This window comes from Phaethon aethereus, assembly GCF_964289735.1.
Source record: "Phaethon aethereus genome assembly, chromosome: 1".
Lineage (NCBI taxonomy): Eukaryota > Metazoa > Chordata > Aves > Phaethontiformes > Phaethontidae > Phaethon > Phaethon aethereus.
The window spans coordinates 64,735,000-64,878,769 of NC_138575.1; the positions used below are offsets into that span (position 1 = coordinate 64,735,000).

At 45.6% G+C, this 143,770-nt stretch overlaps 5 protein-coding genes across 6 annotated transcripts; 2 read left to right on the forward strand and 3 right to left on the reverse strand.

Annotated features, from left to right (window-relative positions):
• Positions 1-15,937: 15,937 nt before the first annotated feature.
• Positions 15,938-34,735, reverse strand: SLC37A3 (solute carrier family 37 member 3; the record flags this gene model as incomplete). The annotated part of the gene is made up of 14 exons (XM_082014312.1): positions 15,938-16,030; positions 16,891-16,956; positions 18,710-18,861; positions 19,830-19,877; positions 21,824-21,925; positions 23,159-23,300; positions 25,824-26,005; positions 27,064-27,148; positions 28,292-28,388; positions 29,015-29,160; positions 30,409-30,492; positions 30,990-31,082; positions 33,575-33,689; positions 34,635-34,735. 14 exons carry the CDS (start codon positions 34,733-34,735, stop codon positions 15,938-15,940), a joined length of 1,506 nt encoding a protein of 501 aa, XP_081870438.1.
• A 4,625-nt stretch (positions 34,736-39,360) lies between these two features.
• RAB19 (RAB19, member RAS oncogene family) lies at positions 39,361-43,272 on the forward strand (the record flags this gene model as incomplete). Its single annotated transcript, XM_082000573.1, has 3 exons — positions 39,361-39,627; positions 40,437-40,620; positions 43,007-43,272. The coding sequence occupies exons 1-3, from the start codon at positions 39,433-39,435 to the stop codon at positions 43,270-43,272; spliced, it is 645 nt and encodes a 214-aa protein (XP_081856699.1). The 5' UTR covers positions 39,361-39,432.
• Positions 43,273-50,637: 7,365 nt separating this feature from the next.
• MKRN1 (makorin ring finger protein 1) lies at positions 50,638-71,813 on the reverse strand. Of its 2 annotated transcripts, none has more exons than XM_082000065.1 (8): positions 71,016-71,813; positions 63,696-63,824; positions 58,713-58,939; positions 53,494-53,720; positions 52,815-53,029; positions 52,018-52,128; positions 51,451-51,565; positions 50,638-51,002 (listed from the first exon to the last, which is right to left on the reverse strand). In XM_082000065.1, exons 1-8 carry the CDS (start codon positions 71,201-71,203, stop codon positions 50,790-50,792), a joined length of 1,425 nt encoding a protein of 474 aa, XP_081856191.1. In that variant the 5' UTR covers positions 71,204-71,813; the 3' UTR covers positions 50,638-50,789. The 2 variants fall into 2 exon arrangements, with proteins under 2 accessions (XP_081856191.1, XP_081856190.1); XM_082000064.1 differs by having other exon boundaries at positions 51,427-51,565.
• Positions 71,814-77,350: 5,537 nt separating this feature from the next.
• Positions 77,351-100,189, forward strand: LOC309403175 (uncharacterized protein; the record flags this gene model as incomplete). Its single annotated transcript, XM_081997215.1, has 18 exons — positions 77,351-77,444; positions 77,970-78,084; positions 79,369-79,543; positions 80,149-80,260; positions 81,252-81,358; positions 82,195-82,321; positions 82,871-82,991; positions 83,275-83,360; positions 84,437-84,561; positions 85,823-85,882; positions 90,122-90,188; positions 91,351-91,445; positions 93,046-93,174; positions 94,650-94,764; positions 95,579-95,716; positions 96,392-96,558; positions 96,992-97,080; positions 99,994-100,189. 18 exons carry the CDS (start codon positions 77,351-77,353, stop codon positions 100,187-100,189), a joined length of 2,118 nt encoding a protein of 705 aa, XP_081853341.1.
• Positions 100,190-108,238: 8,049 nt separating this feature from the next.
• DENND2A (DENN domain containing 2A) lies at positions 108,239-143,367 on the reverse strand (the record flags this gene model as incomplete). The annotated part of the gene is made up of 19 exons (XM_082014391.1): positions 108,239-108,270; positions 109,190-109,276; positions 110,396-110,635; positions 111,237-111,354; positions 112,754-112,795; positions 113,612-113,789; positions 121,532-121,680; positions 123,860-124,000; positions 124,501-124,578; positions 125,209-125,278; positions 125,490-125,599; positions 126,313-126,500; positions 129,498-129,548; positions 130,854-130,947; positions 133,018-133,215; positions 135,751-135,872; positions 139,171-139,298; positions 140,362-141,573; positions 143,297-143,367. 19 exons carry the CDS (start codon positions 143,365-143,367, stop codon positions 108,239-108,241), a joined length of 3,309 nt encoding a protein of 1,102 aa, XP_081870517.1.
• Positions 143,368-143,770: the final 403 nt, after the last annotated feature.

Here is a 143,770-nt window from a genome sequence, read left to right on the forward strand (position 1 = left end):
ACTGGTAAAGCAACCCATGCACTTGAAACAATCAAATCTGACCCAACGTGTTGCTGATCTAGAAGTCTTACCTTGTAGCGAATGAAGGATGCTGCCATGGTTCAAAGACTACTTTGGAGTCAGAAATTTGGTGCTGAACTCCCAAGTCTCACAAGTCAAAGAGCAGATTTTTCAAAGACATTTAATCACTCAGAGGTGCACCAAAGGCTGTGCTATGAAGCGTCCCAGCAAGCGACTCGTCAGGGAAACCTCCTCCCTACACCTCCATGCTTCCAAATACTATTAAAAAAAATCCCATCCTGTAGTCAGCCTACTCCCTGTCAGGGAATCGGGGTCCATAGCCCTTCCTCTCCCCTGCCCCTTGCCACCTGGCTTGTGCACTTGGACTCTCAATACTTCAGGGCAGACGTTTTCCTGCAGGCACACGTGTGCATGCTTAACACCTTGCTGAGCGGGCCACCATCTTCACAAAGACCTTAAGGTTCAAAAGGCAAATAATATATAATACTCCAAGGACTTTGTTACATTGGGGGTTGCAGGGTTATTCACTGATGGTGGTTGTATTGCTAGCTGTACTTCTTTGTTCGTTGATAAGAACTGGTCTTTCTCCCTACGCATTCAATGCTGGTTTGCTATGGGAGACATCGATACAAGTGCTTTATCCTCCACTGGATAAAGTAGGAGGACAGGAACACAGGCGGCTTACTGCTGTTTCAAGGGAAAGTCTGTGCAGAACAGGGTGAGAGGACTTCTGTAAGGACAAGCCCTGACGTTCCTTCCACTGGTTCCCCAGGAGGGGACACAACTTGAGGTGGCAACCCTCCCTTGAATACTCCCACAGTCCCAATCCTTCCTTTGGCATTTCAAAAGCAGTTGAAACCACCACCAGGCGTTTGAAGTCCCGTGGAAATTTTTCCTACTGAGGCAAAAGGTGATGCCAATCATTGCCCTGCTTTTAGAATCACAGAATCATTAAGGTTGGAAAAGACCTCTAAGATCAGCAAGTCCAACTGTCAACCCAACACCACCATGCCCACTAAACCATGTCCCAAAGTGCCATATCTACATGTTTTTTGAACACCTCCAGTGATGGTGACTCCACCACCTCCCTGGACAGCCTGTTCCAATACTTGACCACTCTCTCAGTAAAGACATTTTTCCCCATATCTAGTCTAAACCTTCCCTGGCGCAACTTGAGGCCATTTCCTCTCATCTCCTTCCTTGTTACTTGGGAGAAGAGACCATACAACCTCCTTTCAGGTAGTTGTAGAGAGAGATAAGGTTTCCCCTCAGCCTCCCCTTCTAAACAACCTCAGTTCCCTCAGCCACTCCTCATAAGACTTGTTCTCCAGACCCCTTCTGAGCAGCAGCCTGCATTCCAGCCTCCACCACTGATCCTCCACTTGTCCAGGAAAATTTTACCTGCTACAAAATACTGTATAAGAGGCAGATGTTGCTGCCAACCTCATCAGGCATCCACCTTCTTGGTGGGCACCAGGCAGCTCCAGGCTGTGCACCCAGACTACTGTGAAAGCTCTAAGCGTGCTACTGAGTGGGTAGCCAAGAGCCAACAAGCATAAAGGCATGGAGGTATTTCATTTTATACACGTTTTACCAACATTTAAACGCAGCTGAGAGTTCCAACCCATCCAATAACCCGCACACAAGATTGTATGAAAGATAAAGGAAGGAAGTTAATTGAGCATGGCTAAGTTCACCTAAGAACGGAGCTGGCAAGAGTCTGGTGGTGGCCCTGACCAGACGCTGCGGCACATGCCTCAGCCCAAGCTGCGCGTTGGGCACCTGGCCCTGCCATCCAATTTAGGCCCTTGCCTTGGCCACCAGGACTGTTTGCCCCTACAAGATGCTCTGCGATGGGGGAAACAGTCCAGCTTCCACCCAACACTGAGGAATCCCAAAGAGCATGGCCCCTTCCTGGGGCTCTTGGCCATCACCCTTACAAAGGAGATGGTGACTGTTTTTCCTGTTTTGTGATGCCTGGAAGCAGGACATGCAGACAACCTTGGGAAGCTCAATGCAGAGGCCCCTCCATGAGTGTTCTGCATTGCTGAGGCCCCAGCCAGCACTGGAAAGGAGGCAGAAATGGATCCATGCCCTGAACTTCCACCAAGGTGACAGCCAGGGAGAAATCCCCTCACAGGTTGCCCCATGTAAAACGGTACAAATGAGCCCCTAACCACAACGAGGTAACAGAGGTCTGACCATTGACATTAAACTCCACAAAGTTGTTCCAAAAGCAGTAACAGTGGTAGAACATCCATCCATCCACCCACCCACCCACCCATCTGTGGTCTGGGTGCCCACAGTCATCAGTGCAGGACTCGGCACGACAACTGCAGCTGGGCTGTGACAGTGAGGACTCCCAGCCAGAGAGTGCAGGCGAGAGGGAGCCCTGCCAGCAGCTCACCCCCACGGCTGGGGCTGTCGCTGGAAGTAATGGGATAAGCAGAGAAGAGAGAAGAGAAGAGGAGAAAGCTTCCAGGCCAGCAAGGAATAAACAAAGCACATAAGAAGTTCAGGCCATGCTTTTAAGTGAGTTTTGAGCATTAGAGGATCTTTTCAACAAAAATGAGAATCGAGTATTTAAAAAAAAAAACAAAAAGAAAAGAAAAGAAGGAAAAAAGAGTAGCAAGAACCCGCTCAGCCCTCTCCCAGGAAAACGTGTGCTGCGCGGAGCAATTCCCAAACACAGACACCAGTCTCGTTCTCACAAAACCCGGTTGTAAAGCTAACAACTGTTGTGCTATTAAAGTGTCAGATAAGCCAGGCGAAAGCGCCAGCGAGACTCCTGGAGCTTCAAGATGCCCTGGGATCCCTTGGAAACATCGGGTTTGAACGTATCAAGATCTGTGAGGGTTAAGGTCAGAGGTAAACGTTATCAGGGTTGCTCTGCCCTTCTCCAGGAACTACAGCTGATCTGTTTGGACAGAAGGACAGGCAGAAGACAACGGCACCCGTTTCAGAAAGCCACCTACTCTCTCCTGCAAAAGACTTCAGGGAAACGCACAGTTCACTATATGCCTTCAAAAATCCTACAACTGCTTTCAGTGATGAAAATGTGCAGCTTGTTTCCAATCTAACGTTTTCCCCATTTTCAGGTCGTGCTGTGGCTGCTCCTCGCGGGCAGGCGAGCTGCCTGCTGCCGGACGTCTTGCCCCGAGGTGGGTGCCGGCAGCCTGGAGCCCCTCACCACCCAATTCCCCCTTTCCCCACCACTGAGCGGAGGGGCACGTTAGGACAGGAAAAAAAAAAAAAAAGGAACTAAAGCCAATTAATAAGCGCAGGGAAAATGCAGGGAGGCAGGATGTCATTACCAGAGCTGGAATTTGGCCTGGGTGCCATGGAGATGAAACACAGCAGATGGTTAAGGTGTACACGGGAAGCACGTGCGCAGCACCTGACTATAGATTTAAGACCAATTAATACAACAAAAGAGAAAACTTGACAAGGAAGCCAGAGACCTACAAAATGAATAAGTGAACCATGAAAAGGGGAGGCTCTCCCATCAACAACAAAAAAAAAGCGGGGGGGGGGAGAAAGCAGCAGCAGAGTGTACAATACCTACAGAGCCGTGAATAAACTGAAGTTGGAACAGATGGAGACAGAAACAAACCGCCGTGTTTATTAGTTGGCCACCAAGTAAAAGAGCCGGCGCAAGGGAAAGAGCTTCCCCGCAATTCAGGGCGAGAACAATAGGCTCCGGTGCCGCAGCACCCCTTCCCGAGGCGCTCGATGTCCTTCGTACCGCTTAATTTAAGGCTCGCAAGCTGCAGCACTCTCAGATACAAGATCCTAACAAATGACTGGGAAAGCATATTCTTTTAAATAATAAACCATGCGTCTCCAATTAAAAGAGCCGGGGCACTACATGGCAGGGATGGGAGCCTTCCCCGGCGGCAGCCCGTCACGCAGGAACAGACCCCAACTACGTGGCCCTGCCCCGGACCCGACCCGAAACGGGATCAAGGGACGACAAACAACGGCTTTCTGACGGACGGCGACTGCCCTGAAGCGGCTGTGGTCACAGGCTGCTGGGCGAACACTGGTTAAACCCCTGCGCTACCTTGGAGGCACATAGGTGACCTTTATCTTTGCAGGCGAGAGCAGCTTCGCACACAAACCTTTCCATTGAATTTTATCTGTGAACTGAAGCCCTGGCCAGGTCAGAGATGAGAAAACAAGCCAGGAGACAAGCCAACACCCCACGGGAATGGGAGCAGGGAGAGGTTAGTGTGGTGCGATTCAGCGCAATGAGAGAAACCTCTGGGCATTTAAAACCCCAGCCGCAAAGGAGAGGAGGCAAGTGTCCCAAGGAGCACCAGGCGCTGGCTTCCCGAGAGCCACCCTCGCCCCAACCCGAGGGCAGCGGTGGGCGCTGCGGGAAGGCTGAGCTCGGGCAGTAGCAGCACCCCGACACCCACGGCAGCTCCCCCTCCCCGGGCGGGCTGGGGGGAGCGCAGCTTCCCCTCCAGGTCTGCAAACACAAGGCCCTCCCGCCACTGTATCTGCTATGTAAATCCCAAAGATAAACCAGTCCAGCTCTGCAGGCCACATTTATCACCTGCTTTAAAGGCAGGAGGGTTGGGGCTAAGCCTCCCAATAAGCCCCCACCACCCACGGCAAGCTCAGCCTGGAAGCGACAAGCTTTTCACGGCATTTTAAGCCCTGCCTCGAAGCCGACCGGCTGAAACTTTACTGACTTCAAAGCGGGAGGGCTTTTGCAGAGCCGTGCGGTCCCTGAACACCCTGTCCCCAAGAGCCCTTCCTCTTGTCCGTGCGCGGGGCAGACCCCGCGGCATCGCGGGTTTGTACAGCGGCAGGCGCGCTCGCGCAGCTGCTGCTCCGCTCCCTGTAGCGCTGAGGACACACCAGCGCCTTTCCCCGCACCACAACTGACTTTATAAAACATCGCCGGCTGAGAGGCAGCACCTGCAGCGAGCCCAAGCGCAGGCACAAGCTATAAAAAACCTCTCCCCTCACCACCCCCACCTGATTCCCTCTGTGGCTTTAAGCAAAGCACATAACTTTTTCCTCCTTACTTTCTGCACCTGGGAGAGAGTAATATTTACCTACCCCAGAAGGGTGTTGAGAGGATTAGTTAATGTTTGCCCAGCATTTTAAAGGCTAAAATATTCTGTATATTAATTCCTAGCCGCTGAAAAGACTGATGTGTACAACCCTCATTAGCTCCAACAGAAAGATTTTTGCTCGAGTCGGGCTTTATTGCTTCAGAAAAGCAGAGAAGCACGATGATGCGGTATCAACGTTTCGAAAAGTGCCTGCAGCGCGCGCTGTAAAACCCCTTCCCTTTTGACTGCCGCCAGCCTCCTGCTCCCGCGCCTGCCTCACGGAGGTGCACCCGCACCCGTTAAACATTAAAGCAGCCCAAATTCAACCACGGGTCTCTGGGGCTCTGCCGGCAGCGCTGGGTAACCCCCGCGGAGGGGGTCCCTTCGCGGGCCCACGCGGCGGGGAGCCGGCCTCGCCTGCGAGATGCCCTCTCGTTGACTAAAAGCAGCTGCTGCAGCTTCTGCTCGGGTTTACCAGCGTTGCCTAGCTCCGATTTGGAAGAGCGGAGCCCATGCAGGTTTTCTCGCCCTGAGGGCTGTCAGCTTTAGGCGGGGTCCGTGCAGCACCACGTCTGTCGGCGGATGTGCCAGGGGACGCGCCATGCGGGTGGGCATCCCCTGCGCTTGGCCGTGCCGCTGCTTGGGCTGCGTCCCCTGCGACCACGTACTGGGCAGAAAGAAAAAGCGATTGATGAGAACCGGGCTCCGGCGGAGCGCCTGGCAGTCTCAGCGCGCTTTACAACCCGGGACAGCCGCAGTGCTAGGGAATATATATTGCTGCACATCCCACAAACCGACCCACCCCCTGCTCGGGCCCTTTGCACTCCCAGCGCGGCACCAGCGTTGCCGCAGCATCGTCGTTCCCTCCCTGTGCCCTGGGCACCTTGTTTCCGAGGGCGAGGACAGCAAGGTGCCACCTCTGCTCGGCGTTGCACCCCCAGGCTCGTTTCCCACCACAGCGTGCCCCAGCACAGGTATCCCATGCTCCGCTCTCACAGGGCGCAGGCGGAAATGCCGGCAGCCCTCGGGGGCTCCCAGGACGGCATAGGCAGAGGAAAGGGCCCAGCTTTGGCCCGCAGCACCTGCAGTTGCCTGGGGGGAAGCAAGCTGCACCAGGCAGGGCTGTGGGCACGGCGGGCACCGAGCTCCCACCTCCAGCAAACGCTGCGGCCGCGTGTGGATGCGCCTTTGTACATTCGTCCCCAAAAGCAAGGCGGGGCTGAGCCCCACAGCAGTGAGGAAGGGGGATGGGGGGCTCATGGAGCCATCCAGAAAGGGGTTTGGTTTTAACTGCTGGTTCACTGCCTGTCGGCAGAAGTATATGGCTGTACAATACGGGAAAGGCTGGAAGAAAGTGTTTGAAAATCAGGCTAACCCACCCCCAGAATCATGAAAGAAAAACACCCCAAAGAAGTCCTCCACCAGCCGCACGCTTTTGGGGCAGGGAAGCAATTCTGAAGCCCAAGAACAATGGGGCAACCTTTCCCCCCTTTCTTTGGGCAAAGGTAAAAGACCTCCCTGTGGAGGTGTCCAAGCCGGGGAAGCCACTGAATGAGAAGTCCCGGACAATAAAGCATCCCCCTGTGCCTTCAGCCGCCCTGTCCGACAGCGCTTCCCAACCTTCATTGCTCCTGCCTGCTGGCAGCACCGGCGAGTCTCAGCCCTCAGCAGCAGGTCACTGTGCAAATCCCTGACCAGAGGCAACCGAGGGCTCCCTGCCAGCTCTGGACCGCGCGCTCCCCGCGGGCGATGGGGCAGCTCGGAGGGCTCAGTTGTCCTTTCCAGAGAAGCCCCTCTGCCTCCATCACTCCCCGCTTCTCCTGCCTTGCCCGACTTCCAGGAGGGCAGGCGGGGGCCAAGGCACCGCAGACGGCTGCTGAGCAAAATCAGAAGCACAGACCGAAACATGACTAATTTCTAACACATCACAGCCTGCGAGTCATTTTGCTTGTGAGCCTAAATCGCTCTCTGCCGCTTTCATACCAGCTTGTTTCAAGGGTGAGTAAGCAGACAGTGGCAGACATGACTTTTATTATTCCCAGAGCTTTGAAGTTGTACCATTTCACTGCGGTTAGCTGACTGCATCAGCCGTTGTAGTGGCACGTTTCGAAGAACTCAGCAATGATGCATAGGTAGCCAGACCGAGCGGAGCTGGAGCTCAGCGTATTCCACTGACGGTATTTCATGGTGACTCACTAGTTGCCCACCCTCTATTCTTCATTGTTTTTACCCCATCATTTTTTTTCAATATTCCTGACAGCTTCCAAGACGGCCCTTTCGCAGACAGAGGTCAAGGGCAACGAAAACCGCTTCGAGCTGTAATTGAAGCCCCTTTCTGCTAAATTAGCAGCGCCTGAGTTAAAGTAGACTTTGTGATGAATATCCTTGAAAACTAAACACCACCACTTGAAGAGGGAGAAATATGGAAAAACTATTCAAGCTACAGCAGTGTGAGCATTTTAGGTATTTATACATGTGTATATACTAATACATATGCAAAAGGGTAAACACAGAAACATGCATCTATTAGATGAGAAAGTGAAACTTCCAGCATTTTTGAGTGACTCATTTAAAACAGCTTATTACATAGATATTTTTTATATTTAAAAATACAGCACTTGCACACATTTTTGAGAGAGAATTGTATGTTTTATTTCCAACCCAGATTAAACTGCTATGGCCTTTTTTCTCCTGCTGCTCCAGAATTCCACATCTCTCATCTACATTTCTACATTTAACCACTTTAACTTGAATGACGGATCATCAAGACGACTCTTTGCATAGCACAAAGCAGCACAGTTTGAAAGCGTGCAGTATTTTTAGCTGCAAAACCCACGTCAACTTTGGCAGAAACGCAAACCTTTTGTCAACTGGAGGCATCACAGCCACTTCCCCAGGGGAAGGTGGCACCACAAACACCAAAGCCTAAGCAAAAGCGCTGGCCTGTAATTGTGGGGTTTTTTACACAGGCCAGTTCAAATTCTACTTTTAATTCCAGTGCCAAAAGTTTAGGGCTTGAGATAAATCACTCTTTCCCCTTGAAAGAGGTTGACTGCATTTACGGCTCATTTCGGAGTCCAAGGGTCCAGGTCAAGATGAAAGGCCGGGGCAGAGCGGGGCAATGCCCCACATCTAGCATCGCAGAGGGTGAGGGCTCTGGCAGTGGGGAGAGGAACTGCCAGATTTGGTTCCCAGCAGCGCTCAGCCCTTTTGGGTAACCTCGGATGTGTCATTTAGCCTCCCACTGACTCAGTTCCTCATTGTACCGCGGAAATAACACCACTTCTTTATATCGTAGGAGTTTTGAGCAGATATATTTTAACTCGGTGTCGGAATCCGCACGAGAAGCGTAACTAAAATAGAGATCAGTTACAATCTAAAGAAATGACGCAAGCAAGGGCTGGGAGGAAGGAACGAGACATACGGTACAAAGGCGGGGAGCTCTCCACACCAAGCTGATTTCTCATATCACCTCGGGATAGTTCAGAGTGAGAGCTGTGGCTCCCCGTACAGCACAGAAAATTCCAGGGACTGAACAGTTTCCCCTAAGAGTTAAGGCTCGCTTTGCAAATGCTGTTTCCCCTTCTCTCCCCACCGCACTCGACAGGGCTTGGCCATCGGCTGAAGCACAGGAGAAGTGCAGATCCTGCGTTAGGCTCCCAACTGGGTTCCCACTCCCCGGAAGCTCCTCGGGTCCCTTCAGAGGCTCCGCAGTGCCTTCGCCTCCTGGTCAGGAAGGACCGGCCGCGTGGCTCCCACATCCCTGCCGGGGGCTGCTCAGTCACCCGGGGAGGGAACCGAAACACAGCACCTCTCCCCACAAGTCTGGCACGCCCTCTGCCCCCCACCGCAGCCTCCTTCTCCCGCAAAGGCAGGGAACCCCACCTGAGTCCCAGCCAGACGGGAGTTTGAACCCCCGAGCCGTGCCAGACTTTTGGAATGATGTCATGTTTTGGCATGTTAGACATCTTCGTGACCCAGATTCTTCTACCTAAGTGTGAAGCGGGTGCAAGGGCAGGTCCCAGCCCTGTTATGCTGGCAAGGTCAGATAGCTCTGCGTCTGCCACCCAGGGCGAGCGGAGCCGGGCTGCCTGGGCCAGTGTGCCTCGCTGCTTCGTGCTCTGCATCATCACTCCGTAACGTAGACGCGGTAACTACCGCAGAGGGATGTGCATGGTTGGATGAGATTTTAAGACAAGCGACCTCACAGCCCCGTCCCCAGCACAAATGTTTTGCTCCAGGCGTGACATGGCTGACCACAACCCCCCTCCATCCTCCACACGTTTTGGTGGGTGAGCCAGGGGAGGTAACAATACTTCTCTTTTTTCACAGAAGACAAAGCTGCGGAAGGCACCGATTCCCATGGCAACAAAGGCAGAGAAGAGGTGTCCCAAGATGTGATTTGCTGTCACCATACCCACCTCACGGCAGATAAGGACAAGCGATAGCTCTGAAAGGAACAGTTTCCATGGGACCCTTCCCAGCGAGGGCGCAGGATGACAACCCAACCGTCTGCCACAGCTTTCGGTGTCGCACAGGCCTGACTAGTAGAGAGCAGCAAAGGCTGCCTGCCTCCACCTCATCCTCTCCTGAGTATCTTGTGAACAGTGCCCTCCTCACCACTCTTGAAGCCTGCCTAGCCCTGAGTGAGCCACGCTGCTGCTTGCTAATCCACTTACCCAGGCAATTACACTGGGATAGCAGCCTGCAGAGAGCCACGCTCAACTTCGCAGCTCAGCATCGTCCTGGGTTCTTTTTAATTCATGGAGCACTATCTTAAGCTATGTTGAAAGCTCCTTACAGAGCACACATTTGTGCCTTGGTAGTGCGTGCTATGTAAGTGCATTTCCTTCCAGCACTTTCATTTATCATACTTCTCCCCTCCCACCCCTGCCCCTTCAGTTCCCCAGGGAAAGTTAGTGAATTTATGCAGGAACAAAGTCACCTTGAGCTTTAATCCACACCCCAGCAGAAGGAATAAGTCTGTCGGCAATCGCATCCACCCACTCTGCAACTGCATTACAATGCTCACTTTGTTAGCAGAGAAAATACCGGCTCCTTTTCTAGTCCTGGAGACAAGCTACCACAAAAGCCAGAGCAAAGCAAATGGACTGGGGACCCATGAAGGAGGAATCCAGCCCTGCATGCTTGAGGCAGAACAGGTAGACTGAGGTAAAACAGCGGGAGTAGGAAGGAAAGAGCAAGTCAGGCAAACCGAGTCGTTGTCTTACGAAAAACCCTCCAAAACAACTCCCTGCTCCCTCCCCGTGTAAGAGGGGAAGCAGCTGAGGAAACTGCGGTCAGAGAAGCCACACAGGACAGGCAGAGATCCTCATCCAGCTGATAGCAAAACAGTGGCCAAAGCAAGTGGCAAAGTACAGCAGAACCAGGCAGGTAAAGCAATCTGGATTTTGCCATCTAGGAGCAAAGGCCAGAGTCCCTCAGAACCAGGGCGACAGCCAGCTGCTGGGGCCATGGATCCATATTCCCTTGACGCACTCTGCCTTCCCTCAGAGAAACCAGCCCTGACGCTGCCTGAGCACACGGGGCCAAGACACACACAGTGTTCAAGAAAGGCCTGGGAGTTCCAGTAGCCCGAAACACCATCGCAGATGCACACAAAGCTAAGCAGCGGAAAGCCACCTCCAGCAGAGACCCTACCAGCCCTGCAGACGTGTGCTAATTCAGAAGTCACTTGTTCTGGCGCGACGCTGACGCGTGCCTGCTGCTGCAGGCAGGGCTCCCACTTTTGCGTCTCTCCCCACATACAGCTCCTTTGCATTCAACAGCAGGAGTCGCAGCCGCCTGTTGCCATCTGCCCTACTTGTTGCCATGCCCTTGATAAGAAGTCCTGGGATGAACCTGCCTCTGACGGGAAGAAATGAAACATTAATATTCCCAGAAGGATGCAAGAGTTACAGCAGAGGGCAAGGAGGCTGAAGAATAGGTGAATGGATAGTGGAGCCAGCCCTGATGAAATTGCCTGTTGGATACTCCCATCCTTCCAGCTGAATAGCACAGTCAGCTATTACCCAATTGCTTTGTCATCTTTGGCACCCGCTGCAGGCAAGCACCAGCTTTTGTCAGCCCGACGTCGCTTTTCTCTGCCACGTACTCCAGAGCAGTTGAGTGAGTTTCTGGAAACTGGTCCCACCTGACAAACGGGAAAATAAGTGAAGATGTAGGAGTTCTCTGAGCTAGTGTAGGAATCTAGGAGCCCGGAGAAATCAACCCATCCCAAATCCCCAGTACTTTGCTTACCGCATTATAAGGAAAGAAGATTTAAACAGCACATCTAAGTAAACTCATCCTTATCTGCCCTCATTCCACTGGTACGCTATGGATTATATTGTTACTTACATGGTCCACAAGGACAAGAGGTGGTGGTGTATGGATTTCCTACCCTTCACAACTGAGCACCACCACCACCAACGGACACAGACTTCATCAGTTCACCTAGAGGTCCATCAGCTGGACCATCTGCTGCTTTAAAAACTATTCAGAAACAATACAGGCTGTCCTCAAACAGTTTGCCTGGGCTTTTGTAATCTCAGGCAGAAATCTTCCTTCTCCTGGCAGTAACCTGAAACCTAACAAGAGAGACACAAAGCTTACTATCTGCTCCCATGCTCCAGGAGTACTTTTGGATTGTATGCAGTTCCAGAGAAGGCCAAAGGAGGCATTCCAGGAGAACCTCCAGAGGTCCAGGCACGTACACAGACATGATCACCAGTGCAGGAGAACCAAAGGTAACATTCACAGCAATTGCACACATTCTTCTTCTTTGCATTAGTCTAAGTATTCATCTAAGCAACTCTCATTTAAGAAAGGCTTTAATAGAAGCAAGATACTTTCATGGGCCTGTACATAACACACACACCCCCCAGATCCAACCCCACAAAATGGCCTAAGAGCTTGTATTTACAGCCTTCAGAGAACAGTAGGCTGTTTACTAAAAGGATTAGATGAGGCTTGACAAAGATGTAGGAAGGTGGGCATGCTGTGCCTTAGAAAACTTTCACAGTATAGAACCCAAAACATCCCTGTAGGCACTTTCAGTTAGAAAAGAATGGGGGCGAAATTGCAAGTAGGTTTGGCAGAGCACTTCAGGCACCGCTGGATAGAGGGCAAAATTACACACAGTGGCGCATCTGAGACATCCCTGAACAGCCAGAGCTTTTACTGGTGAGATCTGTGGGACTACCTCGAAATACTTTCTCCTTTTAGCTCAGGGAGAAAACAAAAACCCTTAAAACATGCTGCTGCTTCTCCCCCCACTTCTCTGCCGAAGGGAAAGCTGCTCTTCTGGGTTTGGTGAGGACAAGAAGCTCATGTGCTTTCTAAGGCTGCCCAGCACTTAGAGCAGAAGCCCAATTATTTCCCCCTTTGGAGAGCACAGTGATACTGCCACCAGGCAGACTTTGTACCATTGGGTTCCAGAGCTCCGAGAAACCCAGGACGCAGCACACTGAGAAGCTTTATGGGGCTGAAGCACACCTTTTCTTTCATAACCAATTTGGTCAGACAGTCTGTCACATCCTGGGCTACAACCAAACACCCAGAGGTCGGTTCTTAACGTGCTTCCTTTGCGCTCTGGAGTTAATTACGACACTTCTGCTTGCCCAGACATTGTGCTCTGGAGGTCACAGTCAGGCTGGTGCTGATGGGGACTGCCCCATCAGCGTTTTCAAATAGACACTCAAGCAAGGCTCTACTCCTTCGAGTACTTCCAGAGTAGCCTGGAAAGTTCCTCATGAGTAGGGGGGAAAAAAAAAGTGACAGAAAAGGGGTAAAAATATGAGGTGTTACTTTTCTTGACAAATGGCATCATAGCACCACCAAACTACTTGGGAGTTGAGAGACCAGAACGTGCAAGCAGGGGGCCTTCTCTGGCAGTCCAGTATTGTGCTCAACTCTGAATTTACGGTAAACTATAAAACACAAACACAATTACAAAGTTCCCCACGGTGTCAGTTTAAACACAGCTAAGCATAGGTGTGGATTTGTGTTTAAAGAAACAAGCCACAGGAGAGAAGGCACAGCAGGGCCAGCAGCCACATGGTGTATTTCATTTCAAGGGAAGAACACCTGACTTCTACATGCAGACTAACAAATAAATACATAAAACCAAATATACGTTCTGGCTTCTCTAAGACCATTAATTACACTGTTATGGGCATCTCTGTTAGGGGAGCCTCACAAAGCTTCTCGTGAGACTGATCAGGAAGAGTGCCAAACCACCATGTGTGGGAACACAGTCCCCTTTTAGGTTGGGATGAGGGTTTGGTTTCAGCATTAGTCAGGGCTCAGGTCTTCACAGCAGTTGAGTGAAAAGCAGCTGTTACAGCTAGGCCTATGACGAGAAGGAAGAGAAGCACGCTCAGCAGAACCGCATTGAGAAGAATGGAATAAAGCACACAGAAGAATTAGCCCAGATCAAGTCAAACTAAGTTTATTCATATGAGATCAGTTTGGATGTAGATCGGATTGAAAAACCTTTCTCCAACCGAGCACCTTAAGGAAACACACAGAACCAAAAATCCAGGACGACGACAACAAAACAAGCCTGAAGTCAGAGGCACGCCTCGCTAATTGAGGGTGGCCTCAAAGCACCGCCACACACTTGCACGCGAGCTGCCGGGCTTGTGTTCGCCGCGCTCGCAACACATCTGACGCTTCTGAAGAGGGGACAGAACTGTTTACAGGAAACCATTTGTTACAGGGGCCTGCCTCTCCTCCCCCTGAGCCCAGCCACATCCCTTTCCCACCCCACCTTTCATGAGAAGCTTATCTAGCACCCAGACGGCCAGCCAAAAAGCTCATCCAGGTTGGAATTTGAAACCACAGATTCTCAGACACCGTGGCTGGGGCAAACGGTGCCGCCATCAATTTTGGAACTAAATTTCAGTGAGTTTGGATTCTATGTGTACATGGGCTAATGAGTAGCTTGGGATGTGAACACTAACCCCAGGGCATAATTTTGAGAACAGGATGATAGATTCTCAGTCTCCTGCTCTAATTATACAGGCAAAAACTGGAATGGGAATGAGAATGAGAAAAGACAAGAACAGGATTCAGGTCCCTCATCAGCTTAATGGCATTGTTTTCCCAAGCACTGAAATTTTTCAAGGGTTAGAAAAAATGCAAGAATCACCTCCACCAAGAAAGAGATTCTCAAAAAAAAAAAAAGTATAAAATGGAGCAACTGAGTTTCACAGTAAGCAAAGCTGTGCACAGAGCTGTCACTGCAGAAGCAGCAATCACCAAACCACCATTCAATACAGTAGAACTGTAAGGCACTAATAATGTTCCACTCATTACAATCAACATGACTAAAAATTGACATTCATAAATTTAAAAAAAATAAAATCACTGTACATTTTTAAAAGGCAACTTTTCCCACTTAAAAAGCTTCAAATTTTCATCTTCAAGAATTTTCCTGCTCCCCCATCCCCATCCAGGCATCACTAACTAGTTAGATTAAGTGTTTGGTCAGAAGCTCTGCTCATTACCACACACCTATTTTACAAGGAAACATCCCAAGGCCTAAGCAGAAAACAATTTGTTGAGAAGTTACTCAGCAATCTCATTAACATCACCAACAAACATTAGAGGTGCCAGTCAGTCACCCTGCTTACCACCGTACCGCAAAATACTCAAACGCAACCATAGTAAGTGCAGTCATGTGTTTCTAGTGCTGACTTGCATCTACCTTTCTCTTCAAGATACAACTCGAGCTTTAAAACCTTGGAGCTTGAGGTCCCCTATGCAGCCATAGGCAGAGGAGCATTTGGGAAGTCAGCAGCACTTGCTCGTTGATGCTACTCCACAAGTACGCTTCAGTCCCTGTCTGGAAGCCCGTGTCCGAGAGCAGCCAGGTCCCTTAAATTCCTTTCCATACTGGTTCTCCTTTGCTAGAGACAAGCAATTGCCCAGTGAGTATGAAAACAGTGACACCAGCTTTCTTCAGAGGGCCACCTGACAGTCCCATTTTGGTCAGTATTGATCAGAGTTCAAATAGCAAAGCAGTAGTGAAAGTATTTGTGTCCCATTACTGATCCCCAAAGCCGTTCAAGGATCCCTTAGACACAAAGGATCTATTAAGGCTTATTCTCAGAGATCACAGTAAAGTATTGCACACTCTTTGTCTGCTTAAATAGTTAAAAACTGAAATCTCATTTCCCAGAGATTAGTAATATTATTATTATTAAAAAATGCTAAAAACAAATATGGAGGTAACTTCTCCATGTGAACTTACTAGAATATGTGACAGTTATTAGCTCGGGATAGCAGAGGTCCGTCTGTGTGGAGATCTAGCAACAGCCTTTTTTAAACAACTGGACAGCGCAAATTCCAGATAATTAATTTTGCCCTTTCTAAACTGTAAAGTGATTGTAAATTTAGACTACCCATGAAATGCACTGTATGATTTCACCAGCACAACAGAGCATCACAATTCATTGCAAGACAGCCTCTCCACCGTCAGTTTTAAACAGTCGACCTTTGGTCAGGAGATCCAGAAATAAATAAGAAAGGGTATATAGCAGTGAGCCCACCCAACAGAAGACCCTTGTGTGACTGCTGACATGGAAGAGTCTGGTAGGCCAGAACAATCTGCCAGTCCTGTGGATTGTCTAGCTTAGGTCAGCAGCTCCATGATGCAGGTGGTCTCAGGACGGGCATTTGGTACTTCACTATTGAGCTCACAAAGGCAGGTCAATCAAGTCCTGCAGGGCCATTTTGAATTAGTCCAAACCTGGAGGATGTAAGAAGCAAGTCTCCCAGAGTTTTGATTAGTGTCCAGACTGTCAGGTCCATACAACAGTCCTTCCAGAGGCAAGCAGAAGTCACTCAGCCAGCATTCGCAGGCGCCGCTCATGCAGAAGCAATTTGATCTCCCTCACTATTAATGGTGAAATGAACAGGACTGTTGAACTCGTCTGTGAAAAGAAGCATATCCAGGACAATTAGCACAGAGCAACCATAGCTGCAGCCATCCCGCACTCCAATGTGCATTCAAGGCCTCCCCAGAAAGATACAGGCTAAGAGAAGCGATGACAAAGTGGCACAGCAGATGGAAGGACTGAGCTTGCAGGAAAGCTCATACGATTTCAGCTGTCATGATCTTCTCTTCATAAAGATGATGACCTTTTCACCTCCTCAACAGCCCTCCTCCTGGCCACCTCTGCTGCCTACCAAAGTGGCCTTTTCCCTTGTCAGCACAGATGCAAAGACTATTCCTGGCACTTCCAGCAGGGAAGAACAGGTGAACCATACAGCATTTACCACTGTGGCAATGCTGAGGAGGAGATCAGGGCCCGAATGGTCTTCTCCCCCAGTCGTATACCAGGGGAAGGCATTTTCATTTTAGTTTCAAGATCCTCATCATTCCTTCCACTAATCTTCAAGGGCTAACAAACAAGCAGCTTAACTTCATCTCCCTGAAAACATTAGGAACTACGTACCATGGAGATGAAGGAGGAAAAAGTCCTGCCTTGGAAGACAGTCAGGTGGTATGAGCTTTAGGAAATGCACACAGGTATTTTAAGGCAAGTATTTTTGTGCCTCTGCCACAATCTTAGTTCCTGTTGGCCAACAGGAACGTCAAGGATCCAAAAAATGAACCCAGTTGATTTAGACATCCTGAGGCAAAGGCACACCATAGATCACTTTGAGAATGGCATCAGAGTTCACAGCTGCTGCAAATAGATTGTGTCTAAGTCACAATTTTCATTCTGACAAAAACATTCTATTGCAAGTTGAACTTTGGCAAAGAATTTTTAAAAAGGAGATTTCTTACCATTAGAATAAAGAAATAGAACACCCACATCCATCCCAGGTTCTCCTGGATCAAAGACACTAGATACTAAAAAGAAAGGGGAAGAAGAAATTATTCAAACTGGGAAGATAAGCGTGACTTTCAGGCATTACTCTCTCATTTTCTAGAATTTGTGGGCTGTTAACACTCCATACAGAGCTGATCACAAAACCTTCCAGCTGATCTTTTCCTGTCAGAAGAGATGACTCAGGACAGCAGCCTTTCTGTATAAAACCCACAGTCTCAGCAAAGCAGAGATACCATCCTGAAGCTTTACAGTAACTCATAGTAGCATAAAGACAGAACTGAACTACGGTTTCAAACGGTGACAAATTGACTCCACTGAATACGAGGTTTTTGCACAGAACACTGGGCCGTAAGTGGATGTAAGTACCCTCAGAGAACTAAAAGCTTATAGAATGGCTTATAAATTACACAAGACGCATTTTCGAGAGCTGTGCAACCACTAACTACTTAACCCTTCATCGTAGGCAAGACACTTGAGACTACAGTCTGTTCTGAACTGCATCCCAGTTCAATAGTACTACACAGGCTACAGAAGAAAATGTATTCCCTGTTAGCAGATTTATATTCAGAAGCTGTACAAGAGCCTCCCTTCTTCACTACTGGGTATATTAGCACAAAACAGGATCTGAATTTCTAACATGTTCATTGTGCATTTGCTGTTATTCACACACCCCCAGAATGACATCATGGCTGTCTCTGGTGAAATAAATATAATGTTAGAATGGGAGGCAGGTGGAATTTTTCAGAACTAAAGACCCAATTTTTATGATGATGTAAGTTTGAATGGTATGTGTGGGGGAAGACAGAAACACTGTAGACAATGCAAGAAGAACACCGAGTGTAACCATGCACTTTAAGATGTCCACAAAGCACTTGTAATGTTCCACATTTCATGGAGCTAAGCAGCATCTTTCCTGTGAAATAGAGACTGAACGATTGTATTTATCAGGCAATCAATGGCACATACAAACCCAAATCCCTTTCCAGAAAGGAAACTTGTATGCCTTGCCTGCATCATTGGTATTTTACCCGTACTAGAGGACGCCTGGAATAAAACTGGCTCTGATCTTTCTACTAAATCCCCCCCTCCCCAAAGCACCTCTGTGTTCTTCCACATAGTTAACGCTTGTATTTGAGAAGAAAGAATGCCCCCAGTGGGCACACTGTCAGCTTCATTTTCTGTAACAGTCTAGTCTTCAGACTTCTGGCAGCATACTGTAAGGACTATCAAAGCAAGTGGTGCTGGATTTACAAGGTGTAAAAGACATCCATAGATAAAAAGGGGAACCGCAAATAAGAGCAAATTTTAAGTTACTTTATAAACACTGTAACATTCCTAATCGGTATTCTAATTTTACTCAGTTAATACAGGTAAACTTTTCTATAAGCAAAGGTTTTGCTATTACCTTTGAACAAAAAATCCCAAATAAACTTCAAAGTATTTTCTTTTCACTCTTTGTGAAGGTGACCTTTACTTGCTTTTTGGAGTTCAGGATATGAAAGCCTCTAAAATCCACTTGAATTATGAAAGTGCCATAACATTGGCACTATGAATACTTAGTTTAGTTCTTAATTAAATTGCTTCCACTGAAAGCTTAACACACACATGTTCCCTTAGTTCTTTCTGAAAGAAATAAGTGATTAAAAAAAAAACCCACCAAGCCTCTCTCTCTCTCTTCATGCAACTTTGGATTGAGGAATGAGCTAACATCTCTAACTACAACAGACTCTTTGCCGCCTTCCCCAGACCTCTAGTTTCCACTGGTAGCCTCACCTGGCCCACTGCAGCACCAATGCTGCCAGTTCCATCCACAATTCCTGTGACTGTTGCCAGAGCCTCGCTGCTGCCTTTCACCAGATCCTGGCGCCCCAGGTCAGCAGAAATTGCAGAACTGATCATGTTAGAAGGGCCTCCGATGAAAAATCCTGTAAGTGACAAGAAAACAGCCTTGGTACAAAACAAGCATGAGGACAGACTCTCAACAGAGCATCTTCAAAACACAGCTTTTCTACCATGCAAAGCTCAGGAAAAGGACTAAGTCTAGGGACTGTGATCACAGAATAACTGTAGGTAGAAGTGTATCCGCACAGCTGAAGCACAGGGCTGTGGCATACCTTGGGCACGTGGATTACACACACAGAAATTACCAACAAGCACATTTTCATCTAACAGCAAAAACGAGGTAATTCGCTGTGGCACACTCTACAAGAAGAGTCAGGATACACCAAACTGAATACAGAGAGCTACTTTTGAACAGCATGTATATACAAAACCTCAATATGAAGCAGATTTAAACACGCTTCTACTTTGGAGTAGTATACCCCCATGCTATTGCCTCAATCTCCAGGGACTGGTGAAGGAGATGGAAGGCAAAAAAAAAAAATCCAACAGGACAGAGTTCTGAAGTAGGAGTGTTTGAAAAGAAAGGCTCTGTTCATGCAGGCTAATCTTAATCCCATACACAGCATAGTATGTATGCTGCGTAGCATACAAAGCTTATGACCTCTCAGCACATAGGGCATTTGGGGTTCTGACAAACACCCTCAAATTTGAGCTGCAGCTCATGACTTTGTGATAGATATACTTCCTCAGATACCAGATCACTGCTAGGTATTTTGGCATAAATCCATCCTCATCATACTGAGCCAAGGCAGACCCCTTTAGTTCCAAGCCATTATTCTATACAGTCTATATTCTACAACTCTCTCTAAGAAGGCAGTTTTCCTACAGCTGTATTCCAAAAGTAACAGAAATTGGGCCCCAGCTTTTACTCTTTCTGCAAAGCCAGCAGAGATGGCAGCACACAAATACATTACCACCACCTGAGGCTGGTGTTACGGATTTTTCTACAATGTATGTATAGGTCTACTAGCACAACAGTAGCATTTGATACCTGTAATTGCCATGATCACAGCATTGATAGGTTTGCTGTTTGGAGAACCTGCAAGAGAAAGATCAGATGAGTGTAAATAAAACAAATTAACTTGAGAAAGCCTTCTTTCTCAGGACCAGAAAGAAGCATGCAAACATCCAGTTTGAACTGCTGCTCAATTAGCTACATAGTGACAACAATAACTGCTATTTGACTAGAGACTCCTACAGAGATTAGTCTTACTGCAAAGGCATTTAGAGACTAAAGACCTCAAAGTTTCCCAACAGCACTTTACAGTAGAAAAGTCACCTTTGCCATTAAAATCTTGTACCTTATTTCTGTATCAGATTTGACTGGCTCTAGGTTCCAGCCCTTGCTATGCCTCTTTCTATGGCATAGAGCTTGCATTTACCCTCCTCAAAAGTCCATTTAAATAGTAACAGAATACTCCTGTCTCTCTGGGGAAGCTAGACTCTACTCAATCTCTACCACCATAAAGTATTCAGCACTTGAATCACCCTTCCACTCGTTCTGAATTTTCAAAAATCTTTCAAACACAGAGGTTATCTGGAGAGGGTCATCTAGCAACTGCCTAAACACTGCTGCACAATAAAGTAAAAAATGCACAAACCCCATATCTTCACTCCTCCTTACAAAGCCATGCTTGAGTACCTACAGGGTCTGCTTGCCTTTCCAGGAATAGCACCACACTGTGTACACGCAGCTGGTTTTCCATTACAGCCTCTCAGCGCTTTTCAGGCACTGCTTTCCCCAATACCTCACTTCCAGGCATCGCCCAAATTCCTTACTCACTGCTTCAACTTAAGGCTCACACATGGTCAAGTTACCATGCATAAGGCAAGTTGCAGCCCTCTTCGCATATTTTCAGGCCATTATTACTCTTATGTATAACATGTTATGAGCATGAAAAGGTTTCCTGGTTTGGTTGATGGAAATTTAATTATCACACTGCAGTAACTTTCACCCACCTTAAATTGCCCATCTCAGCCTTCTGCACCTAGCTGGACAAGACACTTGGACCTCCGGCTGCTCTGCTATCTAGAACAAACTTCAAACTTTGCCAGCAATAATTTTATATTTGCTTCCAATTCACTTTTGAAAGTAATGAGTTAGCACAAGAGCCTACAAAACTCCACCGAACTCCACCAAACCCAGTCCTTGCTATTTAATGATTATACCTTATTGACCTTACTCTGAGACCTTCTGAGTAAGCCAGCATGCTTCTGAAAGGCACACTTTACTGTTTGCATCCAGCTCTGGCAGCTATTTCTGTCCACAGATCTCAAAGTGCTCTATAAACGCCAGTCTGTATCGCCACCCCATTTTGGAGGAAGAGACAGAGAAGGGAAATTACATCTCAGTGAGTTAAAGCACTCTGGTACCATAGGACACCATGTCTGAAGACACAAAACTGTTACCCTTAGAAGAGCTTCACAGATGTTTCATGGAAATGAGATCTGCCTGCCTCCTACTCAGTTTTCCTGACAGATTCCTTTCAATAACCAATCACCGAGACCTGTTATCTATTATAAAAGAGGCAGAAACTCTTCAATTTCACCACTTAGAGAAGCGTAAGTGGTGAAGTCCAAGAGCTTCTGCCTCTTTGTAGTGTACATATACTCCAGCACAGATACACCCCCAGATTCTCTTTCCTCTTACTATGGGGATGCACCTGAGATTTCCTGCTCTGCCAGTTGTGGTGTTGATACAATGACAATGCCAAAAATCTCACTGACACTGGAGAAGAATCAGTAGCATAACTCACCAGTACAGGGAAATCCAACCACTCAGCTAATTCTTTTCCACCTCATTAACCAGAGAACAGATTTCTTTCTGTGCAGTGTCACACTTCAGGCAAAACAGACCAAAAGGCATCATCCTAATCCAGAAGCAGTTTCAAGACCAGAAAACATGATTAGACCAGGCTGTGCTCTGGTTCTCTCTAAGAGGTACCGAATTAACCGCTTACCACTGCGCAGCAAAAGCATACTCACGGCTGTATCCAAAAAGAGAGCCTACAGCAAAAAGCAGGCTAATTGCTAGCACTGGGGCTCTCTTCTGTAGCACATCAGAAATCAAGCCCTGGATAGTCCCACCTGCAAAAAAAGAAAAACATCATCAGGCTCAGGTTGCTAACACCTTGAACAAAACTCATTTCACCGAGTGCAGTGGCCTCTTGCCTTCTCATCAATACACATTCTCTCTAAAATCCTGAAAACTAAGTCTCCTGCCCTTACTGCCCCAGACACAGAGAAACAGTAAACTCAAGTGGCTCAGACAGAGCACGGAAAACTGCTCATACAGCTTTCCCAGAATTTTGTTACTACTTTCTTTCTGGCACGCAACTAGCCAATGCTCCTTTCCTTTTCCTTCCCCTATAGGATCATCATAGCTCTAGGATCACCACAACTCTGGATGTAAGCAAGCTTAACATTGTGGCTGGTTTCTTTAACAGAAAGCACAGGAAAAGGCAGTTCTTTTTCACAGGGAAAGCTTTAGCACACAGGGGCCTCGCATTCCCCGCTGTCTCACCTACTTAGGGTAGGTGCAACTAATTGCAACAAATGCCAATAGCTGATAAAAGTCACCTTATGTATCATTGCTACCTCTGTAGGAATGGCTCTGCTGGTAAAAAAACAGAACATTGAGAAAGCCTTACATAGAAAAGGCCACAGAGGCAAAAAAAACCTGACCCTGAACAGACCAAAACAAGGATATCTATTCTAGGAAAGCTAACTGGACAAGGTAATAAAGCAAGAAACCGAGCACAGGAGAGTGGAAATCTAAACACATATACAATATGTTCTTTATTCTGGAGGAACAGGGTCAGATTTTGCAGCCAGCAGAAACAAGTGCAATTACATTTTTTTTCTGAATATAACATACTTGTGCCTACTTTGCTGAGATCTGCGACAAGTCTGTTCTCAAAATTACAGGATAGAAGGGACAGTACAGAACTCGGTAAGTTCAGATATAAACTCTCCCTCAAGGGTACCTGTCAGAAAGCAAGTAGCAAGCAGCAGGGACACCACTTTGTACATGGCACTTTTCAAGAAGTCCTAATGAGTAAAGAAAAATGTCCAAGAATACAATAGTGTCCTTTACATTTTATGTAAACTCTTTAGGGGGCTCACATACTCTGTGTTTTAGAAAAAAACCAAAACAACAACAAAACAGCCAAGCAGCCACATACATAACTAGACTTTTTATATATTCAGTAAACAGCTAGATCTCACTGAACATGACTGTTCTGAGCTCCTTTTACTGTCTTACATTTTCAAACACTAGCAGGGCAACTGCAGGAAGGTATCACTCACTTGTTTACTCACCTATGATTCCTCCCACGTCATACCAGATTGAGAGCTGGTCAGCTTCTGCTTCCTTCCATCCAAAGTTGTTGCTGAGGTAGAAGGGCAGCCAGAAGAAGAAGGAGTAATTCACCAGTTTCAAGCAGGCATAGGCCAAAGAGTACTGGAACAAAGAGAGGGCCAGCAAGCAGTTAGCAACTTGAGAAATGCAAACAGTGTTTCTGCTTCTTTCCATAAAGCTCTGCATCCAGCTAAAGCTTTCAGGGGGAAGCGCTTCTGCATTTCATGTAAGAAGGCAGCATTATGAAAGCTTAATGCTGAACACCAAAGGGAACCCAGGAATACAAAAATCACTGTCAAGAAGGTTATTTTCTTTTCACTGAATACAATGGGTTAAAACAACTTTCAGTGTAATCTTGAGAGGAAATGACACCAGGCTTCAAAAAAATGAAAGAAATCTAATTCACCTTCCGAAGAAGGGGGGAGACAACCATGTGACACAAAACAAGCTCGAAATTTAGTCATCTGTGCATCATGCTGAGAAAAGTTATGTGAAGTAGTTCTGCGCTATCTTTTGCTGCTCAGAAAGCTCATCTCTTTACAGCACCAGAAGAGAAAGCCTTGTTCATAAACCCCAGGCAGGTATTCCAGGACACAAGATAAAAGGTTAAAAAAGCTAAGCATATGCTTCCAAACCCAACAGCTGAGACAACCTCCTGCTTCTGGCTGCTGTGCTCAAGTTCTCCTTAGCTAGCAGGAGCTCTCCTTCTTTAGCACTTTCATGTGTGCGGCAAAGATCTGTTCCCTGGGACTGCTGGCTCAGCATGCAGAGGGACGAGGCACAGTATTTCAGTAAGGCCTCCTGATAAACACTGACACAGTAGTTCAAGGAACCCATATTTGAAGAGGTAAACAAGGATGAAGGCAGAAAAAACAACCTGTTAGAATCACAGCTTTTGAGATTATAAGTACACATTTGTCTTTGAGTTTTGAAAAGCAGATCTTTTTATATATTAAACTGCACAAAATCACCTCTTCTGAATTTGTATTATTTTAATAGATACATCCTTTTTAGCTGCATTATTAATGCTTTTTCACTCTTACAGGACACAAACTAATCTCCACCATACATGTAAGACACAGGGATGTTTGGTAGAGTTTTCCTGCCTCTGGGTATGAAAAGTGCACTGTACAAAGCAATGTTTATTGCAACATGCTTAGAAACTGTCTACCAGATTGAGTGATTAAACATTGAATTTCTAGAGGTTCAGGGGAAAGCTGTCTGTACTAAAGCTCTTCCATCATATCAAGCAGCAGGAAAAGAGAGGAACTACAGAAAAAATGTCAAATAGTGTCTTTGTAGAATCTTGACATGGCTTTGGAGGTTGTCTCGCTCGGTATTTGGTCTCTCACTGATCTCACATAGTGTCCTGGTTTGGCTGGGCACTGATCTGACATCAAAACAAAACTCACAGATCCAGGCGTTCATGTTGCTGGGTTAATGCACAGAACACGTCCTCAAAATCCCAAGTACAGAAACAGCAACATCAGTTGTATAGTACCTCCTTATGTTCTGGCCAATGAAAAAAAGTCACACATCAACTGAGGCAGCTTCCACCATTAAGAAATTTTGCCTGAAGGTTCTTTGTACATCAGCCCATTCTTAGCACCACCAAAACCGAGCCATAATTGATACAGCATTTAGCCATATTAGTAAAGAACTCGAGATGCATACGCTTTCTTTGCCATCCCTGAACCAAGGTCTTAATAACAGAACTGTGGTTGTCCCACACTCCAAACACCGACAATCCCCCCACCCCTTCTAGATTTTGTGTTGCCTTAGTCACAACCACCAACCGCTTTACTAATTAAGGGTATCTGACAATACCATCCATTCAGTAGTTCTGCTTCATGTTCAAATCCAGATAGTTCACACTGCATTACTGAGCCAGCTACCCTGCCCCCTTTCTTCTACTGGTTCTAGAATTCAGCCCACTGACACAGAAAGTTAACGTTGTTTTTTAATGGCAGGTTAATTTTTCAGCTGAACCAAAACCATGAAGTGGACAATACTGCTGATGCAGAAGTACAAGTTCTCACACAAGGGACAGGATGAGGATATGTGGAAACTGCATCACCAGGCCTCGTTTCCAGTTGTTTATAAAAAAACTGCCTACTTTGCCACATGCTACATCATGCTGATTAAGGCTTTTTGGGCCAGCTTTCTGCTTTAAGGCAACTAAAAAAACCAAACCCCAGTATTGGTGCCACAGAGTTCTGTGTGATGCTCAGCTAGCAGTGAGAATCCCATTCCTCAAGGCAGCGTTGCTACATTACCAAGAAAGCATCCTACAGCCACCTTCGCTCATGGCCTCCCTTCTAAATTCAGCAGCAAGAAGGGCAGGATCTCTGCTGTCCTTAGTTGGCTCATTACATGCACTAAATGAAACAGGAGTCCAACGGGAAGAGCAACATGCAACCTCACACCTGGACAGTGTTATAACCCATGTGCACAAGGATAACAGTCCCAGCCCCAAGGTTTTAACAGCATAAGAAGTCAGATATCAATAACTACAACACATGGTCAACATATTAACAATGATGTCAACAAATGCTGACAACACAAAAATTCAGCTTTATGTTTAACATCATAAGTCAGATCTCACTCAAGAATCTGTGTCCTCACCAGTACAACACCTGGAAGGCAACAAGCCTGGAAAAAGCCAATGGCCTTTGGCTGGTTGTCAGTGTCAGTTGCTTGAATAGAGTAATTCCGGTCATCATCATCTGCATCATCATTGCCCATTAAAGGTCTGTTGGCATCTTCCTCCATGCTGCCATCTTCGTCTGCTCCAAGCTCAGGGAGGCCTAAGTGTTACAAGGGATATGCAACAGGAAAAACGGATCACAGCCTGTTCACCCTCTCCCCACTCTAAAGCTACACTCACTTCTTTTAAGCAATTCTCCCTTCTAGCAATTCCTTTGCTCTCCCATACCTCCATCCTCCTTTGGCTTAGAAACTCTTCTAGATGGTGTTCTGCAGTGTCGCCAGTTTCTACCCTTTGTCTTCTAGCGCTCTCGAAAATATTCTGTCTGATCCTGGCGTCGGCTTTGTCTGTTCTGAGTGTCTGGCCATTAGTTGGAAGACACAATAAATTAGTGCATTTCCCCCCTTATTTAGTGGTTGGGATCCTGGGACCTGGCTCCCAGGTACCAGTTCCCTTGAGTGGGGAGGCTGAGTGTACCAGCAACTACTCAGACAGCTGCTGCCAGTTAACGCCTCTGCTGGAACGGAAACCCTAGGAACTGCACTGCGGTTTCTGGGCTGCTGAGTGCTCTTATGAGCACTTTATGGTAGCTTTAGTGCTACCAACTTTATAGCCTTTGCAGGCACCTGGGAAACCTCCTCCATGCCCTGTCAAAGCCCAAAAGTTCTTTTGTTTTCCTGTTATGCCTACCATCATCTCGGAGAAGGACCACATCCAACCGGAGAGCTATTTAACAGGCTGTGGGAGACATGCAGATGAAAAGTGCTTTCCCTTCCCACTGCACAGTTAAGGCTGGCCACAGTTTTCTCCTACAATAGCCAGTTATCAGTTTGCCTGCTGTTTCTTTTAAAAAATACTGATTTTCCAGGTGAAGAAAAACTGATAATTAGGCACATCCTAATGGAGATGTTAGCTCCAGGCTGCTTTATTTTTCTTTTTAAAATATCCAGACCCTATACACATGATGCATGGTGGCATTTAGTGTGATCTTGGAGAGTAAAGCATCTGCTCCATTAAATACACTAAAGTGCAACACCATTTTATAATATCCCTGAGAATAAGTGCTGTCAGAACGAGCAGTACTTGTAGTACCACATGGGAAGGTGCAGATCTGCTTTCCATGAAGTGACTGAAATGCTACAGCCCTCTTCTACTTACCCACTTCCTTTGGTGATGTCAGGAGCCCAAAGAAGACAATGACTCCTCCAGCAAACTGTACTGAGGCAGTCACCAAGAACGCATACTGAAGATAAATAAGATTATTTTTTAAAAACAGAAGATAAATAAAAGATTATTTTTAAAACACTAAGTCATATAGACTTCCCTGACTAACAAGAGTTTTCTTTACATTCCAACCTTGTCAGAGAGTAAACACAGCTACAACAACCCAGACTACATCCATAAAGCTCAGAAACAAGTACATCTGCATCTCCTGAACAGACTTGGTTCTATCTAGGCTGAAAGACCACATTGAAACAGCTGTTTTAGTGTATTGAGGTGACAGCAGTGAGGAAGGAGCTCACCCAATGCAACCACAGATCCAGCTATATTGGAACGGACTGCTCAAAGAAGAGTCAAACACCAAATTCAGACCAGGCTGCTCAGGGTTTTGTTCAATCAGGTCTTGAAATCCTCCAAAGACAGATCCTCCAGGCTCTGGCCCCTTGTTCCAATGCTTAACTAACTTCATAGTGAAACAGTTTTCCAAACATCCAGTGGGAACCATCCCTGCTTCACTTTATATCCACTGCTTTTTAGCGCTCTCACCATGCAACCCAGGAAAGAGCCTGGCTCTGATTTCTCGTCAGTCTTCTCACAGGCTTTGGAAGGATGCTATCTGGTACCCTAAGCCTCCTCATCTCCAGAGTGACCAGCTCAGCTCCGTTAGCCTGTCCTTGTAGGTCACGCACTGCAAGACACGCTGCTTCATTTACATTCCTTGTATTCCATTGCCTGCCTGCCTGCCACATTACAGCAACATAGCATGTGCCTGGCCTCTTCCCAGTTATAGAAGCTAAGCCTCCATGCCTGTTAGAACCTCACCACTATTCAGCAGCACTGACTTCAGTTAAGTGAGAACCTGTGATAGATAATTCTGAAAAGCACTTTAAGCCACTCAAATCAGAAGAGGGTACACTATGACATCAGGGCTCTTCAACAACATCAGTCCTCTTTACAGAGAAGTCTCAGGCTCCTTTCTTCCAACTTGGAAGGGTCAGGAAAGGAACTCTATTTCTATTCTGCCTACTGCTTGATACCACAGAATTCAGGAAAATGAAACTGGACACTCTGAGCCCATTAACTCTCAGAAACAGGATAAGAAACTTGTCTCTCATAACCCAATCAGACATGCAGTCCTAGCTAGAAGCCAGACAGCAATACCTACCTCATAGCCGTATTTGAGAACACAGGAGGCAAGGAATGCCCCAAGGATGTTTCCCACAGATGCACAGGCACTCCAGAGTCCAAACACAAAACCTCTCCTGCAGAAGGGGAAGAAAATTTGAAAAAGGCAATGCAGGGAGAGGTGGCATTAGGAGCAAAACAAAGATACAACATTCAAGTGAACTTTATTCATAAGTTACAGCATTCTCTCAGTTCACTTCAAAGAGACTCAAAGGTCACTTAAAACAAAACACAGAATAACTTGGGGCTACCAAACAGATAAGTGAGGAATGTTCTGTTCTGAAACACCTGTGTTACAGCAGAGGTGAGCTGGGAACAACAGTGTTACAAGCTATGGCTAGAGCTCATCTGCAGTATCCCAAAGTGCCAGAGTTGAACCTACAAGGAGTCAGTTTCCATTCCATCTCTTCAGTGGTAAGTAGACAGAAACAGGTTTTCCAGTGGCATGAAAATTCAAATTCAGCCGCTCTGCCCTATGGGACTTTTGAAGTTTGAACCTGTGCCTTTAAAACACACAATTGTGTTCACACCAAAATGTTTTCTGTTGCTCCAGAAAAAAAAAGAGATAATAGTAACAAGTAAGGCATATTTCATCACACATAACTTTCTGACCTAACAGTTGGCCTTTTTGGTTTGAGACTTTCAGCTCAATCTGCTACTCAGCAAGCCAGCTAAGTGAGTCACTGAAGAAAACTCAACTTACCCAGCTTTTCCAAACCAATTGCCCATGACAGCAACCACACAGGGCCAACCAGTGGACTGCAGCAAGCCATTCACAACCCAGAGACAGCAGTAGAACCACTTGTTGTAGAAATGCAACCATTCTGTGAGTGTGCCAAAGAAGAATACCTAGAGAAGAGGGTGAAAGGGGAAAAAAAAAAAGACAAAAAAAAAAACCCACACAAAACAAACAAACAAACAAAAAACCCCCCACAAAACAGAGAAGAAACCCTGATGCTGAAAGCCAGGCAGGAGTGGGGTCCTAAGCAAGAAATAACATTTTAGGGAGAAGGTCCCCCACAGGGGCCAGGCCAGAGGCAAGCCTGGCATTGTTTAAGGAACAGCTCAGAGCTAACAGCACCCTCTGCCGAGACACCACAGCACTGACTGTGAAGCCCAAACAACTCCAGAGACAAATGTGCCGTCATGGCACTTCCACTCCAAAAGACTTATCTTCGTAAACAGCTCAGTTGTAACAGGACAGGAGAAGAAAGAGACAAATACTTTCAGTAACAATACTAAAAACACAGTAGCCTCTTCATCTGCTGTTCTACTGACATCCCAATCCACAAGGCTCTATGCCAACACAAAACCCTCAAGCAGTCGTTTATCTTAGCAAAATTTAACATAAACATTACAGCCAGGTCTCAGATTACTAAGAGCCCTAACCCAAACTAGCCAAAATAAACACACTTTGTGGCACACTGTGCTTGATACATGTTTGTGGTCATGTGTTTCCAGAACACCAATAGGCCATAGTGGGCTTTGTAGCCGCTGGGTAAATCAAAAGCACTCCACACATTTTACCACTACTTTAATAACCAGAAAACCACAATGAGATAAAACTGATTCACACTTATCTGCAGTGGCTTGAACCTCAAGAACCCTTTTGTTTTAAGCAGACATTCTTTTTTGACACATGCACTCTGAGCAATTACAAAATAAGTAAATGAATGCTTAGTATTGTTAGCATGTCCTTTAAAAGAAGGAGCAAAGATTGCATTTGGAAGCACAAGCCTTGATGACAACATATGTGGGCTGGCAGAACATTTATAATACAAAACAGTCCCAAAAAGTCCAAATACACCGATCTTGTACAAGTCTCTAGACAGTGCCTCTTAGGCATTTCCTTCTCACACAGTATCCATAAATAGGTATTTCAGGAAGAGGTGAGTCATCTAGCATAGTTCTGTGCTTTAGACAATGCAATAAGTGCATCTAGGACAATGTTTTACATGCAGACTTTGAGACCACTGAGGTACAGCTACAGCTCATGGGCAGATGCAGACAGAAACAGCGCCTCTTCTCCTCTAAAGTAAAACCCTATCCAGAACCCTAAGAGAGATTTCTGAATCACACTAGTATGTTCCGACTTACCACCAGAGCAGAGGAACACATGCCAAAAGACAAAACCCAGCGTAAATTCAGGCGATCCCCAACTATGCCACTGACAAAGAGACCCTGAGAAGAAAACACAGCATTAAATAAAGCCACAAGATTTGCATGTGTTATCTGTAAGAATTAAAGTGATGTAGAAAGGTCAAGCTGATCCAAATGTTGTTGTTATACCAACTCACCGTTTCATTCTAACCACTTCTGCCACCAAAGAAACCCTGCTCATAGTTGTTCATTAAATTTCTTATTATCAAAAAATTCAGCTGAGAACTCTCGGAGAGCTAGAACTAGCCCTCCCACCCACTGGTGACAGGGGTGTGAGAAATTCTGAAATGATAGCAGTTCTCTTGCATTTGTTAATGAGCATCTTCACATGGGTGACAGGCATGGGCAGAATTAACAAAAATTGAAGGGAAAAAATCTGCTCCTGAACTAAGCTTTCTAACTGGATTAGTGCTAGGCAAGTCCAAGAAGATGATCCTGTTCATCCGCTCCAAATGTGGGTGTGATCATCCCGATAAGATTCGACCAAAGCTTAGCAGCTTTGGGTTAGTTTTACTCACCATAGCATAGGAAAACAAAAAGATAGTGTCCAATGTCCCCAAGAAGAGAGTTGCTTCTTCTGCATTTGGAAATAAATGGCTGCTGTTCCAGAGCTACAAAGAGAAAATTTTAACAGGTAAACAGGGAGAGGCATAGCGCATTCTACTCTTTTTCAATGGAAACCCCAACTCTAAAGCAGAACAGCATCTGGCCCCAGCAACCTCCCATTCCTCCAACACTTTAATTATCAAATAAAGAACAATTCTGGCATTATCTACTGCAGAAAATGCCCGCTGCTACTTTGTTTCTAAAGGGCAAGCTAGCAAATGAGAAGTTAGAAGTGCTCATTCCACCTGGATCAAGACAAGTGACTGGCAAAACAAACCCTACTTCTAACAAGCACGCAACTGTTAACTTCTTACACAGAAACACTGATGAGCACCTTAATGAATAATAGAATAAAGGCATATTCTGTTTTATGTGCAGTGTCTCTTCTGTACTTATCTTGCCGTCTTCACTAAATGAATAATTCCCTTAAAGTATTTGTGGCAGCAACCATAATAACAAATGACAGACCACAAACAGAAAAGAAACACAAAAGGAACAAGGGGAAGAAATATACTCGTTGGAAACTATTTACAATGAACTCCAGTCACTAATGTTGTTATTTTTCGTGCTTACCCTGAGTTTCACTTTACTTTAAATGTGATCAAAAAGAAGAGAAAAAGACTCAGTTGTCCCCAAAGTATGATTAGTGACATCATCTGAAAAAAGCAAACTTTGAGGATGACTTGAAGAACAAATAAAGTTAATCGGGACAAACTCTTCTTCCCTCCCTGCCATGCCTCCATTAGAAAATGAACAAATAAACCCAATCCAAACCTGACCTATGGATGTGCCCGACTCAAATATCATCAGTTTAGTTTGATTTTACTTCTCCAGGAGAGCATCCCATACAGACAGCACTAATCACACATCCGCTTAGTTTAAAAGATATAACATTGGTAAGGCCTACCGACACAGCTTCTGCTTAAGTCTCATGTGTCCAAGAAAAATAATAAATCCTTTAAAAAAATACTTTTTTCCACTTGAGGCCACCAATACCTACTTACATCAGTAGCTTTCAGTTTTAACCAGAGATTTCTGGAGGTCTACAAGCTATTCAGAGTCTTAGAAAGGTAAGAGAATCAAATCTTTCGTCATTAGGCTTAAATTCATTAAACAACCTCCACAGAACTCACAAATCTTTAAAGGCTGCAAAGTATAGATCTGTAAGTTGTCCTTCTAATAAAATAATGTTACGGCCTACTCACAAAACAATCACAAAAAATTTTGTTATACTTTAAAAAAAGTATTTTTAGGTATAAAAATAAAGAACAACTGTAGTTAAAAAGATATTCCAAAGTTCAAAACTGATAGCATGTGACTTCTCTGTTCACGTCCTTAATCTGTTCTATCAATTTCCCAAAATGCACTTTACTGTTAACTGACCAATTAATTGATACCAAAAGGACCATTTTGACCATTTTTCTTGATCAGACACATACACCTCAACATCCAGCAAACACTAAATCATCTATATAAAAAAAAAAAAAAAAGATGAAAACAGCTTCCAAAATATACTAGTTGTTTGAATGTCAGTTAAGGAACTAAACACCTTGTAGTTGATTTTAACACCCCTGAGATGCTCACTCCTTTTTGCCATACTATAAAAGCCTGAACACATTACAGGCCCAATTTACCGTTTTTGCTTATCACAAAAAGTCAACATTTATAATCCCTCAGTCAAATGTTCCCTGCTCTAATAGATCTCGTGGCCTGCAACCAAGCTGTTAACGTAAGATTCCTTCCACTACTCAAAAGCATCGGGACAAGCCACTGCTAAAAACAAGCATGCCCCTAAAAGGACTATGGGTAGGAGGCAGGAGCTAGTTCTTGCATTCCCCTTTGTGAGGTGCAAGCAGTATACAACTTCCTTTTCTGCAAGCAAACACCGCCAAAACTCCCATCCCTTTCACTGAAGCTAGGGTTTTACAGACAAGGATGTTGAGCATTTTTGCTGGATGTACTGGATGTTGAGCATTTTTGGAAATCAGACCTTTTAGATGCATGATAAAATGTCATTCTTCAGTATCAATTTAGGATAAGCAGCTAGTACTTTCAGATAGCTTTCTTCTCTTCTACTTTCGCTGTCCTTTTAACAAGGTGGCAGCAGCAGCACCGCCACAAAGCCACAGTCAGGGTTTTACTCTGTAAGCCCAATAATGGTGGTTGTTTATTGCCTCTGACACTTCAGAGGTAGGGTCCCTCTTTCGCCCTACTCCCCCACCTCTGTGCTGCTGGCTACTACAGAGACTCTCCTGGGGTCCCCATTTCCATTGGGATACTGTAACTTCTTGAGAAGTTTCTCTCTGGGGACCACTAGGAAAGATTTCACCATCACCTGATGGTCCAGAAAACTACAATGCAGACACCTGAAGTTCCTGCTTACATTCTGAGAAGTGTCCCTTGATGAACACTTAAAGGGGCCTCTTCAGCACCACAGGTTCAGCATATTGGAAATTACTGATCTTTCTTTGCACTTGTCTATCCCTTGAGCCCTTACCTCATATGGCCAAAGCTCAGGGGCCGTGCTGTTTAGGCAGAAGGGAGTCCATTGGCTGGAAATGCTGACTTTGACATTACTGAACGTCTTCCTGGAAGCATGGAGCAGGGAATAACTGCCAGAAAACAGACAAGCACAGGTTGGACCAAATGTCTCTGGAGGACAAGTGGGAAAGGGTGGGACTCAAAATACAGATATATGTTGTCTAAGCAGGCAGCATAACAGAAGTTTTGGAGATAGTAGCCAGCAACAGGAACGCCCAAACTATGGACAGACACACTGATTGCAGTGGGAAGTTGTTAAAATAGGTCTTGACTGGAAAGGATCTCCTTTTATTTTCAAAAGAGGAGATGACTGTGCAACAACAATTAGGTACCTCAGAAAAAAAAAGAGAAAAGAGAAGACGCACTCATCTGGCTAACTACCATTACAAGTGCTCTTCCAGAGACAGATTAGGTATCAGTGGCAGTATTGCTGTGAAGATCAAAGGATATCTGCGAGCCAAAGTTTGTAAGGAGACACAGTATGATATTCCAGTTGTTGTCAGCTGGTATAACAGACAAGCTTTCAACAAATCTAGTAGACCTTCAGATCTGAAGCAGTGACCTCTCTGTTCTAGAAGCCTGTCCACCCTCTGCAAACAGCACTTTCGGGAGAGAAGAGGACCCCAGAAGCAACAACAGCATGTTCCATCAGTCAGAATGGGCATTAGAGTTCTGAGCATCAGGGTTTGCTTCCTTCCTCGTTTCAGCCAGTTCCTCCCCACACCCACCCACATTTGCCCTGCTGCAGCAGACTGCAGCCAGCTTGGCACAGTCACCCTCACCTCTGGTGCAAGCCCCGTTTGTGGTTGGATTCCCCAGGGGCATAGCACACTTTGCTCCACTACTGCGTGACTCCCAGACCTCTTGGTACTACTAGCTTTTCAGTTTGTTTTCAAGGCTCACAGCCAAAGGTGAAGACTATTTCCCTACCTTCATTCTCCTTCTTTGGACATGCCCTCATCTCCCCAAATCCAGTGAGATGAACATTTCTCTGTGCAGAGATACACTCAACCTACCTGAAGAAGGTCAGCAGGAACACAACAATATGATGGTGGGTGCAATGGGACACAAGGCCTTTGTTTGCAGGCTGCCTCCATAAGCTTCCAGGCAAAGCCATCCTCCTGGAAGACCTACTCCTGCTCCTGCCCTTGGCCACAAAGGCTGGATGGTGCTTAGGTCATTTTTCTTCTCACTTAATCAGAAGAAGGTGGGAAGAGAAGAAAAAAAGAGAACATATTTGAATTAAAACACACATATAAAATACAGCTGTGTTCCCCAAACAGCTGGAACGCATCAGGAACGACTCTATGCCATTCCTTCACAATTTGTTTCACATCACTACCCATCTCATCATCTGTACATTCCTTGACACCTTCTATGCCCAGAAATGTCTTTTTACTCCCATTCACCCAGTACCCCCATGGTTATCCTCCAACCCACTTCTTTTTTGTTCCACTCCTACCAGATGCCTCTTCGGTGCCTATCACTAAAGGAGTTCCCCCAGGATCTACCAACTTCCAGTGGTCCCATGTTAAAGACCATTCTGCACCTTTTACATACACAGTACACTACAGAGTGGTCACAAACAAGCTAACTTTCCACTGCTACCTGGCTGGCTGTCGACTGAACAGCATTTGGTTACTGGTGGGGAATGGTTTTGGATCTAACTGCCTCTAAGATGTTGTTGAAAGAATGTACTCAAGAGTGGACTTGCACAGCTGGAAAAAAGAAAGTAACTGTGAGGACAGTGCTGAAATCCAACAGATAGACCCCTGCCTATTTGTTTTTGAGCCCTACATTATAGCTCCATCTGTCACTAACTCATTAGTACACCATGTGGCAAGTCATACTTTCCTGTCCGTACCTGTAGGGCATGGGTGACATCTGCCTAAACTTCTAGATACCAGATATTATCAGCACTGAGGAAAGGCTACGACAGACACACGTTTCTTAGTGCTGGCTCATGACACACTACTCCACTCCCCCAGCTGTGCTGGCGTGGCTGAGGGGCTGTTTCTGCAAACTGAGTCTGGGAAAAGACCCTGCTGGGCAGCAAGGTGGCGAATCTCTCTCCACACTTCCCATTTGTTTTTTTGGCAGGGATCTTTTCGAACAGATTTCCCTGCCACAGCTCACAAAGCAGCTACACAAACACTTGCGTCCCTGCCACAGAGAGGGCAGTGCAAAGATACGCTGTATACTGATGTTGCTGCTGAAGGCAGAACTTGATTCTGTTCACGCTAGTTGGCTTAAAGCAACTAGATAAATCGGTTTGTGGGAGCTGCACCATCAAAAGACATTCAAACACCACACACATTCTGAACGCTGAGGAGAGGTAAAATAAGCCACCACCAGTTTTCCCCAAAGAATCAGAGCTGAAATAAGACAGAACATAATGCCTTTGTGTCTTTTCATACTCACACGTGCTTTTTGTAATGATTTGTAAATCTGACAGAAGGCTTTTCAAGTCCAGCTTCACAACCTCACTTGGAGAAACTAGAAGTCATTGCCCAGACTCCCTCTTATCCAAATTTCTGCTCCTGAAATGCTTGTATTTCAGAGATTTCTGCTTTTCCTCCTAATGACTTTTAAAGGTTTCACCAAGACAGCTTCCACTGTAAGAAGTCTTCCTTTCCTGTTCTCTCAATGATGATGCATGCCTGACCGACAAACAGATGCCAGCTACTGCTGGATACATTAACCTTCACGGAAACCGAGGCCACATCTGACCTCCAAAACAAGAGGATGGCACAGACATCCTCTGAGTAATAGGGACCCAGCCATTACACCTTTGAGACATTGGAGTAATGTTTATCCTACACCACACTTGAACACCTCCATTCTCATCCAGGGCAAACGCAGCAAGTCCACACAAGATCTGAGACTGCCTGCATCTACGCAGCCCAGGTGCAGCTGAGCCACACTCCCACTCTTCCAGCTAGGACAGCCTGCCCAGGTCCGGCAGCACCTTCTAGTAGGGATGTGCTTCTAGGCTGCCGCGGTTCACACGGGGGGGGGGGGGCATCACCTCCAGTAGGAGCTGTGGGAAGGCAAGGCTAAGCCTAGAAGAGGCATCTTCACAAGCAGTCTTGAAACTACATCCACCTGTGGTCCCAGACCATTTCTCAACATCAGTGAATGAAAGCTCAGCACCCACATAAGTATCACATGGTGCTACTCCCTTTTGGGCAGCAGTAAAACTGCTCAGGGCTGTCCCCCACACACGCTGCGTGAAGAAGGAACCCAAGGCACTCCAATTTCCCAGCACCACAGTCCTCACAGGCCTGTGAGCCACGCAGGCTGTTGGTCAAACACAAGAGCTCGTTCTCCTTCCCTGCCTCTCCCTGCCCTCCTGCTAGGCAACAGCGGGTAAGAGAGTTCTCCGGAGGAAAGCAAAACACTGCCAGTTGTGCAATGCAGCGGGAAAAGTTCCTTCCTTGGGTAATCAGTGCACAGCCCGAAGCACAAGATTTACTACTTGCTGTATGTCAACATACACAAGTAGAGATCTTGTTTGTCCAAGATACCAAGTCTTTTTAAAGCTAAGACCTGGTTTTGACCTTAAAGTCACCTGTTTTTTTAATAGCATTTTCTATATAGCGACATATTACTGTTGAAATTATCTGTTCCTCAGAGCTTTTCAGTCTCAGCTTTCTAGAAGGCCTTCTGCCACCAGATGACACTTTTAACATCCTTACAGTGTAAAGTATGAAATAGTTTGTTTCCCCTTTTTTTCTTTCTGCATCCTGTCCTTTTTATACCCAAAATTGGCATTCTCCCTAGGCTAGAAAAGCATGCAACTAGGAGCTTATCCTTACAAATTAGTCTTCTAATTATTCTGAGAATACCACATTACATTTGTAGTGGAGGGGGAGCAAGAACTGGGAGGCAGGATAAACGACAAAATTCAAGGCAGCAAAGCACAAGCCTTTAAGAAAGGAAGAGGACCGCTTTTAGGGTATTAGACTGGCTTGTCTGCTTGTTTCGCACTATTTACCTCCAGCTAACCAATACATTGAACAAGCTTTTGTTAAGCTTTCTGCATTCTCCCTTATCCCTTCACATAAGGTCAAAAGAAGCCACCTTAAGTTCAAAATAAACTTCCTTAATACCACTCTGTTGTCCTCCAAAGCCGGCAGGAAAGACGAGAATTAACATTCCTGGGACTTCCAAAGTGCAATGCAAACAAATGATTTTTTTAAAAAACAAAAACAAAACCCACTCTTCTATGCCATAGAATCACAGAATCGTTAAGGTTGGAAAAGACCTTCAAGATCATCAAGTCCAACCATCAACCCAACACCACCATGCTCACTAAACCATATCCTGAAGTGCCACATCCACATGTTTTTTGAACATTTCCAGCAATGGTGACTCCACCTCCCTGGGCAGCCTGTTCCAGTGTTTGACCACTCTCTCAGTAAAGACATTTTTCCTAATACCCAGTCTAAACCTCCCCTGGCGCAACTTGAGGACATTTCCGCTCATCCTATCACTAGTTACTTGGGAGAAGAAACCAACACCCACTGCACCACAACCCCCTTTCAGGCAGTTGTAGAGAGTGATAAGGTCTCCCCTCAGCCTCCTCTTCTCCAGACTAAACAACCCCAGTTCCCTCAGCCGCTCCTAATAAGACCCGTTCCCCAGACCCCTCACCAGCTTCATTGCCCTTCTCTGGATACGCTCCAGCACCTCAATGTCCTTCTTGTAGCGTGGGGCCCAGAGCTGAACACAGTATTCAAGATAATCCATCTTTCCAGACAGAAGAAAAAAAGGAATGCAAATCCAAACGCAGGCAGGCCTTTGGCAGCTGGCACCCACCACAAGCCGGTCAACTCGAGAGCCCTGCTAGATGCCCTCTGGGAAGAAAAGGGACTCCTCCGAGCACCAAGTGGATCCCAGCGCGGTCACGCCCGCCGCGGAGGCGACAGCCTGGCGGGCCGCTCCAACAGTACCCCACTCCCGCGGGAAGGGGCCTGTGCCGAGCGGCCCTGCTCGGCGCCCAGGCCGCGTTGCCGCCGGCGAGCAGAGCTCCCCTGAGAGCGCCGGCAGCGGCTCCGCAGGCTGCCCCGCCCCGCTGCGCGGCCGGGCCGCAGGCTGCCCCGCTGAAGCGCCGAGGCAGGGGATGAGGACGCGGCTACTCCCCCCTCAGCGAACACCCGCCCAGGGCCCGGCACAGGTGAGCCAGCGGCCACGTCCTCAGTCGGGCGGCGAGCCGAGCCGAGCCGGCAGCGCCAGGGTCCGCGCTGGCTCCGCCGCAACCGTTAGCCCGCCACGGCCATCGAACCGCCGCCCGTCCCGCGCGCCCCTTCCCCCGCCCCGGGGGAAACCGCCCGCCCCCGCGTACCGGGCCCGGCAGCCAGCACGGCCCTCGGGAAGTCAGCGGGCGGCGGCTCTTCCGGCGGGAGGGGCCAGCGGGCGCGGCGGGAGTTGTAGTCCGCCCCCGACCGCCGCCAGGGCTCTGCCCCCAGGCCCCTTCTCCGCCTTCCTCCTGGCAGGGGGCGAGGAGCGAGCGGCGCCGGCAGCGCCCCCCTGGCTGAGCCCGCGGGGCGGAGCAGGGAAGGCGGCGGTGGAGGCGGAAGAGGAGGAGGAGGAGGACTACATTTCCCACCGGCCCTGAGAGGGCCAGGGCGTGTACAAAGCGGGCGCTACCTGTCCCGGCAGGTGAGCGCTAACAGGTGAGCTAACAGGTGAGCAGGCGGCTGCTCGGGGCAGGGGTTCGGGCTCCTTCCCTGGGTCCTGGCTGCCGTGAGCCAGGCCGGGGCGGCCCCTCACTGCCCCGTTCCCCCGCCACAGGCCCGCCTGGGAGCCGCGATGCCTTTTTCCAGCTCCGGTGCGGACGATGCCTTCGACTATCTTTTCAAGATCATCCTGATTGGGGACTCCAACGTGGGGAAGACCTGCGTGGTGCACCGCTTCAAGACGGGGCAGTACAACGAGAAGCAGCAGAACACCATCGGCGTCGACTTCACCGTGCGCTCCATGGACATTGACGGCAAGAGAGTGAAGGTGAGATGCCGGGGCCAGTGTAGGGCCCCGGGGGCAGCCCTGCTACCGCGCTGCCATTCCCTGGCGGCAGCGTTTCCAGCTCGGCCCTTTCTGACCAGGGCTGCTGGCAAGGGGATCTTCCCTCAGGAGGATGCCCTTGGGGGGGTGCAGTCACCCTAACTGGGGTACGTGCTTGCCCTCCTGGCTTCTCTGGGTTTGCCTGTGGAGAGGGCTCATGCTTTCCTTGCAGGGGGTTCTTTGATAGTCGGCTCTGGTTTGGAGGGTAGGTCTCGTCCCTCCTTTAAATGTGGGGGTTTGAGCTGGGACACCGCGGAGGGAGAACCCTCTAATTTGCAAAGGCTCTACTTTGACACATGCTTGATCTGAGGGAAGATGAAGACTCACAAGATAAACACCAGAAGAAACTGCTAGCTAGAAGTTACCTCCATGCCCAGATGAAAGCTCAGATGCCTGCCCTTCACATAGCTTTGCTTTGCCCAGCCCTGCATGAGGGCTTCTTGGCTTTTCTTCCTTTCTTATTAAAAGGCTGCAAGGCTCTATATCATTTAGTATGGTTGTTGAAACTGGGATTATTGGCCTCTTTGCAAAGCTGGGTTTACTCTTGCAGCTTCCTCTTTGGTCTGTGTACATTGTCTTTACAAGGTATGTAAATGTCCCTTCAGATCTAGAGAGGGCAAAGCTGCGATGTGGGTGTAGTGGAGTGAGCTGGGACAGGTCTAGCTGCCTTCTGGACAAGGGATTTCAAAACCATAGATGCTGATGGAAGCAGCATTTGCCGGTCTTTACAACTTCTATCCTTTCTCTTACAGATCCAAGTGTGGGACACAGCTGGTCAAGAACGCTTCCGGACAATAACCCAGTCTTATTACAGGAGTGCCCATGGGGCCATCCTTGCCTATGACCTTACTAGGAGGTCCACATTTGAATCCATTCCTCACTGGATTCACGAAATTGAAAAGTATGGTGCTGCAAACTTGGTCATGATGTTAATTGGTAGGAATCTAATTTTAAATACTATGTTGTATAGCTTTTTTTAATAAGTGTATAAAACACCCCTCACTTCCCCCCACCTCCTCTTAAAGCATCTATAAACTATGCATTGAAGAAGAATTCAGTTGTAATTAAAATAGATCAGAAATTGTATCAATTTGATCCAAGATTAAAAAATTAGGAAAGTCACAGCCTGCTCCTGATGGGACCAAGCCCATTGCAGGCAGTGAAACCTTTTTACTTGTTTCTTTCCTGCTGGAATAGTGCAACAAACTTGCTGCTAGTCTAGCAAGCAGGGACAACTTTATTGAGGTTAGAATTGCAGTTAAGTCTGACCCTGTACTCCTGATGCACAGGAATTCAGTGGCTCAGTAATTCAAGATGAAGGGGAATGCACAGCACAACACAACTCCTGGTTCTCACCTTTCCTCTCTGTTCTTTTGCTATGCATGCACACTGCTCTGTAATGGGACTCCGATCAGGTAAGACAGTAGATGGGGACATGGCGTTTGCAGAGCATGAAGTAGACTGCTTGCATTCCTCCTCCTCCTCGCTTATTCCACTAGCATTCAGGAAACTTTGCCCCTTGAGGAAAGGAATGGGTAGAAATTGCTGAGAATGGAGCTGGCAGGAAGCGGTGTGGTTCTTTCCCTTTGTATTTCAGGTTATTGTTGCTCTTCCCTCCTCCCAAGGAAGAAGCTGCAAATGAAAGAACTGGTGTAGTAAAATGACAGATCTTTTATTTACATTCCACTGCTGCTGTCTGTTCCACTGTGCTGAGAGCAATGCATGCAGCCCAAACTGGCTCTTGAGGATAGGCAGCGCTGAGCCCCACAGCACAGCAGGCATGGGACCTGACCTTCTGCTTGTGCTCCTAGCAAATTACTTAACTTCTGCCATGGTGGTTCTTCCTGTTCTTCCTTTGAAGAAACAAACAACAAATTCTGACCTGCATGTAACTGCGGTGCTTGCAGTGAGTAAGGAAGGGGGAGGAAAAAAAAAAATCACTAAACTTTGGTAGCATTTTTCTAACTTGTCTCATGAATCTAAAGAATAAGAACTATCTGTGTGTGTGCTGGGGGCTGGTGGTTGTTTTTGTTTTGTTTTTAAGAAAGAGGTTCTGAAATTGGTAAAAATAAAACTTTTGTCAAGGATCCAGCTTGATGCTTTCTTCCAAAGCTGGTGCTCACTGCTTTACTTTGGCAGGAAGTCTTTGTACATTTAATAACATATAGTCATGTTATCCACCTTTCTAGCATGAGCCTAAGGTTAAAAAGTTGAACTTTCCCATCTGGAACTGAAGGAGGAAATAGGGAGGGCTTTTTTTTTTAAGAACTCAACCCTCAAGCAAGGTGTTATTTTTTGGGGGGTGGTGGTTTTCTTTGTGAGGTGAGTGGTTGCTTTATTTTTTTTCTCCTTTTAGAAAAACTGAAAGGGACTTGGCGGGGGGGGGAGGGGAGTTGGCTTATATATGCTTCAAATTCAAGATCTGAATTTGATGAAGGGTTGACTTGAAACTATGAATGTAGACTTCAGCCAGGTACTGCATGTACCAGAACTGATGATAATTTCACACGTGCTGCAACTACTTAAATATACAAAGGTATTTTATCTATCATCTGAGGCATTTCATGACTTCTGACAGATTTTAACTAAACTGCTTCAAGTAAAAGTTTAATCTATAGGAATCTACAGGAACTTTTTAAGTGTACATTTTAAGCATTAAGGTAGCTGGTGTGAATTCTTGTCTTTGACATCATCTTAAAATGACTGACCTATATAAATAGGTCATGTTAAAATCTGATCAACAGTTGAGCAGGTTCTTCCTGGGTTTTAGTGGGGATTTTCTGGAGGAGATCTGCTTTTAGACTAGAACATTTCAGATCTTCAGAGCGGAACATCCACTGCGAGATGTGTCAAGGTAGCTTGACAATAGCATAACACATGTGGCTTCCACTGAAGGTTGAGTGAGGAATAAACCTTTATGCAATGTTGCTTTGGTTTACTGTGTGCAATCACTATAGCTAAAAGATTTCTTTTTTTAAAAATATTTAGCTTAAATGCTACTTAATGTTGAAAAACACTAGGGAATAGGGACTAACAGTTGCTTCCAAGTAATCATTTGGCACCACAACCTACAGCAAGTAATTAGATGAACACAGGTTTTTAGTTTTTGTTTGGATTTTAACTCATTTGATATCATCATATGATTAGCTGAAGTTTTGATCCACAGTATGTTTGTGGCTCTGATGTGCTCACACCTTGTTTTTTTCCAGTAACTCTTATCCCTAAAATAAATCTATTGTTTAACAAAATTAATGATGTATTGATTTAAAGATTAATTTTTGAGAGACTAAATTATTGAATTATCTGTTTGCCTTCTTTTAAGGGAATAAATCAGATTCACTGGATAAGCGCCAAGTCCTATTTGAAGATGCCTGCACACTGGCAGAGAAGCATGGGCTCTTAGCTGTACTGGAGACCTCAGCAAAAGAAGCTCAAAACATAGAAGAGGTGTTCACCTTAATGGCTAAGGAGCTAATAGCCCGAAATACCTTACAGCTCCACGGAGAGAACCCTCAGAACAGCATCTATCTTGATTCCAGGCCAGTGATTGCCAGTCCAAGTGTGGAAAAGACCCAGTGCCTCTGCTGAAGAGAGATTTCGGAAAGAATTTGAAGTCATCGTTCTTCTGAGGCTGTTTGATTTCATTTTATTCAATTGATGAAAGTGTGCTATGTGGCCTCAAGCCATCTCTCTTGGTATCTCTACCGTGCAGTTTGGCTTGTAAGTATTGTCAGAAATCGTTGTTGCTGTTGGTAGCACAGGTTGCTTTGAACATTAACTTCTGAGCTGAGAGGACTCGGGAAGTTGCCAGCCCTTGCCTTAACCAAAGAGAACTGTAAAAATTATTGCCTTTAATTATACCCTTACATGATTTCTGGCTGTCAGAAGATAAATTTGCACCAGAGCTCTACATTGATTTGACCCTTCTAAGCTATGTTGTTTGTTCTAGTGCAAGCACTTTACTCTTTGCCAGGAGCTTTAAAAAGTCTGACACATGCTTGAACAGCACTAACCCATTGCTGCTTAAAATTTCATTTAGGGGAAGTCCTGATGTGTGTAAGCCACCTCACCCCAAGGAACATAATAGAGTGTATGATTTCACCTCTGTACTGACTTCCTCACCAGACAAACCTGGAGACATCCCTGGGGTTTCATAGCAGGCAGAATATGATACTGTAGTGGCCCAGCGTTCTTCCTGGGATGAGGAAAGTTGTCATCTGTTTTGCTCTCTGATTTTAAGAATTGCTTCCAGTAGTGACCTTTGTCTTGCTATACAGACTTGCTAGGAGTAGCAAAGCTTCCAAGGCAGCAGTAATGGCCTATATCAATGGTGGGGTGAAAGGACTTTTTTTCAATTTCTCCCTGCCCACCCCCCCAACCTTGTCTTGCTTTTGATGTGCTGATTTTCATCAACAGTTTTCAAGTTTTCTATAGTTTGTGTGATGGGCCAATGGCAGCTTGAGTATACCTGTAGATTTTTCAAGGGAGTGTGAAGAATGGATTCAAGCTCTGGTAAAACTCAGCAAGGGGTAGGATGGTTTAATGATGTAACCTCACCTTTAGGCCAGCAAAGGAATGGTATGGAGCATACCTGAAAGCTAGCCCTAAGCAAGGATGTATGGGACTGAACAGCTTTGGTAGCAATAGAAGGTTTTGTATTGTTCCTCCCAAATGCAAGCTCTGCTACTGGGAGCTCGCTTCTTCTATGTACTGGAACTGAATGAAGGGCTTGGGGCTTATGGGTTTTTGTGTCTTTTTTTTTTCCAGTAGATGGAAACAGGGAAGGAGAGGGAAGAAATACATACTATACAGAGAAAGCTTTTTTTGATTGCAGTCTACATGTACTGAAGTGTATCACTTAGTCACTATTAAGCTATGAACTAGAACTCAACCTCTGTAATGATAAAACACAGTCTGGGTTACGTGCAAAGAAGCCCTGGGAAGGCTGTTGTGTTGCTAGCTTACCAGATTGCAGTCTACCTGTGTTTCACAAGTTCTTGGAAAAATAGGGAAAAACATGTAGCAAATATTTCTGGAAAATCTCATCTGAGAAGCAGACAAAATAAAGCAGAATGAATCATTGATTTTTAGTCTTGCAAATATTTCAAATTATAAATGCCTCCTCTGGCCAGGTTCTTTGCTATCACATGCAAAGAGCAGGGGTTAATTCAGCTGTGTGTAAACTGAGGGAGAAATCTTCAATGCTAGCCTCTAAGCCTTGCTACAGCCTGCTGTGGGAAAAAAAAAAGCTTCATCATCTTTAGGCATCCCCTTCCTGATGTTTACTTTTTTAATCTTAATTTCACCTTGATTTGGTACTAGCCTGGTAGTTGCATTTCAGTTTGCATATTTAAGCAGCAGTAAACACCATAACCTTTTAAAGTAGCTGAACAAGCAGCAATCCAGCTTCCAACAACTAGTTTCTATACCTTTGGGTCACTACGAAAACAGTCAAATGTAAGGGGTTTTTTTATATTCTTATATGTTTAAAATCCAAACTATTGCTGGTAGTAGTTTGTAATGTAGCATTTTTAAGGGTTTGTTTTTTTTTTTTAGTTTCCACATGTAATCTGCTAGCAAACGTGGTTCTGTTTTAGATATACCAGAGAGTATTTGCAGCAAATACTAATCTTCCAGGAGACCATAATAGAGAAGTATTGTGTTCATCTCCAGTTACACTCTTTCATTAGCTGAGAATTAAGAGGAAGAGTCTTACCAGCAGAGTATTAACCTTTGTATGGTTCATTTGGTTTGCTGCCTTAATTAGAGATTACTGGATGAAGTTGTTTTTGCTCACCCTCAGTATGGAGACTTCTGCAGGCTGATGCTCCCTCAAGTGCCTGGCACCACTGGGTTACTGGGCTCTTGCCTTTCTCTTTCCCCCACACGTGGGGCTCCTTGCAGACAGAGTCCCTCGCTGGCAGGAAGCTGTGCCACACAGGAGCAGGGAGAACAGGCTTGTGACTGCTCTGAGCTGCACTGTTGCCCTTCCTTTGAGAAATGTTAACAGGCTCCTTGCTGCTCTTTCAATAAACTGGTCTTAAATATGTACCCATCGTGCAACTGAAACAGGAGTGTGGCCTCTTCCGATTGGCTCCACTGGGGATCTTCCACTGCTTGTGGAAGATCCCAGTTGGGATTCCCAATTCCCACTGGCTTCCACAGGGTCACTTTTTAAGCAGTCCTCATGTGAATGCCATTGCTAACAAGGTTGTTCAGAGTGTTTACCAGTAGGCAGTATTCTTCATGTGGTAATATGTGAAGAAAGCTATAAATTTTTAAAAACTCCCTTTATTATAGTGTGTTGTTCTAAGCTGTAAGATAGCAACTGCTAGATTAAAAAACAGGCACAGTAACTTCTGCAGTTAGTTGTACCTTTCCCCACCACAGAGCAGATGGAAGCATACAGCAATGACACTGCAAGTTAACGAAAAAACCCATTAACTGCTATGCAACCTTATAGTAATGTTTGTTCCCCCAGCATCATTAATGTAAATCCAGTGTGCTTCTTGACAGCATCATTAATGCACTTGTAGAAAGCATAGCTTATTGTAATATTGTTGACAATGCTATTCTAAAAACTACTGCTGTCCCACAGTTTTAAGAGCTGTACATCCAGCTTGAAGATGAGCTTGAGCTTATTTGTTAGATTTTTATCTACTTGGAAGAAGTATTTGAATCTTAGCTGTGGCACATTACTTGTGCTGGTATCATACCCATGCCACACGAGTGACTGAAGCAGCACCTATCCACAGAAGAGTAACAAAAAAAACCCCAGAAGTATTTTAAAAAGGAGCAAACTTTGACACCTCCCAGAAACTGACTGCCTGAATAGCAAACATAACTGCAACCAGTGATGTGAAGGCACATGGCACTGTTTGTGTGGTCAAACTTTTCTTCATACATAGGGGACAGGCTTAATAACAAAAGCTGAAGTTACTATCTAATCATTCCAGTTAATGTTTAAGTATAGTTGGAAAGGAGACAGAGAAAGCAATTTCAGGCCCTGAACAGAAACAGAGTGAGCACTATCCTGGAGACTTCTTTCAGGAAGGAGATAGATGCCTGTGTTCTTTGAGAGGGAACTGAAACTGAAGCTTCCCCCAGCCAGGTGAGTGCCCTAAGCCCAGCACTGGTTAGAGGTGCCCCTTCCCAGCAGGTGCCCCTTCCCAGCTGTGGGCTGCCAACAGCCAGATTTTTAATCTATTAACTATCTACTATTTATCTCAGTTGCCTGAATACCACATTCAGCTCCAGGCAGAGGGGCTCTAATACTCATTGCTCAGCATACTGACTCCTGAAGCCATTGCTAAGGACTGGAACTGCAACAGGTACTGCCAAAATATCAGAGTCCTTTCAGAGTAATTTTAGACAGGCCAAGAGCCTCTTTTACTTAAGAATAATTGAACTTTTAATAAGAACCTGCAGCTTGAGAGAGGCAGGACTTTGTTAACAGTCTTCTAAAGCACTTTTTCTAGTGCTGCTGTTCTAAAATCAACCTTAGACTGAGCCTGTGCAGGCAGCTGAATTACACAATCACATCAAGCTGTTGCCAAACAGGTGTTGACTCTGGCTTGATTGCAAGTGACAAATCACATACCCATAGATAACAGCAGCAAGTCAGGGCAGAAATTTAGCATATTTACAATCCCCCATTTCCCTGCTACAGCTGTGTTCATGAACATCACTGCTTATTAGTTTTCACTGCCATGTCTGTCTAGTTTTGTTTACCTGAAGTGAGACTCACCACAACTACAGATTAATAATGCTTCTTCAGTGCTAGCATTAGAGTGAAACTGATGTTGTAGCAGCCCTGTATCTCTATCCTAAGGGATACTATGTGGACTCTCCCTTGTTTTAAGCAGCTGCAGCATCAGTAATTCCATCTATACAAGTTTTGTTCCAACCACGAGACAGCCCATACCTCACAGTATCCTCCAAACAGGAATCTATTTTGTACCTGCTGTAGCAGGAAAGAGTTGCTGTTGTATTTCATGAAGTGAACCAGGCCTCCCCTCAGCAAGGTTACAGCAGGCCTTGGGCTACAATGGGGGAAGAGCTGTGCTGTTGCAATTTGAACTAAAGCAGCAGAGGTGGTTGAGAATTGCTCTCTGCTTGTACCACATTCAGACCAATCAGAATGGGCAGTAGATGCTTATTTTGCACTTTCCACAAGATGGAAAATTTTGTATCAAACCATGTGTATATATATTCCTGCACAGGGAGGAAAGGCAAGACACTTCAAGTGTCTTTTTCTAAAGATTTTGTTTTGAAATTGAGATTTTGCTGGTGAAAGTTTATGGAGTCTTTATACCTTTTTCATCTTGACACTATTCTCCTTACTCGCTTTGGTTTCCGTACCTTAATTATTCGCTTAAAGAGAATGACGCACAGCCTAAGTTATCACCTTCCATATTTTTGAATTAAAAGTTTGCCTTAATTCTACTGAATTTATTCCTGTTTTCTTACAGAGGAAAACCATAGCAGCCTAACATAATTTACTTATTTCAAAGGCACTACTCTCCTCAGTCATTCCAGTTGGGGGGGTGTGCAACAGGAAGCATAGAAACAGGGCCACCACCCACAGGAATCAAACTGGAAGTGACACACAGCAGTACTGCTTGATGACAAACACATGCAGTTCTTTAACTCACAGAACAAGAACCATAGCCCACTTCAAAGCAAGAGATCAAAAGAAACTACTTGTCACCATGCACCTGACTATGTCAGCCACCTGGCAGCTAGACAGAGCAGCCTCCCTTACTGGCATACTCTCAGCTTCCCCTGCAACACATACAGAAATAAGGTTTAGAAGCAGCAGCATCCATCGTTGTGCCACATGTACACCCACACAAGAAGCAAAGCATGCCCCTCCAATCCCTTATGAGGGAAAGCTGATGCATGTGCTCTGGCTGGTAAGTGTATCACCTTTTTTGCATCTTACCAGAACATATCTTTGTAAAACTTATGTTTCAATGCAGCTTTCTAGTAGGATGTTAACAGCTTATGTTCACTATGCAGGGGAGGACTGGCTAGTTCTACTTCAAAGCCTTTGATTTTTTCTGTTTCTCCCTATATCAGTTTTAAATGGCATTTGCACAAGTTACATTCAAATCCTCTTCTGCCTCTGCTCCTAAACCACAAACAAACCAAAGACGGTTTTAGACTGTTCAGTTAAACTTTTCTTAGTCATATCCCTCAGCATCTGAATACATTTCTAGTAGTTCACTTCCAACTTCATGTATTTCTGCAGAATAATGCTTCTTTCTGAACATACACAGGCTTAAAGAAGCATGTGGATTCTCAGGAAGTGGCCTGTGGCAATGCTTGGACTTGCTGTCCAAAATGCATTGCAACAGGAAACTATCAATAGGGCATGTACTGCAGCTGACTTTGTTCAGGACAAATAAAATTAATACCATAGTGCAGAACTTACTTCTGAAAAAGCAAGCCACATATGGGGCCATTAATGGGAACAGACATTCCTTCAACAGTTCAACTGGCTCAGATGTCTCTTCAGAATGCATTCTTTATGTTACAGGCTCTTTGCCGGCAAGATTATAACCAAGTTAGAATTCCAGATTAGTGTGACACGATTCTGCAGGAGTTAAGAGTGACATAAATGCCTTTATATTTACAGAAACGCACAGACAAGAATAATCAATCAAGCTGAAACACAGAAGCTTCAAACCTCAAATAAAGACAGGCTTCTTGTTTAATTTTTTAAATTTTTTTTATTTGGGAAAAGTGCTTCTTACAAAAGGCAGCTGCAAAACAATACATTGTAGACCTCAGAACAATTTCTCATTCCATTTAAAAGTGAAAGGAGAGGCAGTCTAGGGGACAAGAGCAGCAGGAGAACAGATCACGGGGCATCCACGAGTCAATAAAAAACAGCAATAATGTAATGCAAGGTTAAAATTCCTGTGCTGGGGCTTTGGTGGCAAAGTAATTTCCCAATGCAAATTACAGCCAGAAACTGCATGACTGCCTTTGTAAGCAGTAACTCACATAAACTGAACAGCTTTACCAGGCAACCTGCCCAACTCAGATGCCGAGAGGCACGTGTACCTCGAACCAGCTGAGAGGCACAGCGATTTCCTAGCAAAGCTCATGGCTTAAGTGGTTACATCAAGTTCTAAAACTTACAGAGCAATAAAGCTAAAGGGGCCTCTCTGGTGTTCCTTTGACCCCGCCTTGGCTAACCAGATTTCTGCTCCTGGACAACCCTAATCATACACATGAAAGGAGAGCTGGTGTATTAGGGAGTGCCATCTATTAAGTTAAGCGATAGTTAAGATCACTGCCACAGCCTGGGCTGAGACCAGTAAACCAGTTTCATGTCCAATTGGAGGCTAGACTTCATGCACCAAGAGGGGATGAAAGATGGTTTTGTAATTTTTAACTTACACAGAGTCTCCCCATCCTTGAGGTCCAACTCTACATTTATCTGTATATACACATAGAGAGTTCTCCTTTCACAAAGACATTTTCCTTTCATGCTAAACACAGTAAAAACCCAGAACGTTCACACCTGGTTCTGGTTACACAGTAGTAATAGTAATGTGCAAGTAAACAAGAGACCAAAATCACAAATGAAGATGTGTACATGAGGGGGCTGGAACAGAGCTGATGCCAGAAAGAGTATTTTTATCTGGTCTGAAGTCAGAAATATTGGTACAAAGACAAAAAAAAAAGGCCATCAGCCAATTTACATCCCCACTGCATGGCCACTGCTCATTTTTGTATCTGGGCTCTTCAAAATGAGTGTGGAAGTCCTGTAAACACTTTAACCCTGGAACTGGGTGAACTCTGTTGGGTACACAGATGAAGCAACAAACCTAAGCTAACTGTTTGACAGTTAAATTCATTTTTACAAAAACTAACATTTTAAAGATTTATTTCTTGTTATTTGTTTAAACAGAGGAAAAACAACACTCCTGGGGTGGGAGGGGATGGGAAGAGACAGACCCTGGGTAGAAGTTATTACAACAGCACCTGGAATTGATTGGCCTGCCTAGGAGAAACACAGGCACTGCCACAACACCACAGGTAATAGCTACTGCCTGAAGCCAAGACAACAGTCCACACTCCACTGACAGGTGCTATAGATCCAAGTCGTAATAATCTTCCAGCTCATCATGAAACAAGTCCCACTCGTCCTCGGAATCCGTTAGCTCGTCATCACCTCCTGCTGCCAACAGCATAAGCAACATCTCACCAAGCTCAAAGGTCACCACCTCATCCTCGTCAGTCTCGAATGGATCACCATTCTCTCGCTCCTCAATGAACTCCCAGAACCGATTCCTCCGCTGGGCCTGCAAGTGGAACACAAGTATTTCCCCAGGTGACCAAGCAGTACAAGGTAGGAGTCTTCCCAGAGGCTGACACAGTTTAGCCCCCGGCATACTTTGACATGCAAGAAACCATGTTTTCTCATTCAGGGAAATACTGACCTCTGGTAGAATTTACCCTTACACACCCCTATTAATGCTTCCCAACATTCCTACTTCAGTACACTGGTGTACTTGGGAAAGTTTTTAAAATTCACTCTTTCCCTCTCAGCCTCCAGCATTAACAAACTTTAGACCACCACCTCCTTCAAATTCACCATTACAGAGGTCTCTCAGAAGTAGGGAAAAGAGTCAACATTGCCCTGTCCTCTTCTCAATGCAGCTGATTTAATGCACACCCCTCTTGCGCTCTCTCTGTATAGAAAGTACAAAAAAAAGCAGCACTGACCCGGTATCTACTTGATGTTCCCACTTTGGGTCTCTGTGGCTCCTCTCGGCGGCCATCAGGATATGCATGTTTGTAAAAACAGTTTCCTCCAAAAGGACAGCTCCCACGCCCTTCGTCAAAATACCTGCATGGCTTGTTGCTGGAAAGGAAAATATCGCAACCCTTACTCACAGCAGACCCCAACCAGACCTCAGAATTGCATTTACCTGTAGTCCAAAAGGATCTCGGGTACCATTTGGAGCTGAAGGTATTTTGTCAGTAGAACACCTATGTGCAGAAATGATGTATTACATAATGTGTGTGGGTTGATGCATGCATAGGGACACTGATGGCTCGCAGCGCACAAGCTCGTACTACCTTATGGCTACACCACCGGTGCTTTGCATACAGAAGGGAAAGATTGAGGTCAAAGAACATAGGAATAGCTTTGTGACTGCATGGTTGCATGCATCTGTGGGCAGACAGGCAGGGACGCACTTCGCACATGGTGGTAGAAAGGAGGTGTGAGAGGGCTTTACATCAACACCCTTCTTCTCCAGGTGTGCCTTTATCTCTGCAGTCTCACTTGACAAAAGGCTGCAGTGCTCATACCTCATTGCCTCCTTGTATTTCTGAATGAGTTTCTGCTTCTCTTCCTTCTCCTCCACCCAGTACTCACTTGGAATGACAAAGTTAGATGTGATCCGACATTCTGGGCAGGACCTGGGGAATGAACAGACTGCGCTGCAAAATTCCACATTATGGGACGCTCTCTCTCCTATATAACAAGTTACGGCATATATCCATCTACTGTACCCTTGCTGTATGAGCTTTTCCATCTAGATTCTCTCTTACACGTAAAGATAACCTAAACTCTCTTCTTCAAGGGCAATGGCAGCTGGTCAGTTTGTCTCAGAAAAGCTTGAAAAAACACTTCACACAGACTCCTTTTTCTTTAGAATTAAATAATTTATTTTGGTTTGATTTCTGTATTTATTTGATTGGAACTTTTGGGTTTTTTAGAACAGCCTTTAAATGGAGAAATGTTTCGTCAACCGATTAATGAACTAGGGCGGTGATGAATTAAGAAGCATACATTCTGAACTGGTTAATCTGTTTTCCGATTCCTGGCTGGGTGTCCAAGACAAACAGTTAACCAATGGACAACATGCTACTAAAGAAATGAAAGTTATTTTCTACCGTTAAGTGAGTTTTGCAAACTTAATCCATATTAACCAAATCAGAGTGTAAATGTTATCCCTAACAATTATTTCGCTTCCAAACTAAAGCTAGTATGCATTAAATGCAGCCTCTGTGCAGTCTGCATCTGAAAGTCTGTTGCAAGTTGTCACAAGTTACTAAGTTCTTCCATAGAAACAAAGCACAATCAAAATGGGAAAGTGCCTCACTTTATAATCTTGCTCTCAAATTGTTTAGCACTCCTCCACTTGCGGATGCACTTGAGACAGTAAGTGTGGCTGCAGTTGGAGAGGATCCCAAAGCGGCGCTCACTAGGATTAGCTTTCTCATACACCACCTCCATGCATATCCCGCACACCATGTCTTTACTACGCTGGACAGCAAATGAAAGCTCCATGTCCTTCTCGTGAGCTTCAATGCAAGACTGAAAAGGAGAGACAAAGAAAACGGCTACAGAGACAACTGGTCACCTAGTGAACTCTAAGCAGGTTTTTAAGCTCAGTTTTATTCTGCTGTTTTGAATAATGAACAAAGTACGATTAAGATGAAGACCCTTTATCTTAAAAAAGAAATTTGCTCAGACAGTAGGGAACAATCAATTCAGAGTTCAAATTACTTTCTTCAGACATTGCTTTTAAACATCTAAAAGACCATCCAGTTTTACTAGGTAGAGAACAAAGCTTTAGTATCTTTAAGCAGACTGCTCTCCCAGCACAGATAAGGAAACAGTATGGCCCTGACAGGAAACAGTCCAGTTTACAACAGGAATTTCATTCACTGCCTGACCTGCATGCACCTTCAAATGAAAGGGAATTAGTGACAAGTGATTGTGGGGAACTAGGAAGCAATAACTTAAAGCTATTTAACAGAAGGCAGTTGTTTACTTACCTTTATGTGTTGGGATCTCTGTGCAGCATCAATTGGATGCAAGACCTGCAGTCCACACATATCACACACATCCCCATGGATATACACGCAGTTTTCTCCATAACGACATTCTCCTACTGCAGCGTAGGGGCACAGCTCCTTCTTTATCTCCACGTCTGCTTGCTGCTTTTCGTATTCTTCCTCAATCACCATTTCCTGCAAGGGTGCTTCAGCACAGGAAGGAGCAGCTGGGAACAAAATTAAGGACAGTAAGCAATACCTTCAAATTTAGAGCACTGGGAGTGAGAATACATTGTTCCAATGCAAAGTAAGCTTTGAGGAATTCGAAGAGAATAATAAAAACAACCAGGGTTCATTTCAGTCTAAGTTTCACACACCTTCAACCTGAACTAACAGTTATTTTCCCACTCAAGAAAGCACAACCCATTTCTTCATCCTTTAACCCAGACAAGACTAAAGCTATTAAGGTTTCAGAGGTCAGATTCAGATACATTTACAAGCTAAATCCACACTAGAAAAATCTCACTAGTCCTCAGCAGCTTAAGCACATTTTGCTACAAACTGGTTCAGCAACAATTAAATAAGTTTACCAATCTCTCACTGCTTTGAGAATCAATTTCACATCGGGTAAAGTTAACAGGCCTTTTCCCAGAAATTAAACAGCTGAAGCAATAAAAGTGTACCCAGCACAACAAAACTCTAGTATGGAAGCACCACACCAGCAGTTTCTTATGTACAGGTTAATTAGCACATTGCTGTTCAGCCTGAATAAGAATGATACAAAAGCTGTGTCTACACCTCTCAAACTCAATTCTAGGTATTTGCTAAAAAGCCTATCACAAACAGATATCCGGTCTCTCAGACATGTAAACCTAGCTTTAATAAACTTAAATTCAGAGTATTTTCATTGCATTCTAAGATAGCCATCAGTTTTACAAAATCCTAAGTAAATTCCCTCACCTAGATTCTAAACTGAACTGAAATCTGTGTAATTTCTCTTCCCCATTTTCACCCTCTACCTCAAACATATGCTTGTCTGTGTCACCCCAAGCCAAATAGCCCTTTGAGATCATTACATAACTAGGATGATAAACTAAGTTACAAGACAAAAGCACTCAGTTTGAAACTGAAGATATAGTAAGCACAGGAGGACAAAGCATTACTATATTCAGAATAAACACTAGCAAGAACAGCAACTGGACTTAATTTACATAACCAGTAGCTGTTAGAAGAGTAAAATGTCATCAGTGCTATAAGAAAGTGTAACTTTTATAAGCCATTACAGCACTAGATTTGGAGAAGTAAGTAAAAACTATTAAAGGCATACTTGGATCAGTAAAAGACAGACTCCTCAAAAAGAATCAATCTGAGGCCACAGGCTCACAGTTTTCATCCCCATGGAGCAGAGAGACACAATAAGCATGTATGAGCCTGTTAGCGTTTGGATACAGAGAAAAGAAAAAGCAGGTCCCTGAAAAGCTCACAGTTTTGAGGGAAAAGCAAATATTGAAGATTAGCGTAGGAAAACATTAACTCTCAAAATAATTTCAAGTCTGCTTCTTGAACCATCTCTGACTTTAGAGGTCACTCGCACTGATTTTGGATCAGCCTGTTTGCTAGAAACATGCTTTCCAAAAGTAAGTGACAGAATAACAAGTCAACTGTCAACCTGCTCACTTCTCAGTAAGAGATTCCCATTCAAAAAAATCTTCATTGTCCCTTCTTCCCCACTAGTTCTAGTGAACTGGCACCAAGAAAAGTAACACTCTAGCCACTCTTCTGAGCAACTGAACATAATATGAAAACTTGTACTTATTAATTGAAATTCCATCATCCCCCACCCAATTTGAAATCCATGGTCTCCACTTCCAAAAGAACTAACAACAATCACAACTACCAGTGAGTTTCTATTCCCTCGAGTCCCAATTTTGCCAGTTTTTTTTCTAGTTAATGTTGTTACAGATTTTTTTTTACCTAGGACTTCTGACATCTTGTTTGGCCCTTACTGAGGAAGGGGGGTTTAGTAGAACATAGCATGGATGGGCAGAAGCCTACTAGACAGGCAAGTTTCAAAGGAATCAAGTGATACAGTACTACTTTTAATGGCACTGGCAAGATGATCTTTTCTTAAGGCAATCCTACATCCCTGGAAAGTGCATACTTTGAAAGAAGAGGCACATTTGAAGCTTCTCTTAACAGAAAAATTTTCCTGAGTCACCTGCATTCCTCTCAAGGATCTCTTTCATCAAAATTTTTGTTTTTATGGGTAAAACCATTACTGAACAAACAAAAAAACCCAATCCACTTCTTACTTGAGGTTCTTTGAGAATAAGGGCTTTGAAGCCTTACCCCTCCAGAGACTGAGGTAGAAACGCATTTATTTACTGTGCTGGTCCACAGGAGAGAGCAGAGCTTCACATCTTGGCATAAAAAACACATAGAGTTGTTACTTAAAACAAACCAACCGCCACCACCAACTACTTAAGTCAACAAGCACAGGACTTCATTGCCTGAGTAGTTCCAAATCCAGCATCCCTCAGAGTAACATTTACTCTCTACCATTCTACCTGCTGTTGTCAAAACAGCAGTGAAAAAGTTCGTTCATAACCTTCAATTCACATACCACCTGCTTTCAGCCTAGGACATGCTTTTGATCAAGTACATTCACCTTGTAGCAGCACAAAACAGCGACCCGATTCAGAGTGTTTCTTATATTTCTCCCTTTCTCCACCCCCTTAGTTATTCCAGAACATCTAGCAGCAATAGCCACAGAACAAATATGGAAATGTGGTCCATCTCTACACCAAATAAGTGGGTATCTGAAGAATCATCACTACTGCCTTTGCTGGGGCCTGAGGTCATCTTCAATATACCAGGTTTCGTCCCAAATCAGAGAATCATCTGCATTAGCAGAATGTCTTGTCTCATAGTAAAAGATGAGTGTTATAGCCCAAGCTATGCATGGTTAAACTGCCAACCCTGAATCTTCACCATTTGTAAGACAATTTAAAATACACAGGCTTCTAGCTAATCTTGAGAAATAGATTCCATTTTAAAGTTTCCAAGCATCTGTACATTTCTCCAGGTATTTGACAAGATTAACCTGCAAGGCTTTTAAGTATACACTGTGGAACACACTGCACACATCTTCCTGATCACTACAGCAAGCTGCTTCATTTTTATAGCTTAGTAAAGACAGTGACTTCAGAAAAGTAAAGTTTTTAAAACACAGCTTTTAAGAAGTCACCATGGGAATTAGCATCATGTGGCACTGTTCAGAACAGAAACAGCTGAGTATGTTTGTATATTAAAATACATCAAATTTCAAAGGATACAAACCAGAGAATTTGGAACAAGATTCAGAGAAGAGAATGTTATTTAGCTTATGCTGTGGTACCCACGAGTTTCCATGAAAAAATATGCTAACCCCCTAGAAAAAGGAACTGCTTCAGTAAAAAAAAAAAAAAAAGAGTTAAAAGATGTAATATAACGAAATGCTCTCATGCTTCAGGAATTTAGGAGAAAGCACCAGCTCTCCTATGTACATCCAAGGAGTAGATGTATTTGAATCTGATCTGATTTGAACTCTGGCTGTTCAAACTAGCAAGGAATTGATTCCAGTGGAGGGCCACTCAGCCATTAAGGGGACTGAAGCACATGAAAAGAGACTGAGGAAACTACTTGTTCAGCTTAAGGGATCTTATTGCCATCTTCAACTAGTTAATGTAAAGGTATACAAAAAACCACCCAACCAAAACAGAGCCAGACTCTTCTCTCTGTGGCACAGCACAAGAGACAGAAGGCAAGCCGAGGCAGGGAAAAGTCCAGTTACCTAGTATGAAAGAGATTTTCCTTGTGAAAAAGGTCAAACACTGCAAAGGTTGCCCAGAGGTTATGGTGTTTTGAACCTCTCTGAGGACAGAGATTCAAGTAAACCAAGCCCCTGGCAACCTGACATAGCAGACTCTGCTTCAAGCCGGAAATGAACTAGATGACATCTAGAGGTCCCTTCCAATCTACATGATTCTATTTTAATTAAAAAATTTTAAAAGGGGATCCTTTGTCTCAATGAACACAGAAACCATATCTTTTATGACAGTTCGGTGACATATTGAAAGCTAGAAGACAAGTTTTCATTCCTTTGAACTATACACAAATCACATATACACCAAACAATTCCATAACCAAGTTCCATAATCAAACTTCATAATCAAACTTCTCAACAACACTAGCAATATGTTAATGTTGCTTGAGCATTCCCTTCCTCTTCACCCTTCCTCAAATCAGATCAGAGCAGGCTCCAGCAGCACCCTGTAACACTGAGAAGGCAATTTCTCTTTTCAGATCCGAGAATCTGAGTAGTGCTGTGGAAATAAAGAAGTATAAACTGAGCACCACATGACAACAAAGTCTTCTCAGACACCAGGTGTCTGTTTTGGATTCAAACAATTATTTGAGTACTTGGGGCCATTTAGAGCCAAATATTAAAAGTTATGCTAAAGCAAACACATTCAGCCTACTTTCACTTAAATTTTAAGTCTTTATGCTGTCTCTCTGCAAGGAAAGCAGATGACAAGCATGCTTCTTGAACAGTCTGGTCCCATATGATGAGCTTCTTCAATCTCATTCTCAACATGAGCTGTCACAGTATTAGGAACTCAAGTCTCAGAAAGGTAACTACCATAAATGATTTTCAGCTTCTGGTCTGAATTGCCATGGGATTCATGAAAGCAGACATTAGACTTCAATTCTTTCTACAGGAATCTGTATTACCACCGGAAAGAACTTTAGAAGATTGCAAAAAAACCCCGAACAAAGAAACAAAAAAATTAACAAAAACCCCACAAAGGCAGCAGATTATCTGTACAGAGTAGCAGTATTAACTGCATCACCAGTATTTTCTTCTTCCATCACTTATGTAAACTAAACTTCAAAGAAGGAGACTCTCCAAGTCATTCAGAGCCATAACAAGAGGAAGCCAGTTATGCAGACTGTCTTTAGGTATACCTAGTTTATCTGAACAGCAGTGGTAGCTGATATGGAACGGTCCGACTATTCACATTGGAAAACTCAAGCATAAGTTAAGGGCAAGAGCACTTGAAGTGATTAACAAACATGAACAGCTGTACCCAACAAAACCAAAAGCATTAAAATAAATGGACTACATATAAATCGTTGACCCACAACAGAAATGTACTGTTATCTCATGATCAGCTTACCACGTCCACAGTATGGCTGCCCAGGGACAAACTCTACAGCATTCACCCAGTCTTCAGCACCTAATCCTGCAGCTGCCAGATCTGTATCTTCATCTTCTATCTCAGCAATAATTTCTTCAACTGTTTCAGGGAGCAATGCAAAGTCTGAGGATACCGAGGGATAAATTTTTGCATCTGGATTCACATCAGTCACTTCTTCCTGTTTCAGTGGCTTGGTATGTTCATATCTGAAAAGTTAAAACAAATCATGTCAACTCTTCACAAAAAATACCTTCATAAAGCAGCCCAAGGTCTTGGAAATAAACTGATTAAGATGTAAACACACTATTTGGAAGGAGGACCTAGAAAATGGCTTGGAAGAGAAATCTACTGATGACCCTTTATAGACACGTGCTTCCAGCTGTGTAATCTGTCAGCACTGCTTAAGGAAACAGAAGGTACTTCACATTTTTGGAGGAAATGGAGCAGCATGCACAATTCTTACTTAACCTACACAGAATTAAATTACGTCCAAAACTAGTCATGTAGTTATTATGCATGTATAGTATTACCAAATCAGATAAATTTGTTCATTCAGCTTTAAAAAGATAAGACTAAGGGCAGATACTGCTGTCTTCAACTAACTCGTGGGAAGCCACAGAAAAGATGCAGCCAGAGTCTTCTCAGAGGTGCAGCGATAGGATAACAGTCAATAGACACAAGTCCAAAAAGGAAAGTTAACAATTAGATATTAGGGAAAAAAATTTCACTGTGAGAGTAGTCAAACACTGGAACGGGTACCCAGAGAAGCTGCACAATCTTCATCCTCACAGACAATCACAACTTGACTGGATAATGCCTTGGGCAACATGACCTAAGCTGGCTCTGCCTTCAGCACAGCTCCAGAGATCCCCACCAACATATATCTGAATGTAGCAAGATGCTCAGATTTTCTATTGAATTTTCATAGTTATTTCTAATGCCTCTTTCAACTTACTGTGGAAAATGATGCTCAGAACACTTTGATCCCTACCACCCACAAACAACATGAAAACACAATTTCCCTCAAAAATCTGCCTTCCAGCAACTAGTAGACTACATGAGAAAATAATTTACAGGTGTGCCTTTGAAGTCTTAGATATTTGCTGACTAATTTCAAGGACAAAGGGAAGGAATTTTTGGAGATCATACAAACTTGCAGGCAACTGTGATTCATTTACTTTGTGTCGGATTGAAAACAAAGTGTCACAGCTCTTGCATATTAAAGAGATGCTTACAACCCAATGTCAGTTTTGAAATCCTACAGAAGCTACAAAGCACAAATTTAAAAGTCAAACTTTCTGACCTCTACATCAGAGGCCTCCAAAGTGGTGTGCACGCACCCTGTGAGGCAAGCAAGACAACCCACTGGGATGCAGGAAGAAAATACTAGAACTTCTTGGTCTTTTTTCCCAAAAAATAAGAAATTAAGTTTTACTAATATTTAACATACAGATTGACAGTAGTGTCCTCACTCAGTCCGTACGTCAGAGTCCGATGCATGGTATGTACAAGGTGTCCTGAAGGAGGAGTGGGTGTTCCACCCGCGACTGTTCCCAGCAGTGTCAACAGTGGCACCCTCACTTGTTCCTTCACTTTCAGCATACTGCCACACATTGCAGTTTGCTTGTGCCCAATTAAATAATTGACAGATTATATTATCTTGTTTTACGTAAACTAACCCTGACAAAATGAACAAGTGGCTTAAAAAGATTCCTGCAAATAAACTGTGGACTGAAGACAATACTGATAACGTAAGTAAAAGCAAACAACAAAGAAAATGTCAGAGCTAAAAACTCTCCTACTCCTACTATGAGCTCTTCATTAGCCACATTACAAGGCAAAGACAACACCAACCTAATCAGATCTGACAAGAACTTGGGAGGGGAAAAAAAAAAATCTAGACTACCAAGGAGACTATATGAAATATGGATTTACATCCACTATTAACATTGAACCTTGCCCTCAGAGTATACTGTGCCCTGAGATATTACCTAATGGTAGTACAAAAACATCACAATTAGCAAGACATTTAAAATCTAGACATCCAAAACATGAAGACAAACCTCTACAATTTTTTCAGACATGTTTCAAGTCATGCAATACTCAATCCAGTACTTTACAAAACTTAACAATAAATGTTCAGAAGCCTCTTTTGGGGCTTCTTACATAATAGCGCAAGACAAAAAGCCACATACCATGGGGCCACTTCCTCCTGCTGTGGTAAAAATGACTGAAATAAAGCATGGAGAACAATATGGTGACAAAGTAAAACAGTCCTTTGTCAGCAAATACTGTTGGGAAACGCATAGAAAACACTGCTGAAGATTTGACGAAACTGGATTTAGAACAAATTTCGCCTTGTGGGAAGTTTGCTGTACAGCTGGATGAAAATACAGATGTTTCTAACATGTCTGAGCTTATGATATTTGCTAGATTCTGTTTCAATAATGAAATACACAAAGAACTAATTTTTGTGAGCCACTAAAGAAAAGATGTTCCAGAAGAGGTATATTCTCAAATGACTTCTTTATTAAAGATAAAAAGATGTACTGGAGGAGATATTCTCAACTGAAAATGGCTTCTGTAATAAAAACAATGTTTTATGAAAAAACGGTCTAAGTGTAAACACTGAAGGAGCAGCTGCTTTGACTAGCTGTATTGTATTTGTATTACAAAACATTAATCTAAGATTTTTTTTTTTCTAATGAAGCATATTCAATCTACATCACTGTCAGTAAAAAATAATTACTAACAAGGCTTTTAGTGAGAGAAAAATGGTTTTGGACTGTTAATAAAATATTTATAAAATATGGTTTATTTCTTCTTTGACTAGAACTTAAATTAAAAAAAGGATTCTAGGGTAAGGTTACAGAGATAGCAGCACACCAGAAATTCATTCAGTGTATCATTCATAGGCAAAATACTGTAGGAAAGATGGAGCCAGAAGCGCACAAAGTGCTACAGAGGGTCATCAGTATGGTTAATTTTATAAAAACAAGACCTAAGTCGTCGGATCTTTACAAACCTTTGTTACAAGATGGAGCGCAAGCATGAAAATCTTCTGTACCACATGGATGTCTACTGGTTATCTTATGGTAAAGTGCTTAAAAATTGTGAAAGATGAGTTATGCACTTTTCTATCACAAAAAGACAAGTGCTCCAAATTTGCTGACCTTTCCTGTGTTGACAAGTTGCTGTCAGTAGTATGCTACCCAGCAGGTATTTAAAAAAAAAAACAAAACAACACACACTCAATCTGTCTCTTCAAGGCAAAGACATTTTAAGAACAAGTAACCACTTTTTGAAAGAAGCTTGTGGTACAGAGACAACATTTTGAAAACAGCTGTTGTGAAACATTTCCTCCATTCTGCGATTTTGTTGCCAAAAATGATGCAAATGTATCAACTATAAAACACTCCCATATCTTATACACTTAAACGTGGAAACAGAGTTCTCTAAGGTGTTTAAAATCTTCCAAACAAAGAGTTTCAGTGGGTTTTGGACCCATTTGTTAAAAATACAAAAATGCAACATCTTCCAATTACTGTGCAAGAACAGTTGATTGACATCAGGGAAGACAGAAATTTACTAGCTAAATTTTAACAAAACATTTTGCATAACTGGTGGATAGGATTGAAAAATCATTATCATGCATTAGTAAGTGTGGCCAACAATACACTTCCTTTTGGATCTACATATCTTTGTGAAAGGTCTTTTTCAGCTGTGCAGCCATTAAAACCAAGTGCTGAAACTGAACTCGAAAGAGGCCTTCAAAACACTGTATTACAAAACATTAATCTAAGATTTTTTTTTTAAATGAAGCATATTCAATCTACATTACTGTCAGTAAAAAAATAATTACTAACAAGGCTTTTAGTGAGAGAAAAATGGTTTTGGACTGTTAATATTTATAAAATATGGTTTATTTCTTCTTTATTATATCCTTTTTAAAATTCTGAGTTTTGTTTATAATGTATATAATATATTAGTACCATAGTAGGTATCCATATAATCTATAAAAAATATATATATAAGGGGTGCTCAAAATTTTTTCACTGATGGGGTACGTGATGGAAAGTTTGGAGACCACTGATCTACATTATCAAGAAAGCAACATTGGCAAACAGATGGCTACAAAGAGGCTTATTTTTTTTCATCTTTCTTATACATAGTAATGATATATTAAACACGAAAGTAAAGTTAACTATAAGCTATCGTGTGAAGTCATGATGCAAATATTTACTCATGCCTCAGCTGCAACAAGACAAAATGTTAAAACTCCTGATAAGTTTTTATAAAGCGACTTAAGAGGATGCAAACACCCCTAAGCCTTTGTAAAGCTTTGCTACACTAGGAAAGCATCCATTTCCTTTCTTCACACCTTTTTAATAATTTCAGGGGTATAGGTTAAGTCATACTATGTTTTCATAATACAGGGCCATTTCGTACAGGCACCATTTTAGAACCTACGTGACTACACTCCAGTTACTTTTCCAAAATGGCAGTTCAAGTGTCAGAGTAGCAATTCCTGAAGAGACACACACACAATCAGGGGAAAAAAATTTCTTACCTGTTCAGGCTTTTATGATAGCTTACCAAATATAACTCTGTTCCATCAGTTCAGCTAGTTTGAATGTAGTCTCAGATTTCAATTAATTAATCTACTCATGTTATTAAGAAACAAATTTAAAAAACAAACACCACACACCCTGAAAACTAGTACCTCTACAAAACCCAGTTCTCTTCTCACCTTACTTTTGCTTATTTATTTCCACAGCAAAGCACACACTATAGAATTCAGCAAGAGAAGGCAGTTTGTGAGAAGCAGCTATTTTCATAATTTTCTGAAGTTGCAATGAAAGGGGAAAACACTTTCAAATTTATTGCCTTTCTGTGAGCTTTCTACTCGGGCACTCAGAGTGAAATCACTCACCTACAGGGTGGCCAATGGCATTTCCTTACCTGCAACGTTCTCCATAAGCACAGCATCCTCGCTGATAGTACCTGCACACCATGGCAGACTGACTAGTGGAGAGGTCATGGGAGTAGCGACAGTTTTCTCCTTCCTTGCAAACTCCATGCATGAAATACCTGTAAGGCAAAGTTACTGCAAATTAAGGCGAAGCACTGAAGCTGTAAACAAAGTATTCAAATGATGAGTTATTTTATAAATCAAAGTATGCTGAATTAAGGACACCACTAAGGACCCATGGGTCCACATCCCAGTATAAATATACAAATAAAAATGTCTGCGAAAAGATGAAGCCTTAGCTATTCCAGTGAACTGCAGTGCACATTTAGGGACTTACGCTTACAAAAGCCTGAAAAAAAAAGGGCAAAGCAAACCTCATCCTGGGTTTTCCTTATCCACAGAGAAGAAAGTGTCTTGGACAAAGTAGACTGGGACAAAGTTTTACTTGTAGGTCCTCTGTTCTGACACCAACAAAAACCTTAGAGAACTCCACCATTGAATCCAAGAATCAAAACCAGCCACACCCTAAACAAGTTTCCCAAGGGCTTAAATCTATTTTGAATTTGTAATTAATTCAATCAGAAGTAATTTCCTCTCTGAGAATGCAAAACACATTTGTGATGATAATTACATCTGACAAAACATACACATTTGTTTTTGCCCTAAGAGCCGAATGATCATCAGAAACACCCTGCTTCAACACTGTGCTGCTTGTCTTGAAAGACTTGTACAGTTTCACAGCTTTTGAGGACAGTTTACTAAATTTTAGCATGTCAAGTAATGCAAGTTTAACTGAGCAAATCAAAATCAGCTATTCAGGAAAACTGGACAGTCATTTTCAGTTTGTTTTAAGTTTTAACCTAGAAGACACAAGCTTCTTTAAATTCAAGGCACTACAACTATTCAGACTCAATGTGTTCACATCAAAACCACAATCAAAAATAAAGTACATCTTCCCTAATCCACATAGAAGTATTAGCCAAGAAAAAAAAAAAGGAAAAAAAAAAGAAAACTCAAACCTATGTAAGAACTGAATCCATCAACATGTTTACCAACACTTCGGTTTAGAAAGAGAAGCATCGGCCCCCAAATACCAAGTAAAGTACAAAGTGAACTCACTGGAAATACCAAGACCTAGTAAACAAGAAAATTCATTAGGGTTTAGGTCTCGTACAAAAGACCACGTGAGGGAAGACTGAGAAGCAGATTACATCCTTCTAAGCCTGTTTTGCTGCTGAAAGAGGCAGTCCTGCTCTCCTCCTGTTGCACACTTCCACCGTTTTGCATTGGTACTACCACACCTCCACAGCCAGCAGAACCAGGTCCTCTAAGCAGCTGACTGCACAGCCACACAGCAGTACAGCCAGCACAAGAGACAGGTGACCCAAACTAAGATTAGGATAGGTCTTCACAAAACAGCACATTCAAGTCAGTACTCCTAAACTTAAAAAGTGTCAAATTGTTGGATTGCATGAACTTCTGCATAGGTACATAGTCTGCTATACTTTTAAGAAGTCATATAAATCGAAGTGAACAATTCACCAAATGCCACAAGCAGAGCTACATTTGTAATCCAGTACTAGGGATTATTAAAACCCGAGATGAGTCTTGAGAGCTAATAACCCTCCATGTGCAAAACCAGTGGTGTATTCAAGGTACTAGGAACAAAACAAAAAATAATCTAAAAGTGGTTTTATAAACCACGAGCTGACACTTGCCATCAAGCTGCAATTCACACTCAAAACAAATCACCTGTCTATACACTGTAGCCACACAGCAACCAGGTAAGAAATGTGGTCCTACATAAAAATAAGCAGTATAAGACCAAGATGAGCCTCTGCAGGATATTCTCCTGAGAGACGAGTACCCTAGTCAGGTTTGGCAGGTGCCTGCACAAACAGCTATGCCAGCACACAGCAGGAATAGGGTGTTGCAAAAACAGAACAAAAAACACCACGCTCCATAACCGGCGCTCTCCACTGTGAACAAAAAAAAGGCAAAAAAACCCCACACCCACCAAAACACCCACCATCCACACACACCAACACAACGCCACAACACACCCACGAACAAACCCACCTCAAAGCCAAAAAAAAAAAAACCCAAACCCATGAACTCATGGAACCAGAACATAAAAGCAAGCCAGAAATTCCAGTTAAGTCACACCAAGAGGGTAAAAAATAATTCAGGTTGTTAAATGTTTGTTCTTTAACAATTGTTATCTCCACCCATTGCTTATTTCCACACAGCATTGCTTCCCCCATGTGTTGCGGCACACAATTTCATAGCCACCTGCTGACTCAGATCAGGAAATGGCTTCAGATGTAACCTGACATTCCCTCTGCTGCCCCCATGGTTATTTTTAATCTAGATCAGATCACTGTTCAGCCCCACTGCACAGCCACATTGCTACTTAAGCCAATGAAGCACTGGGACACCACTACGGCTGAAATAAGTGACTAAGAGACTGGCACCAGCCTGAAGTGAGGAATACTGTTAAAAAGTACTTGGTCAACTTATCCTAAATACATAAGCCTCAAAATCAGGCTCTGCCACTGCTGGTTAGACAGAGGAAATGGAGCTCCAAGCCCCCTCCCCTCTTTCCCAGCTTATGTTAGAAAATCCTCTGCAAACAGAGATTGTGTCATTCTGAAAGTTGTCATAATTCATTACATCGGCTCCAAAGGGGAAATAAAACAAACCTGAAACACTCACAAGCTCAATTTAATTCACACGTAACTTTTAAAGGCATGCAATTCTACGCAGCAAACTCAGTATCATTTGAGTAAGAAGGCTGGAGTGGGAGGAGAGGGAAAAAAAAAATGTATTTCTCTAAGGATTATACCAACTTCCCCCCTCTCCGCCTGCCAAGAGGTTAAGATTTTTTACTTTAAGGTCACAAAGAATTTAACATTTTACATATGAAATAGCAGTGTTTTGCTAAAATATACTTTGGTGATGTCAAAAAATCAGAGTGCATTTTTTTCGGTGAAAGGTTACAAAACTTCTGTTGGAGAGCATCTTTACACACGAAAGACTATTCAATTTAACTTTACATTTACAGAACAGCAATACCGGCCTCTAGCTTCTAGTTACAGGAAAAAAAGGATCCCTAAATCTGAAAAATATGTAAGTTACCTTCCTCACTCAGTGATATGTTAGAAGGATATCTGAAATTTGCATTCCATAAAGTACTTAGAGAATACATATAATTTCAACCGAAAAAGTAAAACTAGATCAAGACAAGTATATAACTGAATTTTCTTGGAGTATCTAAGATGCTGTCATCCAAACAGCACTTATCCTGGCAGCAGTGCTCTCTGTCTTTCCTATTCAGATATACCAGCACAATTTGGTGAGGCTGCATGGGGAACCAGACCAGAGAATTCCTCAGGGTCCAAACCAAGATCATCTCCCCAGTTCAGTTCATTGCATGACTGTACAAAACACGAGTGATACCAACACACAGAACCAGAAGTAATAACCACCTGGAATGGTATTTTATCACTGAAACACGTTTCAACTGATGTCTAGTTATGGATGCCTTGATCAAAATAGCATATCCTGATTTTCATGGGGTACTTAAAAAAACGTCATGGAAATTAGGCTTTGCACATGCAAAAGTCTCAAGTTGTAGACAAGATCCAGTGGGAATTTTTTTGAAAATTATAGAGAAAACACTTGTCCAAGGCCATAAAGCTAATCACATCTCCAACTCCCTGGAACTCCAACCACGGTAGAGAGGTCAGATGTTACAAGTGCTACCATTAATTTACTAGAATACCTAAAATTTTCAAGTTTATCCAGGTTTCAATGACCTTGATTTCCAGGATGCTTTAAAATATATTAATCTACTGAAGATTTTGTTTTCCACTGCTAGAATAATATTACTTCTATTACTTTCCATAAGCTAGAGAAAAAGAATTTGCAATGCCTTTACCAAAAGGACAATGCAGTGTTAAACACATACAACTGCAGTCTAAAATCCTGAACATGTACCAGCTTCTTTCAAATGCTTCCTTCTAGATATGAAGTCTTTACCCCTGTAATCCTATTAGTTAAATCAATACACAATACTTCTTTCCACAGCTTTTGAAGCTTGCAATGGGTTTGCTTATTCAGGTGTGGTTTGTTCTTTACTTCACATGCACTTAATTCTGCTTTCAGGTAACTCCATTTTGTTTATTAAACTACTGGTTTTGCTGAATTAGAATGTCACACCCAGCAACAGACTTCCTTCAAAAACTGAGAAGTTGCCATGACTGGCAGACAGGGAACCTCAGGATAATAGCCAGCTGCATTCATGAGCTTCTTCATGTGCCATACAGAGACTGAGAATTCCCAGGGAAGAAGGTAGCAGGCAAGAGGCCAGGCATGCTGTTCTGGCACAGCACGTGGGTGTTCAGCCATGTGAGTGGCTGATGAAATTCTACATGAGTTAGTAACCTTAAGGGAAAAGCAAAAAAAAAGTAGGTCTTAATAGCATTTATCTCCTTGTCCCTTCTTCTCCATAACCTTCATCAAGAAGTTAATGGGGGATCCAGAACAGAGCAGCTAAGAAAGGGGCAATACAAGCAGGCTGGTAAGAGGCTTGTGCTCCACATCTTATCACTAGTGTTGCACTGCATTAAGGAGGTGTACTTTACCGATTCAGATTCTTCACATTAAAAGACAGATAAACACCTGACCTGGGTTTTCAGAAAGAACAGCAAAGATACAAACATGTAGACAACTCAAAAATAACACCACTTAGTTGCTATGGGTTTTATTTATGTTCAGTTATTAAACAAACAAGTGAAATGTAATCTTTACATCAACTTGATGACCTTAACTGTTATTGCATGACATCTAGAGAACACAAACATCTGGAGCTAACAGTGTCAAGTCTTTGGGGAAAAAAAAAATGTTGGCGACACCACTGCTCAGTAAAACCATGTATCCATCTGAAACTGCAAGGACAGAGAAGCCTGGTAAAGACCTTATTTCAAAGATATTAACAACAAAAGGATCAGAGTATTAAATAAAAAGTAGTTATGAATTACAGTTTTACTCCCCTGTGGTTTATTCCAGGCTACAAGGTTATAAATTATTACACATTACACAAGCCTCGAAAAATGCTAAACCATAGAAGCAATGTAAGAATGTTATTGTTCATCATCTCTTAAGGAACATGATGAATTCCTACATTTCACCCTGAAACTTCTAAACTTTAGCTGCAAGGGTAACATCTGTAAAACTAGATGCCTAAGAGAAATCAAAAGTCCTTCATCTTAGTCATTATGTCTCTCACTCCGAGATACCAATCCTCCATCCCAGCGATATCACGCTGGCATAATAAAACTCATTAGCCAACCAGTTTATCATATCAGGTTTTCAAAGGAGCAGCAAGAACTTATTCTACCAATTCTAAAACGTTGAGTTCTGACACAACAGCAGTATTCCTTCACCAACGTTAGGTCCAAAGCTGAGACCTCATTTCTGTTTAAACTCATATTAAAGCACATTAACAGTTACAAAAGAATAGCTTTAACATCCCACTAGTCCTGAGTGTTTGTAAATAGATATATTCATTATACAGCCTCGCTGCACTGCATGACACTAATGAACTCAACTGATTCTGTACTAGGGCAGTCAGAAGCTTCAATAAATTGATTGATTGTGTCTACTACCTGAGAAAAATGTATATATCTCTCTCACCAATCCACTTCACCTAATTGAGCCTTTTGATCTTCAGAAATAATGAGGCAATCTATATAGAGGGAGCCCTAACCTATATCCTTGCAGCTCACTTAAAAGCTGAGCTAAGCATCATTCCCAAGCATTTCCTCATCACTGGCCTATGTTTAACTGCCGTGCATCGAATTTGACCTGGTTATTCATAGATGAAACTCTTTGTATGCAGAAGTACTCAGAGCTGAGAAACAGTGCATTAACCAAAATAAACAGTGATCAACAGTTAACAGGAGTGCTTTAAATACTGCAGGGCATACTTAATAGCACAAAAGACAGACACAGCAAGCAAGCGTCCTGTGAAAGCCGAGCAACGGTTCTTAATACTGCTATTCAAATCTGCAATGGGCACAAATGGAAAAATAGGCAGAAAAGGTATAGATCTTACATCAAGATCTAGAACCTCTTCCTTTGTGCCCAAGGGATGTTCCTTTTTGCTTCCAAGTGACTCGGAATGTATTTGCCCAGAAATATGTTCAGGTTAAATGTAACTTACAAATTTATTTAAATAAAAAATAAAAAAGTAAAAAATTTTTTTAAAAATTCAGGAGATGCTCCTTAATGCTAATCTTGGATTACCACTTGCTTTCACATAAATCGACTAATATATTTCTATATTCACAAAATCTGTTTCGTATTCCTTTCAGCCTGCAAATAGGCTGGCAGTGGAAATTTAAAAATAGTCCACCTGGCAAGCTTTACAACATGCAGTATGATTTGCACAATCCCATATAAAAGATTTTCCAGAAATACAGGTAAAAGTAAAATACAAACAGAAAATGACGCAGCATACAGAATGTTAAGGTTAACACAAGTAGCAGCACTCCTTACATTTTGCAGTCTATCATAAGTTGTTGCCATTCTCTAGTTTAATAACGAATTCTTGCTGTATCAACCGCGAATTCATTTCTATTTTTAACTTTTTATTCAAACGGACAAGAGCTTAAATAATTTTGTATTTCCTGCTTTATCGCATTTTCTGGAACGCGGTTGCAGGACTTCCGTTCTACAGTCTCCTTCACAGCGATCACTGCGGGCATATTTGCACACAATAAAAAGCGGCCCACGGCATCACACAAGAAGCCAGAATCGCTTCCTGCCCCGCCACGGCGGGGCGAGGGGACGATAGCTACACGCGACGGTGCACGACAGAGCCGCGGAGAACACCCCTCCCGTAAGGCAGGGGCAGAAGAAAGGCCACAGCCCGCACCGTCTGCGGGCCCGGCTGCGCTAGGCTAGGCCCGCAGCGCGCTCGACGCCAGCCGGTACTTCCGGCAATGGGCCGCCGCCGCCGCACTACATCCCCCACAAGCCCCGCCGCCGTGGCCGGTTTCCGCCCGGGGCCGCCGCAGGGCGCGGCGCGGCCCGGCCAGCTGCGCAGCCCGCCGCAGGCCTGCCCGCAGGCGCCGGGCGGGGCGGGGCAGGGGGGCGCTGCGGCCGCGCGCTGCGCGTACGTGACCGGAGGGGGAGGGGAGGAGCGCGGCGCTGAGGGAAACGGCCGCGGGGTGGGGGGGGAAGGGCGACCGCAGCCGCCCCCCCCACCCCTCTACCCTACCCCCCCATCAGCGGACTGCGCGTACCTGCAAGTGACCTGCTTGGTCCAGCCGCCTCCTCCCGGCCCCGCGGCGGGCGGCGGCACGGCTGCGAAGTCGAAGGCCGCGGCCGTCGCTCCCGCGGCCGCTGCGGCGGATGTTCCTAGGGCCGCGGCCGCAGCCGCCGCCGCCGCCGCGGCGCCCGCCGTTGTTCCCAGAGCCACCGCCTCCGCCATTACTGTTTATCCCACACAGCGGCAGCACCGGAACTTCCGGGAGCACATCCTTCCGGGCGGCGGCGGGGCGGGGCGGGGGCCGGGCGGCAAACGGGCAGCGGAGCGGTTGAGGCGGGCACCAGCTCTGCCCCCTCCCTCGCGTCGGGTGGGCACCGCCCCCCCCGAACGGCGGCTCCGATTGGTGGAGGGTAACGTCCAGGCGGGAACGTGCGGCTGAGGGGGCGCCGGCCGTTACCGCCGCGCGGCCTCGGTAACCGAACGGCCTGTTGAAACCACCCGTCACAGCCTGAGGCCGGTCGCCTCGCCTCAGCCAGCTGTGAGGAGCGCCAAGCCTCGCCTGACGGGGTGGGCCTTCAGAGACTCCCAGCTTGCCGGGCTAGGCTGCGCCAGTTGGGCGGGCTCAGGCAGCGGCGGGAAACGGGCCTTGGCCTGGAGGGAAGAACACGTAACGGCAACGTGGCGCCGGCTGCGCGGGTGGGGGGACAACGAAACGAGCCAGTGGCGCCTCAGAAGCCCAGACCAAAAATTGGCACTAGGCTACCAGAGACCTCAGCGCTGCTAGTGTGGAGTGAGACACATTACATCCTTCTGCAGTAATAAATCCTGGCTGTGAAACTACTATTTGCTCGATCTGTGTCATGTCCTTGTCTTCCTACTGCCAAGAGTCTTAAGTCAAGTAGTAGACAGGGCCGGAAAAAGCAGAGTGACAAGCAGGTGTGCAGGGGCAAGGTGAAGAGAGAAGTCTGTCAGTCCAGTGTTACTGATATTTTGTGCATCTATTTGAAAATATATTAAAAAACCAAACATATCTAAGCCATCAGTCACTTCAGAAAATACTGAAATTAAGCCTTTGTTCTAAAAGTAGACAGTAGGACACCATCCCAAGATGGCAGGGCTTCAGGAAGTGCACTAGAGGGCTCAGAAGAGGTAAATCTGTCGTCAGGTTGCCTTGAAACAATGACTTAAGTGCCCTTGAATGACCTGAGGAATGAGATAATGTGGATGCACTTGCTGGCATCTTCTGGGGTGTGCAGAGCAATGACCTGGGCAAACAGAACTCTAAAGTAAAAGGTGAAGCATACATACAGATTGTAACTGACTTCAAAACAAGGTGAAGGTATGTGCCAGAAAAAAACAAAAAAAAAAGATTGCCAAAAGATGAACTTAACAGCGTTCAGGGGACAGAGGTCAGGCACAGAGACTTTCTTGCGAATGAACATGGCTGGTCGTACAAGACCAACATTCACCCAAGCTAAAGAGCTGGCATCAGGTAAAGATCTTGATCCAGGTTCTCTATGCAGCATTGATAGTCTGAGATCAGCAGCACAGCGATCAATGCCAGATAGTTTGTAAATTCGGTTCCACAAATCCCTGTTATGAGAAAGCCAGGACGTTCAACAGAAAATTAAGCCATGAGAATCAGGAAGACCATTTTAAAAAGTCCATATTAAAAAGAAGTAACATATTTTCCACACCTGATTCCATCACAGAGCATTCTTCATACAACACTGAAACAGAAGTTCAAAACCGCACCAGGTTTGTATGTTCGGTCTTACATTCTGTTATAAACAGCTTGAGGGAAAAAAATTTCATATTAGGAAAAAAAGAAATTGATCAAATACTTTATCACCAAGCCATTAAGATGATCTGGAAATTTTTTTCAGAACTAGTGGAACGATCATGAAAATCGACTGGTATGAGGGTAATAGCCTTTGAAGACAGGGTAAATCACTAATGAGTGACTTCATCAGGCCTTTCATTAGATTATTGCCTTACATAGCAGCCCTGGCAGGACAGCCAGTTCCAAGCACCATCGTTCACATAAAGGTAAAATAAATGAATGGTTAAATGTGTTCTGTATGTATCTGCATGTCCCTAATGCATCTTTTGGATACTGGCGGCCTAGAAGAAAGCTTCACGACAGAGAAACTCCAATAAGCACATTCCAGCTTGCAGAACTGCCACGTGTTAATAGACTCTTAGAAATCGGGTACCTAGGGAAAGCAGAACGCTGTTCCAAGGCAGATGTGCCAGTGTGACAAAATTAATGCGGAGCTTCTCATTTCCCTAATGCTTTCGGTAGTGACACCCCTGAGAGAGAAAAGGTTTCAGGGGAGATGGTAACTCAGGTAGGAATCACTCACAGATGAAAATGCAAGAGTGGCCCGAGGGCCCAGCTCCCAGCAGGCAGCAGGAATTTGCCATGGTGATTTCTTTGTTCCCAGCCGCTCCCATTTTACCTAGCAACCTGTTAAATATTAACCTCTACTTCTGAGGCCCGGAGGGGGAAGTAGCAGCAGCAAGCTCTCTGGGTCACTGCAGGCAGACGGGACTGGAAAGTCAGCTAACGCTGCAGCAAGCAGAGGAGCGAGTTATACGCAGCCCCCACAGTTTCCTACAAAAACTACCTCCAGCTGTTCTCTGGGGCTTTCTCTTCTCCCAGTCACCTGCGCACTGTGGTCCTGTCATCCTAGCCCCTATACCATCATAAGCCATATAATCCATTCCAAAAACATGCCATGAACAGCGTGGCCAGCCTGCTTCTCAGGGGCTAGCGGGTATCAAACTAGCCCGTTCTCTTCCTGGTTTAGCAAGCCTCAATGGCTTTTCTAGTAGAGCAAAAGATGGGGTTAGCCATTGAAAATTGCGTGTATAAGTTCTTATTTTCATTGTAATAGACCCAGAAGACAAATCCAAAACCTGGGATGTGCACAAGACTGCAGAAGTGTCCTCAGAGAGCTGCTTGAGCGGCCTTGTTTTGTTTCAGAGACCTACAGGTTGGTATTGGAAAGTTGAGATAGAAATCCAACAAGCTGGTTTTCCACTTGGTTTGAGGAGAAAAATGGCAAATCAAAGCACACACTCTTACCCCTGACTTACCTGATACAGCAGACTGAACTGGGTGCCCACTGCATAAAATCATCTTGAGATGATCTTGAGAGCTGGAAACTGAGTGACCAGCTTGATTACTAAATCAGCTTGTCCTGTATGTAGCATGCCAAAAAATGTGATAGCCCAGATAGGTTCCTACAGTAGTGCAGTCTTTCCAAATAGATCTAATTGAAAGTAAAATGCTGTTGTTATAATTTTTGTATATTTTTCAAAAAATGTAATTTTACCTACACATTTTCTTTTCGATGCATCTGGTTACCCGTCTCCTAGGATGAAGATACCATTCACAATATCTTCAGCATCCATTTATCGTTTCTGAGGATGCAATCTATCATTCCTGCAATTAAATTCCCTGCAGACCACATAGCAGAAGTCCGAGGTGGATTGTCTTTGTAACTTGGCAAGCTTTGAAGTTTCCTTCAATGTGTTTAGTTGAAAAGATCGGAAGGATGTAGAAAATAAGACGACATTCATGATTGCTGAGTTAAACAAAAGTTGCAGGAAACTTCTTTCGAAAGGGACAAGTGTAAAGTGCAAATACTGCTTTAACAACCTATGTTTTACAATTTCCTGATTAATGGACTGCGGTGAAATCAGTTCCCTGACATTGATTACTTCAACAATACACTAGCAATTACTTTAGCTAGGTTTATGTTATGCATGGAAGTTGCATAGGATCATGTCTTGTTTTTTATCCCGTAAATCAGTTCTTTCATGGGTAGCCATTTAACTCTGAACTCTGATATTTTCTGTAGACCACTAAATCAAAAATGCGTAATGTCTGTGCAATTAGATCTCAAGGTATCCTGGCTTTTTTATGAAGGGACAAAGATTTATTCATTTCAAAGTCCTCGTGGCTTTGAAAGGTGCTAAAGCTGTTAGTTCTTTTTTTTTCTCCTGTCTTTACAGTAGGAGACTACGATAGCTTTTCTCTGTGAACCCAGCTTGTGTTCTCAGTGTAGCCAGGCATCTGCGTTGTACGGACTATCACCACAACTGGCTCCAGACCTACAGCTTTCCTTGCTGGGGAGGCCGAGAGCTGGGTAGAGCTCTTACCCTGTGAAAAAGGAGCTCAACAGCTGCATTTGGCGAAGTTGTGGGGGAGGCATGAATGCAATTCCACTGCTTTTTAGGAATAAGTACAAAGGGGCTCAGCCTGCAGAGGCATTGTTTTAGCGAGCAATGAATTACTGATTTTTTAAAAAATCTAACAGACAAGGAATCGGAAAAAATGAGAAAAGGCTTTAAAAGAGAGGAAAATCTGTCACTGTGTGAAAAAAAATAATCACAGAAGCTTTCCTCGCCCCGTCGCGGAATGGCCCCCCGCACCCCAGGCAGCGAGCAGTTGCAGAGCTCAGCCGCGCCTGTGGTTAATAATAAACGGGCTCGCTCGGGCAGGAGCGCCGGCCTGCACACCCCCATGCTGCTGCCAGCCCCGCTCCCGCCTCCTCCCCGGGCGGACCAGGCACCGCTCCAGTACCCACCCGGCCTCCCTACGTGAGACGGGCGCCCAGAGGTAAGCCAGACGCCAGGCCATCGCCTCATGAGGTCGGACGCGCCGGATCGATCACGAAGGGGAGGCGTGCAGGGACGGTTTGGAGGAGGGAGGAAAGCTGGTCTGTGCTAGAGCTGCCTGAAAATTGCACGAGGCATCAGCAACGTTTTGTTACGAGGCAAAAGGTCGGACGGGTCTCGCTCCAAAACTTGCCCAAGCTTCAAAAATCTTTCCTGGCTGAGTTTCCAGTGAACATCAGCTAATTGGGTTTCAGGTGGTGACCAGCTGGTTTTTAGCCACTGGCCAGCACAGCTTGGACACTCCTGGCTGTTGTGCTTCAGAGCTTGGGGGGGTTGTTAAAATTCAGAGCACAACCCGAGCAGCTCAGCCGACCCTTGGCGTAACCTTGTTGGCTTAATGGATTTTTTCCCAGAGCTGACTTTGCCCCCGAGAGCAAGGGATGTATACACACACAGAGCGATACCGGGACATTTGCGTGAACCGCTCAGGCTGCTGAGCTTAGCGCTGCACAGGCAGAGGTTGTAAGCATGAAGTAAGAGCTTTTGCCACTTCTGTGACATGACATGATTCCATAAACTTGATTAAGATTTTTTGTCCTTAAAAAGGATTTGGAAATTACAGTTTCAATCAGGTGTGTATTGTGTCTAGCTGAACCAGTCCCTCTTTTCTTGGGTTACACAGCCCAAGCTGTCCTGTACGGCTGAAGTCTTCAGATTTGGGCAAAAGATACTCTTCCTGGGTATAAGATGTTTCTGTATAGCTGTAGTGTCACACACTGTACTGAGATCAGAGCTACATTCTGCTAAGTGTGACATGAACACAGTAGTGTATTTCAATGAATTTGCCATCTAAATTAACAGCAGATACAAAGAACTGAAGAAAAGAATCCTTTCCTCCTGGTGAAGGGGTGAGGGATAGAAAGGCTGAAGGGATAGAGCCAAACGTCCAGGGAAAATATGTGAAGCAGCCAGGCATTGAGTGAAACTGCCCCAAGACCAGTTCCTTTACCCTTTACAACTCTCTTCCCTCTCTTTCTCTGTTTGGAAATGCATTTAATTAAAGTGAATAGGAGTTGCTAAGAGACCAGAGGAATTCTGGAGTTTGTTGCTGGGGCTGAATTGCCACTGCTTCCAAGGCTTTGCACTAAGAAGGATGATGTAACACAAGCCTACAAAAAGCTCTCTTCCCAGCTCTAGGGAAAGCGGCTCTTTCCTCCTGGTAGTTACAGTCCAGTTTACTAGTTCTCAGCTCTTGTCTTTATTTTACTGAACTGCTTGTTTCCTCCTAAACCCCGTCAAAATGCAGGTTCATCTCTTTATAGCATTCCTCTGCCTGCATCCGCCTTGTAGATTTTTCTTGTGATCTTTCAGGTTGGAGGTAGCAGTGGCTGAGCCTGGAAGTTGTCATGAGCAAGTAGCTTTGGAAATCAAAAGGTTGTCTACTTCTAAACTCTTTCTAGTTCATTAGTCTTCATCCTTTCTTCTGCTACACCACAATTTCAGCCTCACATTGACAGTGGGCCAGGTGAACTCTTCCAACTCCATTTCTGCAGCTAACATTTTGCTTTGATAGCCTGCCTCATGCTTGAAACACCAGGAGTCTCCAGGCAATCTCCTCGGCAAGGGTTGTATACCTACCAAGATCAAGGCAAGAGATGATATGTTTAGCTTCGCACTCGCATCATTGCTAAATTACTTCTTTCATTTTTACCTGACCTTTGTTAACTCAGGACCATCCGTATGCGCAAGATGATTAGGAAGATAACCTATAGCCTGGGAAGACATGTGTCTGCTGTGAAATGTGGGACCACCCAGGTGATAAGATTTCTGCATGGTGAGTAGTGTATTCTGAAACAGCTCCTGGGTGGAAAACATTTTCCTCATCTGAATGCAGCAAGGACCTTGCTGGCAGTGTTCTGGGAACAAAGCAAAGAGCAACGATAGCCTTGATTCACGGTAGTCCTATAATATACTGAGTTACTATGGCATCCTTGGTGTTTCCACTCTTTTAAAGCATATTCTTTGGGCATGGTTGCAGGGCTTCGTTCGTTCACAGTAATGTTAATTTAAAGTAGTGTTACTGGAACCAGTGACAACACAGATGCAAAAATGGTGGCAGAGGAACACTGAGTGATGATGATGAAGATTATTACTCATATTAACAGTAGAGATATTTTGCAAATTTTTCACTTACATAAAACACAGCTTTAGTCTTCGTGAAGTTGTGAATTCACCCCAAAGAACAGCTGAAGAGGGGGATAAATTTATTGTGATGATGACAATTTGCCTTTTATGAAACAGCTCAGTAGTTACTGCAAATACCCAAGGAAATAATTAACTTTTCTGTGTTTATCCCCAGGTGCTTATGTCAGGATTCAGCCTTCCGTACAGGAAGCCCTGATGGAGGGGAGACCAGTCGTAGCCTTGGAAAGCACCATCATTACACATGGCATGGCCTATCCTCAGAATCTTAGGTGGTGGCTTTTGATGTTCCTCATGCAACAAAATTGTAAGAACGATTCATGTAACTGGTGGATTGGTATCAGTATTCTTGGTCAAGCCAAAACCCTTGTAAGAGCAAATGGAAATGTGAGGCTGCTAGGTATGCAGAATATGAGCTCTGATGTAAAATGATTGTATTTGGACTTTTAAGGATGTATCCGGGGTACCTATTTATCTCTTTAACCAACACCTTAAGTTTGAGGCTTCCTTTGAAATGTGGCAGCAGATGATGTCATTACTTGCTCTAAGAGAGAGCTGCCATTCTTTTTAGCTGCGTAAAACACTCTGCAGTTTCTTTTGGTATATCTTTTGTAATGCAAGAAGGATCGGAACACAATAGTGAAATCTGTTCCTCAGTGCCATTCAGACCAGCTACTGGTGCTGGTCCCCTCGATGCCTTCTGTACCCTGCCTAGAACCCCCTCACCTCTACCCTTTATTTATTGATGTCAGTAGACTTGTGTTTCATTGAGTTACAGTGCCAGAAATCACTGCACTCTCCCCTCCATCCTTGCTTCCAGAAAGCACAGAAAGGTTTCAGTATTGATTTTCTATCGTACTTTTTAACTGGCCATTATTCTGCCTGACATTCTGTCTTAGAATGAAGCTCAAAAGACGTGTGTTTGGGGAGGAGGTTAGGTTCAGTAGTTAAAGATTGCCTAGCGTATGTATGGATAGCTCAGAAAGGGAGAAGAAGCTGATCTTAAAAAGGATAGTGTATGAATGATCAAGTATAAAACCTGCAAAGATTAGAAATATCTAGTCTGCAGCCCTAGAGCATCCTCAGGCTGCAGCTTTTTGGCACTGTTGTTACTCTATACCTAACTGCCTGTATTGTGAAAAGTGTATCCCAGTCATTTGAGCAGGGCTTGAATTACCTGGAGTTTCTGTGAAGGTATGTGATCTCAGAGAAATAACAGGTAATAGATACAGAAAGGTCCTATTTTGAGAAGCTCCCTATTTTCAGTAGTCTATTGTACTGCCAGATTGGCCTGTAAACCAAGTGATTTTTCTCAAAAAATGAAGCACAGAGCTTGGACATGCTGTCCTGAAAATGTGAGCTCTGCACTTCTTCAAATTCAAGTGCAAAGACTTCTGCCATTAGGAAGATACAGAAGAGGAACTGGACTTAGCTGAAATCACAAGAACTGTATAAAACTGGAAACGGAGAATGGTGGTCATCAAACATGGCAGTTTTCTTCTCTGATTGTTTGCCTCACTAATTTTGTGATTGCTGTCTCATTTATCTTATCCTAGCATGGCCAGAGAGGTGGAAGGTATTGTAACAACAAATGGAGCAGTGCCAGCCACTGTAGGGATTTTAAGGGGTCGGATCCATGTGGGACTCACAGATGAGGAACTTGAGTTCTTGGCAAGCAGTAAAAATGTAGTTAAAGCATCTCGGAGAGATCTTCCTTTCGTCCTCAGCCAGGTATGGTTTGCAGACTTTCTATTCTGGTGGTTTTTGTACAGCAATAGTATAGTGCTTTCCAACTTCAAGACAGGTGGCTTTTAAACCTCTTGAAAATACTGTGTAAAGTGATATCTGATTGGTAAGCTCGAGTGTGGTCCTATGTAGAGTCAAAATACAACAGAGCAAGGGAATAGCAGCCATGAAATAGGGCTCCTGAAATGTCATTCTGGGTTGGCTGGCAAGCCATGGGCACTTGGCTAAGAATATTCTTATTGGCATGATAAGGCATCATCACGTTACATGTAAACTATGAGACACGCAGGCCATCCGGAGCTTAAGGCGACAGTTTAAGGTGACACTAGTTGTCCATGAAGCTTTCTGGTTGGAAAGCCCTGGAGAACAAAGGCCTTTGCTGTCATCAGAGCAAGAATGGCTTATGTAGCAGGGACGATGATTCCTCTGCGTTTTTGCCTGATAGAATATTTGTATCAGAATTTCACTTGTCTGCTGGTGACAGAAGGCTGTTGTGACATTGCTGGTGTCAGACCACAACCATAGCTGCCCACATGCCGTATTCTCCATGTCACCCTGGGTGCTGACTGTGACTGGTTGTCCCCTGACAGGGCTTATCTGGTGGCACTACCGTGTCCGGAACAATGATTGCCGCACACAAAGCGGGGATCCCTGTGTTTGTGACAGGTGGCATAGGAGGCGTCCATCGGGGAGGAGAGAACAGTAAGAAAATCAATACATTCTACTTTTCTCTTTGTTGCTACTGTTTTATTTAATTCCATCTTTTTCCTTTTCCCCAGTCTGTCCTGCAGTAACTGTTCAGAAGAGTAAAGTTATCATTCTTCTTGACCACACTATGGTTGTTTTCTCCCCGGTGTCTCCTTTCCAGAAGCTTCAAAACACTCCTTTTGAGCACTGGCCAGTTGTTAAGAGGGTGGGAGTTTCTCTTTATCGTTTGCTTACACGGGGTTATATGGATATTGTTTCCTGGTGCAACAGGAGCTGGCTGTACTTCTCCCACTTTGTAATGGCTGATAACTGATACTGGCTACCAAGCAGTGTTGTTACCGACTCTCTCTCAGCTGGGGAGAAGGAGAGTCTCACCGCAAAAGAGAGTTAGGCCTTGGTCCGTGTTAGAGGTGCATGCTCCTCTCTGGAAAACGGCCCAGCCTTGGCAGTGTAGTTTGTGACCTTTAAGTACATTCTCTCTTCTTAGCCATATATATTCCTAGCATAGCCTAAGTGCACTGCCCTGCTGGATGCCATCCCTTTTCAGATGTGATGTAAATTCCAGACCAAGGAGTTTTCTGAGGTCATCAAGTTCCTGTAGCTCTTTCTTTTTGGCCAGTGTTGTCAATACCAAAATGAAAATCTACTTCAATTATGTTCCATCTCCTTGAACTTTGTCCTTGCTATATCTTCTTTCTTTTCTACCAAATTTTTGCATGCTGTTCATTGATGTGATCAAAGAGCCGAGAGATACAGTGCAAGGCTGCACCTCTGCTCTAAGCCATGTGACTTCTTTTTGTCATTAGCTCTTTCAATCGCAACACCTAAAGGCATGATCTAAACCTGTAATATTTGTCTGTGGATCTAAGTGGTTACAAAAGCAGGCAGTGGCATCCCAAGCAGATACGGCTTTTTAAGAGGGCAGATCCCATCAACTTGGAGTATAGCACAGTCACCGACACAATGGCTGCTTGTCCCTTGACAGCTCTGGATGTGAGTGCTGACTTGACAGAGCTAGGACGAACTCCGGTTGCTGTTGTATCTGCAGGAGTCAAGTCGATCCTTGATATTGGCAGGACACTGGAATATCTGGTAGGTAGCATGGACTGCTGAGCCTGAAAGCAGATAATGTTGTACCTTGTATACAGAATGCCCAGTGGTGTTGGGGTAGGTATTAAGCCCAAGATTTTTAGAAATTACTATTGAGAGGACATGAAGGTGTATTTACAGTTGGGGCTAGACAAGCACTGGGCTGCTCTCTAACACAAATGTATCAATCAGTGCCCAAGGGGCTGTTCCAGCAGCTGTTCCAACTGAGGCCAAAAGCAGCGCCAGCTGTGCCCTCTTTCTCGGGCCTTAGACTTGCTTTTCTGGGACAATGCTCCAGAATTGATGGATCAGACAAGCTAGATCCATCAAACACTAAAATAAAATCAGAATTAAAATGGGAATCAAGATGATGTTCGGTAGAGTCACTTTTTAAGGTTTTGTGTGTTGGAAACTACCAGGGCCAGCACTTCAGGTGACAGCCAACACCAATACTTCTCAATCACAAACAGAACTTGTTTATATTCGTCGTTTATATTATATTCAGCTCATGACTTATTGTCAGATCACAGGTTGTTACCTTAGACTCAGTACTGCACTAATGACAACTGCCTGGCTTTTGATCAGCTCTGAGCACAAGCAACCATGCATGTTTCCTGTGTCTCAGTAAGCCAGATTCTGTCTAGCCAGTTACCATATCTGGCTCTTTGTTTTGAAAAGTGTGGGTGATAGAATGGAATAGAATGGGATGTATAAAAATAACCAAACCCTGTGCTAAAGAAAGGCAGTTTCGATCTGGGTAGAAGGAAAAAGTCCCATTCTTTTGGGGGGTCCCTTTTCCCTCCACTGATTACCTGCTTGTCTCACCTCCATTGCCACAGGAAACACAGGGAGTCTGTGTGGCTGCCTTTGGAGAGTCAAGGGAGTTCCCAGCCTTCTTCTCACGCCAGAGTGGCTTCCAGGCACCATATCATGTCCGGGACGAAGAGGAGGCAGCTGAACTCATTGGTGTGTTTCAGAAGGGAAAAGCCCATGTAGGGCCCCGGAAAAGAGGGACACAAAAATCACCTTGGATGAAGCACTTTCTTTTTTAACTTTGGAGAAGAGTTTGTCCAAAAAAACAAGCCATCCCACCTCCCCCATTCCTGCTTCAGTGCTCTGAAAAGAAAGTAACAGGGAAGTTCAGTCTCTGCAGCAAGTTTTTTAGCTAGCTGCAGCCACCTTGGCATGCTCGTACACTTTTTGTTCACACGGGTGAAGTGGAGGGAACATGTATGTTAATGTGTTTACAAAAACAGCTTCTGGGCCTTCAGAAGCGGAATGAATTTTCTTTAAAAAAAAAAATAATTCCCTACCCCTTTTTTTGTACAGACAGACTCGAAATAGGCAGATGTAAATTGATTGGTAACTGGAAAAGACCCTGTCCTTGGGTCAACTAAGAACAGGAGCTCTGGCTCTGTGTGTTCCTTCACCCCGTGCCCACTCTGCTCTGTCCTTTTCCTTCGGCATTTGATTTATCCATGGAGAACCACTAACGATCTGCCTGTCTTCTCCCAGCCAGTGCTCTGGGGCTAGGCCTGAGCAGCGGGGTGCTGATAGCAGTGCCTTGTCCGCAGGAGAGAGCTGCCTCAGGCCAGGTCATCGAAGAGGCCATCCAGCAAGCTCTCAGCGAAGCCAGGTGAGAAGCAACCTAAGCCCTATCCTTTGCTCACCCGGTGGTCTTGGGGAAGTAAACAACTTCAGGGACACTGCTGCAGGGGCTGTAGCACAGCTTAACCTTGGGCACGGGTGAGCCAACAACATGCTTTTAACCATAGTTTTATCTAACCTGAAGCTTGTTTACAGGACTTTTTATGGTATGTGGTTATGGAGATAAATTATCTGCTAACACCAGTGCTTCTCCTCTGATGCTGTTTCAGCTCAGTCCTTCTCATCTGCGGGCATTTTCTTTACATTTGCAGGTCCAAAGGGATCACAGGCAAAGAATTGACCCCTTTTATGTTACAGAAGCTCAATGAATTAACTGATGGGAAGTCGCTGGACTCCAGTATCCTTTTACTGAATGTGGGCGGGGGAAAGTACTCCAGTGTACTTCATACCTCTTCTGATAGTGCTTGGTGGAAAATGCCATCAGCTTATTGACAGTCTAGCAAGGGGCAAGCACTTCAGTATCTGCAAACAGATGAGAGCTTAGCGACTGCATCCTGCTTTTTCAGAAGCGCTCTTACTGTCCTCATCCACTTTTGCATGAAAAATTGAAGGCCAGCACAGACAGCAGGTGGTCCAGAGCCCAAAGAGATCCCTCGCATCTGCTCCTCGAGCTTGCCTGCTCCATGATGGAGTCTCAGGGCACTGTTGTCCGTGGTGGGGTTGCACACTGGAAGGTACCTGAGCTTCCCAGAGCGCTGCGCTGTACATCACACTGCCTTATCCAACTCTTCATGCAGGTGCAGAGTAAGAGAAACTTGGAAGGAAAACACCCCTGGGTGAGTAGGAATCCTCTTGCACAGGCAAGAAAAAAGCAGATCACCTGGCTGGGATGCCAGTGTAGGATCTGGGAGAACCAGGTTCACATCCAGGCTCTGCCGCCAGTCCTCTGGGAGACCTGGTCAGTCAGGGCAGATTGGTAAAGGCATTTTTGGATATTGGAGCTGTACGCAGCCAGAAAGCGGGGCTTTCTAAGCCTCGTATACTCTGCTCCCACTGAAATTGCTAAAAACGTTGCTTATAGAGGCTTGGCAAAAATCTCAGTAGGCATCTCTTCCTGGAAAAGCTGGCCAAGATCCTCTGACATTTTTAGACTCTTGGCTCTAGTTTAAGAACTTCACCTTCTCTTTTTTCTGTGAAGCCTTTGCTTCTGTTCCCCAGCTGTCAAGTAGAGATGACAGGTTTCCTCTCTGTGGACATAGCGGGAGGAAGGTGGAAAAAAAAAAAATCAGGGTGTTCATGCAGTACTGTAACGCAGTATATGTGCCCCCAAAGGATTACGGTATAGAGGGCTCAAATCTCTCGAGTCTCACAGCATGTATTTTCTGCTTTCTCCCTCTAGGCAGTTCCTACATAGGCTTCTGACAGGTCAATCTTGCTGGTACTTTTTCTTTTCCTTAAAGAAATGCCAAACAGACCTTGCTCTGATCCAGAACAATGCCAGAGTGGGCAGTTGCATTGCAGTGGCCCTGAGCAAACTACAAAAACCCAGAAGGAAGGCAAACCTGCCTGGGCGAGAGGACACAACCACACCTCAGCCAGTGAGTCCCCTGCTGCCCTCCATATAGTGCCTCTCTGCTGACAGCCCAGGATAAATTTATATCTGTTCCCAAAAGTAAAAGGTGACTCAGCCAGAGACCAGTCTTTCTGCTTCACGCTGGCAGACATTCTCTCTTTAGTATTTTTTATTCTTCTCGGATATTCTGTCCTCCTCCCCCTATCCACATTTACAGGGAATAAACACTGACAGTGGCCTAATCCCATTAAGCCTTAGACCATCAAATCCATTAAAACTTTAATCACCTTTTCACCTTTTACTGTGCCCTTATGTACAACTTCAACTGTTATGCTCTCAGTGCCAGAGAACTTGTGACTACAGGAGTAGACCTGGAAAAGGGTGGAGAGAGATATTTTGAGCTGCTGAGCGATACACGTTTTATAAATATCTCTTTTTGTTGGCCTCCTGGTCATGATTGCCAAATTTACAAGAGGTGCAGCATATCCCAAACAATATCCATTGTAACCCTAACACTCTATTCACTATCTTGGATTTTGTGTGTGCCACATAATTTACAGGAAATCTATTTTAGGTCATCTTTAGAGAGCTGAAAAAAATTCTTAAACACATTTGCAATAGGATTTGTCAACATAAAAGAGGGCAGTGACACCAGAGGCAATAACCCAGCATTTGATGGATTGAGAAAAAACAGCTGTATGTCCCCAAAGAATCCGGAAACTTCCTGTTTGTGGAGCTGTACTGCTTTTTCTGGCTTTGCAGGACAATAAGACAGTGATCTGTAAAGTGTCACTGGGTATGGCAATTTCTCATGGGAACTTGCAAGAAAGGACGGGATTTTTCTGCCCACTTGTTCCCATTTTATTTGCTTTTTTACACAGCAGCGCTTGAATGTTTCTGAGGTTTGGTATGTTGGAAATTGTCCCAAGAGATATGGCTTCAAGGGCACTGACATGACCAGACCCATGCAACTTACATTATTCTATCACCACAGAGAGAAACCACCAGCACCCATATGCATATACAATAACATCCCACCTGCCATGCTGGGGCTGGCTATGAGCAGGCATAATTTAGAAAGCAACATATAGAAGAGACTTCGATTCTTTCTAATCAGGATTGTACAGACCTGTGTCCAGCCATCCAAAATAAGCACAGGCCTTCACACTGTAAATTAGATAGCTTTCAAGAGGGTGGGAAAAGTGACTATGAAAAGCAAAGGAGACTTGGAAACTTTTTCCTCAAGTCCTTCCAACAAGTTTTTATCTCTTTTTTCCCTCTTCAAGGTCGTGATTGGAGGTATCAATGTTGACTTTATAGCCAAGGCGCAGAACCCTCTCATCGTGGTACTGTATCTATAGCAGTTTTCTTAGCACCCCTGCCATTTCCAGCTACTTTTACAGAAGTGTCAAGCCAAAGCGGGGTGGGAGGGAAGGTGGTATCTGGGCACAATATCCACATGTCTGTATGCACACACATGCACAAACTGGGGAGGTGTAGTGTGTTGGTGTGTTGTCTAGGTGTGCTGGTGTGTTATCTAGGTGAGCAATGGAGTGATACATACTGACCCACTCTGTTCCCATGCTGAAAGTCACTATCCCTACCCCTCAAGACAGAGACAGAGCAATGTATGGTCCTTACAATCTCCACATACGACTCTGGCCTTTACAGTCTATGTCAAGGTGCCTTGGGGCTATTCTCTGATGCCCTAAGCCCAAGGAGATCTTTTAGCAGAAATGCTGCCCAGGGGATTCTCAAAGTACTTATGCAAAGAGCTAGAAGCAATGGGTGAAGGCAGTCACCGTACTATGGCAACCTCTACTTCAAGGACAGACCCTATAGGGAGGAAATCCCCAGGTAAGAGACAGCTTTGGCTGCCTGGGACTGTCTTAGCTATGGAAAGCAGCATGAATAGGAGCAAGAGTCTCCATGCAGAGTACCCACAGTGTTAAGAGACCTTAGACAAAAGTAGTACTCGCACAGTTACAGCTAGACAAGAGTGCCAACTTCCTCAGTCATAAAGGATTTGAGTCACACAAAAACAAGCAAACAAAAAAGATTCCTTTAAAAAAATAGAACATTTTAAGTGTTACCAGATCCTCTCAATTTGGTTTGACCAAGAAACAACCAAGAAGCTAACGTGGAACAGACCTGGGACTTCCCCAGGCAAATGACGGCCATTTACATGGCCTATACAATTTTTCTTGAGCTATATGAAGTACTACAGATTGAGGTGGTGAAGCTTGCTCCAAAGTTGTTTCATGTCTCAAATTACTGTATGCTGATTGCCAAAGCAGGAAGCTCCTGCCGTCAGATGGGGCAGTCTGTGAAGAGCTCTCAGTCAGACAAGGAAAGGCGTGCTGAGGAAGCTGTCCCTAAGGAAGTTGATTGTTCGATGATACAGAGGCAGAGGCCAAACACTATTATAATGGTCAAAGGTGACACATGCTGTGGCATCAGCTATGAAGACTTGAAAAAACAAAAGTGCAACTGCTTCAGCTGTGTTCTAACTGATAACATACATACCCCACACTCAGCTATCAGGACAAGGAGCTAAACTTGGTGGGTAGCCACCCCTTGGTGTGTCAGATGTGAGTGCAGATCCCTGGACCACCCATGGCATGGTGAGGGGCCAAGGACAGCTATAGACCCTGCTGGGAACAGCTGATGGGGGGAAGGAAAAAGGAGATTTTAATGTTGCATGGAAAAGGGAGGCTTTAGCTGCCCTTCTGTATAGCAGCAAGCTCTAGAGCTGGTGGTACATCATGGCAGCTACCCAAATGCCAAGCTGCAGTAAGATTTGGGAACTGACAGCTGAAATGTTCCTGCTGACAGCTGCTGTGGTTTGGCACACAGGAAAAAGCATTCTCAGCAGCATTGCTTTGTTTTGGCTTTTAAAGACAGATTTTTCCAAAGGGCTCAGCACCCAGCAGGTCCCATTCTTATGCACGCTGGATTTGTTGCAGAGTACTGGGGTACCACTCACACCTCATGCTGTCTCAGCAAGAAAACAGCTGTATTCTGTCCTGGTTGTAATTCCCATGTGGCTTTCAAGGCTATCCAGAAGCAAAGTGCTTTATAAGTAACTATCTATCTGACCTGCAGAGAAGGATGCATGGTCTTGCTCAAAGATGCTGGAAGAAGCATTATGGTTACAACTCTCTCAGGATACCCAGAAGTTGAGCGGAGTCCCATTTTTACATTAGGAATTCGAACTTCTTAGGACATGGAAGAAAGTCCCAGAGACTCTCTCAATTCTCTGAAACATAGCCAGAAAACATCAGCGCAGTCTTATTTTGAATCACCTCAGCAAGCCCGTTTTCATCTAAGTTCTTTCATCTCAGCCAGCCCCACCTGAACACAACATAGAAGAGATACCCAAGTACCACTCAGACTTGGAGTTACCGGCTGAGCTGGCAAGGTGTGATAAGAACCAGTCATTTCTTTCTCTTCAAAAGCAGGCTGCTAGTTTCCTCTCACTGCACCCACTTGCTACTTTAAAGAGAGATTTAGCATCTTCATTTCTTTTAGGCCCTGTGGGGTTGTACAACAGCAGAGGTTACCCACAGCTGGATCCCTGAGTGGGAGGCTGGTACGTCTGCTGTTAGGACAAGGCTTGGCCTAAAAAACCTGAAACTCTGCCTTTGGGATGTGTGGGGGACTAAAAGAGAAGGTCAGCCTACCAGGCAACGAAAGGAGCTCATGAGTATTTTCAACATTCCTACAGGCATTACTTTTGAAAAACAGATAGTGGAACTGCATAAAATAGAGTTTGTGCTCATTGCTGATGGTAGTTAGTACCCTCTTTTAATATTGAAATAGGGGCCACTGTTCAAAGCCACGTTGTCTGATTTTCCTAAACAAGCATCCTTGCTTTTTACTTTGCAGTAGGATTTTTTTTCTTCCCCTTGGCTGCCTCTATTCTGGATAGTGATCTTCAGAGTTAAAATGGCCAAGCTCAATGCTTTCGAAATCTGCAACACTCAACAGGATACAATTGCAGATGGAAATATCCTCATTCCTGGCAGTACCAGTAGCAATTCCCAGGGAGCATGAGCAAATGTAACGGAGAAGCATTTGGGCCAATGAGGAGTGACAAGTAGTGGAAAGATGGACAGAGGCCATAGGTTTCTTATATACAGGCAGTTCTGCTCAGGTGGTCTGCGCCGTTCAGGACTTGGAGAACCACCAGACAGAAAAGCAAAGGCATCAAGAATTAGCACCAAGTCTTACAGACTATAGAACTGGGGAGAGTCAGGGCAAACAAAAACCAGCTTGGAGGTCAGAAGAGAGTAACAAAAGAGCATATTTAGATGGGAGAGCAGTCTCTTACAGTCAGAGGGCTGGATGCAGAGGAAGGCATTGTGTGCAAAGGACAGATGTACAGCTTTGCACGGAGGAAGAAGGGTCCTTGGGGAGCTTCAGTAGGAGTTTTGAGAATGTCCAAGAACAGTGACAGGTTGGAGGCAGAATATGTCTTACTGTGAGACGGCAATACATTTACTTGTATTGATAGTGGATAGATAGTGGTGTTTACAAGCAAGAAAAATGTGTATGTGCAGGTGTATTCTGGTGCACCTGGGCTAACATGGGGCAGAGAGAGTCTGGGCCAGGAGCTGCTGTATACGGGCATGCACACACTTCAGTGCTTGCCACCCAAATGCTCAACATACTCTTGAAAGCTCTGAATTCTCCAGAACTGTGAAGATTATGACCACCATTGGCAAGCTGTCTTCAGAAAGGGAAAGTATGTTTCAGGATTTTATGCAACAAGAGCTTTAAAACCATTTAATAGTCAGCTAAAGCCCAAATTGATCTGAGCACTTACTGATGTAATTCTTCCGGCAGAAGAATTAGGAGATGAGTGAGAGATTGCCTGTGTTCTGACAATTTGGCTGTTTGTGGCAGACTGACAGATGGACAGAGGAGTGGAAGGCAGAGACAAGAGAAAAGAGAAGTTGATAACCACACAGATGGAGAAGAAGGGTATTTTTGATGAGGGAGATGTTTGGGAAGAAGAAGGTGAGTGAAAAAGTATTCAGACACTGAAACAGATTCTTCCATGAGTAAAGTACAGAGGCAGTACAGGCAAAGGTAACAAATCTCATTTTATCTCCAAAGAGGGAAATAAATACATTAAAAAAAACCCAAACCCCAAACTGCTTAAGGGGGGAACTAAGTGGCCTGGAAGGCAGCTGCAGAGCCCAGCCATCAGGTCTGGGTTAGCAGCTCTAGAGTCCCAGCACTGTTGTGAGCAGGTAAATTCAGAGGGATGCTCATATCAGCTGAAACACTCGTTAGTGTTGTTCTAAGAGGTCTTAGCAAATAAGACCACAATGGCAATGCATGGGGAGATCAAGTGGATCTCCCCTCCTAGGAAGCGGGCGTTTGTTATCAAGGTTGAAATCTGTAGATGGTTGTAGAAGTTTGTATTGCCCTTGGTTTGGTAGCTAGATGCCTTCTGCTCCCTCTAATTACTGACCTATGTTTCAGCAACATCATTTGCACTTCACATGTTAGTGAAGACGTAGCATCAATGCCAAGCAGCCCTCCCAGTTCTGCCAATTAACAATTTATTCTTCCAGGGTGGTGGGCAAACAAATGCTGGAAGAGTGAGACGAACCTTTGGCGGCGTTGGAAGAAACTTGGCAGGTGCCTAGCTCTTGGGTTTGCCCGTGGGTGTGATTTGCCAGCTGTGATTTGTCCTTCAGTATTCCTTCAACAGCAGGAGCTCTTGAATGCTGTTAAGATCTGGGACACGTTAGGCAATATACCAGTGGGCAGACTGCCTGGAAAAGGCAGGGGCTGTTCCAAGAAATAAGAGGGGAAGGAATGGGGGTCAGGAAAAGAAGGGTCCACAAATATGAAGTTAACTAGTATTATATAGCACAGTGACCCCAAATCAAAGTTAAATAAGCATCAGTGGTCTCCAATGATTGCTGAACAGCATGGCCTTCAGTCCTGAATTAATGCTAGGTTATAGTAACAACAGAAGTATGTCTTGAGCAAGAATTTGAAAGGAATAGGCTTATTCAAAGATGATCATCCATGCACCACAGATAAGAGGAACTGAGGTGCAGGAATTACTGTAGAAAAGAAAGGGCTACAGTTGTTGGTGAAAAGAGGGGATCATGCTGTACCTGGTGCTCCACCTCAAGCAGCAGTGGACCAGTGTTTGGGTATTGAAATTAGCAGGGGCAGATTACAAAAAGATTTTAGGGTTATTCCAGCTTTTTGACCTTTCCCAAATCTTCCTAAAACAAATCTACTACCATTTCAGGTCACAAGTGGGGAAGCTTGAGGGGGAAAAAAAAAAAAAGCCACCTATGCAACCCACGGAGGTATAATTTGTGGTAACTTAAAGGGAGAGGAAGAAGGGTTTCTCGTGAATCCATTCAGATTCAGTGGTTCTAGTAAGCTGGCATGGTGGGAACAGCAGTGTGGGAAGACCAGCAGCAGGAAAGGCCATGCATAGAAGCAATGTGGGAAAGCCCATGTGCCTATGATGTAAAGGAGATGATGACAGGGAAGTACAGAAGTTTCTTCCCTTTTCTCTTTTCCTCCACTCCCAGATACTCAAAAAAATCCAGAGAATTCAGAGTGCCGGTGCAGCAGGCAGACGTAGACTGCCCCACTCAACCCCAGCCAGCTGTGTGCTGTGTTTCATCTTGAACGTCATTCTAGATAAAGATTGATGGGCATTAAGTTTTCCAGGAGAGGGCCTTCCTACAGACACTCACCCTGCACAGGCTGTCACTGTGTTCACAGTACTCTGATGGATTTATTAACATCCTTTGTTTCCATTTGCTTTTAGACTGCTTAAGCCGTCTTGGACAGACTCCTCTCTTTTTATCAGCCGTGGGGAAGGATGAACATTCAGAGTCCATCCTGCACTATTGTCACCACATGGTATGTTGCACAGTAATGGCATGGAAGTGATGACATTATATAGAAGGAAAAGTCTTCTCAACCCTGGTAGACATAAGAGCCACCTTCCATCAAGCTGAGTCCGAATAATTCAGTGCTCCTTTAGTTACAATTAGAGGGCAAGGAGCCACCCCTTAAAACACAGACTAGATGTATGTACAGTTTGGAGTCTGAACCATGGGGTCTGAATTCAGCTCCAGGGAGTGGTGCTTGAAGGAGAAAGAGGTAAATCAGGAGTAACCATGAAAAATGGTAGGAAGGCCTAAGCACAGCCAGAAATATGCAAAGCCTGACCCTGAGGATAGACAAAGCAATGCCAAAATCATCCTGGTTTGGGTAAAGCATAAGACAGAGAAAACCTGGAACTGGAAGTGCAGGCGGGATACCTCCCAGCTTCAGATGAGTAGGGTCCTCCACATAGCTGCATACAGCCCTCCCTAACTGTGCACCAGAGGAATACCTGACTTCAGCAGCAGTTTGTCCCCCAAGGCCAGGGAGCCAGGAGCAGCAGGAGCTGACCCGGGACAGCAGGGCAGAGCCTCGCCTCCCCCAGTCAGGGAGCAGAGCAGGCCAAGCAAGCAACCCTAACCCAAGATGTTGGGCACCTCCATGGGGAAGAGGCAGGATGGAGGGCAAGCCAGGAGTATGAGTGGAGACCCCAAGTGAGGCTGGTCAGGGCTGTTAAGGCCTATTAGTGCCCTCAGGGCTCTGGTATCCAAATAGAGCACATGGGGCTACCCAAGCAATTCGGTAAATGAAGCAATAAGAACAAGAACTCTATTTTGGTTTATAAAGGCTTTGTAGCAGCAGGTCTCCTCTACCCAGCAGAGCACAGTTTGTGCCACCAAAGTGAGCAGTCTCCCAAGGGGAAGATGGACTAGCTGGCCAGCTGCCAAGCAATCCTTGCCTGTAACAAAACACCTTACCACCAGCGTTGGAGGGGACCCTTTCCTTAAAACCTCCAACTTCCCTGTGAACTACTGGGCGGGGATGTGTTGCTCCATCCACATGTATATTCCAAGAAATGCCCTGAATTCTCTAAGCTGATCATTCACAAGACCCACAGAGGAAGGACACCTCATAGCTATGTCTGTGACACTGCTGTAAAAATGGCTCCAAGGCTACCCTCAAAATCAGGCTCTGTGGTCAGCGAGGCGGCTAATGTAACTGCTAGCTGGAGCATGCCACCAAGACATGCCCAACATGTTGGCAGGCCATCGAAATGTCACACAAGCTATGGGAATGGATGGCTGGAGCAAGCAGTGCTGTGGCCACTCTGCAGATGACTCTTCCATTATAACAGAGACACAACCTATGGAACTGCATGGCACTCTCATTTACTAAATGATTTCTTTAACCTGTGGCATCTGTTTTGTTGCAAATATTAAAAACTAGCCATCTACCAGGACTGTCTAGAACAAGATACCTCTGAAATGTTGCTTATCTCAAGGTGGGAGGGAGGTTGAAGGGAAAACAGCAAGCTGGGCTACTGCTACCGATCAGGTGGGCGTAGAGAAAGAATGAGCCAGGTGTGGCAGGGAAGGAAAACATGCTCCATTTATAACTGTCCTCTCTGTTTTAGGACATGAGCGCCATCCTTCAGCTGGAGGGGAAGAGCACAGCGACTTACTGTGCTGTGGTCACTAGCACTGGGGAGCTCAGCGTTGGCTTGGGAGATATGGACATCCACAACCAGATAACAGAGCAATACGTATGCACGCCATCTGATTTGTAACCTGTTTGTGCAGAGTGAGGATGTGCGACAGAAGGCAACTGTTGAAGCTGTACCAGGAGAGAGGGGGTGTGCAGAGGGAACATGGGAAATCCTAAAGTTATCCCCAGACATCGGCCACTGCGATAGCAGCATGGGAAGCTACCAGAGCCATCTGTTGCTGCTGACCCAGATGGGGCTTCTATCTGTTTCTGCTCCATACAGTGTCACCACCACTATCATCCCATGGCATGTAGGCCAGAATCCTCTTCATTAACTAGTCGCAGCTAACCTCTCATTTTTGGCACCTTAAAGCCAGCAATAAATCCAGTCCACCTGCAGAAATGGTATTTCTCCCTTTAGGGAAAAACAAAAAAAAAAGTGGACAGAACACTGGTTAAAGCAAGTTTTCCTGTTCCATCCCCTCCCCACCATTCCTGTTATTTCTACATGCTGAGTTGTATCAACAGGCAGTGCTGCTCAGCACATCCAAACCTTTAAAACATCAGGGCTAATGGAAGCAGTGATTAAGGACTGAATCAGTGAAAGCCCCATCACTTCACCCTTCTTCCCTACTCGTTCTTTTGTCAACAGAACAAAAGCCTGTGCTTCATGACTGACAGCGACATGGAAGTTAAGTGCAATTTACTTAACAGTGGCATCCCCATGAGGTGAACAGTTCCTAGGGAAAAATACGGTCATTGCTCCCACTTCCATCCCCACCCTGCCTCTCCCAAGCCTTGGCACAGAAAACCATTACATGACAGATTAATTCTCCTGAGCTTTAACAAACAGCTGTGGCCAGTGGAAACTCTGAACCAATTTTCTGCTGCAAAGTGCATTCTGGCAGCCCTTCTTTCCGCCAGGATTAGCAGAGACGTGGGAGGGATGCTGCACAAGTGCCTATAGCACTGGCCTGGCATTCAGGCGGTGGAGCAGCCTCAGAGAGCCAAAAGAGGGAACGGCAGCTCCCCACTCTACTGCTCCACTGTCCCCCATCCCTACGCGATTCAGTAGGAACCAGGAGTAAAACACTGTTGATGAACAACCTGTCTCGGGAGGCGTTGTGCAGAGAGGACATCTAAATGACATGTGCAGTGAAATAAGCCAGGCACAGCACAGGGCATCCTACAGTGGCATTAAATAGCAGCATTCCCTTTCCCTGTAGGTCTCTGACTGACCCACGGGTACCAAAGTAGTTTAGTGAGGTCCAGCAACTACCTTTCTCTGCTGGAAGGGCCCTGCCAGTTGAGATCAACTCTTGATGGCAGGGAGCAGGGGAAGGAGAAGAAGGGAAGGAGATGAGACAAATGGAAAAATCCATTTTCCTTAGGGAATCACTCTTTTAGGTTCATGCCTGCAGCTAAGGGCTGCAATACGAGTGAAAATCCTACATCCCAAGTCTGACTAGCAATCATTTTGTCCCTCTGCAATGACTCAAATTGTCTCTACTCTGTGTCTTGGATTTTCACTAGGTGTCCCAGTTCAAGGAGAACCTGTGCCAGGCCCCGCTAGTTTGCATTGATGGAAATGTGCCTCTTTCCACTATTCAGTATGTCTGCCAACTAGCTAGAGAGCATCAGCTAGCAGGTAAGGAGAACTCACCCAGCCCTGTCCCTGTAGCTCCTAGCAGGGTGTGTGCCAAGACACTCCGCACGCCCTGAGCGCTTTCCACTGCTGCTTGCTGGAGATATACCATTATCGTTTGACACGCTGTGTTATTCAGTGCTCCTTTCTATACATTACTACTCTATTTCAAATGGATGAAACATTTCTACTTTCTCTGAATTTTTCTCATTCTGCAGGTAAATCATATTTCCCGTAGTGTAGGTGCTATAGCCCTTGGGCACTGCCAGAAAACCAGGGAAAGCTGCTCTCTTTCCCTTTAATCTCAAGGCAAGCACAAATGTGTGTGCATCTGACAGTTTGAGCAGCAATATAGTTTGCTTCTCAGAATAATTGCTAAAACATCGTTTGAGAGGATTTCTCTCCCACTTCCCATAAAATATGTATCCCTCTCCCTGGGTATGCTGGGGACCCTTCAAAAGGCTTCCTAAACCTTTGGAGTTATGCCTTCATTTTTAAAAGCAAATACTGAAGAAAGAGGCAATGTTCTTAAAACCTGGCAGAGGCTCCAAAACCACTTAAGAGGAGTAACGAACCGGAAGTCTGATTATATCACTCCAGAGCCAGAAGCAACAGCGTCATTGCTGAGCACTGGAAAGGAAACCTTGGGAGACCTTGTCCTCAGCATGGGGGAAATAGTATTTCAGTATCTAATGGATTACACGTATAACCACCGTTGTGCAGATCCCGCTAAGCCTTCTACACTGCATCCTGCTGTGATGTAGAGATGAAGCACTAATTAATTAATTAACTAACCAATTGCAATGTTGTTTTGAAGTGTGCTATGAGCCAACAGATGAGAACAAGGCCTCTAAGCCATTCCTCTCAGACAGCTGGAAAGCGCTGACATACATTTCCCCCAACCTGCAAGAGCTAAGAGCAATAAATCAGACCCTCGGGAACCCTCTGCCAGCAGGTACTGAATACTCAGAAGGGTCAGTCACACTTTTAGATAACCTAGCTCCTGGAGAAGAACATTTTTCACTCCAGCCCCCATTTCAAGCAAATTGAGCTATAACACAGTGGGAATTCATAAGCACTCTTGGTGTCTTCCACCTTACAGCCATCTCTGCGTGGGTTGTACGGCCCAGGCTGGACAGATTATCTATCGAAGAGCACAGTAGGCCTGGGATGGCTCCTTGTCCAAAACCAGAGATCCCGTTTGCCTCACTTCATCAGCTAAATGGGAACAATCTCTGGTTTGTAAGCATGTCTCTGAAGCATGATGCTCTGAAGGGCACCTGTCCCAACAGTATCATCCTTTGCAGAAATGAAATACCCCACCACATGCAGGTGGAAATCCAAGAGCATTAAGACAAGGAAGTCATGCTTCAGGACAGTTTTTTGATCTCTGCAGTTTAGTCCCATGAGGAGTGGTTTCCTCAGCATAGGATAGAGGTACGGTATGGAAGCCTAATGTTGGAGAATTCCATGTTTCCCATGATTTAAAGAAAAACATTTATATGAACCACATTTCAGAATTACTCATAAATAGTAGTAGTGGTGCTCATAAATAGGATGCCAGCCCATAAAAAGGCCAATCGAGGACCTTTACAGTTATACCACAGTTTTTCCTTCCTGCTCTCTGAAGAGCTGCCATCCAGCTTGGAGGATGTTGTCCAGACTGCAGTGGCCTTGGCCCACCCTCTGCTGGCCCACCTGCACTGTGTGGTGGTGACCCTCGGCGCTCATGGCATCCTCCTGTGTGGCAAGAGCCTGGGAGGGAGCATCTCGCTTTGTCCAGGAGCTCATGAACGGGTAAGGGCATGGAAAACTAACTCTGTGCTCTCAGTTGCTTCTTTCTTAGACTGTATAGCACCGTTGCTATTTCTGGTGTCATCCCAGCAGTCTGGGAAATATGGCATCGCTGCTGGCAAATGCATGGTTTGAGGGGTGAAATACACAACTCTCAAAGAAAATCAAGTTGTCTGTCCATATACTGCTGGCTTCTAGCAGCAGTGTTTGTAGTTAGCTAGTTTTAAATGTGCTTGCCGTGAATTTTCATGAGTGCAAGCTTCATTTTCAGGAAGCTTCATTTAAATCAATGATCTCTTTCAAAATGTGAAAAAAGATTATTCCTTCCCCCCCTCCCCTCTTTTTTTAGCATCTGTGCGGGTCTGGATGGCATCAGTCACATCAGGCCTTGTCAGCTTGGGCAATTCCCACTAACTTCCCTCCTCTCCCCCTCCAGACTGCTGCTGCCAGCCTCTGTGCCACCCACTACCCCGCCATCCACAGCAGCAGGGAGGAGATAGTCAACGTCTCAGGAGCCGGAGACAGGTATGTTGCTCACTGCTTTGTCTTCTCCAGCTAAATGTGGAAGGGCCATAATCGGATTTCTTTGAAATTCTACTGCAAAGGCAAACAACATATGGCTGCTTGAGGAACAGACACTAATGGGCACAAGAACAGGACTGGTTACTGTGATTCCTTGCAAAGCTTGCTAAAAATGTCCCCCTAAGCATCTTGGAAGCCAGTCTTGCCATTATTAGTTTTGCTTTTCTTTAAGATCCAAGCCTTTTATGGCAATCTAGTAGTTCTGAATTAGTCTGGGTTGAGCTGCTAAAAGCAAAGTAAACCAACTTACATCAAAGCTGTCCTACTACTTCACTTCCACGCTTCTCCAATGGCGGTGGGACTGCCACTCAGTAGCTAAAATCACCCTATAAAAGCATTTCATTGGGTTCTGCATTTGCCTCTGGCAGTAACTCATGCTTCTACCAGTAACTCATGCTTCTAAAGAGTCTGCTGTATGATTCACCTAGCTGTTCACACAGCGCTGTACATAGGAGTAGGAAATGATGTGTACTATTCCTAGCCCCACTGCTCAATTCTCAGTCTGTCAGAGTAATATTTTATTATGCTCCTTGTTAACTTGTCAAACTATATGTAGTAGTCGGGTTTTTTTCCTTCTTGCTTTGTACACTGCAATAATTGATTCTATCCTTCTATTGCTTTGGGCTAGACCAAAAGGCTGTATGTATGTGACACAGTTCCTTTTATTTTTCTGCTCTTACCTACCAATAACCCAACATAGCAACACTTCTTTTTTCTTTTATGAGTGGGTAGAATGGAAAGTAATTTTTTTTTTTTGAAACTTACAGTGTCCTCAATATTTGAGTTAGGATCAATCAATAACTTCGTGCCAAGCTAGTTAACCCACTTCACACCAGGACATGCTCCATGTCCAAAATCACCTCTAAGATGAGCTGATTGCAACTGCAAGCTGGTCTTCTCCAAAGAAGACCAAAGTGTGGTTTGGAGCAGTAAGTGTAATGGCAGAGGAATGGGGGCTGGGAGGAACCTCGTGGGGTCAGCCTGTCCTAAGGAAAGCTCAGCTTTGCTCACTGCTTCTAGCAGATGTGCCCAATTTCTGCCAGCCCCTCCAGAGACACAGCCTCCGGTCTGCACCATCGGCTCAGTACACAACTACCCCTCACGACAGGACATTTTTTTCTAGAGGCTAATGTAAACTAAACATTTTCTTCAGGGTTTCCTTTCCCTTTTTAAAAGCTTGATTAAAGGGAAGACCAAAGGTGAGATAAAGTGTGCCACTGCCAAACACCTCCACTGAGTTACACAGGAGTCCTGGAAGTTTGTTTTTCTTTCCAAAGCTATCTGAAAGCTAGGGACCCATTACTGCTCCCATTCCTGAAGTAATATTGTTCTGGAAATCTCATTCCCTGGAGTCCACAGGTCCATGTGGGAATTTTCATAGACCTCTTGTTCATCCAGGGCTTTCCTTCCTGGTAACCCCAGCTGCTCCACCGAGCTGCAGAAATCCCTGTTCTACAGAGTAAGAGTGCCAAAACACTACATTGACGAAGGTGCCATCTCCACAGCTTATAAACTGGTAACGGTGCCCAAGCCCAGCCTGTAGGCACTTTCAGGGGACTACGCAGCAGGGTACAACCCAGAGCTACAACACAGTCACGGCTCCCTCGCACTTTTGAAGTGCAGGTCAGGGGACACTGCGCCCCCAGAAACAGCAATCCAGGGCACCTCACGCCTCGCTTCAGTCCTGCGGCTCTCCTACAACCCCAGAGATGCTGCCCAGGGAGCCCTGTGTGCGTGCAAGGAGCAGCGGCCGTTTGCTCCCTGCTCCTGGCTGCCGTGACAGCATAGCGCCGCGTGCCTGCACACGGCATTGCTAGGGGATGCTCCCCCAAATATTTACTCTGAACTTCTGGAGCTGTTGAGAGATTGACTGGTTTATGGAAATCATAATCTTCTGTGCCTTTGTTACGGATAAAAAGATGTTGAGGTAATTAGAACGCAAAAAAAGAAGTGATCTTTTTTCCGTCCCCAAAGATTTGCTCATTAATCCTCTCTGCCGTCATATTTTCCTGTCCTTGCTTCTTCCTCTCAGATATCATTATCTTCATCCTTCTCTTTCACTTCTCCTTTATCCTTTCCTAGCTTCCGAGCATCATTACTGCATTTAGCTATGAATAACCAGTAGTTGTTCCCAGTCCATTGCAAATACCACCCTGCATGTATCAATGCCTCAACAGAGCCTTCCCCTGCAAGCCAGGCAGATGGCAAAGTCATCTCCTTCTCCTGATGGCCTCCTTGGTGCCTTGTGAGGACCTGTGGGTGACCACTGGTGTTCCAAGCACTCGCATCATTTTTACTGGGAAATCTCAAATGGAAGACCACCGCAAAAGTTTACAAAAATCTGAATCTACACTCTCATTTCAGCTTTGGATTTCTTTTTCCAGCTGTGCCTGTTGCCTCTCTAACATATATGTGGAAACTTTTCCTCTCTACCCACCCACCTTTGGGGACGGAAGGGAATGCAATGAGGCACCAACAAGGAGCAGAGAAGTGACAAAATAATTAGAGAGCAAGGGAAAAATAGATTCTTCCCTTCTTAGACTAATTTCTTTTCTCCTGCCTCTCCTGGAAAACAGCAGAGAATAGAAAATGTGGTGGAATGGGAAAGTACCTCAACCTCTCGGATGAGAAGCAAATAAAATGTGAATAAATAGAACTATTTGTTACATCAAATTTTAAAAAAAATATAAAAAAGCAAAAACTTTTCATTATAACCTCACCCCTCCTGTGTGACATATTCTGCTTCTGTAAGTGTTGGTTTGGGTCCAAGTGAGTGCACGTACAAATTAACAGCCATGTTCCTGAGATTAGAACTGTTCCCCCAGTGTCCAAAACCCACTTTCTTTCTCTCCACAGCTTGATGGCAGGAATCCTTGCAGGGATTCTTGCTAAACATGATACAGATACCTGTGTCCGGATGGGTCTGCTTGCTGCAAGTTTGTCTCTCCGTTCCTATGAGCCCATTTCCCCAGAAATCAGCACTTCCAGTGTCAGCCAGGAGCAAGTCAAGAGCAGGAGCTGGCCAGAAGTGAAGGTATGGAAGATGGGCTAGAGCGCCATGGCTTTCTCATCCATCACCTCCTTGCACTCCCAGCATTGCTATTTCCAGGAACTGGGCTGTGTTTTGAGCTTTGAGCTCCAAAGCTGGCTGCTGACAAGAGGACTTAGACTTTCAGTGCATGCTGGCTTTCGGGAGGGGAAGTGTCAGTGGAGCGCATTTAGTGACAACTTGGATTGCACTGTTCAGAATTATGTTTGTCTGCTGTTGTTTCCTCTCCTTTTTTTTTTATTTGGTGGGTTGCAGCAACCACAGCTTGGTTCTTCAGTCTACTGCCTGTTGATAGTGTATCTCACCCCGCCGTCTAGTGGGAACACTCATCTGTGTTGGTCTTGAGTAAATCTTCAGGGAAGGAGATTCCAGCCCAGGGAACTACTTCTTTGTAAAAAAAAAAAAAAAAGCTGGTTTCTGGTCTTTCAGACCTCCTGCTTCCCTGAGCCTCCAGACTTACCCCAGCTGCAGTGTCCAAGTTCATCATCACAACAGCCATGCATGGGTTTTACTAGTACACCTTTGCTGTCTATACAGAAAATGATAGCAGTAGATGTGTAAAAAGCAGCTCTCTGGTCTCCTGCATGGTCTCCTGCCTCCCTTTTCCTCACACCCAGGGGGGTGGGCTGGCAACTCACTTCACTCTCTAGAGTCCTGCTTCCCACCAGGAGGATGCAGGGCAGCAGGCAGGACCACGGGCGCTTTTCACCCTGGAAATCTGGCCTCAGAGCAGGTGGAGGTGGTGGAGGCTGCGGTGGTGAGACTGCTGCCTGTCCCACCCAGCGCTTTAACTCAGAGCTATTCACTGGCTGTAAACCGTAACTGCATCCTACCCAAATGCTGTGTCTAAAGGCAGCATTGTCAGCCCTTCCTCAGCAGGCACAGGGAACAATTCTGAATGAAAAGCATCTCTCCCTGAGCCCTGTGCACGTGCAAACGCTGCCCTTTGGTGGATGAGACAGGACGCAGTGGAAAAAGCCTCTGTGGGTGACCCTCCTTGCTAGTAAGTGGGGCCGGGGGGAAAGGGATAGTCCGGGTGCTCAGGACTGTGACTACAGCCTTTTGGCCAAGGGGGTGCTGACGGGGAGGTCATGCCGTGGTGGAGGGTGCCATCCCTTCTCCATCCATGAGTGATGCCAAATACGGACAAGCATGAGGGAGCGAGGGCAGCTCCCGCGGAAGCAATGAGGAAGAGTCACCTCCTCTCCCCCCGCACGCGTCGCACACAGGATGCAACTGCGGGTGCCAGCAGTTGGGTGAAATTAAAACTAATTTCCAGCCGAGTTGAGTCCTGGTGCTGGCTGGTTTTTTATCCTGATTGATAATAAAGCCTAGAGCACAGACTGTTTCATACAGAGGCTACCCATCGGTGAGGACGCTTGCCTGAGGAGCAGATCACTGGTGTCTGACACGGCACAAAAGCTGACCAAAGCTTGGTCAGGGCAGCTCTAGCACAACTCTCCCAGGTGGGCTCTGCTGTTTAATCGGAAGAAGTGAGCTCCCACTGCACTGTGTGGAGACATTTCCTCAACCCAGACCACTTTCGCCAGGCTCGTAGCAATTCCTGACCTCTGAGCCTGCCGCCTTTCCATCAGATTTGGCTAAAACTGAGCGAGGAGCTGAGAAGGCACAAGGGATGGGCTGGAGAACTGACAAAGCTGTGTCACATCAGCGCTGCCTCCTTAGGCAACCAAAGTGAAACTGTAACAGCTGCCTTTTCAGAGATTGAAGGGGCTCATTTTGGTTGTATACATCCCCTCTCCCCCTGCCACGCACAAACATTGACCAGCAGCCCCCCCCTTTACTAAGACCTTGCTTGCAAAGTGTGGTTTGGCTAAAAGACTCCGCACTTGGAAGCAGGAGAGGCCACGCACCCACGCGCAGGCATGCGCGTGCCCGTCACTAAGCAGGGACGGGGTGGCCGCGGCAGGAGGGTACTGGGGTGTTTGGGAGCGCAAAGGAGGGGGACGGGGGCCCACGTAAGCAGCCGGGTTCGCTCACAAGCGGGGAGGGGTGACACGGCAGGGGCGGGGGAAGAGGGCTGTGCCCCCAGGGTAGGTCCCTGCGCTATAAAAATGACTTCGGCTGAATCCAGCAGCTGGGAAGGGAGGCAGCTTCCACCTCTGCTCCTGCCTCCAAGAGCCTTGTCTGGGCAGGAGGACCCCTGAGCAAAGCCAGGCCCTGAGGATGAAGGTCCAGGCACTGATGGGTGCCGTGCTTCTCCGGGTGCTGCTCTGCTCAGCCCCGGCACCAGCTGAGGCAATGGGGAGCCGGGCTGGCACCCTGGAGAGGCAACCAGGAGCTGGGGGCCCTGGAAAAGACCCTTGGCCAGCTGGAGATGGAGGAGACAACCTGCCTGGGCAGGGCTCGGAGGACAGCCGCCCCCCAGCCAGCACATGGGAGGCGATGGGAGAGAGCCCCCCTGGCTCTGGGTCCTCCAGCAAGGCCATGGCCAAGACCCCGCCGGGCAGTGGTGAGCCAGACCCCGCCGGCAAGTCCCGGAGGCTCCCACCGCAGCCCTCCCGCAGCAGGAGCCTGGGGCTGAGCCATTACCTGAAGGGCCACGGGAAGTTCAACGGGGACACGGTAAGCACAACCCACAAGGGTTTGCACAGGGGATTTGCAGGGGGACTGGGAGTGAGGGGAGCTGCCAGGCCCCCGCTCCAGGGGTTGGGCAGCTTGGCGAGCCCCTTTGGCTGACCCATCTGCAGGGCATAGAAGGGCTGCGCGTAACAGTGTTATGAGTGCCTAACGAAGAGGATGGGGCCAAAGAAATGGGACCTTCCCTTCACTTTGCAGCTCCGTGGGTTCCTCCAGGGTGGGCGGGATGTCACTGGCCCCCGGTCCTTGCTGTAAGAGGGAGCCAGCAGCAGCTCTGGCAGGTCTGTGCAGCGCAGGGACACCAGAACCAGGCACGACAGCCCCAAAACGCCCCGCCATGCCGTGATGCAGGGAATGGAGAGCATCCTCCCGGCCCAGCCCCATGCCCTGAGCTCCCAGCAGTTTTACCACCCGAACACTTGCAGCTGTTTGGCTACGCAGCCATGCCAGGCAGCCAAGGCTGGAGTTTCGGGAGAGCAGAACTGGAGTGGCACCTCCTCTCCAGGCAGAGGGTTGCTGCACCCACAGTGCGACCCATGGGCTGCTACCGTCTTGCCCTCATGTTGGTGGTATCCGCATGAGTAGCTCAGCCAGCTCTCTAGCTTCAAAACCGGGTCCCCCCTGCACACCTGAGCCCCAGCACCCCGGCGCAGATCCTCGCTGCCCAGCAGTCCCTGTGGCACTGTGGAGACACAAAAAGCAGATAGGACTGAGGGCAGCAGGAGCAGCTGCCGAGCGTGCTGTGTCCCTGCAAACATTGGGTAGAAAAGCCACTTTTTGGGCCATTCCTCATGAGCCAAGTGTGAAGGTGCTGGCCAGAACACAGCCTCACAGCACCGGTCGGCTTGTGGTGCAGACAAGGGTGGTGGGCAGTGACAACCCTAAAACCCGAGCTGGTACCTGGTGAGGCTTCGAGCGGAGCTGACGGCTGCACACGCAGGAGGCGAGCAGGTCAGGAGGCGAGCGCAGGTCTGGGTGCGTGTCCCAAAATGCCATGCCGCCGAGGTGGGCTGGGGGCACCCACCTGTGCTGCACAGGCAGTGGCCCCTCAGCCCTGGGGGCCGGACACTTAATGTGCTTTCTGCCAAAAGCAGTAACGAGCTGCCCCGAAACTGCTTCCTCAGGGTCTGACTTCTCCGGCTCCTTGCATGAAGCTGCTGCTCTATAGCCTGGTGAGCAGCTTGTCCTGCTACTGCAGGTTTTACTGCGTTATTTTACCCTCTTAAATGGAAACGAAACATCCAGCAGCAAATTCTCATCCCAGTATATCATCTAATCTTCTGCAACTTGGCTTTGCTTTCTAACAAGAGCCTCTCCAGCCTGCCTGGCTGGGGGACACGAAGAGACTCTTTTGAGCTCATCTCACCCCTGGGCATTGCACCGTTGCCAGCTCCGGCCAACAGCCCCTGGCAAACATGGTCCCAGGACTGAGCAGTTCATGTCACCCCAAAATGACTGACTAACCAGCTGTGGGGCATGCACACCCCAAAAGGAAACCTGACTTTACCTGGCTGCTCTCAGGCAGCCCAAGCCTGCACAGAAAGCATCTCTTTGAGCCCGTGTAAGGCACAGGCTCCTTGGGGCCGGGGCTCTCAGCAGCATGAGCACAGAGCGATGGCACGGCTGTGACTGGGATGGGGTCCCAGGCAGGGCTGGGCAAGACCGGACGCCGGCACCGCAGCCACCTCTCTTCCTCCCCCTGTAGTACTCCTGCCATGGCATCCAGTCCCGGCCCTGCCAGAAGCCCTCCGACTGCGGCGGCTGCCTGGGGCTCTACACCTGCAAGCTGCCCGCCGGCACCTGCGACCTGAAAGCCGTCTCCAGGCAGAGAGGTAGGCTGCAAGCCCCCCGGCTGCTGGCACCCAGGAGCCCCACGTGTGGCTCGCTGCAAGCACAGCCCTTCGGCTACGCCCCTGCAAACCCAAATCAGACCTACCCTGTGCAGGGCAGCGCCTCGTCCCCTAAATTCAGCTGCACAGGGCTCCCTGTCTGTCCTGCCAGCACTGGCCACCGTCAATGATAAACGAAGGGCTGCACGGTGAGCGGGACATTCTAGTAGGTATCTGCAAGAGCTGGGATTTGCCCGGTGCCCTGAGCCCTCACAGGACACCAACAGCCCGTGGGGGGAAGCCAAGGAGGGCAACGGGGCTCAGGGTTTAGCTGGGGGCTTGGGAGTCAACAAGCGTGACTCTCCTGGGCACCACTGGCTCCCAGCCCCGTGGAGCTGCTCACACTGGTGTGCACAAGCTGCTTAATTAACCAGGGACCATCAGGGAGCAGAGATGGCAGCTTTCAATATCTAACCGCGCAGAGCGCGTGTCCCAGTTCTCCAGTGCCACTGGGTATACCCGTACTGCCCCCAGACCGGCCGCTTGCCTGAGCGAATTGCTCTTACACCCACATACACACAGTCACGGAGGAGAAACTCATCCAAGGCTACTGAACACACAGTCACCAGCTGTGGTGTGGGAAACCCTTGTTTGTGGGACATACAGTAGGCAAGTATAATGTTCTGGGTATGTATAGCGTGTGTGTATATGTCTGTAGTATATAGGGCGTACCCAGTATACATGCTCTGTTCACAGTCTTCTCTGGGCATCTGCGGTTGGCAGCCTCCACGGGAGGGGACATGGATGCGTGGTCAGACCCAGCACAGACAGCCTTACGGCTTTTTTTCGCAGGTGGGTTCCTCCAAAGCATCCAGAGCCCTGAGGGGCGCAGGGTCCTGCTCACCCCAGAGCAACGCGGCTCGACATGAAGCTGGAGAGGCTTTCCTGCAGCCGGAGACCAACGCTCTCTGTCCGAGTTTCATTTTAAATCCTTAATGACACAGCTGTAAATGCTTCTTTCACTGCGCTTCTCATGACATCCCCTTGGATTTTGTACACTATGTAGGCTTGATTCCCGCTTTCCCCAGAGCCACCAACAAAAGCACTGAGTGGCCACAGAGGCCCGTGCTGGCAGAGCCCACTTTGAGTCCCAAAATGAGATAAACGGGGCTATTTCACCACCTGTTTCAATTTGAGTTAGTAGGATGGTGCAGTAACAGCGGCCAGTATCTCAGCATGCTCACATGCAAGTTCAAGCCAAGGAAGGCGAAGTCCCAGGCTGTTGGGAACGTCACATGAGAAGGAGAACGCAGAGCCCCTGGGCACAGGCTTGGCAGTACGGAACCACGTAGGACACCTGCTTCTGGAGGCCTGAGCTGAGCCACAAGGTCAGCTTCGTTTAGCACCCCACAGAGCTTTGCAGGCATCCTGGCCAGCTTTGCAAAACCCCATTTTGCTACCATTAAAAAGGAAAACACTTTTTAAAAAGAGCACCAAAACATGGCATTTGATTCACCTTGAACTCCACCGCAGTTTCCTTTGGCAGGCCACCACTGCCTCCTGTGACAGACCAGGCTTTACGTAGTGCCAATTTTGCTGAGCACCCCCGAGGGGCAGCCCCCCACATTCCCACCTGGCCACCTCTGTGTGAGTCTGACCCCAAGGTGGGGGAGATAAATGCTGCTGACTTCTCTGTCCCCCTCTACTGCTGCTTCAGCTGTCCACGCCAATGAGTTGGGGAGCACAGAGATACGGGTGCTGCCCGCCTGCCCGGCATGGCACTACTGCTGTCCTGCATTTATGGTGCTCGTCACAGAAACACAGAGGGGTTGAGGTGGGAAGTGACCTCTGGAGGTCATCTGGGCCAAGCCCCTGCTCAAGCAGGGCCACCTAGAGGCACTTGCCCAGCTTATCTGGCCCCCAGGTAGCGGCACGTGTCACAGACATAACAAGCCCCGTTATGCTGGGAGCCAGTGAAGCACCATCTCTCCAAGCACTCAGCCCTCCACCCACCCGTCCCTGCCACCACCCATCACAGCCCGTATCCTCCGCCCTTCAACACAGCACAGGAAGAGGCTGCTGCTGTGGGGAACTTTGGAAACGCAGACTTCAGAAGATTCACAGAGCAGCACCGCGCCCACGGTTCCCTCTCCGTTACCGAGTGGAGGTGAGCTCCTCTGAACCCGGCTGCTGGTCAACAAGGCCCTCTCGCCTGGGAAAGCCCATCGACCACAGCAGCACCCGCACCACTTTCAAAACCTCGGGCAGCCCTGTGTAGCCCAGCGTAGCACGGCTGCCCACAGCAAAGGTACCTGCACGCAGCTCTCACCCTGCAACCCCCACAAGAGCTGGGGCCATGGCAGAGCTACCCTTTGGCTTCTGCTCTGAAGAGCAGAGGAGAACCAAGGGTGGTCCAGCTGCTCATGACTCTGCCCTCACAAACAGTGCAAGGGAAACAGCTTTTGCACCAGTTAGAAAGAGCCCTCACCCCCCTCAACCTCCACACACCTCCCCTGTCACCACCTCACCTTTCCTCCTTACCAAAACAGACAGAGGAGAGGGGAACAGGAGCGGGGCAACGGCAGGTCATCCTCAGCCAGGAGCTTAGAAGGAGACAGCAGGCACGCTCCCCTTGCCTGCTTCCTACCGCGCTCCCTGGCAGCAACACTCGAGACCGGAGAGGAGAGCCTGTCCCCCCTTTGGGAAGCAGGTCTCCCAGGCAAGACCCACAGGTGAGCTCCAGTTTGGGCTCCCCCTGCAAGCAGCCAGGCAAGGGAACGAGTCCACCTAGGCTGCGAGGCTCACGGGGAAGCTGCAGGCTTGGCCAAGTTGAAGGCTCAGCTGCTAGCTGTCCTGCATGCTCAGAGCCAGGTGGGCCGGTGAGCAGACACAGCTTGTCCCCCTCCCCAAAACACCGAGGGTCCACACGCCTTTTACACCACTCGCTTTTAATTACACTGTGTAAGGAAAGGCCTTTCCTCATGCCAGGACTCCCTGGCACAGCCACCCAAGGAGCTGGCTGGCCCATCAAGTCCTCAGTAGGTTTAGTGGTTCCTCCTCACCCCTCTCCCTTGCTTGGAAGCTCCTCCTGGTCAGTCCACATCATCCCTGCAGCCCTCAGCGTCCTTGCTTTGCAGAGACCTATTTCCATACATTTCTGTTCCTCCCCTCCTCCATGCCTGAGCTTTGCCTGCTCAGTGCCATGGGAATCCCGCTTTGGCCTCCTAGAGCACCAGGCAGAGAGAAGATGCAGGGCAAGAGTCATTGGTTAATAATTTTTCTAGGTTCAATATAAATAGAAAAATATAACAAAACAAAGAATTGACTAGCTAAGAGATCCAATCTGCTGGGATGCCTGCAACGTGCTAGTGCAGAGTTCAGAGAGTGCTTGGTCCAGTGCATGGTACTGTAGATATCCAGAAACCTGTCCCAGCAGCCCCACAGCCATCAAATCTTCCTGTGGCACCACATGTCTGTGTAAGCGCGTCCTGGCTGCGGTCAGCTCGCCCAAGGGTGTTGGCTTCTGGGAGCAGGCCAAATGGGAACGGTTAATCATAGTCTGATTTATTGCTGTTAAATGGTAAAGCCATTCTCTTCTGTGGAATGAGGATGTGCTTCGCTCTTACTTTTTGTGGAGGAATTTCATTTTGCTACCTGGAGAGATGGAGAAAGGAAATGGACTTACCACAATGACAGGCAAAACAAGTGTCATTCCTCACCACCACCGGCTGAGCAAGCCTATGCAGAGAATTGCCCTGCTGCCAGCCCTGGCTCCTTGCCCACAGCCACCTGCCCTGCAAAGCTCAAGCAGGTGCCTGCAGAGCAGGTCATAGCTCTGCCCACCCCCTGGGAGCAGCGCTGCAGACTGGGACCCTGCAAGCCCCCAAGCACATGTTCCAGAGCCCATTTGCCCAGTGGTCCTGGAAGGTGAACGTATTACTAAGCTCACCTGGCCAGAACATGTGTGGGTAAGATGCAGAGCACATCAGCCCCACAGATACTGCTGCTCTTAAATGGCCAAGAAAAAACAAGAAGGCCAGCTATGTGATCTGAACAGATGATCAAACTCTCTTATCCATGATGTCCAATGACTTATCAAGGACTTCTAACCTCAGTCTGGAGCTCTCATCTAGCCCCACTTAAGAGTGGAAAATGGATTCAGCCTTGGGATACTCCCAAGCAATTCCCACCGCTGATCACTAAGGACAAACCTGAAGGCCATGGAGGCTATATCACTCCACCCATCAGGAGGTGCATCCACCACTCCTGAGTCACTTGTTGCTCCGTTGCTTCCTCAGACCCACCCGTATCCTTTGGAAGACACAGACGTAGTTCATTGCCCAAACTTGGGTTCCCCACCAGCCTCCAGACAAGTGGCAGACCAGGGGGCACAGCCAACGGCATGCCATGGCAGGCCATACACGGCCAGGCACTGATCACTCAAGGATCAGAGCACTGCTCTGCAGGATGCCACACACAGCCACTAGCAGAGTCCTGCCACCCTTCAGTAGCTTCTCTGCTGCCAAACCCAAAAGCAACAAGAACCCCAAGCCTCGGTTTGCTGATCCCTTACCCAGGCCTTTCAGGAACCTATTGACTCCACTCTGCTCCCCACTGGGAAGTGTTTCCAGGTACTCCTGAGCCCGTACCTCAAACAGACCTGCAGAAAGAAAGAAGTCAACAACTTCTATTTTGCTTCACTAAAATAAAAGTAAGAACATCCATTTGAAATCATACTGTCCTGGCTTACCAATAAGCTGTTGCACATGAGAGGGAACAACTGATCCCATCTCCTCCACCAGGTGAGCCTAGATCTGGGACAGGAGCTTTGGATTGTGTCTGTAGGACTTTCAGCAAAGAAGCCCTGCTACCACTTCCTCCCTCACCACTGCAAGGCTGACTGAGCTTTTGAACCTCACACAGGGAAAGACAAAACCTCTGTTCATTATGCTACGAACACAGCTAAGTCCAGAAAGTGAGATCATCTGGGGAAGCATCATGCAGGATTTACCATGCTGCAAAACCTCTTTTACTCAGCCACCTATTCAAGTGTCCACCGCTCATCAGCGCTTGGGAGGAAACTGCTAAACCAGGACTGAGCAGCAGCAGGGATGTTAGACTTCAGCTGCCAGTAGAGCCCTCAGGACTCTGTGGGATAACAGGAGTGAAACAACAGGAGCAGCTCTGGGAAGGACACGAGCATCCATATTTTCCACTAGTCAAAACAGCCATAACCGATCCAGCCGGTTCCTCCTCCAGACATGGGAAGGGGACATGAGGGACTGGAAGAATAAATGTTGTTCCAGCAGTGTACCCCTTCTGTGATGGTCCCGATGGGAATTCAACATGGAACAGAGAGGCACACACATGAAGGATACTGCTTATGTCCCTTACTGCAGCGGTGAAGGGTGCCTGTAACCCCAATCTCATCGAGAAACTACCAGATCATGCACAAAAAGCTGCTGCTCTCCAGTGGCTGGTTCCCATGCACTGTGCAAAAACTATGTCTCACCACGCTCCTGTGAGGTGATGTGCCCCTTTGGGAAGATAAGGAAACAGAGACAAAAAATCCCCAAGTGACTTCTTGAAGGCCACACAGGGGCATCAGAAAAAGCCATCAGCCTGCACTAGCGCTTCCCTACCTCCTCCCCTCCTGGTGTCCCTGCACCGACACTGCAGCCTCCAGCCACGGTGCTGGGGATGGAGCTGGCAGCTGGTGAGCATCTCCCAGCTCTTGTGGGAGCAACAGCGGAGCTTCCATGACTGCAGAGCCCCTCACCTCTGACCCCCTGCTTCCGCAGCTCCCGCTCCTGAATGAAGCCCCCAAACATCTGCGTTTCCATGAAGACCTCCAGGAAGCGTCGGAGGCTCTTGGACGAGACAGACTTGCGGAAAGCCTCACGCTGCAGGGTCCGCTCCTCTCGCTCGGTGGGGGTCAGGAAGAGGGAATAGTGGCCCACGATCTCCACAAAGAAACGGACAAAGGCCTCAGACACCACCTCATTCAAAGGGCTGGTCTCTAAGGAGAAAAGAAAGAGAGAGCGGTGAGGACAGTGCTGTAAGGATGTGGTAGGAAAAGCCCTGGGCACGAACTCCCTGGCTTTTTCAGGATCTAGCCTGAGCAGAAAAAGCTGATCAAGAGAGACAGCATCCTAGGAAGTGCTGCCATGGAAGAGGACCGGGTTGCTACTTTGAAAGCCACCAAGCTTTGTCTTGGCTCCCCTGCAACCAGGAGATGCCCATAGTGCCCTGCAAAGAGCTGTCTCAGCCCAGTCACCTGTGAGCCGCATGGCTGCCTCTGAGACCACAACTCTGCAGGTGGGCTGTCCCCCGGAAGAGCCTGCATCATTCACATGGTCAGAAGAGGAATGCAGGTGTTCTCTGGAGCCATAATGGAAGGACAGACAGAGACAGGAAGGGGTAAATACTTTTTCTCTTCACACAAAGACAATTGTCCCCGCTGCAATGGAGTATTTAACACAGCTTCAACCAAAATCCTAATCTACCTCCAATTTCTGTGGTGTTAAATTCAATACAAGCCTAGCTCTCCCCTAAGAAGTGACAGAAGAAAGAGGCGCAGGAAGAGATGTGGTTTTAAGCTGAAAGGCACTGTGCTTTACCCTGCTTGCCATTGACAAGGCCCTCCTCCTTGTCGCTCGCCAGCTCATTCCTCTGCTCCAAAATGTGCTCTAGGGCAGCCTGCAGCTTGCGGGGCAGGATGGAGTCCTCATCTTCCATCTGCAAAACAGAGCCACCTCCTCAGGGTGGGGACATGGCCAGACCCTGCCCTTCTCCTCACCAGCTCCTATCCCATCCCCAGCACAGCAGGGGGAGCACTAAAAATGAACTGTGAGGAGAAGAGGGAGAACTTGTAATACACTTGGCATGTTCCCAGCACCTCCCAATGTAGGACTATCAAGTCTGACAAGACATCAAGCATGACAAGAAAGAGAAAGGGGGTATCTCGTCCCAAATATTCTCCTGTTCTGTAAGAATTTCAAGTGTTTAACCAGAGAGGCTACCGGGCAGTGCTCATCCATGGCCACAGCATCTGCCTGTGAGCGCTCACACCACCACAAAGGACGTAGCTGAACAATGCTGGCGTGCAGCCAGGCAAGCACAGCCCCCTGCTCGGCTCTGCTCTGTCACCGATCATGTTACAGAGGCGTAGAGTTCCCATAGAGCAACGGAGCCAAGGAACTACCAGTGACTGTGTGTGAGCTCCTACCAGCCCTAAGACAGCATGATTTAGCTTTAACCTCCAAAAGAGAAGTGCAAGGTAAAGCATTTCCCTGTAGCTAAGGCAGCTAGCAAGTGAGAATTGCACCAAAGGAGTGGCCTTCATCCACACGCTACTCCCTGCAGCAGGAGGTGTGCTCGTCATCCTACCCATGTCCTACCCATGGGACCTGAGGCACGGCAGAGGCCGATGAAGCCAGCACTGCTCAGCGATCTGCTGAAGAGCTTGGGGGCAAAACTAGTTTCCCGGGCCAGGAGCAGGTTCGCTCATCTATCCTCTCCCCTTCAATATCCTGCTCCTCTCCACAACAAAGGGAAGTAAAAATCAGCAGGCAATCTTGTCTGCAGAGCAACATACAGGCTCCCATGTACCAGCTCCCTTACTTGTGACCCATCCAGTGCAAGGAGTGAGGAATCACAAGCTCCTTGGGCAGGAAGGGATTTGAAGAAATCGTCAAGGCCCGCTTCCCCACTCAGGGACGGGTATGTGATAGGAGATGGACTGACAGACACAGGCTGGAAGAGCCCATGATGCTCCCCAGCAGAGAGTGCTGAGCCAAGGCTTTCCAGCTCTGCCCTCAGCTTTACACTGTGCCTGTGGGCACTTAAGGACCCACAGTGCTCAAATGCCACTGTTTCCCCTCCTTAAAAAAAACAGAGAGAGAGAGAGAGAGGGAGATACTGCACAATGATTCGGTCCTCAACAGCTGTGGTTTGGGATGCTGATTTTACATACGTACACAGCAACCCCTATAATGCTGCCAACCACAAATCCTGCCTCAGTTTGCATGAGGAGTAAGCAATCCAGCCAGCCAGGCAGGTCAGCAAACATAGATGGAGGTAAGGTGTAGTGGAAGAAGGGGATAGAAGATGAAGGATATGAAATAGCTCTGCTCACCTGTCTCAGAAACCGGTTATTTACAAGGTCAACAACGAGGACCTAAGAATAAGAGAGCAAGAATAAAAGGGGATGTCATTAGTTCCATCATCAGAGTTTATCTTAATCTGTAACTGCTCTGGAGGAAACGCTTTGTCCCTGCCCCTGCTCCTCCTACTCACCAGCACAGCTGGAGCAGGCACTCAAGCGTAAGCCAAGAGCGGAGCTCTTGTTGCGGTTTTCTAACGACGTCGCCGCAAACCACAGAACAGCTTGGACAGCAGGAGGCTGTGCTCCAAGCCCAGCCTACTGCTCCTCACCACCATGTCTGGGTCAGAGCTCTGTCTTTTCTCCCCATGTGCTGCACTGCTGTCCCCTGGGTGGGCAGGGAGGGAAATACCTCCCCAACCACATTCAGCCTTGCTGTGTTCACCCTTGTGCACCATGAATCCAGTTCTTAATTATTTATCCCTTTCATTAGGCACCTGTGGTAACTAGGTGAGCAGGTATCCTGGCCAACTTGTAGCAATCGCACTTCAAGCCTGGCAGACTTTGCGCTTAGCCCCTAGACAGCGCTATGCAGAAACCAACAGAAACTTCAATAAAATCACCTTCTGCCCGCAGCAGCCCCCACGGTGGGAGATCCCAGCCCCTTCTTCCCAAGCTGTGGACAAGGCAGAGCACAGACCTCTGCCTTCCCAGGCGATGTTTGCTTCCTCCCTCACCCCATGCTGGCAGGAGCCAGAGGACGAGACCTCTGCTCCTTCACACCACCGGCTGCCAAGGCAGACTCTCAAGCACAGCCTTTCTGGGACAGAAGACAATGCAGCCCGCTGGAAGCAACTGAAAGCAAGGCCGCGGTGCGGGTGCATGGCTCACCTCCTCCACTGGCAGCTCCTTCAGGCGGGGCAGGGAGCTGGAGAGCAGGCCGATGAGGAAGGGGGTGGGCGAGCACACAATGTCGATCATAGAAGGCGGCAGCACGGGGATGTAAGTGTGCTGCCAGGTGAAAGGGTACAGGAGGGCCACTGTGGCATGGCAACACTTGGAGAGAGTGCTGGAAGATGAAACACAACCTGGTCAGTCAGGAGATGAGTAGTGCTTCCTAGAAATCAGGGCTCTTTCAGATGTTCCCTGACTGATCTCTGTAATTACTAGGGGCTTTCCCAAATTTCTGACCCCATTTTTCAGTCTTGGGAGCAATGACTCGAGACAGGAGCCCAGGTTATCAGAGATGATCCTGGCCCATGCACACGTGACAAGAGTTGGGTCCCACTGAATCCAGGATCTGCTCTTTTAGTGCCCTGATGGGAAATACTACATAGACATAAGGACGGGCAGCAGCTTGGAAGACATTAGAGAAATGAGTTTATTCTCTCACAGCATGCCTCTGCGGCTGTTCCCATGGGAAAGCCACAGGTCTGAATGCACAGGGGCTATACTGTCCAGCACAGACAGCACGCAGCCGTGGGGTGCAGAAGACAGCTCCACCGCTACAGCAGCTATCTGTTGGGCTGCGCTGTAGCCCACTCACCTGCTGGCCATACTCTTGGCCTCATCAGCACAGCTGGATGGCCTGCTTGGAACCCCTGGCAAAGCCCCAGGCACAACCTGCAGCCACAAGGTCCCCAGGTGTTCCTGCAAGTCATTCCAGCCATGGTCCACCCTTGCACCTTGGCTTGCTACCTGTGCAGCATACATGCTTTGCCTTTGGGCAACCCTTAGCAGGAGTAATCGCATGCCAATGGCACACTTTTCTATCAGTCCCAATCATATCAATAGCTCCTGTATATAATCCTGTATGTAACTTCATTTTGTTTTACTGGCATCCAGATCTCGAAAGGCTGGAGGAGGGGAGGGAGGCTGGTGTGGCCGGGAGGAGTCACATCACCAAGGAAGGGTGCGCAGCTGTCTCCTGTTAAAACTCCACAGGGGAACTTACACTCAGCAGCCCGGATCTGGCAGTTTATTGCTGACTTGAGAGGGAAGGGTTTGATGGGTGTGGACTCAAGCTCCCTCTGAAAAGCGAAGCCTGCTTTCCTCCCACCTCCAGCTCCAGCTCAGGCTGGTGACTTTGAATCCCTGTGCTGACACACGCCAAGCAGAGTGGGGTGGCTGGGCTACAACTGGCTGGCTTTCATCAGGTAAATTCAGTTTAGCAGAACACAGTTATGGTTGCTGGGACATCAGCATGGCTGTATGAAGAAATCAGGCAGTAAACATTGTTAAACACATGACACTTTTTGAAGATAAGTAAATCCCAAGGGACAGGCTAGAATTTGCTTAACAGGAGAATTTTATCTCGGACTGTCACAGGTAGGGAATGGGCACTTGGGAGGAACGCCTGGGATGCGTGCGCTGACAAAGCCTCTTCACAAGATGGGAGAAGTTTGCTCTCCTTGCACTCCCAGAGGCTTGTCTTTTCTATAAAAACAGAGGAGGACTCCTCAAAGGCTGTGTCAGAGTGGTAGCTGTAAGCCTTTAGATGGGAAAAAAACTCTCAGTTCCACATCCTTGTTTAAAAAGGTCTTAGAGTATCCACACCCCTTTTCTGCATTCATTCCTGTTGTGCCTGCCCTCATCAGCAAGCCCATGTCTTGCTGTGTCTACCACACGTGCAAGTAGATAATGAAGTTGAGAGAAACAAAATGAAAATATGAAAAGACACAGAACTAGTAAGAAAGAGGAACATTTACAAAAAAAATAAAAAAGACACCCCAAAAAATGTGGGAACAGTATCAGAGTAGATTATTTCACTTATATCTTTCATACAAGCTAATCTTGAAAGGAACTGGAACAAAAGTGAATGTACCATCTTAGAAGTGCACTCCAAGTTACTGAGATCCTTGAAAAACTGTCTCCTTCAAGGTGGTGTTACTTGTACACCCATACATTTCAGGCCATGTTAGCAGATGCAAAGGCAGGGCCTTCTCTTCACCTCCATTACTGTAGAGCGTATTTTCTGCTCCTCAGTTTCTGATGGATAATACCCCCAGTAATAACACCCGCAGCAGCATGATGAAAACTGAAAGAACTCTTCTTTTCATCACTTGTGTGCAGCACGCTGGCATTACACTTAGACCACCACTACTGGACTTTGTCTTCTTTGAGGAGAGGTTGAAGGTGAAAGTGTTTGAAGTTTCACCTTTGTCACAAATCCTTGATCTTGAAGGCACATCCAACCTCCTGCCTAAAAGTGGGAACTGACTTTCTAGAAAGCACTTGAAAACGAAGGGAAAGGATCTCTGTGATTCCAGGTAGCTCCACAGAGGAACACTGAGCAGCTGAAGTACATGGTTATTTATGGCACGGCGAGATATTACGGCATGCTGTCTCCTACTATATTTATGGTGGCTTGTTCTTCCCTCAACCCTGCTCTCAAGTCCCAACGAGTACACATGGTACGTGAGAGATTAAGTGGGAGGAAAGATGGCTGAGGTCCAGTTAGTGGAAGTCACAGACAGAGCTGTGAAAGTCTAAAATTGTATGCAGGACACAGTGGGAAGTAAAAAAGAAAGCTTCCCCTTCCACCTTTCCATTTCTGAATGCCCGTCCACCTCCAGGATAAATCTTAGTGATTTTGGCTCTGAAACATTTCTCACTGTGGAAGACATTGTCAGGGAACAATACTGACAGGGCTGAGGTCTCTGAGCCTCCTTTGAAGACAGAGCAGTTCAGAGTTGGACACAGAGGAGGTAACACTGAGGTGTCTCTTCTGCGTGTGATTCAGTCAGACTTGCTCTGCAGATAGTCTTAGGGAGCTGCAATTTGGCAGGAGCCCAGCAGAAACTCAGTCTTTTGGAATGACTCAAGCCCAAGCCCCATCCTTCTCTTGCACACAGCACTGAAACAAGCACTAAGGGACTGCCAACACGCACCACGGGTACTGAGCCTTGCAAAAGAATCCAGTATGATAAATTCCTTTCATGCCATCTGTGCAACCGTGGGCTCTTCAGCCAGCAGCAAGGGGGGAAACTGCCCAAACTACACCACAGTCGTAATACCTCTGTGTAGAGGTTGAATATGGCCACAAACAAGCAGCCAATCACTTTGGGTAGCTACAGCCAGAGTCCCTACTGAAATCCTGATATCCCAGGACATATGTGCCATAGCCATGATGACGACTGCTGCCATTGGAGTAATACTGACACAGGGTGCTGTGTTTTGCTTGGAGATGCCATCAGGAATGAAGGGATCTACCCAGTGTGACTGCAGTGCGTTCTACAGAGTGCCGTGCACTACTCTCAGGCCACAGAAGTTCAGTACCAGTTGTTCAAATGGGACAGAGACATGACTTTTTAAGGCTTTTGGTTTCAGCAGTTAATTCTTAAAACACTGCAGGTCTTTCAAGTATACTTTCAAGATCCTAAGCACATTTTCATGGGTTCATTCAGCCTCCTGTAGGGATCATGGCTGAGCTGCACGTCTGATGTCACAGGAGTTTGCAAAAGAGACTGAATGAGATATCACTAGTGTAGAGGCTAAAAAGCATCAATGTACACAAAGAACCGTGTCAGATCTCTCCCTAAAGGGCTGATTTGGATATAGACTGACACACAGATCTCTCTGGCTGAGCACTCCCTTGGTCAGAACAATGATTTTGCAGCAATTTGTGACACTTGTTTGCTCAAACAACAGGCCTTCCCACCACACAGCATCCTATGCAAAAACCTATTAAACAGCACCCTATGCAGCTGCTGCTTCTTGGTAGTCACCTGGGACAGAGGCAGCCAATACAGAATGTGCACACAACAGCTGCAACTACATAGAAACTCTTCTTTCTTTCCTGGCAAAACTTGCTCCAAAACTAGCTTGACTTGCTCTAAAAAGACACCGTGAGAACTTGCAACAGCTTCTAAGGAAGGATACTGGCTGTTCAGATTGGTTGCTTTCCTCACACACTTCCAGACTGACTACAAGCTTTCCAGCTTTCCACTCCAAAGGCAAACACATATGCTAAAAAGCCCCCCAAGCTGAATCCCTCTTTGGGTTTTAGGATACCCTCATGATTTCTGAAAAACACTGTTAATCAATCAGCCTTTTGGAGTTTAATGTCAGGAAGCCCTCTGCTCCCTGCACAAACCAAACTGCTGAAAATACGCTGGCATTTGGCAATTTAACGTGGTTTGATTACTTTTTTCTTTTCTTTTTTATAAGCTCTGCTACAGTAGGATTCATTTTACAAGTACCTTCGGATTTCTGACACTGTGTCACATCTGGATTTACTTATGATGGATCACAGATCTGGTTTACAACATTTAACGCGTGCAGGAGCTTCCAAACTTTGCCCCGTGACTTTGCGCAGCGTTGCTGCAAATCCAGCCAGGACGATGACAGGTTCCACCAGCTCTGGGGACCATCACTGCCTCCCACCGATGTGGCAGGTTAGTGCAGGTGAAGAAGCGAGCGTTAAGATGCTCTGAAGAAACAACGCTATTATCTGACATCCAAATTTCATGCTTAGGTTTCTTCTTCTCCCTAACCACAATACAAAAAAAGAGAAATCTGGGAGGCTGGGATTCAGTCCCAGATCAGACTGTTTTTGTAGCACATGGAAAAGGCTTCTTTTTGGTGATTACCTTTTACTGGGGATGACCACATTTAAAGCGTCTAATTCTTTCAGGTCTGGCTTTGATAACAATGACCACTTTGTGTTGTTGACACAGCTGTGGTTTCTGGCAGGGACAGAGGCAATTGCTTGAGTTGGTCAGATCCACAACAGGCTTTTGAGGAGATGTGGAAAACGAGGGCCTTGATTTTAAGCCCGTGTAAAGTTTTCCTGATCTAAAAAGCCCTCTGAATCTAAAACATCTACACCTCAGGCCAGTAAAAACTGCCTAGCAATAGGTACCTTGTGAAATCAGGCCACTTTTATGTGAAAGATGCCTTATAAAATGTTGGTCTTCAGTGACTTGAACTGCGTGCCAGGCAGCATCACTTGGAAACAAAAGCAGCTCTCGTGTTGCAGTGTCTAACCCATGCCACGGCCTCCACCACCCCAGGACTAAAGTTTACAGTGCAGGAGCAAACAAAAGCTAGAGAAGACTACACAGACCAACATAGCTTTAACAAAGTCATTTTCCTGGGTTGCGAGGCAATGTATACATCAGTTTCCATAGCAACAGAGGGACAAAAAGAACCACCCAAAAACTAATAAACCAAATTCTTTCCTTTTCCACTGCCAAGCTTTGGATTGACATGTCTTTAAAAAACACTCAATGTTCATTCTAAAGATGGAAAAGATAATGTATTTCACTTGCTGTACACTTGTTAGATGCATTTTTTGGCTCAGCTTGAAAACACTTCACAGTTCACACGGTATTTGGCAAGAGACCTTTCAGCTTTCTTTTCCCACAGACTGATTTTATAGCAATTAAAAGATGTAAATAAATTGCATACACCATTTCCTCTGTCACTCACACCCAGACTCACCCTTAAACACATGTACAGATAGTTATTGATAGTGCCCACATGAAGAACGGCAGAGATGAATGATAAACGTAATTTATTATGCATCTTTCACCATGTCACCTGCGCTCTTCCCATATGTCCATCTCAGCTGGATTATTTCTAGCATTCCTAACCTCTGAGCAGTTTCCAACAGCTGCTTTTATAATTTTTTTTTTCTTATCTTAAGCTATTGCCAAAAAGTGTTTCTTTTCTTTCCTCTGAAATTGGCATTTTCATCCCTGAAGTAAATGCTACTTAATATTGAGTTCAGTGTGTTCCTGTCCCAGGAAAAGTATCATTTAGACAGAAGATCCTGCATCTACAATACCATCAGCTTTCAAAACATGGAATTTCCACCCACAAGTAGAAGACACTGTTTACCTTATGAAAGGCTCACAAATCCAGTGCACTTAAGTCACTGGACTGGTTTAAAATACAATAGTTTACTTAATTTGGAGGGTTGTTTTCTTTGTTTTCTGTTTTTCAAGCCTTTACAGTCCTTTGGGGTAATTTTCAAGTTTTTTCTCCACAAAAATGAGAGCCAGAGAAACTTCATAGTTTGTTACAGGGAAAGAAAAAGACGCCTGAAATTGCTCAGAGCAAGGTCTTCACAGAAACATCAAATATTAAGTCTTGTAGAGAGCTGGCAAATCTACGGTAAATAGTTGAATCTGAGCCCTGCAGCCTAACAGACCCTGGATCTTTAAAACATGACAATTTTTTTTTTTTAACAGAAGAAAGCTGTTTATGTTATATTTAGAGATTCTAGAAACTATGATTCTGTAGCACTCTCCCATTCTCTTTTACAAGCCTGGGCAGCTGGACTCATTCCTAAGGAGCCTGGATATACTGACAAAAGATACGGGGGAAAAAAAAGCCCACCAAAACTCATGGAAGTGCTTTGAATTAGAGATATTCTGTAACACACACCATGCTCAGAAAACATGGCAGTGTGCTGTCGTATAAAGCCACGACAGGAAAAGATTGATAAATAAAGGTTCATTCTGAAGTGACGCTTTAAAAAAAGTTCCCTACCATTTACTCTTACCAGCCAACCCTCATGTAGAGATTACAACATCATCTGTCCCCTCAACAGATTTTTTCAGAATGTAAAATATGTCCTACAGAGGAGAGAAACCTTTGAAAACAAAGCCTGTCATCATAAATTATCACATAAATCATATAAGCTATGTAGAAATATAGCGTTTGGATGAATTCTCTCCTTTTCAATGCAAGTCAATGTTCTGCATGAAATGTGTCGCTTAAGTATCCAGAATACTAAATATCTGCACACATAATTTATCAGCAATTATAAAGAGGCAAATCTTCCCCTCTCTGACCCAAGGTAGCTGCCAAAAACTGCAAGTAGCCAGTGCTGCCTGGATGCTACAGCTTCTCTCCCTCCAGCCTTCCTATTCCTGTGATGAGACTGCCTGAGCTCTGCCCACAAAGAGCTCTAGATCCCTGCAGGATGAATTTTTCCCTTAGCTTTCCTGTAGAAGGGGCCTCCCCATCCTTTGCCCCAGCGCGCAGTCCCAGAGCTGCAGCCTGCTGGCTGGAAGTTGTGAAAACAGACAGCTTAGGGGCATTGCACGCTCCTGAAACCTGATCGTGCTCCTAAGTGTCATTACTCATCCAGGCAGCTTTTCTTTCCCTAGCCTCATCGAACTCTCCTCCCTGAATCCTCAAGTGCTTCAAGGGCTGGAGAGCTGCCACCACCAGCTGCACAGGATCTTAAAGAAACCTGGGCCCATTTTCATAATTTAGGGAAGCAAACAAAAAAATTAAAAAAGAAAAACCAACAGAAAAAAAACCCCAAACCACCATAAAACCAGAAATTGAGCAGATTCAAAATAGAAGAGGAAAGTCCTATATCTCTATTCCCCCCTTCACTGCATCCTTTACTTTCATCTCCCACAAGAAAAAAAAAGTCTTTAGAAACCAATATTAAAATACAAACTGAAGATTTAAGAAGATTTTGTGACATCAGGGAACAACCCAGAAGGGATGGTGATCTCTGTCCGAGGCTTGATCCTTGGAAACTCCAGCGCAGCTCAGTGGGGAACACTGCAGCATCATGGAGCAAAAGGAGGGGTTTCATTCATTTAGCACCAGCCTCTGCTCTAAAACGACCTGGAGGAAAGGGAATTTGGTTCTCCCTGGGGACGAGAAATTATGGTGCATGGCCCGAGTTCCCCACTCCTGGGAAGTACAGCCCTACTCACATCAGATAAAAAGTTGGAAAAGAGCAGCAAAGATAAAAAGAACAAGGCAGAGAGATCAGTCACTGCAGCCTTCTCAGCTTTCCTTCCTTGGCAGCATTTTGTTTAAGGAAATGCAAGAGGGTACCTGAGCTTGTCTGCGACAAAGATCACCCTCCGTTCCAGAAGCAGGGAGGCGAAGACTCTGCTCAGGTGCCGCACGCTGAGGGATGTGAACAAGGACTCAAAATCAACATGCTCGAGCCTGGAGTCGAGAGGCCGCCGCAGCTCGATGACCTGTTGGAATGAAAACCACCACAGGTCAGCTCTCGCTGTCCACCCATACTGTGGCAAGCACAGACAGCTAACTAGCATTACCGACTGTGCTGGTGAATACTGCACAGCATTAATCCCTCAAACAGTCTTTCCTTGCGTTACCTCCCACAAATCCTTCTTCCAGATGAAGCTGAAGACGATCCAGAGTCCTCTCCAATGGGCACAGCACAAGACCAACCACAAATTTTCCCCACTGGACTGAGGATAGGGAGCTCATCACAAGGACGAAAACTTAGTTTGTGTCCAGCTAGGGGTGGTTTCCAGGCTTTCTGGCATTCAAGCAGCAGAATGGCACAAAGCCTTTCAAATTTGCATTCTTATTCTTACAGTTACATTTTTTTTGTTGTTGTTTTACTGCAAGAATTTGGATGGCTAACCTACTGACTATAAATTTTTCATATCAGCTACAGAAAAGAGCAGCCTATGGCCATTTTTCTTTGTTCACACCTACTTAAATAATTCTTGTCACAGCACCTTAGCACTTCATACTCCTTATCTTAGACAGATGCTTATCTAAATTGTTCTTGAAAGCCTCCAACACCACACATTTCATAAATCCCACAAGAAAATTGCTCTAGTTCTGAACTAGCCTTACCAACACCAAGCTTGCAGCTGAAACATGTCAGTGGCAAATTACTTCAACTACTTGTTGTCTTACTCTCAGTATATGCTCTGAACAACTAGTCACATTCCTCTCTGTCAAAAACTTACTGTATATTGGAAGTTTATTATCACATGTCTTCCTTTGCCCTTTGTTTCCTATATTAAGCAAACAATTTTCTCAAGCTTTGCTTGTATTTTCTAAACCACTTAGTAAGTGGAACTACTCTTCTGGGGCTTTCTCCTAGTGTTTGCATTTTTTGGAAAATGATACTCTAAATATCACCAGTGCTGGAAAGCAGAAAAAAATTACTTTATTTATTATTCATCCCTTCACTTTCTTTCACAATGCAGGAGTTTGTCTACATAATACCATACTGTTACTTCTATTCACTTTATGTCTCACTATACCACCATATCCTTTTCTGAAGTACTGTTGTTCACTCAGTTACTTCCATGTTGTATTAGACTACTCATTTCTTCTTCACAGCATTTTACTCTTGTCCACATTGAATTTCAGAGCAAAGCTTCAATTTAGCAAGGCCATTTTGAATTTTAATCCTTTACTCTCCAAAGTGCCTGCAACCCATCCCAATGCTGTCATCTACCCATTGTGTAAATGTGGGGTTTATGCCATCAACTGCATAATTAATGAACACTAAGGATCCTAGAAACAAAACAGCCAAAACATTATCACAGACTGACAGCACACCGTTGGGACTCTACTCCTTGAGTGCAGATTTTTAACCAGCTATGCATGTGCTCTGCAGTAACTTCATTTAGTTTGGACTGTTTTCAGTTTGGTTGAGGGGAACACTGTCATGTAGTGCTGAAAGCGCTCAGACACAACCTCTATCAACACACTCACTTTCCTCTCTCTCATATTCAAGGTACACCATGCCCAACAGGAGGTATGGCCAAGACTACATTCAGTTTGGCTCCCTCCACCCTCCCAGAGACATTCAATACTATGCCCTGAAGATCCACACTTGTAAAACCCTCCCACTGTCCTTACACCACACTGTGTGAGATGCAAAACGTACCCTTATCTCCATGCTGTGAAAGTGCCATTCTGAAAGGCTGCAACATTGCCCTTGTGTGGTTTCAGGTATTTTTTTGACCAGAACTCTATGCCCTTTCCCACATGAACAGTGGTTCTGTATTAAGGATGCTGGAGCACATGCTATGAACCCTGTCTACAGGAAGTTAAGTGTGGAGGCCTCATGTGCTGGGCAGCATGGGGCCCAGTGGTCTGTTCCACTTGGCCTCAAGGTCAATGCCCCGCTTAATTTTGCCTTATTAGCATGGCTGTGTCCTTAAATTAATTTTTGCCGTATGATTTCCCTTTTGATTCTGAGGTCACTGAAGTCTCCATGCCATCCCCTCCAGTCTCCTATTTTACTCCCTAGCTTCCCCACACAGTTGCCAGACAATCTGTCCTTGAAGATCCCCAGTTCTACATCACAGTGCCAACTTCCAGTAGCCAGTCCTACACCATTTGCTGGCCAAGGTCTACCTCTCTCTAGGGTGGTGTCTTTACCTCAGTTCCTGAGCCTGGCAAGAAGTTCTTGACTGTAATCGTCCGACCCAAAGCTGGGAAAGGTGCCTCCATGACACTCCTCATGAGAGGCTGCACCAAGGCCGGGGAAATGCCCCGTCTCTTCTCAACCTCATCCAAGATCTGAAATAAAAGCATGAAGACAGAAAAACATGTAAATCAGGAGGAGGGAGGTAACACCAGGAATAAAGTGCACCAGCATCTACGTTCTCTCCTTAACCCAGCATCGACATGGAGCCTTGAATCATAAGGAAGAAGGTAAAAGATGCAATTGAAGACCCTTCATTTCCTTCAGCAAGAGAAACCCAGCCCCAGTAAGGTCAGTAGAAAGCTTACAATTTGCAAACTCCTCACCACCCTCAGAGTAAGGACCCCACCTTTCAAACTCTCAGTGCTTATATTCTGGTAGTTCTGCTGAAGGAACAAGGCAACAACTGACAATCCATTTTTCCTTTTAACTGTGTTTTTGCTAGGTTCTGGAATGAGCATGCAGTTGCCTTGCCAACACATTTCAGGCCTTTTCCTCAGCCATCAGATTCCCTGATCCCCATTCTTCTGGTGTTGACTTCACCTTCAGGTCCCTCTTGGCCTACGGCACAAATTCCCTCTCTCTCCCACCTCACCTTAGAGAAGAGATTGAAGCATCCGAGGCGACTCACAATGCAGTAAACTTCTGGGAGACGCTTCCCCTTCCCACTGGGCTTTCAAGACAAACACAAATACACACATAAAAAACCACCAAGAAAATGTCAGTTGTAACTACTGCAGAGACAGAGTGACCAGTCTCAGTTCTGCAGCTCACTAGCTCGTTCAGCAGCTGTCAGACATTTGACAGCATGCTGCTGATGACAATAGCTTACGTCTACTTCAAGCCCTGGTATGCTAGAAACAGTGGGGAGAAATGGGCACATCCACAGCACGATCCCAACCTTCCTAAGTCAAATTACTAAGGCAGGGCAGAGTGCTCTACAGAGACAACTCTGAGCCTACAGGACCAGCACAGGTTTAGATAACTGTTTAGTAGCTATCTAAACCTAAGGGAGACAAACCCTATCTTCAGCTTTCTGGTGAAATAACAGTCCATGGTCGTAATGTTAAGTGCTGATGTAAGGAAAAGGTAAGAGAGCTATGCTTGGAGTGGAGGATGGTATTCAGAGAGGGACTATTGGCACTGAGCAGTGCAGAAGAGAGCAAAGTTGCTCTGCTGCTGCTCCTTCTTTCCACACTGAAACAGAAGAGCAGCAGCTTTCCACTTTCCAGAACGGGTGCCAGTAACACCAACCACACAGAATCCTGCATCTTCAGAAAAAGATAAAAACAGGGGTAATTACCAGCAGCCTCCTACAGTATCCAAATCGCCTGCTTCCATCTTCCCCCGTCAGGACAAATGAGAATGTCTCACTGCAGAAAGAGAAACCAGAATGACAAGATACCTATCACCTATATTAGAAGTCTCTGACATACAAAGCCAATAAATCCACAATATTTTTGCATTTCCAATACATCCCTCTCAGAGCTCTGCCCAATTTTCTACCATAACAGCTCACATATTTAATTAGTTTGATATATAAATCTGTTTCTCATGAATCAGGATACCAAGTACAGTACTTACCTGGCAAACTGATGGATAGGGGCCCAGTCCTTTGCATCAGGGAAGCAAAACTGGGGAATAGCTTTCAACTGATCTTCTGCCTCACGCATGAATTTGAACGAGCGCTCGAGCTAGCAGAACAGAGAGAAGGAATGTTTCCAATTAGTCATGTGGGGATGGAATGACTTCAAATATTTTTCCTGTGACAAATGAAGAGGTGATGACAGAGGCTAAGCTTCTGCCTGGAAGATATTAAAATTTCTGTGATTCTGACTCACCTAATCTTTAGATATCTTAAAGTAACTCTGTGTCCCTAATTCCACCAAGCCCTGCATCTGCAGCACCTGCCCCTACTATATCGTGCCACTAATCTGTGACACATCTTCTAAAAAACAGTGAGAGAACTGAAGTTTGAGAGGAGCTCTGGTTACATCCCATTTACAAACACACTGTCACACTGGCTCTGTGTTTCTTCCATTCCTTGTTCCCCATTTTGAGCTAGACTATTGGTGAAAGCTGTGCCTTCCCTTTAAGAACACGTGTCTTCTCCCAAGTGTCAGCTTTCTTTAAAGGGAAAAGGAGGAGAAAGGGAATAGCTACATAAAAGTCATAGCCAAGGGCAGCAAAAGATCTAAATCAGCTGCTCTTTCAACAGTGAGGAATACCATGGCAATTCTCAGGGGGTGACTGCAGCCCCTCTATCCTCACTCTCACTGAACACTGACACAGCATAGGGGTTACTGATATAATGTGCGGTCATCAGAGAAGCTGTGCTTCTCCAGCTGTGCAAGTGCACCACGCAATCTGAGACAGGTCAGCCAGACCTTCCTGACAGGCACCGCACCTTCAACGGGAACTGCTGGGTAACCTCAGGGATGTAGGCAGCCCCAGCCTGCTTCTTGTGCAGTGACACCACGACAAAGTACTCAAACAGCTGCCTCTCTTGATATTCGATCAAGTCCCGTTCCAAGGTTTGGTATCGTGGGGTTTGCTTCAAGCGAGATTTCACATGCACCAGGCGCTGGCTGTGAGCTACAAAGAAAAAGATTAGATATTGTGACTTTCTCTAGCTCTTTGCACAGAGCACCAACAGTGCTTTGCAGAGACTTACGGATCAACTCAAAGCCACCTCACTGCATTTACTTTGTGGCTGAGTAAGAGGTGGGAACCATTTGGAAGCTGCACTACAAATATCAACAGAGACAGGACATAATCTTGTGAGTGCGAAGATGAAGAGCTTTGGCAGCAGAAGGATTTCATGGACAGCTTTTACAGCTGAAGTCAACCCAAACTGAGAACCATATGGGACATGGTGTAACAGATGATGCCTGGGCATTCATCCTAGCATTCATTTATGCATCTTTCAAAGCCAGCACAGTTAGGTGATTGATCACCTTTGTTCAGAGGAGGCTGTGGGTAGCAATCCCCACAGTTTTACAGGCACTTGGGTCAGACTAGGGCTCCACTGGCTGAGTAGTGCGGGGACTCCCAGCTTCAGCCACACAGGCTGGGCTGTAGGCCAACAACAAAAACCGTGAGAAGAGGTGCAAATGAAAAAGGCTGGCTCATGCCAGTCCTTCCTGTGCCTAGAACTAATATCTCAGGACCATGTTTCTACAAGTTCACCCAAGACAATGGGAAAACAAGAAAAAGTGCCAAGCAAGCTGCAACTGCAACACACATGAGCTGTGGGACAATAAACATTCCAGCATGGAAAGTAATGAAAAGCTGCCTGCTGAGAAGAGACCAGATGAGATTCCTTAAGACCACCCCCCTGCTTTGTTTTACAGTCACATCCCAAATTAAATCTGCATGATGTCTCCCTTAACCCTGCTACAAAAGAACGAACGAACGAACTACAAGCAGAGACTACAGCACATTCTCACAGCTGTGCTTTTCACGAATGCGGGTGGCAACACAATATTTTGACAGAAACGACAACCACAGCGATACTGCAGGAACTCCAAATACGTAAGATGTCTGCTTGGGAGACAGGGCTTCCTGAGAGGAAGGTATATACTTTAGGACAGACTCTTGACCTTTTGTCTGGTAAAGTTGTGCCACTCATGGACTATTCCAAACAACATCATTTAAAGCAATCTTGAGATGCCTCTTAAATCAGACTGTGTAACAATCCCTGCACAGCTAAAGCCCTGGAAAGATGGCTTAGACTCCCTTCTCTCATCACTTATCACGCTACTTGCTCTAAGGCTGTAATTCATCAAAAGTTTTCAGAAGTGGTTTCTGTTTTACCAGGGACTTCAAAAGGAGCAATGTCACAGCAATGCTGAGTACTTCTGAAAAGCTCCCTCAAGCTCTGCATTGTTTATATTCTGTGCAACCTACTAGAGGTACCAGGATTGTACTGCTGTCATCATGGCAGAGTTTGCCTTTGAACATTTTTACTTCCCAAGGGTCAGCACTTACGGCTCTGACACACAATCTGATGATTGCTGTCTCATGATTTACCATGTCTCAGATGATGTACAGTGACTTGCTAAGCAGAGGTAACTGGCTGGTGTGTTTGGTCTGTTAAGTAAAATATACAAAATAAAAAGTCCCAGCTAAAAGGAACTTGCTAAATCATCTCACTTTCCCATTTAAAAATAGGAAAGTCAACAGTTCAACAAGACATAAAGCAAAATACAGGTGTATCTAGAGCAAACAGCAAGTGCCAGAGCTCCTGTTCACAGTTATGTAGACTTGCACAGCCACTCATATCCAGGTATGGATCTGCATATTGTTCAGAGTCCAGTACTGCTGAATTTGAGGTAACTTCACACTATCTCCGCTATCCCCTTTACAGGCAGTTTCTACAGGCAGTTCCTACCTGCAGTAATACAGATGTTACAGAGAAACCCAGGGTGATGCACATGATTCACTATGGCAACCAGTACCAGACAAGACTTTGGGTCTTCCTGGCTACATGTACACTGTCTTTCTCAGCTACATCTGAACATGAACTATATTTCACAACATCGTGTTTCAAGACAGTTATGAATGTAATTTCTGTGCAATCTGGGTGAAAAACCTCTCTCCCTGTCTCCAGGCCAGCCTGAGAACCCGTCAAAAGGTAGGTGGTGGCTGCAATTTTCAGCTTTATCTTTCTAACAGTACAGCAGTACAGATAAAAGATTTCCCAATGCAGAGGAGAGCAAGAGCATACAGCAGTTTTTGTGTGGGAAGCTGTGCTCACAAGAGGGAACTCAATCTGAGGCTTCTGTTCTAAAAACCTTAAAGAGGGTAAGGACGAACATTCCTAAGCACAATGTACTGTGGTTGACACACAGTGGGAACTGCTGCTTAGCCTGTCTTTTCAGCTTGGGAACTGACCTGCTACCCAGATCAGGTGTGCATGTGAGTCAGGAAACTTTGGAATCTGAGGAAGTTTGCATTTTGCATTCTAACTCTGCCAGGACTTTGAATATGTCATATAAATTCCCAAAAGATTGTAATGTCACCAGCGTGTCACAGGGCTAATTACCCATACAAGAAGGTTTAAGAAGAGTATTATGGAGACCAGTATACCATATAGCTCTACCGGAGTGAAACAAGCAATGCAGCACTTTGCTCAGCCAATACAGAAGGGTTTAACTAGCAATAAATCATATCATGCAATTCTGTTTTACTAGCTAGCCAGTCTGGCTGGTGGTTTTTCTCCCTTAGTAAACGTGTAGTGGAGTTTCTGAACACCCTGTCAGAAGCAGTACTGCATGGGTCACACACAGGCACATTTGTGACTGTGTACTTCGAAAAACCTCACTGTATTTCCACAGTGTCCAAGCTGTCTCCTAGGAAAGTCAGTGCAAAGAGCTTTGATGGCAATTGGAACAGATGTTTGTTTTGGACTCCTATAGTTCTCTGCCCATGGATTTTCTTCTGCAGCATTGAGATCTTTGTTTTCTCACTGTGTTCCAAGTGGAAATAAGCTCCTTCACCAAAAGCAGAACACAGATGAGAGATCTTGACCCAGGATCTCGGAGCAGAGTTTATCAGGAGCCATTTGCTCTCTTCACACATTTGCCTTACCTTTCAGCTTCTCTTCAGTATCACTGTCTGATTCACTGTTTTCATCTGTAACTAGGAAAAAAGAAAGGGGAAGATGAATTAAGTAAAGCCTATTTATAACTGTGCATTTCTTATCACTGGCATGAGAAAGCCAGGCCTGGCAACTTCAGGGGGAAGACAGTATAAATCTCAAGGGCCTTGTTCTTTTCAAGAGTGCACATACCCACAGACGTTTAGCTTACCAACCTTGGTATCTTCCCATTCATTCAGGGAATAATAAAAAAACCAAACAAACAACAAAATCAATTTCGCACAGCCAAAGAGTTCCATAAAGAATAAAATGCCAGAGCAGTATTTTATCCAAGTCTGCATAAGCAGAACACCAAGGCAAAACACTGATTAATATGCAGTAGTTTTTGGGACAAAGGATAAAAACAAGCAAACAAAAAAACCCCACGATTGCCAGACTGAATCAGACTCAAGGTCTATATGGTCCAATAGCCTCTTTCTGTCAATGATGCCTTAGGATGCTTCTGAGAGGGCTATAAAAAATGATGTACAGACAAGTCTGGAATGCTTCCCCTGAAGTGTGTTCATATAAACACACTCATGCACCCTATCGGTGTATATTCTATGTAAAACAGGATAAGCAGTAACAAGTAATTGTGGGAAACAAATAGAACTGGTGGTTACCTTTCACTGGAAATTAGGGTGTTTTTGAAAAAAAACCCACAAAACTGTGTTAGAAAGACATAATTTTAAGTTTTACAGAGATGAGATGTTTAAATGTAATTGCCCTGAAGTACCTGAACACTTCTGGCAAGTTGTGAATTGAAAGTGGGAGGCTGAAAGTCTCAATCTTGCTGTGATGGAGATGGTCCTACAGTCCAGTCTAGAAACTCTGATTCCCAACTGAGGCTATTTGTTTATCGGAATGCTGAAGGAACCAGGACTGTTTCAAAATCTACTGTCTTCCATTGGACAGTTCACTAAAGTTAACACATTCCTGCAAAATATTTTGATCTCAACAAATCGGTCTCTTTGGACAGAACATTCCTCTCCAAAGCTTCTAGCCTGTTGCAGAAATAAACATCAAAAAGCAGGGGGGGAGATTTTTGGTGCAACCTATAAGGTTATCATGTAAAGCCATGGAATGAAAACGAAGCAAGAAAAACAAAAAGGTTCCATTTTAATTAAACTCTTTTGGGCAGAGGAACAGCCTTTATCTTCCCAAAAGAAAGGGTGGAAGCCCCAACTTAATCTCACCCTGGACTAGAAGAAGCACTAGAAAACATCACATAAATCACTAAGCCAGTCTAAACTCTAAGACAAGTCCTCAAAAAGTCTTAGATGTATGATGATTCAAAGTTCCTTTACCTTTCCCTGAATTGCTCTCTGTAGACTGCGACAGTCTCTTGACACGTTTCTTTCCCCTTCGTGCCTCATAAATGGCATTGATTTTCAACACAAGCTGCTCAGCAAACACACAAACAAACAAACAAGGTTATTTTCCTCCCCAGGCAAGAAAGAAAGTTAGAATTTCATACAAAGTGCTCTCTTTCCCAACCTTGGCCATACTAAAACTCTTCACTTGATGGCCCAGAACCAACAATTACCAGCATCTACTCTGCACAGCAACCTGCACTTGTGCTGCCAATGGCCACGCACACTCTGGTACAGAAGCAGTACAGTCACGTTGGCATGGCAGGAGCCCAAAGTAACAAGTCCTGATGAAAGGACAGGCCTTAACGCATTTCCACACTGTTTGGCTCTACAAGCTTGACAGTGCCCACCTGGGCCTCTCCATACCATGGTCCACACTCCAGAGAGTGCCAGAGGGTTCCTTGGGAACCTGCCCTGGTCTGCAGGTTTGAAAGCAGAAAGCTGGCTGAAGGACAACAGCAAACTTTAAAGTCTTTATGCCTTTAACATCTGTTGTGGGATGTGCTGGAAAAGCCTTCATACCAAGCATGGGGGAAACATACCATACAAGGAATGCTGAAGAAATTGAGATGGGTGGGAGCCAATGATGAAGTACTACTTTATCCTAGTGGTTTGCTTTGCAAGTCCTTTAATCCCTAGCCTCCCAGCTGACCAGAATGACCGAAATTTCAGTCTTGGGCATAGCTGTGCTTAGTGGCTCATTCAGTGCCTCTGGTCTCCCTATCTGTCCCTGAAGGTGAATGGAGTTGCAGAAGGACTGTGTCATGCTTCCCCAAGCCTCCTCAAGTAGAGTTGTCTCCTTGTCAAGGTCCCAGGCAGGAGCAGCATGACATGGCCACAGCATCCAGATTTATTCCACAAAGTCTGTGAACCCTGCACACATGTCCTGAGAGCTCAAGGTAACTTGGTCAGGGAACTCTGAATCCAAGTGTTTAAATGAAAGGCAGAATGCTCTGATGTGGAAATGCAGCCTCCACGCAGCCGCCCAGATCAAGTCTCAGGTTGATCTTGCCACTGACACAGTAAATCTCAGTTCTGAGCTTACTCTGCAAGACTGCTCAGTGGCAATGCCTGGTAAGTATATACATGTCATCTTCCCTTCAGCTGACATAAAAGTACGTGTGAAAACACTGACAGAGCTCAAGCACATGCATAGGTGTGTAGGCATACTGAGAAAGAAAACCCTAGATATTTCTAGTCTTTGGCTCATCCCTGAAGAGCTGAGGTATACAGAGAGGGCATTCAAAAAACAGATATGGAAACATGAACACAGATCTGGCAACCAGGAAACAAAGATACACAAACACATCCCTTTTTCCCCAAATTAAAACTGTGGGTTCAGGGGGGAAAAAAAAAAAAAAATCACCACAGACAGTCCCTGGTAGCCTCTGCTTATCCTGCAAAGACTGGGATATGCAACTGTGTTTTTATAACTGTGTTTTTAAAACACTCAATAGATAGACTGCTGCCAAACCTCATTTGGACTGAATACACTTCCTGCTAGATCGGAAAGAAAATAAAATTGAAACTGAGTCATGCTGTATCCAAATACAAAGTAGGAAACATTGCTCCAGAAAATCCTCCTTTGTCACTCAAATGTCAGTATTTTCATTGTTAACCTACAATCACACCCTACCTTGAATTACAAACAGCCAATGCATGAACCAGATCTAGCAAAGAACAACAGATTGCCAGGAGGGAACACCAACTCAACACACAGACAATTTCTGACTGCCCCATCCATCAAGCAAAGAAGGAAATACGATGGTGTATATTTTTTCGCAAAAATATTAATTGCTTCTTTCCCCTCTGACAAACTTCAACTTTTAGCCAAAAATTAAAATGCTTTTTTCTTATTATTATTTTATCTCTCCTGACAATCATGATATCTCAGACGGAAAAATAACTTCTTCAAAACTTGCAGAGATGTTAGTGGGCCTTCTCCTTGAGGCAGAAAGGGGGTTAAACACCAGTCAAGACAACTGCCAGGACAGCAGCTATATTGCAGGGATGCCACATTGGAAACTAAAGAAAACCTCTCATACTCACATTCCTGCCTGGAAGAAGCCAAGCAAAAGAGAGAAAGCCCTAGATTTACCTTGGGAATCTTCCTTCTCCTCTTGCCATTCTGAGGGTCTCCCAAGGAGAAGGTGGTGTCATCTGGACTGCTGGGGGTTGAGGGAGGGCTGATTTTGGATGGTGACCCAGTTCCATCACGGCTCAGTTTCCGTATGTCTGGCAGTTTGAAACTCCGCCGCTCTGAGTTTTGTCGGAAAAAAATGGGCTTGGAAAGCAACTGGAAACGCAGGAGAAGGAACGAATGAACACAGCACCTTATGTACCTTTGCTTCATTGTTAACACTGTCATTGTGGTAAATCCAGTGAGGCAGCCACAGCAGCTGGCAAAACAGCCCAAATTCTGAGAATGTTCACAGATTTCTGTACACACAAAGAACTCGCCCAGCTGCTGGGCTAGACCAGGGCTATCTTGACCAGCCATTTAACCAACCCATATTCATTCCAGACCAGAATGCAATCTGAGGGGTTGGCCACGAAGCCTTGCTGCAGTGTGAAAAAAAATCTCCCAGGACTTGTCTAATCCAGAGGCTAGGACTGTAAACAGGACAAGACTAACCAACCAGTCAACCACAAGCATTTGGGATAAGGGGCAGCTAGTCATGACAAACAGAGAAGCAGTGAGACCCAACAAAAAGCACTGGCATTATGGTTGTCTTTGACAGTAGTCAGAATTAAGTATTTCAGAGGAGGGCACAAGAAGTGCCATGATAGACAATTATAGAGACAAGTTGCCTCCTAAGCTCATTAGCAAGTTCAGTGGGAGTGCAACAGTAGATATTTAAGTACTAGTGTAAAGTTCTTAAAGTCCCTGACCAAAAACAGCATCAGAGAAGCAAAAAGCTCAGCTCCAGGTAAATAGTTATATATTATTATATGATATTATGCTCAGTAAGAACTCTTTTTGTCTTATCCTACAGAATATCCCAGCAGTTATGATAAGGTTAAGAGGATGTATCTACGTAGGACTAAGTGGTGTTGGGGAGAGGCAGCCAAGCTAATTCTGAACAAGTCGCAACAGCACCGTAGCTGAGGCAGCATAATGGTCTGCCTCCATCAAACAGACACACTCAGCAGAGTTACTAGCCAGACCAATTAATTCATTCAGGTTAGCTCAGGTGTCTCTGAATGATCTGGGAGAAGACACTCAACTCACAAAAAAGCTTACCACCCACAGAGAAGTCACACATTAAAATGAGCCTGGGAAGAGTCTTTGCACTGCAGAATCTCATCCTGCCCTAGTGATATAAGCTACTACTGAAAGTCTGTCCAGACCCATTCCCCATCAGTCTCTAGCCTGGGCAGGCCCTCCAGCGTGATTCACAATGCAGCTGCAAACCTGTTAGTTCCCAAGAGAGCTGCAGCACTTCTTTCCTGACTGATGCAGGTCACAGCTTTTAGATGTGAAACCACTGTAGCGTAACGTAATTACTCTCATTCAGCTCTTTACTAAGTGTCTCCTGCTCGGAACTGTATCTATGGTGAAAGGCATTCCTGTGTAACACTGCAGCCCCCTTTTCATAGCACAGATGGGAAATCGGGGTGCGCAGGTGATTGCAAACCTCTCTGAGGGAAATCAGCTTCATCCCAACACTCATATATAGACCTTTGCTGCTCTAGGCCTAACTATCAACAAGGAGAATGGATTGAGAACACAGAACAATTTTCACCTTTAAGTGTTTAATTATCCAAAGAAACTTCTGTGGCTGATTAAGCTGGTTGGGAAAGAGCAACATGTCAACAAATGCTGCACGTCAAACTTCTGAAAACGTTGGGTAACAGCTCTAACAATAGATGCAACCTGGAGAGCATGGGAAAACCCTTTGGTAAGGAAAACCATGTTTATATGCCTGCTACCCACTCCAAGTCCAGTTGTTGCCAAGATGACTTCTGCTGTCACATTGCCCCTGCTGTTCCAGGACTGGACTATCTGAACAGACAACAGGAACCAACCAAAACAGCTCAGGAGGCTGAGAGCAGAGCTGGCCTTGGTAAGCACTGAGCTCTGAGCAAGAAGTACAGACCAACATTCTACCTCTTCTTTTGGTTTCACTTCCAAAGAGGAAAACGGCACCAAGCTGTGAGCTGTGCTGCTGGTGGGGACATCCTTTTAGTATCAGCTCCCTAACCAGGGGGCATTGCATTAGTTACCAGCAAACAGTCTCATCAAGGAGAGTACAAAAGAGGCATCCTAAGAGAGGGAGCTGCAGAGGCATCTTGGCATTGGCACGAGCAGATTGTATACTGCCCATGACACTGAGAGAAGATGACTGCAGGGCTTGATTACCCAAGCACTTAATGTCCTCTTTGGGGGCAGGAAGAGTTTTCTTCCACTATATTAATTATATATATATAAAATTATATATCAATATATTATATTATTACATTATTGTAATTATACATTAATATAATATTATTATATTAATTATATATTAATATTAATTATATATTAATATAATTATATTAATTATATTATTATTATATTACCCCCCCTTCAAGGGGAAGGTAGCCCTGGTGTGGAAAACAGTGAAAGCCAACAAATCATTTGTATAAAGGAATGTTCTTTTTTACTTTGCTAAAGGTCAATAAATACCCTCTTATCACACTGTACTCTGACCAGTGGTAAAAGACAAAAAAGAAAAAAGTCCAACATGATGAAAGTCAAATCGGCAAAATTCCACTTTTTCCACACAGAACCTGGATTTCATCCAGAACCTTTCTGGAGCAGGAGAGGTGGCCACTTGAATCAAAGTACCTTAGTGGGAGTCCCAGGTACAGAAGAGGTGGGGGATGCTGGGAAGGTCAGGACACATTTCTTCCCCAAACAGCGGCTGTTGGTCTCAATGTCTTCATAAGGGTTTTCCTTTGACGGTGGATCTGCAGCAAAAAAGCCACAAGCAAGAGATTGTAAGTGCAGAAAATCCTTGAGGTTTGCCATAAAAATCTGTTTGGGGATCTGCTGGCCTTCTCCCACCTCCCACATCAGACATAAAGACCTGTTCTCAAGCATTCCTGCAATTGCTTAATTCTCTCTATAGTCCTAGAAGTCCAGCTGCTCGCTGGACAGTGTCCAAACCCTGACACTGACATATGCAGCCATAGGAACATATCACAGATACTACAGATGGAAAAGATGCAGCGAGTCCTCAAGTTCATTTCCCTGTTTTCAGAGGAGCTGTGAGGTTCTCATGCACATCACTCCATGATTGTATTTCCTTCTTTCCAGTCTTCTGCTTAGAACACATGAAACTGTGAGATGAAGGCTAGCATAAGGGTCCTCTCTCCTCTGTTTAAGCCCCATATTTAGGGAGACCTCTGGTCATCATTTAATTGGGGCTGAAGCAATGCACTGCTCTTGGGCTGACTCTGCAGAAATATTTAATCCATTCTCTGAACATGGATGTCTGTCACACAACACAGATTTTCAAACACATCTGCCAATCATGGATGCCTCAATCTCACACACCCCACTTCAGAAAGAGGGAAGGATTCACCTCACCCAACCTAGGCCATCCAAAGTCAGAATGCTCTCTTCCTGGAAGGGGGTGGAGGGGAGGGACACCTCTGAAGTAATATTCAGCTCATTCTTACCTAGGATCCCCTCAAAAACTAAGTCTTGAATGACCACACAGACATGTCTCTTTCTTTCCACTGATTCTGGAGATGAGGCACACAACTAACCTCTGAGTTTTAAACACCCAAAATTACATATAATGAACTTCTTACATCCCACTTTTCAGCAGTGCTGGGAAATGCAAACACAAAAAGAACACGCAACTCTGAAAAAGCAGGTTGTGACATATCCATCCGAGCATCTAAAGAAACAATGACAAAAGCTTATCCCAACAAGAAATCCCTACGAGATTTCTCTCTTCATTGCCATAATTTCTTGCCATCCCAGTGGAAAGTGGGGCTCGAAACAACTACCTTTCTCTTACTGTTATGTCATGCTTGTCTGAGAGCAAAGACTGAAGGTCACTGATGCTGCAGGCTTCTGGAGCAGGGACCGGGAACGGATGCAGGATCTAAGTGGCATGCTCCCACCTGCCTGCCCTGCTGGGGCAGGAGTGCAGCTGAAGTCTTCAGACAAGGACAGAAACCCAAGTCTTTTCCAATACTGTCTTCTATCTGTGGCTCGGTGATATCCAGCACTACAAGGGTGGATCTGAATTCACCAAGGAGAAGGTAAGCATGTGTGACACCAGCAAAGCAAGCCTGCATGAACATTTTGTCAGCAAACATGCTCCTGTCCCTGAAAGTGGCTCTACTTTCTAACTTCAACAGCACACTTGAGTATTGAAAATATACTTCAGCTGTCACATAACTGGGTAGATTGGAGAAAAAAGAACAAGCTTGAGTTCTGTTGCCTACCCTATCCTCAAGCTGTGCAATTTACTATGTCAAATTAGCCTCAGTCTAGAAGAACAAACACCTTTTCCCTCTTTTTGACAAATAAACCTTGTCACCCACTGCCCAGTACAATTTCCAGTATTCCAGGTAAGCAATGGTGAACGGGTAAAATGATGGTGCATGAAAGGAATCTGTGTGACTTGCTGGGAAAGGGAATGGTTCTCCCACCACAGCTGAATCCCCCCAAGTCAGGCACATGAATATGGAGTGTGTGTGTGTGCTTGCATGCCCTGATGGACACACATGGATTATCTGTGGGTCAGCACTAGTGTCCTGTGGCTGAAGTCTTGGTTCCCCCTCTATTGGTGTGGTTTTCACATGTTGTTTGTTTTGTTTTGTGGACTACATCCACCTGTGGTCTTGTGAAAAAAAAAAAAAAAGTAGTTTTTTTGAGTTATCTCTGATCACCCCTTTTCCCAAGCTTCCACAATAACACCACCAGGACTGCATGAGCCAATTAAAGATCTCTGACTCCAGGCAAAGCCAAAACATGCAGCAAGAAAACAAAAAAACATTAGCTGACAATTATTCATAACTTTGTTTTCTTCTCATCTTTGCAACTAAAAGCTGGAAGGGAGAGGAATTTCAGCCTGGTATTTGAGTTCCCTGCAAGCTTGGGACACAGGGGTATGCTTGTGTTTGAATGGATGGATTTGCCTACACAGCCACTCTGTAATGCTATCCATGTTATTCCAGCTGACGAGGTGACCCTTACTCAGTGGTTTCTGAGACCTCCCACCACGCCCCAACACAAAAAAACCCTCAGCAGCTGCTCAGGCCCTCCCTGCTCCTTTGCCTCCCCGCCAAACCCAAGTAAAGAGAAGAAAAAAGCAAACATGAGGCCCCTAGTCCCACAAATGAGGCCGACAGCTTCAAAAACGTCAAAAGGACAGACTGGTATCACCTTGTCTGCCATCAGTCCCAAAGCAACATGATTCCTTTGAGAGATCTTGATCAAGTTGATCAGATTTTATTCATACCAAAATAATAATGCCTGGCCTGCTCCTGAGAAAGCACAGCTCCTCCCATTCCGAACAACACAGGCCACCTTTGTAGGATTACAGCTGCATGGTGAGAGCTGATGCAGCTATTCTCTTCCTATTCTGCTAAACTCAGCCAAGAGCTGAGTTTACACAGCACCAGCCTACAGCTACTAAAACTTATTAAGGTTTCTTCAAGAGGGATGCTTCTATTCTATGTTCCATAAAAGGCCATCTAACTCACAGTATTAAAAAACGTTATATAAATTGAGAGTGCTACAGAAAATAATCTTTAAAATGGCATTGATCTGCCATTGAAGTTATGAGAACAAAATAAAACTCAATTTCAAAGATTGTGGGACCTAGGTTCTTAGTTTCAATGGTACCTGGATCCACAAACAACCCTATTTCTGAACCATGGAATTGACTTCAAGGCTATGTTTTCAGACTTCGCATTACCTCAGCAGTGACAAGCTCACCACAATGGACAGACCAGAGCTGTGAGAATTAGCCCACAGGACAAAGGGAAGACAGAGGAGAGATGCCAGCAAAAAATAAAAGCTGGTTCCCACATGGCTCAGGTTCATCTTTGAAGCTGATGAGTTTTGAAACATTCTGCCCATTTTTCTTATTACTTGCCCATAATCTGTGTAAAATGTGTCTTGGTTTGCTTTTGGATAATAAAAATACTTTATTCAACACCTCCGGTGAGTGCCTGTTAACAACAAGTCTTCTCAATTACTCAGCATCAGCAGTCAAATCCCTTCCCTGTCCAAAGCTCCTACCCAGGATGTCTTCATAGACGTTCTCCTCAGATAAAGTGCGTGTGAGGGCCAGCTTGGTCTGCGCGTACCAATCCACCCGGCTGTTCTCAGATGATGACTGCAGCAAGTCTTCAAACTCATACGACTTCCTGCACCATCGATGGGAGGGGAGAAGGAACAAAGAGGAGAGTGATACAGTTAACCAGCATTTATAACCAAATCACAGCTAATTCACTTCTCCAACATGCCACACAGCTGGCAAAATGAATTACTGAGAAGAGAACATTTCACAGCCTCATCCCATATAAAGCATGAAAAAGTAACACAGAGATCGGTTATTTTTATCAGCCACGTAAATAAAGGCTTTTTAGGGATGCTGTAGATAACCTGGGATGTCACGACAATAGCACACTGTGAAGATGCAAGTGTCACATGGCACATCCTGCAACATGGCACAGAACCTTAGGCTATGAGCGCTCCCATTTACAGCACAGATCCCACTCTTGGCAGGAACAGGGGGGCCCCCAAAATCAGCTCTCTTTGAGGAGTACAGGAAAGCAATACTCGCATGCAGGATGGTAGAAAGGAAAAAAACAATTAAGTGTCCTTCACTAACAGACGTGTAAAGTTTCAATTTCCTTCCTGCACCCAAGCCATGAATTTTTAGATGACAGTTTATGCAGACGGCATTAGAAACAGCTGTGCATTTTATGCTCCCCACCTCAAAAATCTGTGACAATCATGCGGGAGGGGAGAAAAAGCAAGAAAGCACTCCAGAAGAATATACACACATCAGATTCAGTTAGAGGAGTACGTTTACTATGAACAGTGAAAATGCTGCAGTAGAATCTAGAGATTATCATTCCAGATCCTGTTCCAGACCAGCTGCAGTATTTTTGTAATTAAATAGATTTTCTGCTAAAAAAAACCAAAACAAAATCCCAAACCCCTCAATCTTGGGCTTGAAGGTTAAGCCACATAATACAGTGACCTTAAAGCCCAAATCTGGCATGATTATCCCTTCACAGTTACCCTGTGAAGTTCTGCTGGCCACTCATACGTTCTCAGAGGGATGACTGAGTGCTGGTTATGGCCAGCAAGGCTCTCTGGGGATTATGAGTGACCAGAGAAGATCCATCTCTCCCAGAGAGATATGGGAAGGTGGGACTCCACCACCAAGACCAATATCTTTGTGAGACATAGCCCGAATACCTGTGGTCAGCGTTGTTCTTGTGCTTCCCACTCCAGAGCCTCCTGCTGACAGCTGACGGGGGAGGAGAGGAAGGTAGAGGAGGGGGAGGAATGGATGGCAGAGGGGGCAAGTTTCTTTTATTCCTAGCTGCTGGCACCCAGTCCTCTTCCCCCTCATGTTTGAAAGTCCGTCGGGGCTTTGGCAGCGGGTTGATGAAGGGTTTCTTCTCTGGCACCCCTGGCTCTGTGTACACATTCTCCACTGTGGAGTCCTTGGATTTCACATGAGAAGTTCTTACCTCTTCTAGAGTCCCAAAAATTGGCTCACTGATTTCAGAGTCCAAGCCAAGAAGCCTTCTGCTGAGCTCTGCCCCATATATGCTCTCATGGCCCTCAGGAGCAGTGTGTCCTTGTGCTGCCTTCTCCTGCAAGCACTGTGGGGAATAGTAAGTACCAGGCAACTGTGGCTGCACCTCTGCTGAGCCATCCTTCAAAGCCTGCTCTAGCTTCTTGACCTGACTAAGCACTGAAAGATTCTCCTTCTGGACCTCCCACTTCCCACCTTTCACCTCCTTGCATTTTCCAGGGCTGGACTCTACTTCCTCATCCTTCTGCGCCTCCCCCTTTCGCTCTGCTGCCTGCCCTGTGCCCTTCTGAGTTCCTGCTTTCCGCTCATTCTCTTTGCCTGCCCCTTTGTACTCCAGTTCCCAGTTCATAAGTCTCTTCGTCTCCCCTTTCCGAGTTACCAGTGCTTCCCCACTTATCTTCTCAGGTACACAGGGCACTTTGTGCTCCTCTTTAACTCCCTGCTCCTCCTCTCTGCGAGGAGCAGGCTGCGTTTCCTTTTTCCCTTCCCATTCTGAAATTTTGTCCTTGATGCTGAAGGACTTATTCCTCAAGCCAATTTTCCCAGGTGACCGTACATTCTGAGTGCCTCCTATCTGTCTCCTGATAATTTTACTGTTTTCTTTAACGTTCAGATCCACAGATGGGTCACTGATGATCATTTTGGGACTAAGCATGTTCTGCTGAAAGCAGTCTAGCCTTGCATCCAGCATCAAGTTCTCCAAGGCTCCCAGTGGGTTCTTTACCACAGAAGAAACGGGTTCAGCTTCAGGTGTTAAACCCAGGATGAGAGAGGCACCTTCAGAACATCTCTCACTCAAAAATCCACACAAAGGTCTTTCTAATTCCTTCACAGATGCAGTATTGTTTTTATCTGCAAGCTTGATCCTACATACCAAAGACAAAAAGAGAAGAAACATTCACTGCCATTGCTCACCCTTGGTCTAGTCCATCAGCTCCATCAGCTCTACTCATAAAGCTGATAACAGCAGAGGATGCTCAAACCAAGCACTTGAGAGATGGGAGGACCCTCGGGGAAAGATCCTTCTAGCCAGAACACAATGCTCTCCTCTTGTTTTGACTAAGACACGGTTTGAAATGAAGCCTTTCTTTGTGGCAGAAATAGATGGCAGGTGAGATAAGTATTTTTTGTACATGCTGATACCAATGAGAGTTCACCAGCATTTTTGTATGCATGTGTGTGTGTGTGTGCGGAAGTGCAGTAGAATTTTGGACATCATCAGGGCATTAAGCAGGTCCACTGCAAATAAATGCAAAATGGACCATTTGCAAATAACAGCAAAATTGCTGCTGTTAAAGAGAGGAGAAAACATATGATACAGCTGGTATTCCTCTAGTGCCTGCTCAGCGGAACTTTCTCAGTACATCCAAATGTTCCCCAATGCATATTAATGCACAGATACTGCACTTTTATTATTAATACTTCTATAGCACTACCATCCCAGGCCATATGCAGGCTTGGGCTCCCATGCACCCAGGCACACTTCCTCAGCCTGGGGTACATGTCGTAGCACCCAGACACAGATATAACATTCCCAGAGCAAAGGATTAAACAACTTCACTGGTTGAGTCCAAATCGCACCAAAAATCCCTAATATATTTAGTCTAGAGATTTCCAAGTGTGTGATATCACAATACCAATATTGTGATATATTATCAATATAGTAAAGTTCCAGCTGAACAGACAGTTATTTCAACACAAAGTGTTTCTGTACCAGAGTACTTAGCCATGTCTTTCAGGTTTGCCTGGGCTTGGGAAGGAGCACCAGGACAACATAAGGTAGTTACTGGAATGAAAAATCCCTATCATTAGTTCCATTTAACCATGATCCCAACACTGAGATTCAACTCAGGAAATTGCTCTATTAACTTAAATGTATCAAGTGTGCCTCTTCCAGAACTTAGTGGTCTTGTAAGAGCATCCATGTGGATACCCTGTGTGCTGGCAGGCCTTGAGCTTTGTCCTGGAGTTAAGCAATGCTGGCAGCCATTGCAGACTCAGTTGTAGTGCAAATTGAGTCTGGGATGGGTTTCTGAGCAGAAATGGGACCTGAGCCAGATACTGTTCTTCCCTAGCCTCACAGATATTTAACTCCTGGCTGTCTCAGTGACACCATCATGCTTTGGTTACGAGCTGGTCCTGTGAACATTATGGCCTTTCCCAAGGAGCAGGGCATCACAGTGCCACTGGTGGTTGGACTGCACAGTAGAAACCAATGTTGGACACTGGGAAAAACCTGCAAAGAGTGGGGACTGTAGGGCTTGTCCTCAGAGTCCCCAGCATTGAAGATTTCAAGTGCAGGTGAGACAAACATTGACAGGGATGTCATGAGCATAAACGGTCTTGCCTTGGGGCAGACCTCTTCTAGCACTGTGAGTCTAGGTCATTATCAGTCTGACTGGGTGCTAAAATGCACAGTGTCACAGTCCTGAGATGGCAATGAAACTGCCTGAGACATCCAGGCGTGTGTTTTAACATGTGAGGAGAGAGGGATAGTGCAGAGCAGAGAGAACATTTCCTTTGATTTTCTTTCTGTTGGGGATAATAAACACAAGCAAAGCACTCCACACAAACATGCAAAGCTCTCACCTCTCAACAGAGTTGTAGATGCTGATTTCAGACTTGCTGCTCACATCGGCCGCCTTGCTAGCTGTCATCATGTCAGCACACAGCAGGGCAGCAGGTCACCTGTAGACAGACACAAGGAAGAGGCATTGCTCTGTGCTCAGCACCCTTCTCTCTTCCTTCTACACAAACACACACACACGCTTCTACTTGAAACCCAGAAGAGCAGAAGCAAGACATGACAGCTCTGTGAGGACCGCCCGGTTTCCTCCCTTGTGAAATGGAAAGAGGGGTGATAGCATTACCCCTCAGAAGCCCAGGGAGCAGTCGACCGGTTTTGAGGGCAAAAATTATCTTTGACTCAGCATCAACTGCTGTACTATGACTTGAATATACAGCATATTTTATGAAGGCTTTTATTATCCCCAAAATCTCAGTGGATTTAAGTTTTTTCCCTTGCAGAAGACTAAACCAAAAACAATTATAGAACAACCTGTG

Coding starts and splice junctions, on each gene's coding strand:
- MKRN1 (XM_082000064.1), bottom strand. CDS start 71,203: ATGGCGGAGGCGGTGGCTCTGGGAACAACGGCGGGCGCCGCGGCGGCG. Junction 58,940..63,695: donor GCTTATGGAGAACGTTGCAG/GTAAGGAAATGC, acceptor TTAACTTTTCAG/ATATGAACATACCAAGCCAC. Junction 53,030..53,493: donor AGAGATCCCAACACATAAAG/GTAAGTAAACAA, acceptor TCTCCTTTTCAG/TCTTGCATTGAAGCTCACGA.